Source organism: Andrena cerasifolii, chromosome 4 (genome assembly GCF_050908995.1).
Source record: "Andrena cerasifolii isolate SP2316 chromosome 4, iyAndCera1_principal, whole genome shotgun sequence".
Lineage (NCBI taxonomy): Eukaryota > Metazoa > Arthropoda > Insecta > Hymenoptera > Andrenidae > Andrena > Andrena cerasifolii.
The window spans coordinates 7541572-7658709 of NC_135121.1; the positions used below are offsets into that span (position 1 = coordinate 7541572).

General features: G+C 44.6%; 6 protein-coding genes across 9 annotated transcripts; 2 read left to right on the forward strand and 4 right to left on the reverse strand.

Annotated features, from left to right (window-relative positions):
• The first annotated feature begins 2653 nt into the window (after positions 1 to 2653).
• Mif2 (mitochondrial translation initiation factor 2) lies at positions 2654 to 7280 on the forward strand. Of its 3 annotated transcripts, none has more exons than XM_076809828.1 (11): positions 2654 to 3074; positions 3399 to 3546; positions 3612 to 3931; positions 4006 to 4163; positions 5042 to 5268; positions 5351 to 5621; positions 5696 to 5949; positions 6060 to 6336; positions 6408 to 6572; positions 6661 to 6801; positions 7036 to 7280. In XM_076809828.1, the coding sequence occupies exons 1-11, from the start codon at positions 3037 to 3039 to the stop codon at positions 7206 to 7208; spliced, it is 2172 nt and encodes a 723-aa protein (XP_076665943.1). In that variant the 5' UTR covers positions 2654 to 3036; the 3' UTR covers positions 7209 to 7280. The 3 variants fall into 3 exon arrangements, with proteins under 3 accessions (XP_076665943.1, XP_076665944.1, XP_076665945.1); XM_076809829.1 differs by lacking the exon at positions 2654 to 3074 and adding an exon at positions 3188 to 3327; XM_076809830.1 differs by lacking the exon at positions 2654 to 3074 and having other exon boundaries at positions 3407 to 3546; positions 3598 to 3931.
• Positions 6811 to 38576, reverse strand: LOC143367736 (uncharacterized). Its single transcript, XM_076809874.1, has 6 exons — positions 37729 to 38576; positions 17038 to 17153; positions 9541 to 9656; positions 9225 to 9369; positions 8323 to 8505; positions 6811 to 8014 (listed from the first exon to the last, which is right to left on the reverse strand). The coding sequence occupies exons 1-6, from the start codon at positions 37820 to 37822 to the stop codon at positions 7661 to 7663; spliced, it is 1008 nt and encodes a 335-aa protein (XP_076665989.1). The 5' UTR covers positions 37823 to 38576; the 3' UTR covers positions 6811 to 7660.
• Positions 38577 to 38732: 156 nt separating this feature from the next.
• Positions 38733 to 44240, reverse strand: LOC143367731 (uncharacterized). 2 transcript variants are annotated; one of them, XM_076809861.1, is made up of 5 exons: positions 43834 to 44240; positions 42373 to 42646; positions 42096 to 42275; positions 40578 to 40672; positions 38733 to 40313 (listed from the first exon to the last, which is right to left on the reverse strand). In XM_076809861.1, exons 1-5 carry the CDS (start codon positions 44106 to 44108, stop codon positions 39995 to 39997), a joined length of 1143 nt encoding a protein of 380 aa, XP_076665976.1. In that variant the 5' UTR covers positions 44109 to 44240; the 3' UTR covers positions 38733 to 39994. The 2 variants fall into 2 exon arrangements, with proteins under 2 accessions (XP_076665976.1, XP_076665975.1); XM_076809860.1 differs by having other exon boundaries at positions 42000 to 42275.
• Positions 44241 to 45340: 1100 nt separating this feature from the next.
• LOC143367589 (uncharacterized) lies at positions 45341 to 55965 on the reverse strand. The gene is made up of 5 exons (XM_076809550.1): positions 55827 to 55965; positions 49083 to 49401; positions 47351 to 47584; positions 46761 to 46996; positions 45341 to 46691 (listed from the first exon to the last, which is right to left on the reverse strand). The coding sequence occupies exons 1-5, from the start codon at positions 55876 to 55878 to the stop codon at positions 46465 to 46467; spliced, it is 1068 nt and encodes a 355-aa protein (XP_076665665.1). The 5' UTR covers positions 55879 to 55965; the 3' UTR covers positions 45341 to 46464.
• Positions 55966 to 56628: 663 nt separating this feature from the next.
• LOC143367762 (uncharacterized) lies at positions 56629 to 115574 on the forward strand. The gene is made up of 6 exons (XM_076809916.1): positions 56629 to 56822; positions 107519 to 107606; positions 107740 to 109901; positions 110741 to 111369; positions 111609 to 112178; positions 114966 to 115574. The coding sequence occupies exons 1-5, from the start codon at positions 56698 to 56700 to the stop codon at positions 112127 to 112129; spliced, it is 3525 nt and encodes a 1174-aa protein (XP_076666031.1). The 5' UTR covers positions 56629 to 56697; the 3' UTR covers positions 112130 to 112178; positions 114966 to 115574.
• On the reverse strand, positions 57841 to 63125 carry LOC143367718 (uncharacterized). Its single transcript, XM_076809832.1, has 3 exons — positions 63023 to 63125; positions 62654 to 62848; positions 57841 to 62575 (listed from the first exon to the last, which is right to left on the reverse strand). Exons 1-3 carry the CDS (start codon positions 63116 to 63118, stop codon positions 60878 to 60880), a joined length of 1989 nt encoding a protein of 662 aa, XP_076665947.1. The 5' UTR covers positions 63119 to 63125; the 3' UTR covers positions 57841 to 60877.
• Positions 115575 to 117138: the final 1564 nt, after the last annotated feature.

A 117138-nucleotide genomic window follows, 5' to 3' on the forward strand; every position in this document is an offset into this window, starting at 1 on the left:
AGTAACGTCTTCGGAGAGAAAATCGAGGATGCCTTCGAAGCTGAAATGTAGTATACCTCTTTCCACTTCATGTTCTCCTGATATATTGGCCAAAATCTGGCGAAAATTTTCAGAATGCACAAAATTGGACTTTGTAACAGGAGAACATGATGTCGAAAGAGGTGGCAAAAATAGGAAATCAGGTTTTTGCCGAATTTCTCCTATACTAGGGGATGAAAAATTTTGAAAAAAATCAGAGGGATTTCTGTTATCGGGGCACATATTAGAGAATTGTTTCGGATTTTTAAATTGAAAAACCAAGCTGTGAAAAATAAAAAACGCCAAAGAATGCTGAAAAATGCCGATTGTGTATCGAAGCAGGCTTGGCACTATAATTATATTTTTACTGTAGGTACGTATGATTGTTACTATTGTCCTGAATTTTTTTCAGATTTTTCAATTTGTTGCGCCGCAGTTAAAAAAATTAAAAACCGATTTTTTCGTGGTTTTTTATTTTTCACAGCTTGGTTTTTTAATTTAAAAATCTCAAACAATTCTCTAAGATGTGCCCCGATAACAGAAATCCCTCTGATTTTTTTCAAAATTTTTCATCCCCTAGTATAGGAGAAATTCGGCAAAAACCTGATTTCTTATTTTTGCCATCTCTTTCCACTTCATGTTCTCCTGATACCTGGGCCAAAATCTGGCAAAAATTTTCAGAATGCACAAAATTGGGCTTTGTACTAGGAGAACATGATGTCGAAAGAGGTGGCACTAAGTAACGTCTTCGGAGAGAGAATCGAGGATGCCTTCGAAGCTGAAATTCAGAATACCTCCTTTCGCTTCATGTTCTCCTAATACCTGGGCCAAAATCTGGCAAAAATTTTCAGATTGCACAAAATTGGGCTTTGTAACAGGAGAACATGATGTCGAAAGAGGTGGCACTAAGTAACGTCTTCGGAGAGAGAATCGAGGATGCCTTCGAAGCTGAAATTTAGTATACCTCTTTCCACTTCATGTTCTCCTGATATATTGGCCAAAATCTGGCGAAAATTTTCAGAATGCACAAAATTGGACTTTGTAACAGGAGAACATGATGTCGAAAGAGGTGGCAAAAATAGGAAATCAGGTTTTTGCCGAATTTCTCCTATACTAGGGGATGAAAAATTTTGAAAAAAATCAGAGGGATTTCTGTTATCGGGGCACATATTAGAGAATTGTTTCGGATTTTTAAATTGAAAAACCAAGCTGTGAAAAATAAAAAACGCCAAAGAATGCTGAAAAATGCCGATTGTGTATCGAAGCAGGCTTGGCACTATAATTATATTTTTACTGTAGGTACGTATGATTGTTACTATTGTCCTGAATTTTTTTCAGATTTTTCAATTTGTTGCGCCGCAGTTAAAAAAATTAAAAACCGATTTTTTCGTGGTTTTTTATTTTTCACAGCTTGGTTTTTCAATTTAAAAATCCGAAACAATTCTCTAATATGTGCCCCGATAACAGAAATCCCTCTGATTTTTTTCAAAATTTTTCATCCCCTAGTATAGGAGAAATTCGGCAAAAACCTGATTTCCTATTTTTGCCATCTCTTTCCACTTCATGTTCTCCTGATACCTGGGCCAAAATCTGGCAAAAATTTTCAGAATGCACAAAATTGGGCTTTGTACTAGGAGAACATGATGTCGAAAGAGGTGTCACTAAGTAACGTCTTCGGAGAGAGAATCGAGGATGCCTTCGAAGCTGAAATTCAGAATACCTCCTTTCGCTTCATGTTCTCCTAATACCTGGGCCAAAATCTGGCAAAAATTTTCAGATTGCACAAAATTGGGCTTTGTAACAGGAGAACATGATGTCGAAAGAGGTGGCACTAAGTAACGTCTTCGGAGAGAGAATCGAGGATGCCTTCGAAGGTGAAATTTAGTATACCTCTTTCCACTTCATGTTCTCCTGATATATTGGCCAAAATCTGGCGAATTATTATTTAATTAATTTTTGTATTTTTTTCAGTGCCTGCCTACCTACTTAATTTTTATATTTTTTCAGTACCCACTTAATTTTTGTACTTTTATATTTTTTATATTACTTAATAAAGGGAATTAAAATAACATATAATCTGTTTAATTTCTACCCCAACAATTTAAAAATAGAACCGATATACCGATATTCCAATATTTTTTTTTCGATATATCGAGATGCGATATTGATATATATGAAAAATATCGGTACCATGTATGTCGATATTTCTAAAAATAGTAATATCCCTAGGCTGGTGTTGCGCGGTTCCGAGGGAATTTTCAGAAGCTAACGCGAATTGGTGCCTGTGGAGCGCTGAAAGCACTCTGCTCGCGAAATGCGTGGATGTTTGAAATAAAATAGAATTGAATGCTGGTAAAACTTCAATATATTTCTCGATAGTTTTAAAAGATCGTTTCTAACCCAGACCAGTTTGTGACTTTTCTAATCGGGAGTCAAAATCTTTCTGCTTAACAATACTCTTCTTGTTCACACGCAAACATCTGCTTTTAAATTTCGCTCCTAATTGACATATCGATTGTGTACATTTCCGTAGCTACATTCGCGTGATCACACAACACACCAGCGAGCATCGCAACACTGGCACTCTGGCGTGTTTTAACGCCCATTTTAGTTTATATCATTCACCGCTACGCGCCGCTAGTGTTTTTCTGTTCATAAATGGAACAAATTTTTAAAATGCTTTCCCAACCAACAATTCCAACAAATGAACTATTTAACTGTTGAAGATTCTTTTATAATGAATTGTGGTACCCCTCTGATAGGTTTGAACGCTCAGAATAGAAGAAATGCGATAAACACGCTTCTATAGCGCTCCGCATGGCTCCGCACTTCAAATAGAAACGGCGGGGGTGTTTATTAACATTCATTTTTCTTACAATTCAATGTTTCAGCTATAACAGTGGTTTTATTGGCAATTAATATCATATTAATATCTTGTTAGACTGCGCATCAATGAAACTTAACATACGTGATTACGTAAATATAATGTATCAGATGTTAAAAAAGTAAGAAACTAATATGGCTGCTTCCATGGTTAGATCATATGTACAATTTAGGTAAGTTTTTCTTCTAAATACACTCATTGTTAAACTCATATTTTGGTTACACGGTGTATATAACATTAACTTTACTTGCAGTACTGTTTCATTTAATAACAATAATACGCAGAACATTAACCATTATCTGTAACTCCAAGCAATAGCCTTCATACATGTAAACTTTGAAATATAATTAGTTTCTCATACATTGTCTGCTACAAAATAATATCTATGTTAAACTCTCAATGAGCGACATGGATGTTTCACTCATGTAATTACATTTATTTCGTTTCAAAATATACTCCATCCTACGAGTACCTGACCGACAGAATTTATTTACAGTTTACTGAAGCAACTTCTAGTGGACAATGTGTGGCGTGAACAAAGCACGAATCATGTTCTACAGACCCTTTGCACATCGCACATTCAACACCAGTGTTACCGTGTGACGCCAGTGTGTTTAAAGAAAAGGAACACCAAAGATAATAAGGTATAATTTCGACATGTTCGTTGTGTGCATTTAGTTCGAGAAAGAAAATAGTAATTTATTTCCAGAGGGTCAGAACGCTATTAAAAGATGAAGACTTAATGAATTTCGAGCCCAAGACATCAACGAAGGTGGTGAAACCGATAGTGGAGGTGTGGAACGATATGACAGTGAAAGACCTAGCGGCCTCTGCTCAAAGGGATATCGACGACGTCTTAGACGTGCTTTACATTGTCGATAAAGGAGCAATGTATGAGCAGAATAATGTTCTGCAGGATTTTACTGTGATTAATGAGACTGTTAAGAAACTAGGTGCCAAGGTTAAAACTGTTGCGAGATCGGGCGTGAAGGATTTTAAAATAGCAAAATACAGCGATATAGTAAGAAGGTAATGCAGAGATAATATACCTAAACCATTCACTGCAGCGTAAATTTTGATACCGTATTATGAAATCCAAATAGCCCGCCCGACCCATCGAAATTAGTAAAACGACACCCAGTCGTGACAATCATGGGGCACGTCGATCATGGTAAAACTACTTTGCTAGATGCTCTACGTAATACGTCGGTTGTAGAAACAGAATTTGGTGGAATTACGCAACACATAGGTGCCTTCAATGGTTGGTATTAAACCTACTTTTAAAAACAGTTTATATTGGGCAGTGGCGGATTTAAGAAAAAAGGCCCAGGTGACAATCGTTCTGAGGGGCCCATTTTTGGAGGAAAATGAAGAGGTAGTTTACTAAAAACAGGCCAAGTATAGTAGTACGAAAAAAGTGTAGTAATTGGACACCTATACCTAATCAATTTTTTTTGGTCATGGGGCCCTGCGAGGGTCATCTGTGCAGGGGCCTAAGTGGCAACTGCTTATCAGCCGCCCTGTTAAATCCGCCACTGATATTGGAATATTATTCCGAAAGGAACCGGTAGCCGATCGAGATGAGGTTTAGGGGGAGGACTGGGGAGGGAGAGTGGACTCTAAATCTAAAATTGTAGCTTCGGGTTTTTACTAGTTTCAGAAATATTAATAAAAAAATATTGTTATTTTTTTTTGTTGAATTTTTTCTGGACGTTGGTGCAGGCCCCCCTACCCGGGGACCCTCCCGTCCCCCAATTTTTTCATTTTGAAATTATGGTTCGCTACAATGCTTTACGCGCCCCCCGCACTGATCTACCCCCAACTAATACTAATACCCGGGACAATTTGGAAAGTGGAATGCGTTGTGTCGGTATAAGTCAACAGAAATATTGTTAAGAGGAGGGACCGTGGTAAAGTGATTAAAAAGAATCGGTAAGGTGTACCCTTTCATGCACAATTACCCCTGTATATTTTGAACACATTAATTGCCGAAGCTAAAATTTTATATTTGGGGTCTTTCCACACACCTCGTAATACATACCGTTTCATCTCGATCGGCCACCGGCTCGTTTCGGAAGTACAGCCTTATATTTCTCCGGCGACAGCAGCATTAATAACTGTACTAGTTATACATTATAGTGACGTTAAACTCTGAAGACCGAGTAACATTTTTGGACACTCCTGGACACGCTGCTTTTACGTCTATGCGATATAGAGGTGCTCATATGACAGACATCGTAGTACTGGTAGTAGCGGCTGATGATGGTGTTAAGGAGCAAACTTTGCAAAGTATAGAAATGGCGAAAAGTGCAAAAGTTCCAATTATCGTGGCTATCAACAAAATTGATAAACCCGATGCCGACATTGTAATGTTTCTTTAATCTTGAACATAGTAAAAGCGCTAAATTAAAATTGCCGTACTATTGGGTTTGCACATTTCTGCTTTAGAATCGGACCCAGAACATGCTCGCCGAAAATGGTATTGTGGTGGAAGCGCTCGGCGGCGATGTGCAGTGCGTGAACATATCCGCCTTAAAAGGAACTAACTTACAAGAGTTGATAGAAGCCGTTGTTGTACAAGCCGAATTAATGAATCTGAGAGGAGATCCTAAAGGTCTAGTGGAAGGTGTCGCTATTGAATGTGCTAACCATCTTGGTCGTGGAAAATTAGTGACAGCCTTAATTCGACGTGGTACTCTAAGAAAAGGCAACGTTTTAGGTAAAAAGCAACCGTTAATCCTTGCGAAGCAAAATATTTCAATCTAATGTCTGCTCGTGTTCCTCGCTCAATAGTGGCTGGACTAGCTTGGGGGAAAGTAAGAGCTATGTTTAACGACTCTGGTTGCCCGGTCGTGGAAGCCAAACCATCGGAAGCTGTGCAAATCATTGGATGGAAAGATTTGCCCAGCGTTGGAAGTGAAATATTTCAAGTAGAGAATGACAGAGAACTGCAAACAGTTCTGAAGTTTAGAGAATCTCAACGCAGCGATGCTTTAGCTAAAGAACACGGCGAAGCTGCGGAGAAGAGATTAGCGGAACATCTTACGGTAATATAGCATCTGATATCTACGGGGCATCCGGGCATTAAAACTTTTATAAGCGAAAGATACACATATTCAGTTACTTATACGATCAAACTGTTTCTTCTTAATTGTAGGAATATAAAAAGATTCTAGCGATAAAAAGGGAAGTTGGAATGTTTCACCCAGTAATGAAAGTATTGTACAAAAAAAAGAAGACTCGGGTCATTGAAGAAGAAGAAGAGCTTCCTGAAGTTAATGTTATTATAAAGGGTGATGTAGCCGGAAGTATCGAGGCGATATTAGATATTTTTGATACATACGCACAGGATGAAATGTGCCGTTTAAATGTTGTCCATTATGGTGTCGGGGCGGTCACTGAAACGGACTTGGAATTAGCAAGAACATTTAATGGTAATGTAGCGTCGCGTAAACGTTGCCTGTATGTTCTAACCGCATCTCTTAAACAGTTTATGTACTTGCAGCAATAATTTATCGCTTCAATGTCAACATCAACCACAAATTGGAAGAGGAAGCCAATAAAGATGGCTTGATTATTCGAAATTATAAGGTTATATATAAACTTATCGACGACATTAAAGAAGAAATTAATAGCAAATTGCCTGAAATCGATGCCGAGGAAGTATTAGGTACTGGTGACGTAACAAACACAAAAGTGACAACGTATCTACACCTGCGAAAACGTCTCTCATTGTTTTCTTCTTTCCTTGAATGCAGGTGAAGCAAGTATACAGCAGGAATTTAAAATCATGGAGGGAAAGAAAAAAGTGAACGTGGCGGGTTGTCGTTGCACGAAAGGTGTTCTAAAAAAATCTGCAATGTTTCATTTAGTAAGGGGAAGTGATACTGTCTACACAGGTAAATATATATATATATATATGTAATAGTCGATATATTGGTCTATCAATCGATTGGTATTTTAGAATTATACAAAACTTGTTTCCCACTCGTGTTCACCGAAGCTCGAAAGAAAGTATTCGTCGCACGAAGTCTGTATCGATCGTTGCTTCAGCCTTATTCACTAATCCCCCACTTCATTTCACTCCCCCGACAGCCAGAATAATGCTGGCTAATCCGAATACTTTGTTACAGGAAAATTAGCGTCGATGAGACATTTGAAAGACGAAGTGTCTTCCGTGAAAGTTAACATCGAATGCGGTCTTAGATTAGACGATCCAACCGTGTCATTCCAACCTGGAGACGTTCTTGTCTGTTTCCAACCATATAAAACGCATCAGAAAGTCGACTGGGATCCTGGATTCTAAATTAATATATATATATATTTGTACATAAACGAGATAATTGACGTCTAATACAAAGTGAGAAAAAGAAACAAATATATACGGCGCGAAACATTCCATCCTTCTTTCCACAGTTGGGAAAACCAAATCAATTCGTACAAAATGCATTTTTACAAAGTGTAAGTACAAATTCCTTTATTATTGCCTTTGTGATGCAACATCGCAGTTCTTACATGTGTGCCAATGATGGAGCCTTAGTCTTCTGTAAAATTAGCGGGTCCACGTTCCACGGATCCATGACCGGAACTGTATCGTTTCCTTTTGTATCTTTACCTTAGAACCGTGTAGAACCGTCGAATTGTCGCGACGTTCGTAAACAGCCGATTTCGGCGAGCGCGTTCAACAATCAGTGGCAATGTCACCTAGGGGGACCGTCTTGGTTCGAGAAGACGGGCGTAAGCTCGTTTCCGTGGACGTTAGGAGGCGTAAGTTTCTCGAAGGCGACGCTGAAGGTGGTGGTACGCAGTCAGGACGCCGCGTTTCTTTTTCTGCAGACGGCACGGCGCCGATTCCTGATTGGCTTTCGCGATCTTCGTATCCAAAGGCTCGATGGGAGTGTTATCGTCCGGATGTACGAAGAAGGCGATGGAATGGCGGCCTCGGCCACAGTGCTCCGGGATAACAACCCGGTGTCTCAAAGCCGGCAGCTGATCCTTGGTCCAGTCGGCTAGAATGTCGCCGGTGTTCACCAAAATGGCACCCGGAAGATGCCCGACTCGTCCCCACCGTTCTCCGTATGGAGTTTGTATTTCCAAACCTCCCTCGCAGTCCTGGAATCATACGTCTCTAAATAGGTGCAAAAATGTTTCGCTGCGTTGCTTTCAAGTTATTCCAAAAAGTATACACAAGCAACACACTTGAAGTCTAACTTGAAGTGTAAGGGACGGAACGCTTGAGCGTGGCTTACAATTTATGCGGTTCGAAGCTTTTTGGGGAACGCCACAGAAGTAACCTGATCTTACGTTACCACTGCAACTAGCTAGGAGTTTGAAAATGATTTGGCGTGGACAAGAGCATATAAAACAGCAGAGCAAATCTCGATTGAAGTTGCGAATGTGAAAGAAGTCTTGGCACATACCTGCGCCAGCAAAGTGAGAGTGCCGTAGTCGCAGTGAGCCCCGCAGCGAGCCAGTCCGGGCGCCGGTGCGCCGAGAGGTGGATAGTAAAGGAGGCGAAGGGTCGACTCGTTGCCAGATTCCAGCATGTGGGAGTGCTTCGAGAGCAGGAAATCAGGGGATTGCTCTAGGCCCACGGCCAGAGCCTACAAGGCACACATCACACATACATTGGCCTCTATTCGTACTTTATAGTACCTAACGACGGCTGTAAAGTAACCGAAGAAACCAATCGCGTTAGTCGCCGGCCGGACAGATTGGTTTCTAGGGTTACTTACAGTTAGAGAGCTGCTTACATTTATTGAACGACCCTCTCAATCAACAGCTTCGGGATCGTCGCGAGCGATGGCAGAGAAGCGAAAATTCTCATACCGTGACTTCACAGAAAAGGACAGAGGAAGTAAAAGAGCAGGCGACAATTGAAAGTAAAAGGATCCCAAAGAGGATCAATCACACCCTCTCTACTCGACACGTCTAACAGAATTTCGTTCGGACGACGAGCAAGCCTGTTTGAAAGAGTGTAGGGCTCGCTCAATCTTTCTTTTCTCTTTTCTTTTCTTCTTCCAAGAACAGGCTTAAAGAACTCGACGCGAGAGCCAGACGATTTTAAATATTTACATGTCCTCTAAACAGCCGGGATAGGCGAAGCCTCTACTCGTGGATTTCCATGTAAAAAGGAAAAAAAAAGAGAGAGAGAACGCGTGGCGGGAATAATAATACACAGCGGCTGGCTCTTGCGCGAGGCACTTTGGCCGATCGTTTCAGTCGAACGCTCTTGATAACAAAGGATAACTGGAAACGATCGTCGATCTGCCGCGCTCAGAGAGAAAGAAACCATCGGGGGATAGAAAGAAAAGGCCATTACAGTTAGGAGCATGGCAGAGAGTTGCTTGAAATCTCGTGCGAGTTCGTCGACCGCCGATCTGAAGCCAGGCACCTCCTCGTCTGGGAGGATCCCTCCGCTTCCGGTCACGTTGAACACATGACGAACTTCCTTCTCGTCGGTGTATCTGCGTGAAAATCGAAAAGCTCGATAACCCGGGGGCTGCCTGGACTACTGGATTCCCCAGCAGATCTAATCGCCCGATCACCAGACCCAACGATCTTCAGATCGAGGTGATCTCGATCTAATCGAGGGATCTTGACCGAACATTATCGGGGGCTTTTCTTCGTATTCTTACTTGGACGGTCCTGGCTTAACGTAACCGTGGATGCCCTCGTTGCTGCGCTCGTATTTCGCTCGCGCCTCGTCCGGAAGCTCGCAGAACGCATCGAAAGCTCTGTAACCAGCCTTCATCTGCGGGCACAGAGAAACGTGTAGCATTAGTGAAGTATACAGTAGCTTTGGAAGCGTACAACATTTCTACGCAATCAATTCTCCAACTCTTTTGGGCCGCTTGAAATAACTAAGCGAACCATTGCGCTGGCATTTAGCTTACAATACTGTAGCGAATATTTATGATACACTGCAATTTACTAAGAGTCGTATAGAACCGCGTCGAGCATTCAACGCTTCTTTATCTTTGATATACGAGATAAGTTAAGATGCTTTCGTCGTTTAGTTGAATTATTATTTATATTCCCTGGAGCCGAGATGTAAAGAAGCGTTTTGTTTGCTCGACACCTTCCAGCTTCTCCCGCATTCAAATGAACCGTGACTAAACCGCAGCTAGTGTTTACGTTCAATCACAGCGTCGGCGTAGATGAAATGGGTAAAAAGGAATAATTCATCGTGGCACGCGTGTCGGACTCAAGGGGATGAGGTAATCCTTATCCATTCGACCCTGAGCGGATAAACACTGGAAACTCCCTTTCCTCATTAAAGAACCTTTGGCTTTGCGAAGACAAGGTAACGCGAATTCCGCTAGAATTCTAATTCGATTCCAATCGTTGATACCTTTCTTCGAAGGGCAAGAAAGAGAGCACCGGCTTTCGGAAAATTCGAGCGAGTTAAGAAGATAAAGATCGAAGTGTTGCGGCTTCTCGGAACGTTTGAACTTTAAGCGTTCGATAACAATACGTAGCGGTTTGATGCGCTCTTAATTGGACAGGTCATTATGTAATTAAGCTGTCTGTTCGGTATCGGAAGCATGTCACCTTGGGAGGTGACATACCTGAGTTATCAGTGAGCAGTGACGTGGAAATTTGTCATCGCGGTGATGCGTGCCACTTTCGTTATCAAGGCGCGCTCGCAAGCAATTATGAATTGCGAGAATTCTGCGTACACTGCGGGGAACGAATAGTTTTCCCGCGATCCTCGTTGAACGTCGCATCCGCGCCAGTTAGCTCGCTTCAGTTAGTTCGATCGAAGGATCTCGGCAGGCCCGGTTGTTTAAATCCTAACTTTTTTTAATTTGATAAATGAAGAGTCTCTATTTCCAGCGACTCGGCTTCGTGATCTAAAAAAAAAACAAACAAACAAACGATAAATCCTCTGTTTCGACGTAACAAGTTGTCACTAATAACAGGAACCATCGACTGTTTAACGACCACTGGGAGATCACTAAATCACTCGGGGCAGGTTCTAAAGCTTCCGCCACGTACCTGTCCCGAGTTTCGCGATTCGTGACGTCGGTTTCTTTGCTGTATAAAATGAAATTTTATGCGAGGGAACTCCGAGGCGACCGCAGCTGCTAGGGAGACCTACTTGCAAACTGAAAAGCGTCGCCGTCACTTTTAAATAATTAATCGGGCCACTTAGAGCGGCTCTAGGCTTACGTAATTGCTGCGCTCGCACTCGACTTTTACGCATTCCTCTTCTAACAAAATCGCGACGACGGTCGCTCCATAGAATCCATTTTCTATTTAAAAACCGAACAAGGTGCCTCGACATCGATGCGTTACGCTAATCATCTTCAGGGGCGGATTTGTACATAGGCAAATTTCGGGCGGGAGGAATTGAATAATGTTGAAGCACAGAGGCTTGAGATAACTTTACAATTTTTAATTTAAATTGTATTAGTTCATTCGTTCTAAAATTGTCTTGCTTTATTGTTTATTTACCTTCGCTCTTCTTTTCTTTCACTCTGTTCCTTTGTTAACTTTATTAATTGTACATTGTAAATTAAAGGGTCTTCACCCGTGGAATAAATAATAATAATAATAATAAGAAGAATTTACTTCTCTTTCATCTAGAAAATTAGCAATAACTCATATGTGAGTTGGCACATTGAATTAATTTTAAAATTGCCTCAACTCTTTTAAATTAAAATATTTAATGATATTAATAACTCATATGTGAGTTGGCACATTGAATTAATTTTAAAATTGCCTCAACTCTTTTAAATTAAAATATTTAATGATATTAATTAGCCTAGAGTCGCCAAATCCCCAAATCCGCCCCTCATGCTTCTCTCCGTCCCTGCACTCTACAATCGATTCATCGAAGGTTCAAATGTCGATACAGATTCGTACTAGGCATATCCAAACGAAAAGCACAGAGAGCCCAGCGAGGTCCTCGGTAAGGACCAAGGAAACGATCCGCCGACTGTGCAATTTTACACGCGACGCGTCCCTGGAATTATCTTCGAGCACGTTTGTAATTCTTTATCGAGTATTGCGTAAGAGAGAGAGACTGCCTGTTCCAGCACACGACATCGTGGCACAGAGCGCACAGACGGTGGCCAAGGAGGAGAGCACTCATTATCCTAGAAGCTGCCGATCGTCGCACCTACACCGAGGTCTCTCTTCGCCGGCTGTTGTTCGGTTTCCACTGACGTCACACGGTGTTTCGTGTTGTCAGCCGCGCGTGTACACGGCCGAACGTGGCAATTGGCTGAAACAGGCCCGTCGCTTTTAATTATCCTCGCCGGAATCGAATTAACAGCCCCCTCTCCCGCGCGGCGAAGTCTAGACGCGCGAGCAGAGGGGTCTAGGAAAATACCGTCCTCCGTTAAGCAATCGTAGGACACCGCGCTCCGATGATGACACTGCGATGCCCAGAGGAAAGTTACCGCGCAGAAGTAGCTCCCATTCTTCGGGAGAAAAAGGATCGCTGAACCGCGAGTTAATTCTTCTTCGCGCGACTCTGCCGGAGGCTTTGCCTCTCGCCAGTTCGTTGGGATCCCCCGAGAACGGGGGCGAGTCGAAAAAAAAAAAAAAATTGGAAAGTTTAGTTGCCTGAGAATTCATCCGCGCGACTGTGAACTGTGTAAGATCTAGAGACGCGGTGGCGTCTCGACGCCAAGTACAGGAAAGACACTCTGTATATGTCGACTGTCGCCACCGTGTACCTTTACTCGTCGCGGAGTCATTTCAAACTAACCTGAAACTTATTTCCTTAATATCTCATCACGCCTGCAATATTTTCGAAATTTAAAGGCATTTTTCTCATGTAAACCGCATATAAGCTTTCGAATAAGACCAATTTCAATAAAATCGGTCCGCGTATGACAGAGATATCGTAATATCGTCTCATGAATCTGTCAGGTGCGATAAGGTTGTTCTCCTGATTCTCCAACCAAATTTTGTCGACGTAATACGTATACGCGTTACACGCACACCTTCAGCCAAAACGGAATTAACACACGTTTTGTTCGTCAATCGCTATCTTCGCTATGCAATCTACTCCAAATTTTGACAGCTTACCGTCAAGTTATAAGCAAGTTATAAACGTGTTTTTACAAATATATACATAAATGAATTTATGTTTAATTTAAATGATAAAAACCAATTTAAACCAATTCCACCAATCCAATTGTCTTGAAGCTTTGCAGGCGTGCGTAGTTTGGATGACAATACAATATATTTAAAAAAAAACCGAGGGTGAAAAAATTATTATATAATAATAATTTATAATATTGAAAATTATCTGAAGTCATTCTCTATGTAAATTATTTTTGTAAAAAGATGTGAGATTTCCACAAAAAACTTCAGAAAAGTAAAAAAATTATTTTGAATAGAATGTTTATTCGTATTCAAATATGTATTTGTATTTATCATTACCTTTATGTACGTGCAGCTCATTTTCATTTCACATCTTTTTTTATTTTATAATTATTACTATCTTCTATTTTTTGTGATTTATTTGCTTTCATGTACTTGGCGTAATTTTTGTACTTTTCTCAAGTTTTTTATGGAGATTGGCGTTACAGTGGCAGATCCAAAAAGGTTACCGAGTGACATTTAAATGCCTTCTGGTCGCGATATAAACACAGTGGAAGGAAAAGTTTCGTTAAACGGGGCGCCTGTGCTCCAGCCCTCCGCGAGATTATTTCCTCCCTCTGTAATTTCGCAAGCTAAATCTGTATTATTTTTTTGCGCGGCAAGGTATCTTCCTAGATAGAATTGTTTTGCCGCGGCCGGTTTCGTCGCTCGCGAATCTTTCCATTCGATGGGACGACTCGGGACTTAGAGAGCGTGCCAGATGTTAGGCGTCCCTGCGAGATCGGAGTGTAACATAAACGCGTCCGTAGCAAGCGGATTCGCGCACGCGATCGTTAGCGTAAAGATACACGATAAACGTGCGGCCCCCGTTTATAGTGCAGCGTAGTGCGTAATGACCCTCGTGTGAATTATTATCGCGCGAAAATGTAACGAGCCGGGGACGATAACGCTTTCTTCCTGGACGGGAGGACTGAAGCGCGGACAAGGCCATCGCGAGATCCACGCGCGGTTTATCGGGGCGAACCCTTGGAAGCAGCTCGTCGGAGCAGCGACTCGAGATATGCTCGCGAGATCCTCGCGTAATCCCTGAGCAATCGGATTTGCGATTCTTCCCGCGTGGACGCTCTTGCCTCGCCTTCGACGTGTCTTTTTTTCGGCTCGGCCGCGGACGTTGCCTTGACTCCTTTAATTCTGGTTCCGAGCGAGACCGTAATTTTGTAACGCGACCGAGGACACGGGTGGCGAGGAGCCACGAGGCGAGGCCGACGTCGATGTAACGCGATCAAGTGTAAGGGAACTCTAATCGGCGGGGTCGTGTTTGACCCTGTCGAAGAGGGTGCTTAGGTACTGGCAATTCAAATTGGGATGAGTTGAGTTGTCTTGAGTGCCCTGGACAGCTTGTGTCTCGAGTATTCTGGATACCCTCGGTTTAGGGTGTGTCAATTTGATGGGTAAATTTAAACATTTTTGAAAATTTTAAAATGACTAGTGACAGAGTAATGCTGCTTTTAATCCCGAATCTGAAATTATCTTCAGAAATTGATTTGAACGAGGTTTAGCTACTTCGAATCAAAGTTGAAAAAAGTGAAAATTAAACAAGATTTAACTACAAACTATATATTCATGTACTGCTCTTAAAGTGAGTCTTGCTTGCATAAAAGCATGAAAATAAAAATATGTGGAAATTAGTATTTATTACAGTCACATGGAAATATATGGAAATGTGCATTTATTACAAAATGAAAGTATATGTAACTTTTTGAAAATTTTAAAATGAGTAGTGACAAAGTAATGCTGCTTTTAATCCCGAATCTGAAATTATCTTCAGAAATTGATTTAAGCGAGGTTTAGCTACTTCGAATCGCAGTTGAAAAAAGGGAAAATTAAGCAAGATTTAACTACAAACTACATATTCATGTACTGCTTAAAGTGAGTCTTGCTTACATAAAAGCATGAAAATGAAAATAAAAATATGTGGAAATTAGTATTTATTACATTCACATGGAAATATATGGAAATGTGCATTTATTACAAAATGAAAATATACGTAACTTTAGCAACAGATCTAGCTATATGTCATCTATGTAGTAAATTTAATGCTATTTAACAAACTCCACCAAAGCAACGATATCTTGTTTGCTTCTGTTGCGATTCATAAGTTCAATTATTAATTTTTTTAAAAAATAATTTTAGTAATTTTCGTATTTTTCTATAATTTCAAAAGATATTCCAACTAGGTAAATAATGCATTACACAAAATTGAAAGGTAGTGGTTAATTTTAAACCTGAATTTGGACCGTTTTTCCACTAGTCGTTTTTAAAATTGAAATATTGAAAAAATTGACACACCCTACACTTGGGTACCTTGAATATCTTAGGCAATCGAGTATCACGTGTAGGTACCCAATTGCACCAGAATAAATATAGTACCTCTACGAGCTATAGTGACTTAGGTGTGAAGCCACTCAGCAGGATCTTAACCGATATAATCTTTTAAATCCTTTTCTTTTTTCTCTTCTTTTCGTAATTTTGGGAAGAAACTTGGAAAAAATTACAGGATGTGTAGAACATGTGTCATTTCGGCGCAAACCTCTGATATGGTCCGTAAAAATCCGAGACTTTTATAAAAAAATCCGGTGACTTTTTAATTTTTTTTTTATGAAAGTCTCGGGTTTTTACGGACCATAGAGGTTTGCGCCGAAACGACACATGTTCTACGCATCCTGTAATTTTTTCCAAGTCGATTTGAACCTCAATTCGCGCGCAATCAGGAAAAAATGAAGAGAAAAAAATATTCGAGAAAAACGCATTTAAAGTTTCCGGGCAAAGGCGACGTTATAGGTTGCCGCTTGACGTTTTTAGCTGCCAAATCTACAATTTTGCAAATTTTACATAAACCAAGTGGCATTTTATTGAGAAAAGATAGTGCTTTCGGAAAATGCAATAAAAAAATCGATTTTTCGACTGCCTAGTCCCCTTGAGGGGCTGTTTCGGTCTAGAGTCCATAAAAATAGGTGATCTTTATGAATTAATTAAAGGAAAACTACTACATATAATTTAATGGGACTTCTTGCATTCCATTAAGGATGTCTTAAACCATAGAAATATATTTTTTGTTTTATAATTAATCATTGCCGACGGAACTGGAGAATCGTTAAAGTCGAGGCATCAAAAAAATCATCCAAATCGGTGGAACCTGTACCACTTAAACGATGGGTCCGAAGTAAAAAAAACAATGCCAGATTATTAAGGGGCATGAAACTAGCTCGTGGACTAGACCAGAAAAAATGACAAAAAACACATTTTTTGAGAAAATAACGACTCTTGAAGTTCGAAATCCCTTTTCCCTATATTTGTCGTCCCTTCAACGCCTTTAAAAATTACAATTTTAAAAAATTCTACTGACCTATCCACGAACCAGAACTATAATCTTCAAAATAAAAAATGTTTCAGTCGAATCGGATAACTTTTGGAGATACAGGTTCCACCAATTTCGAGAACCCTGTTTCGAGAAAACCGCGTTTAAAGTTTTACGTGAGTGCCGAGTAAATGCATATAACTTCGGGAATTTTACGAATTTCAAAAATCCTTTTAAACACGTATTCCTAAAGGGTTGAACATTCGACAAATGAAATAAAAAAAATATCGATTTTTAGACCGGAACCTCCCCTTAAGTCCTCAACCCAGACTAAACCCCGATCACCTTAACTACCCCGAGGTTCTAAAGCACCTTCAGCATTGCAAACAACAATTTAAGTACCTCCATTATTCAAGTACCACCGCAGAAGCTACAAAACAATCATCGGGAATGATTCTAGCGTGCGGGCTCAATAAAATAATCTTGCACAAAGCTCAAGGTACTCGGAACCTTCAAGTACACCCAGCGCAGTTGGAGCAGCCGTGTCGACCTTAACTCCATTCGCTTTACCCGACTGGCCGGACGGCTCCGATTTTTAACCACGATCGTCGCTCCTCCCCGAGTCTAATTACACCGAGCCAAGGGCGGCGCTATTACCCGGCTTGCTCCTGGACCGACCGATTACACGGGACGAGTATCGATGGAAAATGCGTACCTTGCATTCCGGAATGCCGTGGTTGACGAGCAAGGCCAGTCCTTTCTCGGACAGCGCCCTTACCAGCTTCGTAGCCACTTGCTTCACGACACCCTTCTGAGGACATCTCTCAGTCCCTGGAAGAAGAAAAACGGGAATACGGTGAGACAGAGCGACAGGGCGAGCCGCGGGAGATGCTTGCCTCCTATCTACGGTCACGCTTTCTTTACACATCGGGCGATACATGCTACGATAATCCGAGCCCCTCCCCCTGCCCGAAAATCGATTAATTCTTTCATTGAGGGAGCACCCATTCACAGATACCGCGTTATCGCGAAGCGTAAAAAGACGAGACCGTCTGTCCTTGCTCGCGTGGACGACGCGAACTCGGTGCCCGACGTCACAGCTTGCCTCATCCTCCCGCGATACGTGGCCAGTGTTCGAGCCCCTAACTACCCGATATATTCCTCCACAGGTGTTCAGCTTTTTGGGTAAAATAGGTTATACCCAAAACGAATACAACATGCCTACAATATATCACTGGCCCAGACACAAAACAAATAAGAAAATCACTTATGATTCGTTGACGAAAACCCCTCAAACACTCCAGAGGCCACGTATATTAAGCTGGAGTAGCCATTTGAAAAGGCCAACGCAAAATTAATACGATATTTTTTTCATATTTATTTGCTAATTATTTGCCAAAGAATTCATTTTTTTTGCTCCAGCTGTTTTCGAGAAACAATGGCTATGCTACCGTAATATTAAGCTGGCGTAGCCACTTATTGTATCTCTGTACCTAAGAAAGATATCAATTCCATTCTTGCAGCATATTTTTTGCTAATTTATTGCTGTTAAAACCGTGGCTGCTCTAGCTTAATATTAAGCTAACGTAGCCACGTGTATCACAGTACATAACAAAGATATCGAAGCCGCTGTTGCGGCATATTTTTTTGGTAATTATTTGCTCTCGATCCACCGAATATTAATTTTGTTGCTGCAGTTATATTCGAGAAGCGATGACCGCGCTAGAACAGCGTTAATCTAGCATAGACTAAAGGCTGTACAATGCTGGTTGTGAGGTAAGTGCAGAAAAAAGAATGCAAGATTTTGTATCATTTTATTTTATTATTTTATTTCTTTTATATACGTGAGTAATCGTGGTACAAACGTGGTTCCAGCGCGGTCATCGCTTCTCGAAAAAGACTGCAGCAAAAAAATTAATATTCGGTGGATTGAGATCAAATAATTAGCAAAAAAATATGCTGCAAGAATGGAATTAATATCTTTCTTAGGTACAGAGATATAATTGGCTACACCAGCTTAATATTACGGTAGCATAGCCATTGTTTCTCGAAAACGACCGGAGCAAAAAATAATAAATTCTTTAACAAATAATTAGCAAATAAATAGGAAAAAATATCGTATTAATTTTGCGTTGGCCTTTTCAAATGGCTACGCCAGCTTAATATACGTCCAGAGGCCTTTATATACTCCACTAGCCTTCCCCCAATCGATTTCTACAGCCCAGCGCGACTCAGAGAGAAATATTGGTGGCTGAATGTAAACTGCACTTATCTTAGTGAGTTAAAAAATAGAATTATTAGACAGCGCAATCGACAAATCACTAACAGATAACCGCGGTGTTTATAAAAAGGCGATAGGCCCACGGCCTCTGTATATACTCACGTACATATCCTTAGATTAATTTAGGGTAGGTTAGATTTAATTAGGTTTAGAATTATACTTAGGACGCTCACACCAAAGTGACTCCCTGGTTTAGAGCCGATTTCTCCAGGGAAAACACAGTACAACTGCTCTATCTCTGAAAAGGTAGGGAAAGCAAACTAAGTGCAATTTAACATATATTAAAAATTAAGTACCTATGTTTTGTTTACCTAGAATATATTGTTATTGACACGAGGTGCCAATTCGGCTGTGTTTATACCTAGTAAGCATTTAAAAAAAAACTGTTACGTATTCTTTATGGCAAAATAAACACATTTAAAAAAAAGCCAGTGTTCGAGGAAAACATCCCCCACCGGTAATGTATACATTCCATCGCAAACGTGCGATTATCAGGGCGACGGTGACTAATTCGCCACACTTCCGCGGTAATTATTAATAGGGATCACGTTTCCGGTTGATGACTCTGTTGCGGCTTTCCCTTCCAGAGGCCTGAAATGCGCGAAAGAATTTCCAAGATGTGTACTTGCTGAACATGAATAGCACCGTAGAAGTATTCGTCAGATAAAGATGACGCCCCCTTTTCGTTCGAAGATTAAGAATTAAAATTTCAGCAGGCTCAACGGGAGCTCGAGAGTTTCGTGAAAATCTTTGTCCCTGTTTATTTAATTGCTAAACAACTTTGTTTCTTATTAATTTAGCTTAGGGACGTTCTAATTGTTTCCGAGTGTATAATCCTTCGTAAAATCGAGTGGAAAATTTGTGAATTTTTCGCGGAGTACTTCGTCAGAGCGAGCGTCGGACGATGGAACGAGGCTGGACGGTCGCTCACGTTTTTCGCCAGATGCTGATAACGAACGTTATCGCGAATCACGCACGGTGCACTCGGTTGGCTCTCCTCTCCTCGGCTTACAGGCTCGATCTCGCGTTACAGCGACACGCGGCGACGATTGCTTTCTCGCCACTTTTTTTTTTTCTTCTGAACTTGATTTCACTTCGCGACACGGCAGACCCAGATAACCCATCTTCAGAGGCCACGGCTCCTCTGGAACGCCGCGAGACTTTTCTGTCCCGCGTCGCGCTCACCGCGAGTACCTAATTTCGAATTTCGCGCCAGGTGGTGGAGCTTTAAACGACTCGCTTTATCGCTCCGACACTTTCAAGGATCCAACGTGCCGCGTGACTTTGGATTTTAATAAGAGCCTGTGTTACGATGATGTTCATAATAAAATCAGGCTTTCGTAACGTTCGTTATTAAAGGTGGAGTGGTATCGACTGAACAGCAGATATTGAAACAGCCTGTTTCTGTTTTTTAACGATAACAGTGTTTTCGAAATTTACGCCACAATTTGCTGTACATTTAAAAGCAGATTTCGCTTTTTTGCCGCGTTATCTCGAGCGCAAACGTGGCAGAGCGACACGCAGGACCGCGTTATGCCTTGCGAAGTTGGAGCGACGTATTTAGTTTTGCCCCGAAGTGTCCTATGATCTTGCGTTTCCCGTTTAGTTCGGTATTTCTGCGGCGCCGCATGCCAAACGGGCGAGGGAGAGGAGAGCGAAGGAAACTGGGTAGTGAGGAAGAGAGGGAATCTCCTCTTTGAGCTTCTGCGTCCTCGAAGATAACCGTCGCTGGGCGTCGATCCAAAGTTGCAAAAGACGGAACTAAGGACCTTCTTTCTGGAACAGCTTATAAACTCTTCTGCTTCAAAAGCGTGTCCTTAATCAAGACAAATACGTACTTTTGAGAAGGTGGGATTTAAAAATTCCCTTTAACGGGAAAGAAATTTGTAAATTTTCCTTAAATTGTTATTGGGACCGTTGCTTAAAAAGTTACTTAAAATATGAATACGAAAGATCTATGGCTGCTGCGTTAGATTAATTTATTTATAACACATTTGTCATATACGTATTAATAGGAAGTATTTAATCGGTGTTTAGAGGATGATAGCTTCTGTACAGCTTATACTTTAAATACGATGTAGACTGGTAACTCTTTGTTCCCGGAGAATTCTTAAGCAGCGCGGAATGACTCGCAGCGTTAAAGGGGATTAAAGAATTTCACCTGAGCAAACCTTTTCACGCTCTATCGGAAGAGCCAGCGTTTTAAGCTGCGTCGATCAATTTTCCTTATCGAAACTTTATCTGTTATCGTGAAAGAGCGTCGCGTTAATTTCTCCTTCATTCTTCTGATTAAATCGGCGACTGTACATTTCTCGGGTTATTTCCTCTGCCAGAGCAGTCGAGCGGTTGCTTGACGCTGCATTAAGATTGCCATCTTCGAAATATTAATTTCGGATATTGAAAGCAATCGTGCCTGCTACACGAACGATTTTATCGCTAACTGATAGTGCAGTGGAGATGGAGCAGCTTATCTAGCGGTTTACGATCACGAAAGGAGGATGGTGTGAATGAGACTTTCTTTATCTCCGTTGAGGTTCTACGGAAAACCCTTCGCTGCGCGCGTTCGATTTCCTGATATTCGAGTCTCGTATCTATTAGTATTCAAGTGGCCGTTCCAGGAAAGGACACCGAGTGGAAGAAGCTTGATCCTTAGCCCGAGCAGGCCGAGGATAACGTAAAATTTGCATCCACAATGATTCATTGGAGCCTTGAACGATATAGCGTGCTAATTTCCGCGGTACGAAACAGTTGGGCAAACGTGGAATTATTTAACAGGCCTGGCGAATGGTCCCACAATCGGTCAAGCAGATAAGTTTGGAATGGCGCCGAGGAGTGTTCAACGTAACGGTGAAACGACACGTGGAAATGAATGATTACGTCGGTCGAAGCTAACGGGTTATAGACAATTTCCTGAGCACGCAATGATACAAGTTCGATGACATAGATAGGGTAAAGAAAGAAGAAAAAGAAATAGAGATAAAGCTGCTCTGTCATTGCTCTTCTACTGGTATTTCTCTTCTGTGAATTGATTAAATATAACTTTCCTTCGAATGCTGCGATGGAGGTGCTGTAATACTCGGAGCGCTCGAGTAGGCATTAGAAGTTTGAGTTGAAAGGAGCTGAATATTAGAAGTTTGAGTTGAAATGAGCTGAACATTAGAAGTTTGAGTTGAAATGAGCTGAATATTAGAAGTTTGAGTTGAAATGAGCCGAGTACTACAAGTTTGTGTCGAAATAAGCCGAGAAATAGAAGTTTGAGTTGAAATGAGCTAAACATTAGAAGTTTGAGTTGAAATGAGCTGAACATTAGAAACTTGAGTTGAAAGGAGCTGAACATTAGAAGTTTGAGTTGAAAGGGGCTGAACATTAGAAGTTTGAGCTGAAATGAGCTGAACATTAGAAGTTTGAGCTGAAATGAGCTGAATATTAGAAGTTTGAGTTGAAATGATCTAAACATTAGAAGTTTGAGTCGAAAGGAGCTGAACATTAGAAACTTGAGTTGAAAGGAGCTGAACATTAGAAGTTTGAGTTGAAAGGGGCTGAACATTAGAAGTTTGAGCTGAAATGAGCTGAACATTAGAAGTTTGAGCTGAAATGAGCTGAATATTAGAAGTTTGAGTTGAAATGAGCCGAGTACTACAAGTTTGTGTCGAAATAAGCCGAGAAATAGAAGTTTGAGTTGAAATGAGCTGATCATTAGAAGTTTGAGTTGAAATGAGCCAAGTACTACAAGTTCGTGTCGAAATAAGCCGAGAAATGGAATTTTGAGTTGAAATCAGCCGAGAACTGGAAGTTTGAATTGAAATGCGTCGAGTACTAGAAGCTTGTATTGAAATGAGTTGAGTACTAGATTATTTTAGTAGCACTTGGTGTATTTGTAGTAGAATGAGTATCCAGAGTGCATTGAGTACTTCAAATACGTACAGTACTCTAGAGTCCAGGTACCTCCAATAGAATGAGTACAATAAATTACCTAAATATATTTCTCACGCTGGATCCATAAGAAGAGAAATAATGGTGAATCTATTCTTCCACTACTCTTCAATGTATACCTTTTCTTCTGGTTTATTAGCAGTCTTTATGAATGAATAAACTGGGAATAACATATAATATTCCTGGAGGATCCAACACCGACTTTCTCCATTGAAAAGTGAAGGTAAACGCAAAACAATGAAGCACAAAGGCAACAGCTAATTAGCTTCTCCGAATGAATAATCAGAGTCCTTCGAACTGGTTAGTGATTTTCAATTTTTCCACCGCAACGTGCTCATGACTCATTTCTTATGCAACGCCGGCAGCTCGAAACTAGAGGGCCTTGCCCACAGAAATTTCACTTTCGGAGCAGCACCTAATTAAAAATAAAAAAGAAACCCTGTGTGGTTCGATGCCGATCAATCTGAGCTCACTAAAATTAAAAGTCTGACTAAAACCCACGCTTCATCCGCTTCGTTGCGCTTGGAGCAAGAAATCTCAAATTTCCACCGACAAACACGATCCTCACCAGGAAATCGTTGGACAACAGGCATGACTAACGCAGGTCTTAATGAATTAGCAAATACCGAGAAAAATCGCGCAAACCTCGCGAACGGCCATAGGCTCTGCAAAGATTAGCGTCGCCGAAGGCGAAGGTCTTTCGTCACATGCGCTCGTAAATCGTTCCCCGTTCTGCTCCCAACGATCGCGCGCGATCGTCACGGCAGATCTACCGTCGGAAATCCACGGCAAATATCGCGGCTCGCAGCGGATTCTCCCGCCCCCGTGCCCCCTGAAAGCCTGCCGCGCTCTTTATCCGCGCGAAGACACGTGGACGCGGTGATGCAAGCGCGGAAAAATGTCGCTGGAACGCTTTCAATCGGCCGAGTGAATTCGTATCGCGCATGCACTTGCTCGTGCCGTCGAGTGGCTTTATCGAGGAACGGAGAGGAAGGGTGATTTATAGAAAGAGTGCTGATTCTGCCCCCCCCCCCCTCCAACTGATTTGCCACGATAATTAGCAAAGAAGCGATACCCTGGGAATCGAACACCTTATCTCGTCACTTACTTTTGCACTGCGGGTGTGGTGGTAGTGTGGATGACGATCGTGACGCAAGGCTTTCCGACGGAACCGATCCACTTTAATTAATTAACGAGTACGTATGAATAAGCAAAGTGCAATCGCGTTGGAGGTTCAAGTACTGGTATCTGCTGGAGATGTACGAGTCACTTCGAAAGCCGAGCTTGGGCATTTTAGAGATGTTGGAAGCCAAGGTGGATCGTTTACTTCTTGGGAGCTTAACCCTTTTAGTGCCGGAGGCCGATACATCGGCCCGCGCCTTATAGCGCTTTACTATTCGCTTTTACTTTCTTTGCGATCTTTTATACCTTTGTTATTTGTATAATTTTCAATGAATATAGAAAAACTAGTGTCACTGTTTTGCTCTCCATTTCGTCCTTAATATACTGCTTTTTGAATCAGGTAAATATTGAATCTTGTTTGGTTTTTATGAGCATTTTCCCAAACCCTAGTAAAACCGTGAAACTCGGCCGGTTATTCTCGCATAGGCACCTCGTTTTCGCCTGGCACTAAAAGGGTTAAAGCCGGGAATCCACCGGGAAGCTAATCTATGCTATGTTACGCTACGCCAGTCTGCGTTTTAAAAAAATTAGCTTCGATACAGTCTTATGGAACCGTTTCCACCAAAAGCTACGTTTAGAACATAGCATCGCATAGCATAGCTTAAGTTAGCTTAGCTTCCCGGTGGATTTCCGGCTTTAAACTCGATATCAGTCATTGACAAAGATGAATAAGGGTATCTCTGACTTTAACAGCCGATTGCTGGTATTTTTGTCGCAAGACGTGCCCTGTACAGTCGCGAGGAATATTTATTAGATGCGCGAGAAGTAGAGGAAACGTTTCGAGCGATATGGTTAGGTAAGGCGGTAGGGTGTCCCCGTAAAAATGCGGTTTTCCTGAAAACGGAGCCACCAGGCGATAAAAGTGGCCGACTATCAACTTGCCCGTATCGCGGCACACTTGAATATTCCCCGGCGAAGGTAAAAAATAATATATCGCGTGCGAGGTAGAGCGAGATACGGTCGAGCGTGCATATCAGCGACACCGTTCAGATGCAACAGGCTGTTGCGCGGTCTCCTATCAGTCCAGGCGGGCTGTAAAGTCGGCTTTAATCGGGGCGAATGTATTATTCCCTTGGACGATGACGGCAGCCAGTACACATGTGAAGAGGTATCGCTTGGTAACGGTATGTTCGATCGTTATACAGCGGGCGAAAGTATCGGTGAGACTGCCGGTGCCAGGAGAAACTAGCGAAAATTTTCTCCTGGTCGCGTGTGCACCCTAGAAACTCGGTTTTAAGTCGATACTCGATCGCCGATAGCGATCTGAGATCGCTGTGAACTGTATGCGCGGCGTATACGTTGCATTACCAACGATTGGGCAACCCTGAACCCTATCCACGAACCCCTGGGCCATCTTCTACCCTTCCACCCGAGTTTTCGCTTCTTTTATTATTATTATTTATTTAAGTTTATCAACGGGGTAAAGCCTTTGTTATAAGAAGTACAAATCGCAGTCACACAAGCATAGAGCAAACAATTAGCAAGTACAGAAGAAAATAATTAAAAGAAACAAGGGCAGAGAAATAAGCGCAAAAGAGCTATTAATGATTGTTGCAAAGTAGACATAAAAATCTTAGTAATAACAGCTGCAAATGTAATTGTGAAATAAATTTGTACGAGTATAAGCAAACGTGTACGGAAAGGTGAAAAAGGAGAGAGGTAAAACTTGAGGGGAATGGGAACCACGAATAGTGATCAGAGCAGAGTGATTGAAGGAATTGTAGGAATTATTGATGAAATCAACAGAGTTACGATTACCGAGTCGAAGTTATTAGAAGTCGATTAAGAGTATTATAGTAGCCGTAGAGTGTTCGATGTGCCTCAGGAAGGAAGAGAGTATGTTTTCTAAGGCAACGCACCGGTGCATAAAAAGTAAGTTCTTTAAGGATTTGAGGATATGAGATAGAATGGTCGATGAGCTTATATACAAATAAAAGGTGTGGGAATATTTGTGTGTGGAAATCAGCAGGGGATTAAAAAAGTACGACTTAACTCCGAAAGACGTAGATACTAAAACAAAAGAAAATAACTGAAAAACTAGCGCACAGCATGCGACAGACAACGTCCGAAATAAGAAATTGGAGCCAGAGGTGGCCTAAATAAATATTAATCTAAAATAAGGTGCGTATAATTAATGTCGTTCGAATACTTTTGTGCCCCTGTTTCAGTACATCTTTGCAATAAATGTTTCATAACTTCTACAAATATTATCCCAACCATTTCAAATTTGGTACATTATAATCTCGATACTTGTGTCTTATACTGCCCTCTTTAGTTAAAATGTCCTATCTAACATTTTGAAACAACCGAGAAAACTGAAGTTTTATCATTTACTTTGTACCGTCTTTATTTTCCTTCATTTAAATTAAAACATGTTAGGTTATTATTTCGTAACAGCCTAATATCATTTTTTGTAATAGGTGTACCGGTAGGTGATGTATTATTACCGCACCAACTGATTAATTGTTTTAGATAGGATATTATAACCATTTGGAAATGAGTTAGGTTAAATACATTATACTGTTTACAAATCTTTACGAAGCACGTAGAGTTTTCTAACTTTACTTAAAAGGTAAAAGACGCGTGGAACTTGAAATACTTCAACATATCTCGAAAAATGAAAAAATGCTAGATAGGACAGTTTAACTGAGGAGGGCAGTATAGTAGTTACAACATTACTTTTAGAACTTAAGTCTAACATGTACCTTTTTATTGTTTATAGTTTTAATAGCGAGCGTTCGAATTCTTTCGTGGCTCACTGTGCATAAGGAAGCTGTTAAAATGTGCCTTTCTCGTTCTACAACGTTAGTTTAACGAATGGAATATAATTTTTTGTGGCGACTCCTGTACAAGACAATTCTTCCCCAACTGATCCGTCAGAATTGAAGAAAAACTCGGCGCGGGAAACCGCAGACGTAATAAATATTGTCTTGGATTGCCGAGATAGAGCAGAAAATGCAAAAACAACCGCCATCCGCGACTGCGTTTCCGCGAAGACGTTGGGTTCATGCTCGATCTGCAATTTGTTTTGCAAAGTATGCAAGCACATACTGCGCATTTAAGCCTGCAAACAGTACGGAAGCGAGTGACGGGTTTCAACGGAGCCGCGTATTTCCGTAGCCCGCCGAGAAGTGTGTCATAGGGATACGTGTGCATCGATATTTGCGAAACCCGGGGATAAGTCATTGGTATTAGCGCCGAGCATCGAACTTGGCTCACCCTCTCGAGAGCCACAGCAGCGGTCAAAGGAAAGTTTAAGCGGTGGTTACTAACGCGGATAAGATAGTTCTGTAAGAAAAGATTGCGTCTCGAAACTTCTATCCCCTATATCCAGTTGCCAGGTTGGTCAGCGATACTAATATAAGATATCAAACCTACTTAGTAGATATTAAGTTAGTTACGCAGACAGGTGAAAATATTTCAAAAACCACCACTGTACATAGTTTCTATATTTTATGGAGGGGAGAATGAGTTGTGTTATTTTAGCAGAGGTTTCCTCGAATTTTGAATTTACGTGCGTGGTTAGGAATTAATAAAACCGGGGTCGTGCAATGCGGAATTACTTCACAATTTAAATTATTCGCATTTGACGATAAATTAATTTAATTTCGGACGAACCGCTAATTTATTACTTTTCAGATGGAAATGACGGAGATGCGAAGGGAACGGAGGTGGTAGATTTCCCAATTGGTGTTCCGAGAATATAAATTTCGGGTTCCGCGAAAAGACGCACCTTATAATAAAATTCAAATGTTAAAAAAATGCGTCAATTATTCAACGAGAAGCATACAGCTGACCGCAAAATTTGAAGCGGCGCGGTATTATCAGCGCGCTGTACAAAAGAATCCAGAAGCTGTTGGGGTGCCGCAAAATTTTAGCGACTATGGAAGGGCTCCGTGGCGAAATTTAATTGAGAAACGCTGAGCTACAGGCTCGATCGGCGGTTATTATACACAGATGGTTCAACTCGCGGCAGGGGGAAAAACAGCTCTGATAGAGCGGAGACGATAAAACGCTGATCGCGACGAATGATAACGGTACACGCGACTACCGTGTGAAAACAAACATAGCCGGAGCGTTGCGCGTGATATTGGCAGAGTTCTGCCTTTCTACGGCAGATAGATCATACCGTGAGGGATTTCTGTCTCGGTTTCGTTCGGGCTCTCGCGAGCGCGTTACGTAAAAAGCGGCTCATTGCATGGAAATAACAAGGGAATAAGGAATTTCGATAATGTAGCAGTAATTAGGTGAACGAGAATTGAATAGGAGAACAGATTGAAGATTTCCTGCGCGGAAGAAATGAGACTCTGCTTGTGACGTGGTTTAACTAACATGATACGTAGATTGCAAATTAGGGCAGAGTAAGTGCATTGTTATAGAGAGTGACTAAGAATTATGGAAAATAGTTCTGTTCAAATGAGTTTGGTCTTTGTGTACTATAGGCACACTCTTCGTCTATTAGAACAGTCTTACCAATGCTTCTGCTGTAGCAAACTTTTGTACAGGAAATACATAATAGGGGAGACCGGGGGTAGTTGTTACATTTGTTTATTTTTTATTTTATTTTTCCATTCTATGTTCAATACTATTAACGACTTTCACTCGAGGTGCATGCTTTCCTCTACCGATGACCGCTGCGTCGTGTAATTAAACCAAAACCATCACTTGTTGCATGGAATGCATTGTGTATAGAATGCTATAAGTACATACCAGCTTGGTGTATTCTTACGTAGGGGAAGGTGGGGTAAAACGGAACGCTTAACTTTGGAGGGTGATAACTTAAAATCCGGAGGAGAAAAAGACACGAGACTTCAACAGGAGTCTGCAGTGGACCTTAGACTATAAGGAAATCAAAGTCATTGTTAAGAAAAATCTTTGGGAACGACGGAAAATGAAATTTACCGGAGGTATTGAAATCTTCGCCTCGCTCAAATGGTGGGGTAAGACGGAACACCCACTCGAAGACCGTGTAAACGTACGAAATCTTTACTTTTATGATTTAAAATGTATTCATTTATGTTAAAATCTATAAATATATGTTTTAGGTGTAACTATTGCAAATAAAATATAACAAAAATATATGTTATACAGATAAGAGAAAATATTTTAATAGATAACATGAAAATTACGGAAAATAATCAAATATGAATATAATATCGTAAAAGAAGGCTAGATTAATACAGTTTGTTTGTTATTTTATGAACAAAAATCACGTACAAATGTATCATCTTCCTATTCAGCACTGGTGCAGGCCTCATGGGCCCACCCTTTACATGCAGTCATTTAGTAAACATTTAATATTTACACTTCAGCGCGAGGTAAAGAACTTTTTATATACGTCAAAATGTAGCGTAAGGGCTATAGAATCCAACGATGTACTTGCCGTTATTAATTTCCCAAACCCAAGTACCGAAAAGTGGTGGAAAGTCCAACGCAATATTGAAACGTCGATACCGGAAATTTTTCCAACTCTCTTAATGGAAAAATAATGCGTTTTACCCCACTTTCCCCTAATTGTTATGAATCTGCAGCTAAAGGAACACTAATTCAAACTTGGTAATATTAACTTACACACGTTCGGCAGATAAGATTGATGTAGAAAGAGAGAAACTCTTAGAACGGAAAACATAAAAACTGTAATAACGTGGCAACGCGCGAACCGACTGCAAAAAAACACCATACACATATACCTACTGTGCCCCGATGGGAAGAAGTCGGTCGCGAAACTCTAGGGTCCGAATATCAGATCCGAATGGTATATCCCTATTGGCCGGCGCGACAACGTCGACGAATACGAAGTAAGCAAACGGGACACGGGCGGCCTGAGCCAATGCGAGCGAGGAACCCCTCTTGCCCCTGTGACATTTCAACCGCCTTCTTTCCATCGGGCCACAGTACTTGAAGCACATCGGCCACTTAATTTTCAAAGTGATAGCCCAAGCGACAAAAATTTAAACTGCTTCGTAAGAACCTGCCCCTGTAACATCTAGCCCCGGTCTTCCCTACTTGTACTAGTAATAAAATGCCGATTATGCGAAGCCTGCTCAGCTACTGTAAACGTCTCCAATGTAAGAATTCAGAAATAAAGGGGATTGAAAGTACTTAGTGTTGGCTTTCCCTCGCTAAATAGAATAGTACATCTTATCAGAACGTGTATTAAATAAAGAGGAGCAGTAAAACGAAGTATGAAGCGGAAATCGTTTTCCACGACAGTCGGACAACCAGTGCTCCTAGTCACGCATGTATCAGCCAGCTGAAACGCGATTGGAACGATGAAAGTGAACTCGGAGATCGCGGTCTAAATGATTCATTTCACCGGTGCTGCAACCACGTACAAATCAGCTATGGACTGGCGACAGCCATTCTGCAGTCCGATTGCCGACTTCACGATATACCTTGGAGATGCTTCTGTCACGTTGCCTTTGGTGACGATCGTCGTCACGCCTCGCGTCAGTGAAACGTGACGCCACCGAAACAAGCATTGTTCGGAAAGCATCATTTCCATCGAACGCGCGGACGTCGAGCATCTTAACAATTCTGACGGTCGCCGAGCGTGCAATTCGCTTGAGCAATTCGAAAACGAGTTGAAAACTTGAGCTTTGAAAAAAACGGAGGGTTTCTAACATAACAGGGGGTTACTTAGGGGGGATTCTCGTGTAACAGCCCCCCGAAATTTATGATTTCTTTTTTTTTTTTGAAAAAACTGTTGTTAATATTGCATTAAACTCTTTTGGAATATAGGAAGGCATCTTTAAACTTGTAGATATTTTTTTTTGCACGTCGATCCTTCTTATTATTTATTAATTATAGTGGAATCGTGTTAACCTCGTGTTTGCAAAAAGGAGAAAATTTTCTTAAAGTTAAATAATTTACGCTGAAACTAGACCTAAAATTTTAATTTTAGTTTTTATTTATATTACTTTTTTTCGTCGATATAAAGAATAATATGAAAAATTTGTGTTTTGAAAAAACTTACTTTTTCTCTCAAATGCTATAACTCTTTCAATTTTTCATTTTTTTCTCTTTAAAGTGGACCAATCCCAGCGTAAACTATCTAACTTTAAAAAACTTCTATTGTTTTTGCAATCAGATGACTATGATAGGTGCTACATAATTCGCCAACAAGAGTTACATTGTCAAAGAGGTGGACAAGATTCCACAATAATGAATAAATAATAAGCAAAATCGTCATTAAAAAAATATTTTCTGCAAGTTTAAAGATGCCTCCTTATATCCCAAAAGTGTTTAATTCAATATTAACACAATTCTTTCAAAACAAAATTCTTAAACATCAGTTACACTTGAGGCTGTTAGACGAGCATCCCGACAAACGTCGTTTTGAGAAAAACGCGTTTAAAGTTTCAGGTACTGTCTTTTCTGTTTAATTTTTTTTTTAAATATTGTCTAAATATGCACAAATATAGGCATAAAGTTTTCAATTATTATAATTAGAAGTTTTCTCTTTAAAAAAATCCCGAATATCGCATTCTTTTCAGGCCGTCAAAGTAGGGAGAACCCTTAACTTACTAAGAACGTACTAGGAATTACTTTAAAGTAGGACGATACCGCTTAACTAACACTGTAACCAAAGCGATGCTTTCTTTAAAGGCGTTACACGCGAGTCACAAGTTCCCTAATCACTCAATTAAGCGGAGATGAAATAGTTATCTAATTAGAGGAGATAAATCTTAAACAATTACATAAGCAAGACCGAATTCCTCAAGGCAGTCCTCATCTATTTGTATTCTTTCCCCTGGAACTTGCCGCTCGGTTTTCCCTGTTCCCAACCCGACCAACGAGTTACCATTTCGTTTCGCAACGCTCGCGTCCGGTCCGCCTTTCAGGATTTCAATGGCGTTATTGCCGTTGCACGCGAAATCAGCCGAGCAGAGGTAAAATCGTACGCGGCCCCGTTCCTCGCAGGTATTCACGGCCAGTGTCTGGTGGCGAGGGACGTTTCGGGGATACTGAAATCTTTTTTAGCCTGCAACATCCAAAACGCAAACGTACCTACCTACGTTCGATCGTCAACCAGATTTACATGGAAACTTATTGGAATAACACTCGACGCTGGTTCAAGGGAAACCGCGCAACGAGATACAATTGTAGTAGGCTACGTCATCTAGCCGCGTGCATGGTGAACGATACTTGCGCAAGCACAAATTTTGCAACCGCTGCCGCTGCCTACGCGTTTTCTCCAGATGCCGATCCCTCGTCTCCTGGCGCATACCGGCTTTCCGCGGCACCGAAGCCAAGGGTGTCAAGCTCGGCTCTTCAGAGAGGTTCGTCCAGGAGACAGAAATACCAGTTGGAGGATTTCACAGGAAACAAGCTGATTGCGCTCACCGATTTGTCTATGCTTCCTCGGCAATAATAGCTCCGTTTCCACCGAAGTATAAATGAAAATAAAGAAGACTCTATTCAGAGCGTGCAAGTTTCTCTGACAGAAGTGAACTCGGATTTCTCTAATTTCATTGTCTTCGAAAATGACTAAAGAGCGCTGTGCACAGCCAGTCCAACATGGCTGCCTGCGCTGGGGACTCGGCGAGCTGCTGAATTCGCTGCCGGAACTGAGGTGCGAGAAAGAACGTGTCCTCTTCGTTGCGGTTCGTTGCGCTGGGTTCGGTGACGCGGTTATTATTATCGCGTTTCGTGCCGAATCCCCCGAGGGGGCCGAGTTTTTTTATAAAATGGAGCTCGGGGCAATTCAGAGGCAGAAGTCCCCACTGACCGGCGGAATAACGAGGCGCACGCGACAAAGAAAGCGGGAGGCTTCCGTGAAAAAAACGTTTTGAAACGCGCGTCACGGTGTGTTTTCCCCGTTACGAACGCGAGACTATCGACCGAATTCTTTCGTGATGAGTGGCGCGGAGCAATTAAACGACCGCTGGAATTGTTTTGCCGTATCGACGCTGGCGAAACGGAAAAGCCGGCTTCCCCTTTTACGCGGTTAACAATGGTATCCGACGTCCTGAACCGTTACCCATTAAAGCGGTCTAAATTAGCAGCACTCGAACCATCAGTGGGAATGACTGCTCGATTGAGTGGTTAGTTAGTACTGCTACGTACGCAGCAACGTCTTTCCATATAGAGGGAGCGCAACCTTAACCTCAAAGCCACGGAATAATTACCTATCCTTCTCTCACTTTAATTAACAAACTGCTCATTACAATGCCGCGAAGGCAGCGTTGTTAATCTCGCCGAATGACGACGGTTGTCGCCGCGGCCAGAGAGTCGAGACGCAGGAGAATTGGAAATGTAAGATGGAGCTGGGGTACTCACGCGCCGCGACACTGGAATGACTTTTCTGGAGCCCGGGGATGCACCGAATAATCAATTTTAATGCAGCGGCGACGTAACGCGCGAGCGATAAAAATGCAAGCTCCTCGAAGGTCTATTCTCGGAGCGTGTGCACAAGCGTTCACTTATCCGCATCGTTGCGTATCGTGGCCACGGGGGGACAGGCACGTGCAAACGCGCGCGGCGAATGCTGGGAAAAAAAAAACGGTCGCGCACGCGCGCCGGGAGCCTGCGTGCCCGCGCAACGCGAAAAGTGAACGGCGCCCCGTCACGTTTATTCGCCAGCGATGCTATCGGCCGCGCAAAAAAATGCAGTCCGCACTGGCGACGTTCCGTAACAGAGCGGGCTGCACGGAGACGCCGAGTATGCGGCCACGGAAAAAAGGGGGGCGCGGAAAGTTTTCGATGATCCTGACTATAGGAGGTTACCAACGAGGATGAGATTTCAAGTTTCCAAGGAGGAGATCACGCGAAATTACTCCGAGGACAATCGGACGAGTTTGCAGGTGGCGTTAAATCGCGGGGGGGGGGGGGGGGGGTTCTGGAATTGGCTCTAAATTAACATACGGTTCTCGCGGTGAAAGAGCGCTTCCGGGAACGATAGTTACCGCAAATTGCTAAATCGACAACGACTCGTGTTCGTGGAAGGTAAGCGATAGAAGTACCTTCGGAGAGCATGACGTAACGCGCGCGATTCGACTGTATGATTTAAGATAAACGACGGGAGAGGAAGTTGTCGAGTCACCGGGGCGGAGGAAAGCCGCGATGGATGGCGGCGGCTTGCCGATTCGAATTGTAGCGACGCGTTACATGTGGCATTTTCACGATGAAAGTAAGATCGCGGGATGCGAGCCCCGGGAACAAAGACCGGGACAAAGGAAGGTGTCGCGACGCGCCGAGCGCGTGCAATCCGGGAATTTCATCCGGGAAGTTGTACAGAGGGGTGAAACACCCTAAAAGGTGGCATCAATTTATAGGCGTGATTAAAACTTGTGTTGATTAAATAACTTAATCAACAACGATTATTTTAAAGTAAATAAAAGAAAAGATTCCTCTTTTAAAGTTATTTAATACATTTTTGTACATAGTTAATAACACAATCTGTGAAACCTTTTTATTTTTTTTTATACGGCACTGCAGTGATCGTGTCAATGATCATGTGAACTAGTATCACTGTCATCAAATTCATTGTCAGACTGCCACGGTGTAGTATGATCATCGCGACGTATAACTGATGGTAATAATAAGTTTAAAGCTTCTTTGGGCAGAGATTGACGAGTTTTGGGGGGTAATCGACACTTGCTGGTTATTACGGAATCTGAACTTAATAAAAAGTGATTTAAAATATCCTGATTGCAAAAAGACAGTATTTTCATGAACTCGGAACCTTTTTGAATAACTTGAAATTTTTAGGGATTCGAGCAAAACCGAGCAGAATTTGAAAGTTAATCTAAGTTCTTTGATAATCACAGATAATAACTGTGCAAACAACAATGCTTGATCAGACTTGGAAGTACACTAAATGTTTAATTGTTTGTGTAGATCAGCTATGGTAATTAATGTTACACTAGGCAAATTTGAATTAAACTTTGCGACGGTATTATTGCTTGCCACAGACGTATAACAACAAAGAGTAATTAAATAAACACCTAAAATTGACGGCTTCATCGCGAAACAGAAGTTTATAACACAGAAAGCAAAAAAAATAGCTACACAAAATCGTTTGATAAATCGCTTTGAATAAACATGTAATGGAGTTCCTACAGCTAACTGTTTTTGACCGGCTCGGGTAAGGAAGATGGTTATACGTTTTATTGTGCGGACATATTTCAACTGTATCAGGGATAAAAAATCAGATATGTAAACATTCTTTTGTATTTCGATTTTTCGCCAACTTTTAGGGTCCGCCAGCGCACTGTGAGCCGTGGTAAAAAGGTGACGCGAGAAAATATCTGCCTTCTGAATGCAATTGAGACTGAATCGACCCAGCGGCCTTCTCGCGAGAACGAATTGTATACGAAGCAACAAGTGGCTGCCGTCGAAAGAGAGCGCGCTAAGCTACATATATACATATCTGAATCGAACAATACGATATGGTACAAAGAGATTGCCGGTGACTAAGGGGTTCCACCTGAGAATTCCAATCAACCGTACCCTCGCGACGATTTACATAATCGATGACTAACAGCCGCCGATGCAACGACATTTCCGCGTGGACCGCGATATCGCGATCGCGAAACATTATAAAAAGCTCTAGACGCCAGTTGTTGCTGTGCCCGCGAACGTTATGGTCGTTGGCCTGTCGCCCGTGCTCGAAATGTACGCTCGCGGGGCAGGGAGGGACGAAAGTAACGACCTAACCGGACCGAGCGTGTAGGACGACACGATAAACGGGGGAACGTTCTGTTCGCTTTATAAACGTGGATTGAAACGCGTCAGAGGCTTTTTCGTTCGCTCACGCCGACCCATTATTCTCGGGACGGCGTTCGACCGTTTAAATCATTGCCCAACGCATACAGTTACGGGCGCACAAAGGCGCGCGAGATATTTCATTCGAGTGGTTTCGTGCGTCTTGCATACACGCGCATATATACGGCGGGCACGTTCCTGCTTGCCAACCTTCGCGATCGGTAACTCGTACGCGCGCGGCCATGGGAACCGAATGATAGGCATCGTCAAATAGTCTGCCAGTACCTTCTTCATTACAAAGGCTTATCACGGCCGTTCGGAAGGCCCCGCGAATATTATTTGCATATCCGAATATTGTCAATATTATGCCTGACAACAGGCCCGCTGCAAGCGCGTCAATGTGTTTTATCAATATTAGCGAGCGAAGCGGCTTGTTTGAGCGCGCGCAAGCTTCGCCGTCCCGCTCGAAACTTGTTTAACCGTCATTTTAGCCGTGGTGCTCGCGGAGAGATTGGGAACGGCGCGCGAGAAAGTGATCGATAAAACAGTGACCGCTCGCCAAACACTCTTCTCCATGTAAACGAAAACTGCAATATAGCCAGCTGCACATTAATTACGCGTCAACTTGTGACGTGCAATCTTGAAAGCATTTAATATCTCTCCACGCACTTTTTCAATTGTATTGAAATTTAAATAATCTTCATTGCTGCAACATCTACGACGATGAATATATTAACCCTTAACTGGTATCCTGGGGTCGCTCGTGACCCCAAGCACCCAAAGTTCGATGTACAATTTTCGGTTGTCTAAGTTGGTAAACTGAATTTCTAATTAATTTTATAATAATAGTTTAACTATCTACGCTTCTATTATTTTCTACATCACCTAAGAAGAATATATTCATAGTGGTTGCTCTAGTGTCGACTTTAAAAATTTATGTGTCCTTTTTTATTTGGGGTCTGCCACGACCCAGTATACCAGTCACGTTTGCCAAAAACAGTATACCAGTTAAGGGTTAAAACAGAAAAGCTAACATAAAAACCCAAATAAAACACCATGTGAAAAAGTAACAACAACACCTTCGAGTTTCGAACCCTGGTCACCCCGATGGTAGACCCCAAAGCTACCGCCTAACCCCACGGTCGTAATCAGGGAAAGGTCGCTTAAATTGTGAGGTAGCCCAGCCGCCAAATGTTTGCGAAATTAATTTCTATGGTAGGATTATCTGCCTGTTGTCTAAACTAAACGCGGTTACTAAATCGTAAATTATCGGAAGAAAAACGTTAATCACGAGACACCCTATATGAGTGGAGGAGGGTGGCAAGGGAGGGGCCCTTCTTTGTGAGGCGGGCTCTGACCTCAGCGGATTGCCGGGCCCGAGGTAGGCGCCTCCGACTATGAAACCGCCGAGCCGTTGCCCCGCCGCTGCTGTTTGCTTCGCTCTCTGTCTGTCTGGCCAGTTGCCCGGCCTCGTTGCCAAGCAACCGTAAAAGCGTCACCCCCTTCTGAACCTCCCAAAATTCCTCGCGCTTTTGGTCGTCTGCACGGGCGAGTCGACGAAGTTGCGCGCCGGAGCATCGCGCTTTCCACGTGGGAATATCGCGTCACGTTAAAAATACGCGCGGAAAGGCCAACGGTTTTCGATCCCTCGCCCCACTGCGGTATATATTTAGAAAGCGTCGCTAATAAGTCACCAAACCGCGAAGTCGGCCGCCACGATAAAGGCAAAGTTCACGATTCCCTCGGCGCTGGCATTTAGCCGCCTCGAAAGAAACCTGTTCGGTTTCACGAGCAGGGGAACACATCCACATCCGCGCGCGTACACGTGTGACTAAAAGTTCGTTTCACCGTCGATCCTCAGCGCTGAGCGTCGATTGATCAGCGACCAATGCAACCATGAACTTTCCGCGCAGAGTCACCGCGCATATCGGATCATTCAAGCATCGAGCGAAAATTATGTAGGTACTTCTAGCATCGAACACGCCACGTGGGATCGCGATTAAACCTCTCGGTGCTACGATTTCAACGCCCCGCGTAGATACTCTGCCCGGGTATCGTTCGCGATGGACAGTTAACCGTGGTCGGATAAACGTTCACAGGCGTTCGGGGCATACAGTTGAGGGACCAATCGAACCGTGGCAAATGATGGTGGCAAGGAAAGGGGGTCGAGACAAATGTGCGTAAGTTGCCGAGTGACGATCCGCGGTTACGGCAATTCGCGATTTTTATAGGGTACGATTAATCGGTACATCGGCGGTAACTGACGACAATGGGAAACGATGAAAATGGAATTGGACTCACCCATGTGAGCGAGGTCGATGATCGGCACCTCGCACTTGCTGAGAAGTGTCTCGCAGGTCTGGGTTACAATCGGGGCACTCGTGCAGCAGCTCATCTTGCTCCGCGGCTAGTTACCCGTCGAAATGAGATTTCTATCGGTGTCCTTCTCTCTCGCCTCTTCCCTCGCGTTTCCTGTCTCTGTCGGTGTTCGGCTGCTCTCGCAATTTCGTATCTTGTCCCCGATCTTTCCGTCCCGTTCACCCGATCGGTTCCTTTTCGTCCGTCGGCCTCTGCTACCCTTCTGTCCCTCGTTTTTTCCCTCCTTCGAGACCACTCTGCCTCTCTCACTTGCTTCCCTCTCTCTCTCTCTCCCTCCTTCTCTGTCACGTTCGTGGATATGGACCGGGATGGAGGATGCGTGCGCTGGACGGTCGCTTACGCGTGTGCACACTACCACTCACCACGTGGGAATTCGCCCACCCGATACGTTCCCGGAACGAGTTTCACTAGAATATCCAAGAAGAAATCATGCTATCACTTCGCACGAACGTTGACTCTTTCGTCGTTTGGTGGCACAGCCTGACGACGCTTCCCGCTCGGTGGCCTTTCAGCGGGGTGAAGAAAACCGCCGGGACCCTCGGTGGCGCTGCCGGTTTTTTTTTTTTTGGTTACAAGACACACGCAACGAGTCACGATGCACACCGGCAAACCCTAACGGTAGCCGTAAGAGACGAGTTTATTGTGCGGCTGGTGGTGCGGCAGGTAAACGTACACGCGATCGTGGACTGGTGGGCACATGCTACGATATCGACGGTGTGGACGACCGAGAACCGAGAAAACAGATGCGATAACGCGACAAACTTCGCAGACAGGCGAACGCTCGTTGACTGAACCGTCCGCCGTCCGCGTTCGCCAGCCACCCGAACGCGCGCTTATTGGCGCGACGCCGCCCGAACAGGCCCGAGCGCTGGCGGCTGGAGCCGAAGCGACTGCGCGGAGTGTCACGATCACTGCCGAACGCGTGAATTGGAGAGCATGCAGTTCGCGCGCTTTGCAGACGGGCAAGTAATCAATCTCTAGGGGCTTGCGACTTTTATTTTACTAATCCTAATTTTATGTACATTTTAATAATTCTAAAATATATATATATATAATATGTATATATTTATATGTGTTATTTATACTATAAAGTGTAACGTTTTGTAGTTAAGTTGTGGTACTATATAAGTCAAAATTTGGCAGAAATAATTTGTTGCGGTTGTCGTTGAATCGAAATATGTTTCTAGTTTAGAAGACTGTCGGAGAAGTTTGTAGATGGAATGCAGAATGTAGAATAAATTTCTATTCTACTTTAGTTCGTATTGTCAGGGAATGTGTTTAATTGCTTACACTTGTTTCAATTATTTTGCTCTGTTCTAAAATACTCCAAGGCTAATCGATTCGTATACAGGGATGTCTAGATATCTAAGTGTTACAAAAGTTATACCAAGTAGAAAAGGCGTAGCTTCTGTCTATTTCTTACAAACCTGCGTTTCCGCGGGAAAAGAAAGCACGAAGTAGGAGATAGGCGACCTTGCGTTTACCGAATGTCCGCTTTCCACGATGCTTCGAACCGTACTGCACGTCCATGGTCGATCTTCAATTACTGAGGCAAGATTCGCCGATCCCCACCACTTGCCACGACGTCGTGGCTTACCTCTAATCGTTGCAATTAGTAATTCGTTGTTATCGTCGACGCGTAGTTCGCTAAGTCCTATGTCGACTTGATCTGGGCATTGAACGAGGCTCCCTTATCGTTCATAATTTATGCAGCACGTCCGATTTAAGCGTGCACGCAGTATTATTCCTCGAACTATTGAAAACACGAAACAGTGGCTCATACAAAAGTTCTTCCTACATCACCGTGATCCTCGAGACCCGAAACTGCCCAAGTACATCCCTTTCCAAATCAAACTTTCATCAAACGATCTCCCATCGTCCACAGCATCGATCTACAACCACCTCCGCACTCTTAATCCAAACATACAGACCGATTTCCAGAACTCCACAACCCCCCACTATCAATTTCTCCGAGCTCCCAGCAGATATCCTCCGCGGCAAGCACCGGAGGTCCCTCTGCGCATCTGTTTCATTCGCCAATCGTTCCCCGAAGCAATCAAAACCGTGCATACGCTTCCACGCGATCAACCCCCTTTTTTAGATATCCCATAAATCCTGGAAGTCGACGATAAAGCGTCATCGACGACGGAAGACGAGACTGGACGGTGTCTGGCACCCGATCGCCCCTTTAACGCTGCGTTCCATCGCCTCGCACAGGCTTCTTGGATACCGTGTGCTCCTCGTGGGCGCTCGGACGGATTCTGGCCGCGTCGTGGGCCACCCGAGCTCGCTCGGGGCAGTTGGACACCGGGGAAGTGTCCACCGGCGACGAGGAACTGCAATCGTCTTCTGCGCTGCTCTTATTTTTACAGCGACCGTGTTTCATCGATGACCCGCGCCTTATCTTTCTCCCGCAGCGCGCGTCGTGCCCCTTTGTTTCTTTCAGCCGCCGTGTCGTCCCCCGGTCCGAGGGGGATGAGCTCGTGTCGCGTCTCTCCGTCTCCGAACTGAATTTAGAACGACAGACCAAGGTTCACTTATCTTAATTTCGTCCTTCCTTTCCGTTCGCCCCGTTCGCGTCGGTTTATCCGCGAGCGGGACGCAACGGGCGAGAGAAATCGGTGGCCGGTGACCCGTCGCCCGTTATCGTCGCACTCGTCGCACCGAGACGTCGATTATTAATTGAAATGGCCCCGTTGATTTACGAGCATCGTCTATTTGCGTACGGCCCCCGCCGCGGGTTTATTATTGAATTTCGATCGGTTCGTTACCTTGTACCAACCAACGATACGCTGGTGGAGTCGTCGGCGAAGGACGTCCGAGGATGATACAAACGGCAGGTCCCGCATAAGAGTCTGCGTATTATCTGGGAACATAGACGAGATCGTGCCAAGTCGTTTCGAGAATGCCGAGCGTTAAGAGATTTAACGGCGCTCGGGACGGCTGGGAATGAAGCTTGGAGAAACAAACACTGGGAGTGGGATAAACCATGTTTCGCGTTGAAGGATCTTGGGTATACTGTTCTGAAGATATGATAAGTGCAGATCAATGAGAAGCTATCTGGCCAACTTGACGCGCTGTTTCGCCAAGCTTTGCACCAATCAAAGTGCCAAAGGCGGGATCTCGTAGCTGGGACAGGTGGCAAAATTTGGAAATTTTTTTTTTAAGAATCCAGCGATTCGATTCGTCTGAAATTTGAACCATGTTTCGATGCATCTTTGAAGAAGCTGCAGGTTTTTTTTTATTCATTTTTAACCATAAATATAGTAGTTACGCATGATCTACCATCACGCCGCGCAAAATTCGTCGGCCGTTGGTGTGCATGATATTTATCTACCAGGTGATCTGAAAGAGAAAAATGAAATGGCGCTTTATTTTATACATATGTAGCTTGAAATTGGTGATCCAGTAAAAGACAAACAAATTTATTGAGCGGTGTGGGGAGTAGGGCGGTGAGGAAAATTTAAATTTGAATTTTCAGATGGCCTGGGTGCGGGATAGTTGTCTTTTGATTAACCAAACAAGATAAAAATGGAAAATAGTCATGTCTGCAGGTTCCTTTTTCTCATAAAAATAATCATAAAATCATATAATCGTATAATCATTTTTAGGAGAAAAAGGAACCTGCAGACATGAATATTTTTCCAAATTTGTTTACAGTTGTGTTTGGTTAATCAAAAAGCAACTATCCCGCACCCAGGCCAACTGAAAATTCAAATTTATTTAAATTTTCGCCTATATAGTATCGCTACGCCTTAGTGGGGAGTTTTCAAACTAAAAGGTCTGAGCCTTTAATTTCTGCGATCCAATTTCGCGCCAATTTTTGTACGTAACAAAAAAGTATAGAACTTAGCGGTATTCTGGTTCATCGAATTGAAGCTACATATATATGTACAAAGTAAAACGCCGTTTCATTTTTCTGTTTCAGATTACCTGGAAGGTATATATCCTGCACACCAGCGGACGACGAGTTTTGCGCGGCGTGATGCATAACTCCTATATTTATTATTAAAAATGAATAAAAAAAAACCTGCAACTTCTTCAAGGATGGATAAAAACATGATTCAAATTTTAGATGAATCGAAATGCTAGTTTCTTAAAAAAAAAATCCTAAATTTTGCTATATTGTTAGCCCATAAAATAGGATTCCCCCTTAATACGCATAAGAGACCTATGCAGTGTCCGCGTTGTACCTTCGTCATTAGAAAGGCAAGGAAGACTTGAATGATGACCAACGTGCTTGTCATAACGTACGCCACGATGACAATCCTCAGGAGAACAGGGCTGACGACTTGGGCGCATCCGTGCGTGTTGATCGTTTTAATCTCGTGGTCGAGGATCTCCGTGTGCTCGCAGGGCACCATGGCGCGCAAATTGCAACAGCTGAAGGGCACGCCGCGGTCCCTATACCCTTCGTCCGACACGGGGCTCTGAATCGCCATCTCCTCCCTCGAGGCATAGTCCACCCCCTGATCAACGGACGGCCCTTTTACACCGCGAACATTGCACCGTCCACACACTTTTGTACCGTGTCGGCGAGTTACCCTTCCCGAATCGTGTATTCACCTGCCAGTCGAAGAGGAACCAGTCTGCGTAGGAGGAGTGGCCGCAGCACTGGAATATGAACTGTATCTCGTCGATCGCGTACTTGTACGAAGCCGCGCTCGCGTACAGCTGCATCGAGGTATTAAATATTCCAATCAACGACTCCTGTCCAACGCTAATGTGATACCCGATGGAGGCTAGCGTGGCTGCGTTCATCATCGCGCACAGCGCTATCACTACCAGCAGGCACTTTAACGCCCGCTTCGTTTCCGCGCAGCAACGTGGCACCTTGCGTCTGAAACGGAGGGTAATTGAGCTTGTTTACTTGTAGGATGGCTCGGCGTCAGTTGGAAATGAATTTGGAGAGGTTTGGGGGTGGCTGAAGGAGCTTTCGAGGAAGGTACAAAAATTTTATGGCATTAGAGGCCGTCCTTAACCCTTCGTTGACACTCTGGGTGTGAGCTACCTATATAGGCGTCCGCAGGGGGGTGCAAAAGGTTGCCTCAAAAGCAGTTGCCTCCCCCTGGTTTTTGAGGAAAAATTGTTTACTTTTTAAAACTGAATATTTCTAAATTTCAGATTGAAAATTTTTATTAAATTGGCACTACAAAATGAGTTAAAAAAAGAAAACGGGTTACTCGTTTTTTCATTACTGTATTTTTCATCACCGTCGCCCCAAAGTTGGAAAAAAATCTATGGACGCCCTTGACCCATAAGCTGATTTTGACGCTGTGTACCTTTTTCAACACGTAGAATATCCTGGATATTCGTGGAATATCTCTGTTTTTTCAATTACCAAAACAGCCTACCTTATATATGCAAAATGAATACCTTTTTTCCAAAGCCGACTTGCAAATCATTTTTTTACTCAACATATTATATCTGGAAAGCAACTCTGTAGATTTTTAGCTTCTAATATTGAAATTTGTAGGAGTTACAATTTTTTAAAGATTTTTTCGCCTTTTCAAGACATGGTAATCTAGAATTTTTTTGCATAAACTGTGATAGAAATTCAATAAAAAAAACTATTGGGATACATTCTAGAGACCTTCAAATTGAACCATGATTTTTATCATAACGATTGGATTCTTTACATAAGAATGACAGTAGTTCAAAAATTGCTTTGGGTGTGAGCCATCCAGTATGTAGAAGTTGATCGAAAACATAGGTGTATCAACGAAGGATTAAAATACGAGATTGTAATTTTGGCGGTTTCTTACCCCCTTGCACTTTATATAATTCATGTAACTGGGTTTCGTGCGCGCGATGAAACGTTGATTTTTAAAAAATATTACGTAAGGCGCTATCTGACTCCATCGCCCCCTTGTAATAAATTCACTCTCTCCCCCCTAAGAAAGCCTTACGTAATTTAAGGACGACCCCTTATGTAAAGCAGAAAGTTCGGTAGTTGGAGGTGTCAGATATTTCAAGGGACTCGATTATAATTGATCGTGAATTCGATATATTGATCGACACACTTACGAGCGTATATTACGAACAGTGATCATAGCGGTGGGCAAGCCCAGGCTGACGTTTACCAAGGTGAAGACGACTGGCCTCAGGCCGCCAGCGAATCGAATGATCTGCCACTCGGCGAATATCTCTAGGATCAGCATGAAGAACCGTTTCGCCTCGAAAATGGCCAAGGTGACAGCAACGCCGTAACCGAATCTCAACTCCCATCCACAGTTGCACGGCACCCTAGCCTTTCTTTTGAATACCACGTTGCTCCTGCGGCTGCTCTCGTTGCTCGACATTCAACGATCGTTCCGTCCGCCTCGGATTGTTTCCTAGCCACCTCCGTTCACCAGAGCCTCGCCGTCTTACCTGAAAATGTCTTCTGACCAGTTCCAGCTTCATTCTCCATTGAATTTCGTGGGCATTTCGAGCGCGGAACAATCCTGGATCTAATATCCTGCTCGAAATGAATTGCTTCGAAATGAATCTCTTCCCAGAAGCGGATTTGTATACAGGCTAAGTAGGCTGCAGCCTAGGGCGGCAAATTTAGGGCAAAAGAAATTGAAAAAGCTAGCGAAATGTTTTTATTTCAGCCGTTTTCACCGGGTAAATCCACTGTTTTTTCTTGCCTCCTTCAAAAAGACAGAGAATTCCAGGAGGTAGTTACAAGCAGGGCTTGAATAGGTTTCGAAAATAACTGTTTCAAACTGTTATATAAAGGTTCTGACTGAAAGACTTATGAAGAACCTTTATTCGGAATAACCGTTATAAAGAACCTAAATATCAGACTGTATAAGTATAAGTTACGGTTCCTATATAGCTCTATAACTTTTATTTTTTAGGTTCTATAACTTTTATTTTTTAGGTTCTATAACTTTTATTTTTTAGGTTCTATAACTTTTATTTTTTAGGTTCTATAAATTTTATTTTTTAGGTTCTATAACTTTTATTTTTTAGGTTCTATAACTTTTATTTTTTAGGTTCTATAACTTTTATTTTTTAGGTTCTATAACTTTTAATTTTTAGGTTCTATAACTTTTATTTTTTAGGTTCTATAACTTTTATTTTTTAGGTTCTATATAAGTTACAAAGCGGTTATAGAACCGATTCTTGTAACGATTGTACAGATTTTACAGTAAATGAAATCACAACATATTACAACTGTAGATTACTGTGTGTAACCAAATTGTTTAAAAATTATTATAAATAAGTAAGCAAATATATATTATGTACACATTTGTACATATGTATATGTATAACCGCTTTGTAACTTATATAGAACCTAAAAAATAAAATTTATAGAACCTAAAAAATAAAAGTTATAGAACCTAAAAAATAAAAGTTATAGAACCTAAAAAATAAAAGTTATAGAACCTAAAAAATAAAAGTTATAGAGCTATATAGGAACCGTAACTTATACTTATATAGTCTGATATTTAGGTTCTTTATAACAGTTGTTCCGAATAAAGGTTCTTCATAACTCTTTCAAGAACCGAAATCTTTATAATAACGGTTTCAAGCCTCGGTTACGAGGCACCCACTTTGCCCCATTATTTATTCCACAAATTGCAACAAGGACTCGTGGGACTCGCCAGAGTCATGCGACACAGACGTTCAACCGCGATGCACGTTCATTGAGGATAATTTCGACCGGAAGCCGGAGTTGAAGGGAAACATGTTTCCCGAGGTCGGGGCGCAATTAGTCGATCCGTGACCATAATTGAAGCAGCTTCCTCGAGGCTCGCAACGTGACATTCGCGTTGCAGAAAATTTAGCAAGCGACCGACGCAATTCCATAACCAAGTCGCAGGAACATTTTAAATCCACCGAGCCCGTCTGTTCTACCATCCTAATGTTTGTCACAGTGTGACATGCAGAGGAGTAGCAAGGTTAATAAACAGCACGCAAGCTGCGTTCTCCCCGCGTCACGGTTGTTCAATCTCCTTAAGATACACTGACCCAGGATTTGATTAACGGCAATCTTTTAATTGGAACAGCCGCATTTGCCTTGCAAAGAGTCTGCCACGGGTTAACGCGGCGCGAGGTGGCGAGAGAGCCTCGAGTTTCAAGGAAAAAGGGATCAAGCAACTTTACGATCTTTATCGAGCCGCGCTTCGCAGCAGCCTTGCTGCGAAGGGACACTCACCAGACGCCATGGTGCGAGAGATAAGGCAGCCTCTTCCAAAAAGTTCCCCGAAATGCTGGACGGTTTTATGGATCTGCTTGAAGACTCGCGGGTTCCATGGCCCGCGTCGATGGGCCACTGTCTTTCTTCCGCAGCTAATTTCGCCGCGGTGAAATAATTTATTACCGCGAAGCTAGGTGCAACACGCGCAAAAGTCTCGCGACTTCTCGCCTCTGTATTTACACGAGGCAGGTACAAAACGGTTACTTAAGAGCTACGGCCTTAAATTAATGGCATTTACTTAGATACGTCCTCGCGGCTACTCGGCCGCCTAAGTCGGTCGCTTATCAATTATCCTTACTTCTTAAATTGAGCTTCGTAATTGCTTGAACGCAGCAAATAAAGAGCAGGCGTCGCACCCGGTGCGACGCAGTGATTCGGCGTTTAATTACGCGCGCTGGTGGAACCACTTAACGTTCGATCGCGAGTATATACGCTTCGAGTGGAAGAAGCACTGCGGCTGTGCTCGTTCAGATGACGCGGTATTTGTATATGTCGACGTAAGAGTTCTTCACCCCGAAGCTCCAGAACGCTAGGAAAGGCAAACGCTCCGTCAGATAGATCGCTAGCCGCATGTTTCCATTGAAGAACGCCCTGAAGAACCACGACCACCAGTACGTGGGCGGTAGCAAGTACTTGTGGATGAACAGTTGCAAGTTCAACAGGCACCTGCCGTACAGCGATAGATTCGAGGTATCTGAAAGTGTCGTTTCAGTTAGACTTTACATTCATTGAAAGATTGAAGCTTGCACGGGGAAAGAGTTACCTATCTTCAGGGAGTGATTATTGTTCGTGGCAGCCGAGGACGCCAAGGTGAGGGTGAACGCGATGAAGGCGGTGGCGTCCATGTAAGGATTTATCGGCCAGAGGGCTTCTATTAGCGTGTGACCCATCTCATCGAAATCTCTGCTATCTTTAGCAAGGGACGGTAGGAAAACCTCGTCGAGCAGTCGTCTGCAAAGCGCTCTCGCCTCTTCGACGCTCCCGCTGCACAGGTTGTACCTAATCAAAACACAGGCGATCATATATCCACGAAAATTGAAGTCATTCTCATGAGTTACGTACAATTTTCAGGCCTGAAACTCGCTGAAGACAATCTTTACCTCGTAAAAAACTTCGAACAAAGTAACGAAATTACGCCAAGCACGTGAAAAAGTCGAGGACGAAAAGGAGTAATATTAAATAAATCACAAGAAAGTAGGAGAAAATAATATAATTACAATATAAAAAAAGATGCGTTGTACTTGGTAGTTTCTAGGTGATCTGTTCTGTTTTTCCCCGTAATGAATTTTGGATTCGTAATTGAGAGGTATAGATGTCGAAGGGAGACTAAAATTGAGACTCCGGGGTACGAACTTGTCTTCCATTCCCAGCATGCTGCCAACAACACGCCAGAAATGAATCAGTCCCTCGAGTTCCTCGGAACTGTTATTCACCCCGAGTTCGTCACCGGCCACAAGGGTGAATCCCATGAAGCCGAACTGAGCCAACGCCATATCCAGCTGGGACACCCTGCCGAGGCCAGCCTCCGAGCTTCTGCGAAACGCCACGCAGTGTTTTTTCCTCACGATCTTCAGGGAGTCCAGGAACCTGCAAAAAGGTCACGCCTGTTATGAACGAATGCAAGGCTGCTAAAGGATCCGTTTAACTGCGAGGAACCCGATTTCGCTTCCTTTCCTTTCACTACTACGCTTCTACTTTTCGAAATCTACGATTCTGAGGACCAGTGGCGCACCCACAGGGGCGCTCAAGGGTCCTGGCACCCCCGAGTGAAGGGGCTTTGTAAAAGAAAAGAAAACTAGATTTTAATCTTTAAATCAATTTTTATAATCACCTAACTAATTTTATTAAAATCAATTACGCTAAATCCTGAATACACCACTGCTGAGACATTAAAACCATGTTCGATGGACGTTGATGCAGAGCGGTAATGGTACTTTGGAATAGAGGGATTTTATTAAACAGAGTTTCGTTTATATTCGGGGATTTTTTAGAAACATATTCCACCGCAAATTTGTGTCGATCTTGCCATAGAAAAAATGTGATCGGCGGAGATTTCAGTGAAAAGATCGACTATAGTATTTTGGGTTTTCCCGGCCTTCGGATCACATTTACTCAGCGCACCAGCCCAGGAATATATGCAGCAAGATAAATCGATTAAAATACCGAAGCTGCACGCGTCCGGCGATTCCTCGAATGCCAATGAACGAGCGCGTCCCCATCGTTCCGGCTGGATCGCGTATTTCCGTCGCGCGAGACAATTTCGACAGGGTTCGTTGGAAAATCGAAATTCACTTTCGGCGAATCCCTACGGCTACATATGTACAGCTGTTGTCTAAAACTTTCACCGAAGGACAATGGATCATTTGATAGCAGAGTGTCGGCAGATTTCGCGTGTACCATCGTTATTAATAGCGTCGAGTGACAAGAATAGAAATCTATTTAAAGGAAGCCTTATTCTTAACAGATATCACGTTTCAGTTTGAATACAGACCACGAGGCTTGCTATTTTTATTGCAGATCGAAACCTTTGTTTTATCGGGGCCCGATTTTCTTCAACGCAGCGTACGGTTTTTATCATATTTTAATCTGTCCAATTTTTATAAAACTCCAAAGCCGAGCTCGGTTTCAGTGAACAAAAAAATTCTTCACGAAGCCGCTATTTCCTTATTATTTAAAATTATTCAAAAATCTTACGCTACATTGGAGAAAATATATTTTTCTTTAAACTGAAATTAGAATTTTTTATTTCTTGTGTTCCAATCGCTGTTGGTGCTGGGAGCCAGCTGACGATGCACGACGGTAGACAATATTGTAATGCTCCGCTATTATGAAACTTTATGTAATAAATAATGTATGAAAATAAAGTTGAAATGTTGCCTAACATCTCCCAAAAAGATCCTGATATTTCACTCAGAAATTACCTGGGAAATAAATTTTAGATTCACCCAGTTTTTAGGCCTACAGGAAACCGTCAGAGGGTGAAAGAAGGGGCACTGTGATTTGAAGCAGATAAACGGCGACAAAGAAGGTTTTATAGAAGAAATAGAGTAAAGATCAAGTAAGACAGGTTAATTCATCGACTTACTGTTGCTCAACGCCAGCCTTTTTCCCGTACCAGGCACAATTGTGCAGAATGGTGGACGCGTATCTGCGGAACGCCACGCAGGGCGTGCCACTCTGTCTGGTGAACTTTAAAACATCCTTGATCGACGGCACAGCGAACAGAGAAAGCAATCCGCACAGTTTGGCGATCATCATGGTGAAAGTGTTATTGTAAAACATCCGCTGGCCAAGGTAGAACTTCTTCTCGTCGAAGAACGACGGAAATTCCGGCTGCAACCACTCGAAGTCCATAAAAGTGTTCGCTCCCTCTTTCAGGAGCGTTTGCAGCTTCGCCTCCACATCTAGAAGAAACAGCGAACGTGTATGAAGCAAAGGCAGACTCAGGATTTAATCCTGTGGGGAGCCGTATTGAAAGGATAAAAATATTTTTAATGCAAATTCCACAAAATTCATTAGGGGATTATAAAAATTTATTTAATGAATACAATCGAGTTTTTTATTCTTTTTACAAAGCTCTTGAATTACTTCAGTTATGGATATATTAATTTCCATTTTCTGTTTTCTTTCGAGGGTGCCAGGGCCCCTTGGGCCTCATCTGGGCGCACCACTGATACGAAGCACGTGTGTTTAACTTCGAAAAGTAATTTTAAGTAATTTTGGTAAATTTAAAGTAATTAAAGGATGGAGATAGGTACTAGCTCTGGTGGAAGTGTGCACACTGATGTTCTCCATAGTATTTGGAACATCGGTGGGACGTAATACAATTTCATAGCGAACTCTGGGGCACGATATGGGTGTTTCTGAATTTTTGGACTTGATTCAGATTTTATTTTATTACGGAGTCGGGAAATTCCAAGATATTAAATTCGAGGGAGCTAACACAGACGTCTCCGGAGTCTAAAGGGGTTTTGGAAATCTATGGGGTATTCTATGGGGTTATGAGAATATCAACGTGTTTGGGGGGCTCAAAGCTTCCACTGGATCTGAAGGTTTTACATCTTCTGTAGGTTCTATAGGTTTTTGGGACTTGCTGAGATTCTGGAGGGTTCAGAGGTTCCAAGAGTTCTCAGTTTATTCTTCTAATCTAATGCTTCTATTCAATCGAGTTCATAGGAGTTGGAGCACGTTTAACCGGGTCTGACTAATATGGTCTGTTACTACTGCGCTGCAAGCTCACCGTTCCTTTACCTTTCCGAAGCCTCTGGAATCGTTGGATCCCCTGGAACCAGTGCCGGCTTACGATCTTTAAAGGCCCTAAGCACTTAAAAGATTTTGAGGCCCTCTTATACCGGGTGATCTCTTCAACGCAATGTACATTTCTTTAGTTCAATCTCAATCATACATCGATCGTCAATTTTCTCTCGTTTTCTCCTTATTTCTTTCACTTCTCCTCTCTCTCTCTCGCTCGCTCGCTCTGATTCGCTGATCTTCCCACTGCTTTCTTTCTTTCTTGTTTTTCGCACACACACATGCACATAAACACTTAGCAATATTATTACTATGTAAATGATTTTAAAACTCAGAAAATTTCTATGATGCCCCTCTCTCTACTGATGCTCTAACTATTTGCTTCTTTTCTTTACTGGTTAACCTGGGGTATAATATCCATAAAAATACCCACAACCCTTTGAACCTTTACACCCACAGATCCTCTGGAACCCCGGAACATTGAGAATACTTCTCTGAGCTCCGAAAGCGTTTGTACAAATTCTCCAGAGTTCAGGAACCCATGGGATTATTAATACCCGTAAATTACGTTACTCAGAAGTTATTAAGGTCCACGGAGATTTGTAAAACGAGCCTGCATACATGACACGTGCGGCATGTGGGCGATCTTACGAGTCGATACGAACAGAATTCATTTGGTATTCAGAGCCAACGAAAGTGGATACATCTGTGCAGTGGACGCGACGGGAATGCGAAAATCGACGGGCACCGATAATGAGACGCGAGCGAACAATGCGTTTACCCGTGTTGAACACACTACCGGCTTGCTGGAGAAGAAAATAGACTAAAGGATGATTGCATTACACACAACGTCACTATTAAAAGAAGTTACGAAGCACAGAACAGAATCGTCTTTGTTAAGTGACTCTCATTGCAGGATTAATTTACTTTATTTATTTGCACACTTACAATTGTAACTTTTGCGTTTTTAAATTGCGATAACTTTTTTCCGAGAACCCGGGGAGGGCTGAAGTTTCGTGACATCTCTAAATTTTTCGTCTAGATTATACAGACCAAATTTCAGAGAAATATCTCAACCCCCTTCCGAGCTAGGGGGTCGAGTCGAGGGTTGCATCCATAACAGCGGCGTAGGCACAATGGCGCCCCTATATATTTTGTATGAAGATAATGCAAGAAAAAAAGAATGCGATTTTTTTTAATGATAATGTTATTTTATTATAAAAGAAAATAAAAGATGTAGATAATTTACATTATAAAAGAAAATTTGGGAAATTTTTTTTATTGATTTTCATTGAGTCTAAATGTTATCAATTTATCGTACAGATTATACCGACAGTGGGAATATTCATATGAAATATGTGAGGGTGCAATTGTGCCTCTGCCGTCTGTCAACGTTGTAAAATTGTGCCGTCTGTCTTCGTTCGATCTCAACGCTCCGCTGATATCGATATTAAATCTGTACCTGCGCCTGTATTAAATCGCACCGCTACGTAAACCCATCCTGAAATATATTTCGCGGCATCAAGTTTCTGCGCACGCCTAGTAGAAAGTTAGATCATCGGGATTATGTCACTGGCGTCCTTGCGGGCGTCAAAGGTCTCGCTTTCACGGAGCTACGTTTCGATTCGTTCCCCTATCAATCCTCCTCTTATCTAATAATATTCTTATTCAGCGGCAATAACGCGCAACGGGATCAGCAACGTAGCAGCGCACTAGCGTTCTCGAAGCCGCGAGATGCGCTGCATTCGGGGCTAGCGGCGAGGAAAGTAAGCCGAGGCCACACGTTTCTATTCGCACTTTCATTAGGTGCTGCATGTTTAGAGCCTATGTGCAACCTGGTTGAGAGACGAGACGTTTAGCGTCGCTCCGCGACAACTGGCGATTCCTGCCGACCGCGCGAACAGTCCAGTCAATTGCACATGCCATTCAAGAGTCCTTGCAGGAAACAATGTGAGAGCCAATTAGCCAGAGACAAACAGGATTGCCACCTGCAGTGCTTGCGAAACAGCACATTCAGTTTTCTCTACAATTAACAAGTGGCACGTACAGGCTTTTCTACGAATACAATTCTTCTTCTCACGAATCTGGACTATGTTCACGCAAAAGATTGAAAATTTTTGGATGCATTTGGGCGATTGTATACTTAAGCATATTTAGCAATCGAAACAAATCAAATTTCGTAAATAATTTAAAGTCAGGGAAGTTTTTCTCTTTCGCTTGAGAGATTTGATTTTTGGCAGTTGCAGTGTTTTCTACAACCAGAGGCGGATTTGGGATTCTCGGGAGGGGGAGCGCAGAGGCGAATCCAAAATTTTCTTGAGGAGGGGAGGGGGCGGAGGTCTGAGAAATAAACCAGGGACCTTTCCCGATAATGTTTTCCTGCTAAATGAAAAAGTGTATTTTTGTTTGTATCAGTTTATCATATTTTCCCTCATAGTGCTAACAAGGGAACATCCCGAACCCGGAAATTCGAAAAATTCTGAAACTTTGTGAATCTGTAGAGAATGTCCTCCTGATTACAACGCAATTTTTGTTTGCTGCCCAAATTCACTTTAAGAGGGTGTAAATGACCCCTGCAAATCTGGTTATTTACCGATTTTGTGTTGTAACTCGTGAACTGTAAAATAATTTTTTTACCAAATGATAGATCTAATTAAAAGAAGTAACTTTTGTCTTGAAACTTTTTTTATCCCTTACACTTCGCGAGTTATAACACAAAATCGGAAAATAGCTGAATTTTCGGGGGTTAATTTCACCCCCCTCGAGTGAATTTGGGCAGCAAACTAAAATTGCGTTGTAATCAGGAGGAAATCCCCCACATATTCCCAAAGCTTCAGAATTTTTTTAACTTTCAGGTTCGGGATCTTCCCTTGTAAGTTAAAATAAGTATTTTGCAAATTAAAATAAGTATTTTTCCCTTAAAGGAGGCCCCGCCCCCCCCCCCTCAGAATCCGCCACTGTCTACAACGACTCTTCAATTGCAGGTATTAATTAAAGGACTATTGCCGAGGAATTACTGATGCTAAATTAAATGCAATTAAGTGCAGCGCAGGCAGTAGATCCGGGCAATGACCCAGATACCATGACTGAAATATACATATTGTACATTTATGACAGATACATTTTCATTGAGTTTCCATTTTATTCGGCAAGGCAGTGATTCGTTTTAAGGGGGAACACCACTGTGACAGCCGGAAAAATAACTATTTTCAAGAATTTATTTCGGGAATAAATTACAGTTTTCATATAAAATTGTTATTAGGTACCTACCATTTGTACAATGTCTTTAGAGACTAAAAAAAGAGAGTAGAAAGACATGCATAGATTTTAATATATTAATTAATCTCCTACACCCCCACGCGAGCTGGTCGAATCTGTAACTATGAAACAGCAGGTCCGAAATCAAATTTATTTTTTTTTACAAACTATACGAGTGTAATTTCCGTTGCACGTATCGATTTCTTAAACAAATTATTTTGCAAAAATGGTGCGCTTTAGAAGAAACGTTTCGAAAATCCGCGAATAAGATGCACAGTTTTTCGAGTGTATTACAAAAAATTGAATCCGTACGTGCCACAGAAACTCGTATAATTTATAACAAAAAAATGGAATTTGATTTCGAACTTGCTGTTCCATCGTTATAAACCCCACCAATGCGCGTGAGGGGTCTAGAAGATTAATTAATATATTAAAATCTATGCACGTTTTTCTACCCATTTTTTTTTACAGTTTCTTAAGACATTGTACTAACGGTAGGTTAATAACAATTTTATACGAAAACTGTAAACTATTCCTGAAAAAAAATCTTTTTAAACATCGTGTACGTGATCGGTAAAATCTAAGTGTTCCTAGCCAATCTGGGAATTATGGAGTGAAATCACTGGCCAGTTGCGAAACTCCTGCGAACGTCCTTCGTCTGCTCCGGAGGAGCACCGAAGCCTGACGAGCGTTTCTGCTTCTTTGTCCGCGCGGCTGCTCGTCCCGTGGTTTCATAGACGAACGAAAGTTGGATGGGAACGAAGTAGCCTGGCACGGAACCAGCATAATCGTGAAGTCACGCTCGTTAGGAGAAGCGACTTGTTTAAGGTAAAAGCGAACATCCGGGTTCGTGGGCCGTATCTTTCACTTCTTAATTCCGCGCTGTGACGTCGACGATCTTGGAGATATAAAATACCACGGGAACCTCGAAAGGGCGGTGGCTTGAAACTCCTTCAACGCTCGCGGCATAAATTCCTGCCGCGGGACCAATTTACCGGGGAAATTAACCCTGGCCAGCAGGGACGGTCTTCTCGGTTTTCTGTTTTTCTTCTTCGTCTAGAAAATCAGCAGCAACTCATACGTGAGTTGTTATATTGAATTAATTACAAAATTCTCTCAACTCTTTTGAATTAAAACACTTGATAATTTTCCACGGAAACGGCGGCAGATGGTTGTCAACCTAAGGGTGCCAAACCTCCAAATTCGTCCCTGCTGACGAGTATATCGTATGCTATTTAACTGCATAAAAAATTAGTTCGCGGAAATGAAGAATTCCGCTTCTCGGCTGAGAGGCCTTCTGTACTTCGATCCTTACGATCCTTTTGGAAATCATCGACGAGTACAAGATTTCAATATTTCAAAAACTTCCATGTACCACATAAATTACACACTCAGTAAAAGAAATAATACAATTGCACGTTAAATACGATTTCTGTAGCCGCTGATATTCGATGCTCCCAAAGTTTTAGTCAGAGTTGGGCAAAATGTAAGCTAATTACAACTTATAAATTGCGATTAAACTGTAATTGTGTAGTTGATTACACGTTATTTTCTGTAATTGTTAATTTAGATAGTTGACGAAACCAAATGGTCGACTACCTAAATTAACGATTACAGAAAATAATGTGTAATCAACTACACAATTACATTTTAATCCTAATTTGTAAGTTGTAATTAGATTACATTTTGCCCAACTCTGCTTTGAGTACATATCGATGGCTCAGTGCGCAAATACTGTACGTCCAACTTTTCGGAAATTTCAGTTTTTACATGCAACAAATAGTTCTCGACTGTTTCTTTATCCCTATCCCTACTAATATATAAAAGTAGGGATAAAGGAACAACTAATATATAAAAGTGAAACGTTGTCTGTTTATTTGACCTTCTTTCACACCTAAAAGGCTGAACGGATACCAATGTAATCTTGAATACGCATTGCATACGTGCTAGATTAGATTACAGATTGTTTATAAATATGCCGTCTTATAAAAAAAAAAAACATCAAATCAACAACAAACAAAAGTGGGAAACATCATAAATAATTCCCAGGTGAAACCGGGTACCGGATACCTCAGCTAGTGCTGTATAAAAATCACATTTACATCTATTTCGTAAAGCCAAAAATAATATTCCATATACCACGTTTAATCCCGTTTCTCTCGAAAACACTAAAAGTGACCGTACAATATTTCTGTACCAAGCTATCGATATCTCGGGAACTTCGCTTTCTCGTTCACCGTGCATAAAGTGACCGCGACCATCTTGCCTGACCTACGAAAGGTCGCAAGCGGGACGCTGAACATCGTAAAATGACACTGACCTGGCAAGTCTCTATCTTCCTCGTGCCTCTTAACGCGCTCGATATTCTGCATCTTCGCATAGGAGATTCAGGAAATCATCCGCCACGGTCTGCCCCGTATACAATGCCCGCCGTCAGTGGGCTATAATCAATGTCACTGCGGACCTTATATTGCTGAGGAGATCCCCAGTCGCGCTCGAGATAAACACGCACGAAATGACCGAGCAAAAATTAGCCTTACTCGAATCGACTTTTGCCACGAATAAGAGGTGCAATGTATCTCACCCGTTGTCCCCGATTGTACTAGCTGCGCGTAGTACAAGAGTATGAAAGAAACAGGTCCCCAGCGGGCATCCAGAGAGAAAGGTTCGTCTCTCCTACCTTTCACTTACTCCTTCCTTCCTTTCTGCCATGGAGCATTGCTACACTTAACGCGCGGTGCATGTGCAGCACTTAGAAGGCCCTCACGCCGCATTCCCATCAGATCGTGAAAGATCTTTGAATTACATTTATCTTTTATTTATTTTTTTTTTGCGCTAATAAACTCCATTCGCACTGTTTCCAACCGCGTGAAAAAGAACCACGTGGACCGAACGCTCCGCGTAAATTAGGGGTTGATTTTGACGTTGTAGAATGTTAAGCAATTACCCGATTTAAAAATTTTCCCGCTATTCGTCTAGATTCGGAGCTCAGTCGGTACAAGTTTTATACCGGCAGAGCGAGGGAACTCTGTCGATAAGTAGGGATTTGTTCATTGCCCACGGACGCCTTAATTACCGACAGAGCTTGTGACGTCTGTTCTGTCTACCGAGTGTCAAAAGGAAACGATACTCGTTGCGTGAAAGGGAAAGTTTCTTCCTCGTGTTTATGTTCTATCGCGGTACACGCCGGTATGTATGTACACGAGACTGCTTGTCATTGTACGTTGGTGAAAGTAGCTGCCGTGTTTTCGACATCGTTGGTCGCGCTGGCGTTGTCTCGCTGTACACGTATTACAGGTGCTTCTGATCGAATGAGGTAACACGGTGCATCCATTATGTTACACAATGTTGATCCGACGATGTCGATCTATTTACGGTGCGAGACAATTACGAGCCACGTTCTTCAGCGAATGAGTATTATCGGGGTCGTTTAAATGATGTGTAGGGATTAGCGATACTCAGTTTTAAGGGAGTACTAATGCATCGGGCTCCTCGTGGATCCAGAGGCGTACATAGGGCGGGGCAAGTGGGGCTCGTGCCCTGGGCGCCAATGCCGGGGGGCGCAAGAAAAGCCGAAAGATTTATTGTTTCTTGAGTAAATTTATTTGGATGGTTAATGTTAGTCGTTTACGCTTGTTAGTCTTCATTTGCCAACTATCGTCTTCTCAGCCTTTCAGCTCTACTTTCTTTAAAAGGATTATCTAAATTCTAAATAAAATGTTTTGTGTCACGAACACTTTTAACAACGAAGTAGAACAGAAAATATGGAATTGGAATGATATGCATGGGGGAGGGGTGGTCGCAAATTATACGCTTGCCCTAGGCACTGTTTACACTAAATACGCTACTGCGTGGATCGGTAACTGAACGCCTTCGGATGTTCTTGAATCTTTTTGGTAAGTTCGTGGCAGTGTTGGGTAGTAATAATTAACTAGTTGCCAAGGGTCGATATTGTAGGTAGGTCTTTAGTATTACACAGCCAAATGTTTGAGTACTTGAAGTATGTTACATATGCGGTGTGGCGCAAGATGAAGGATCGTAAGCGTTTTACGGAAGTTTTTCTTAGTTCCTTCATTTAATCACTCGCATTTGTCGTTTTCGATGACGAATCAGTTTCTCAATTGCAGGGTCTACGGCTGCCAGCATGCTCGGCTTTATAATCGGGTATAAAAGTATAAAGCTTCTCGGTGGGGACACTGTTGAACGCGTGCTGCGTGCGGACTATCTAGTATTCGATGCATTAGCGGCACTAGCCCGACGCCGATGCGGCACTTCTAGGCGTTTCATGTGTTTAAGATAGAAATTTTCATAGAAATGAAGAGCATGGGGCGAGCTTTGGAAAAACCATGTATTATAGAATAATAATGGATTACATTGTTCGTGGTAATAATGATATAATAAACCAGAATATACCTGACAATAATAATAATAAGAATCTAAAATAACACGAATACTGAATACATATTATTAACAATAATTAGGAGGGACTTTGGGGGGGGGGGGCTTGTGTTGGCAAAATGGAAGGGGCCAAGCCGCTCAGAACTGCGTTTCAAATAAAACAAGAAAAAAAAGGAGAAATAAAAGGGACGTGAAGGTAGAAAGAGATAGTGGAATAGCAATTCGATAAAATGAATAAGATCTCTGGATCGACAAACTGACATCTTCAACGTGTCTCGGTCGCGATTGAGCATTTAAAAAGGAATTGACTAAACAGCCCGCCGCGAAACGATTCCAATCACGTACAGATCCGCCCCTCCGCGAAATATACATACACGCTCTATTGTACGCAAAGAAATATCGTTTTTTCTCTCGAATCGATGGAGCAGGGCAGAAGGCGCGTGAGAGAGAGAGAGAGTAAAATGTAGAGAAAGAAAAGCAAAACGAGATACAATGAGGAATGTCAGTTGGCTGCGGTTTTAAGACTTACTGCTAAATGAATTACAGTTTTAAAAAAGCAGCGCGTCCAAGGCGCTGGTTCCATATAAAATGTACTATTCCTTGCTTTTTGAAAAATAATAAAAATAGAGAATTTGCTTGTCTTCTCTCCGATTAATAAGCGCGAAAAGTCTTTCACTTGCTGCACTGTTAAAAAAAAAAGAAATAATGGGGGGAAGCCTGTATACACACACACACACACACACATACACGCGCACGCACACATACATATACATATAGCGGCGTACCATGAAAATGTTTCCATGCCAACATTACTCGTCGGGGGCGCGGAAATTTCTCACGGGACGAATTCACCGTGCCTTTCCCGTTCACACAAGCCGAAAAGCAATAGAGCGAAAAGGAAAAGTAAACAGAAAAAAAGGGGTCGAGTAAACTTCTCATTTTTCCACCCGAGAGCCAGCTCGTTTTGGGAATTGTTCGTTAAGCTTCCAGACATCTGGAAGAAAGAAATCGTTCGATCGCACCCTGGTCTTGCGGATTGGTCCTTTCCCGCCGGCGCCACATATCGATAATAACTAATTACTCACGAGCTGAGATCTTAATCTTACTAAACGAAAGCACCTCGAATACGCTAAACAAAAAAAAAAGAAGAGGAAAAATAAAGGAACGGGAGTGGTGGCTGGAAATTAAAAAAAAAAATCGGAAGATCGACACAGGAACGAGGGATTAGCTGAACTTGGAAGTTAATTGGCTCAGTTACACGGGACAGATTACGCTGACACTTGCAGTTATTCGGTTCCTCCTTTCGAACGTTCTTCACCCTTCTATGGAGTATAGTTTGTCGTGTTAAAATACGAAAGCATGTGGTCCGCGTCGCGGGAACGCACGGCACGACAGTGGCCTAACAACGCTAAGTAAATCGGTCGGACGATGTCGTCTCGCGGTGGCAGCGATATCCTTTGTTCGTTTAGAATGCAAAACGGCACGTCGAATTACTTCGTCTATCTTCATTTTTTTTTCACAGAGGCCCTCGCATTATAATTCGATGCAGCTAACGCGCCGAAGTGGCTCGCGCGCGTCGCGATATTTATTAATTGACCGTTCGATCTCTATTACTCTAGACGAATGACGTAAAACGTGCTACATCTGTTTCCTTTTTTTCCTGTCTGCATACATACTTTTTTTGTGTGTGAACCATCGAATGCCTCTTAGGCAAGCTGAAACGGCCACGCGTGATTCAACGAGAAATGCTGGTCAATCAATAAATCCTTTCTTCGTAATATCCCCTCGGATATCACTGTGTTATACGATTCGTGAAGGTTTTGGCAGCTCTGTGTTCGCAGCTAACAGATTATGGCGCATCGTAGAGTGCAGTGATGGAATCAACGAGTGTACCAGGTAGGCGAACACTCGCCCGTCGTTCTCGCTGGCCTTAAAACGCGTATTCGGGGTCCCCGTTCTACGCGCTAGATCTTACGCGAGATACGATAAAATAAAAGAGGCGTAGAGGTCCTCATAAGGAAGCACTGGCGCGTAGACGGGGGACCCCCGAGTTGCGATTCTTAAAAGCTACGCTGAGACGCTTAACTACGTACTATGATCCGCGGCATAGTACCTGATGCGTATCGATTCGTGCCACTCGGTATATGTAATTCACAAAGTTAATCCCTCTCGCTTCGCAGGAAGGTAAGTACGCGATGATCAGCCGTTCCTCCGTCGTGAAACTGTCTTCTCGAGCTAATCTACGGGAACGACTCAATATACATGCATGCGTCACGCGGCATCGGGACGGACATCCCGGGTTCCTTCGATCTCGCCAGCGGTATATTCGGAAACTGTGCCGTTTCGGGCGCGTGTCTAGTCGAATCCGAAAAACGGGGGCTCCAATTCATTTCGCGCGGCCGGCATAGGAACGTTGACGGTGTCCCAGAAACTCGCTTCGACAGCGTATCACTGTTTCGTAGTTAATACCAGTTTTCTTTTTCACTGATCATCAACGCGGCTTTACTGGAAGCAATATCGTTTGGCGGACGTCCAGTGATCATGGGAGTTTGTAACTGGGCACGTGCATTAGCTAATTAATCCGACGAATAGTCCAGCCGTGATAATTGCGGCAATATCTCTCATCTTCGTTTGCGAACACTCGGAGACAGTAAGCGTTATCACTCTCTATCGGCGTTGAGATTATCGAGGCCTGGTATCCGAACAACCCTCACTGCGGCCCACCTTGCCGGAATTATACGAAGGAAGACGAGTGGATTCGTCGAGAACTGAACTGCGCGTCAGTGAAAGCACGTCTTGATAGTTTGGTGTGGTAGTTCCTCTCGGACGTGTCGTGTGTTTTCAGAGTCCCCCTTCTAGCGTCTGCTTCATTCTGACTTTTTTCCCTTATTGGTTAATGTTCTATCTATTTACATTGGATTCATTGCTCCTTAGCTGCGAGCCGGTACTTTGCACCAGCTACGATCTAGGCTATCACGAGACCACGGGACTAACTTCGGCCGCGTCTTTGCAGTCTTGAATAGATATCTGAGCTAGCTCGGTTGCTACCTCTTCCTGAGTAGTCGACTCCGACTTCTTCAATATCGTGTATCCGTGTTGCACTTCATCATTCTCGCCGTTCGCTTTAGCGTTACTCTTTGCCTGGCCGTTCGTTTTCCGCTTGCCGGACGACTCCTCGCCGGACATACCCGGATGGATCTTGAAGACGCTCTTGATTATACTGTTCACCGTCGTCTGAGACCGCTTCGGGCTGTCGTTCTTCTGGTCGGAAACAAATCTGATACGGATCGTTCTGTTGTTCTCCGTATTGTCTTTGCGCTTGTTCACTTTATAGCTAATAACCTTCGACTTGGAGCACTTCTGCTCCGACGGGTTCTGACCGTTTGGAACGTCCGCGGCTCTCGTCTCGCGAGCTTTCTCCTCCGACGGGGCTACATCTTCCACGGAGTATAACGCGTCCCGGCCGGTCGTCGGCGTGGAATCGAAGGTGCGAGTATCATTTGGCTTCCTAGACGACTCGTGCGCGTCGCCGTCGAAATCGTTCTTCTTAACTTCCTCGTCCAAATCCGTCACTTGCACGCTCCTCGTCTCTTCAACGGAGCCCCTCTCCGCGGGTGTCTTACTGTTGTCCGTGAACGCGTGGTTAATGGCGTCCTGTCGGTCGTTCAATGACGGCTCTCTCTGCAGCACCTTCACCGGACTCTTCGGTTTCGTGCCGCTGTCGGGTGTGTCTTTGCTCTGGCAGTTTGTACAGGAGGATTGCTTGGAATGAGTGGGCGAGTTCATCTGTCTTTTGCTCGCGTTGTTCTTCTGAGCAACGCCCATGTGCAGTCTACCTAATCGGAGGACCTTAATCGACGAGGAGGTTTGAAAGTTGAACGACGTCGTCGGCTCGTACTGCAGAACCGGCTGCACGTGATTCAGGTGGATTTGCTGCTGTTGCGGCTGCATCCTGCGCATGTCGACGTGCATCGTGTTGTCCATTCGTTGCTGGTAGGTTATGAACGATTGAAAAGGTGCCGCTAGATTCGCGTTCATTCCCGGATTCACGTTCGCGTTCGTGGTCGGATTGTAGCTAAGGTTCGCGTTGGGATGCACGTTCGAATTTACATACTGAGGTACCATCTGCCTGGGCAACTGCTGGAACTGGTACTGCGGCGTCGGATACGCGGGGCAGTTCTGCTGGGGCATGCTCTGCACTATGTTCTCTCTACCGCGCTCTCTGTAATTGTAACGGTCCTGCGCGATCCGAGGAACGTTCCCGTGATATTGTTGCTGCATTATTTGCCCAGGCTGGTACATCTGCTCGTTTTGCGGCATCACCGAATTCTGAGGCTGATGACTGTAACTCTCGTAATGCATGCCGTCGTTACTCATTGCCCTACCGTACGCTATGATCGAATGATATTGCGGCGGTTGAGACACGTAGTCCTGCTGCTGATGATCTTGGTACTGGGGATACTGGGGGACAGGCGGCTGCGCGTCGATCCAAGTCTCCTGTTGCACAGGGGGCTGCTCCATGTCTCTTTTGGCTTGCACCGCATTCCAAACTTCCTTCAACTCGCCCGTGATGTCGCGATCTTTCAGTATCGTGTACTGTCGCGTGAACATTACTCCCGCGTTCACCGTTTCCACAAAGTCTAGTAAAAGCTCTATTAAACTGGAACGCTTCTGTAGCAAAAACAGGCCCATATAGGAAATTACTCTTCACGAATACTCGCTAGCATTATAATTCTGAGGCAAAAGTACCTTTGGATCCTGAGCATTTTTGCCGTTCACTTTGAGAACCTCCGGATTGGCCATTACCGCGAAGACAACAGCTTCCTTCGTACGTGGTGGCCGAACCCTCATCCCTCCATAGAGCGGCACAGGCTGAGAAGGCTTTAAAGGCATTCCAACCTTCTCCCAAGATAAAACGTTTACGTAACATGGGACTGTGGTACCCTATGATAAGGACACATCTTATTTTTAACACCAGCTCCAATTAAAGTAACAGAGGTGTAATAGAAGGCCAAGAATATCAATAGATCGCGATACAGCATCTTTAATCACGAGAAACTTTAGGCTTCTCGTGAATGCAACAGCTTTTCACTTATAATTCGTGCGACAAGCATGTACCTGTATAGAATCTTGTATACACATGTGAGGTTGGGGAGGGTTTTTGAATAGACGAGTGCCATTGCGCCTCATTCTCGGCACACCACCCTCTGTCATTGCGTCACTGAAAATAAACGTGTAGTCAGACGTAGACTCGTGCCATGGCAATTAAAAGTGACGCACTGCGTAGACACTGTTCGCTGTGTAGAACAGCACCCAACGACGGCAGTGTTACTTCGCTATCGTCATTCAAAACTCTCCTACTATTTTGAATCTACTGTGTCACATAATCCTGGATGGTGAAGTCCTACCTTCGAAAAAAAAGACGTCGAGCGGCACTGTGGATATCGATTAAAGCGAGGAGCGAAACGATCAGTTACCGAGGCTCAGCAATCGCGCGAGCGTTACGGCACGACTGTAAATCGGAGCAGCAGAAGGGGCGGCTGAAAATTCTTAGCGACAAATGTGGCGGAGCGTATTCGTCAAACTGCATGCTGGCACGCTTTTTAGCGTACTGCTGCGCTCGGAGTGCGGATGAAAGGGGGAATCATCGAGTGGAGCGCACCGAGGGCGAATTCGGTGGGAATGATCGGGCACAGGGACGGTTGCGAGTTTCACGATATCCCTGACGCATTAGGAACCTCGCGTAGCACGACCCATCCGCGGATTGTCAATATAACCTCAAAAGCTCGTCGAGCCTGCACGACAAATGCTCCAGCGTGCGCGAACGAAGAGGCGGTCGGAACGGAGCAATACGTTACCGAGACCACATGCAATCCTCCGTTACGCAAACTCACCCCGCGATGCTGTTTCACGCGTAAAAACACTCAAACAAACAGGGACACGACGCGATACATTATCGGGCAGCTTCGGTGGAAAAGATCCATCGCTCCTTTTGTTTATTATTTTTCCGGAGTTTGCGCGATTAAATCGGCAACCAGCGCCGCACTGCCTCGTGCGCACGGCTCGCGAACTATGGCGTCCAAGATGGCCGCAAGCGGAAGTCACGTTTCAGGCACCGGTGTGAAGTGGGCTGAAAATCCACTAGATTCAACTTCATTTTCGTTTACGTTATTATTTTCACTGCCACGTTTATTTTCTGCCAAAGATTCGAGGGAATCTGTGTTTGTTTATTATATGCATAGCTTGAATAATGTTCTAATAGTTGCTGGTGCAGCGAGTGTGGAAGAATTTGAAAAATCGAAGGATAGGTGGATCGATACAATCCAGTAACAATCGAAGCGGCCAGTAGTGTGATTTGGCGGAATCCGTGGATACGAGGTGTGAGATTTGCTGTTCGAATATCGGTTTCTAATGACATCTTAATAATATATTCATTGCTGGCTGCTTGAAATAATATAGCAGACGTTAGCCCGATTTGTTTTTCGCGATAGTTCTGCGTGAGTGAGAATTGAATTGATTAATTTCTGTGAATGTGTGATCCGTGGGCTGTCGTTGGTGCTGCTACCGGAAATGCAGTAAATGAGGTGAGTAGTAAATGTACGTAAGGCAGAGAACAATCTGTTCAAATCATAGGCCGGTACTCATAGTCGCTACTTATTCTTAAGCAAATGCTTAAGCATTCGGCATCCTTAACTAGCTAATAGGTTAGTAGACGATGCCGCATGCTTAGGCATTTGCTTAAGAATAAGTAGCGTCTATGAATACCGGCCATAGTTCACTAATTATTGGCATAAGCTTCATGTAATATTCCTATTCATCGCAGCAGCTACATCGCGTGTCTCTCCTTCAATAGTGAGTTAGGGACCTTCGATTCTCACGGTAGATTCGTTCCCTCGAAGTACAGTGTACACAAAACTGGTCTAAATCGAAAGTACGTAAGATTTACAAACACTCATTGAAACAATTTACATAATTCTTAATACGAACTCGCACACATAACCTTCATACAGACGTAAACACTTAAGAATTTTATTGTTTGTAAACACTGTACAGTAGATTTCAAACCGAGAGTGTACATGTTTATTTCAAATATTAGTCATCTTACCACAAACTATAATTCACTCGAACACTACTGCGCCTTTCTTCACACACCCGCGACGTATTATTCTCATGAACTTCGCAACATATATTCACTACAATACCGCAGTACCGCGTCGAATAATGTTTCGAATTCTAGAAAGTATATACAAATCATTACCTCGTTGAACTTCCCATTATATTCGTTACTACTATTTCACGACTCGATAAATACCTGCCGCAACATTGATCCCGGTAATTCCAAACAACTCCGGAGCAATTGTTCCGCCTAAACGATCCACGTTAATCTCACAATTAATCCCGGCATAAACATACTTTCAATCACCGATACGAGCAATTAACTTGCAATTACCTGGTAATCAGCAGCCGTGACCCGACACCACCGAATCGATTATCTCTGGGGAAAACAGTAAAACTTCGAATCACATTATTTCAAATCGGCGAAGAGTTTCGTCGGGAGGTCGACGAGCTCGGTGTCGCACCTAATCGACGCGATTTAAACGGCCGGGATGGAGGGGCGGGGGGGGGGGGGGAGGCGGGCCCTATCACTCCATCGAATTAGTCGCGGCAATTAGCGGGATAATAATTACGGCGACCGTTTACGAATAAGTTATCGCCGGTTTATTCCCCGTTGGGCGATCTTTTGCCGATCGTTAGTGGCGCCACTTGTACGCGCTCTGCGGGGCCCGCTGTAACGCGGTGGTATCGGGGGAGAATCGGGCGCGGGGCACACCGGCTGGGCCCACCGTATCATTATGACGCCTCGCAGGCAACTATCGATCCCGATCGATGATATTAATAGTCGCTAACTACAGTCTTCCACGCCGCTCGCGTTCTACAGCGTGCTCCAACGCCTGCAACGATTTTTCCCCCCCCGCTGGTGCGCGCTCAGCATCCTGGGACCCACGGAATCGTTGTCCGAGTTTCTCGCTGTTCCGCCGCGATAATCGTGCCATAAATAAATTTGCTGCTTATAATAGAGAGAGAGAGAGGGGGGGAGAGGGGTAGGACGGAGGGGGGAAGGAAAACTCGACGAGCTTCTGTAATAAATTACGGGGACGGGGACGACTGGCAATTACGATCCGAGCGGACGAAATTTAAGCTCGTCCTTTCAGCTGCAACATTTCTGTGGCGTTTCTGTAGATCGAGGGAAATTTTTAAGTGGAATATCTCTGTGGGTTCTTTGGTGGTTACGCGATGCACACACTAAGTGTTGAGGGGTCTCCCTGCCTTGACGGACGAAAAATGATGCGAACTTTGGGAATTTTTTAAAACAAAACCATTAATTATTTTTACTTCCAGCTTTGCGGCTTTATTTGTCTATCTTTAGAGAATCTAAAAAAAAAATTGTATGCAATAATTGTGGTTATATCCGGGGTTATAGTGCTTCGAATAGAGCGCCTTACAAAAATCATGTGCGCATGGTTGGCATAAAATCAGCCGTTGTAGATGTCTGAAATAGAAAATTTAAAAATTCGTGTAATCTGTATGAGTGTGGTTATCGTCTGAACTAGGTTAAATGAAAAGTACTGAAAAGTAAAAAACAATAGCAGCGTCTAAAAGAGACATCGATTTTTGCAAAAAATTCGCTGGTTTGTTAAGTCGCAAACGTTTAATTTTGCAAAAACCGACTTTGTTTTAGTAGCACCGAGAATGGGACATCTATTGCAAATATATACCAGGTTTGAAGTAAATCGGCTGATTGGTTTCTGAGATATCGTGCTAACTAATTCGAAAAACATCGTTTTGAGAAAAACGCGTTTAAATGGTTAGGTAGGTATTGTTTTTTTTAAATTATTATTTTTTTAAATGTTGCCTAAATATGTACGAATGTAGGCATAAAGTTTTCAATTAATATAATTTGAGGGTTTCTCGTAAAAAATCCGAAATATCGCGCTCATTTTCAGGCATCGAAATATGCAAAATCTTTAGGTTTATTACAGTTATAGGCCGAAAACTGAGATTTCCACCACTTTTAACTGATTGTAACTTATAGCTACGGTAACCGAGTTCGATGAAAATTTCAGCATGTATACAACTTACTTAAATCTAAAAAAAAAGATTTTCAAATTTTCATTACAGGCTCAGATAAGAAAGTTGAGAAAAAACGACCTTCACTATTTTCTTTGCTATTCGACGAAACAGATCACCTAGTAAACTAATCCTTCTTGCTTCTCAAAGAAACTCAAGTCGTTTGGACCAATTTTAACCTTTCATTGACACTCTGGGAGTGAGCCACCCATAAGCTAATATTGACGCTCTGTACCTTTTCCAATACGCAGATTCTACGTAGAACATCGTGGAAATTCGTGGAATATCTCTATTTTTTCAATTACAGAAATAGCCCACCTTCAATATGCAAAATAAACACCTTCTTTCGCTAGCCTACTTACAAACTATTTTTTCTCTCAAAATATTATATCTGAACAAAAACCCTGTAAATTTTCAGCTTCTAACATTGAAATTTGTAAAAATTACAATTTTTTGAAGATTCTCTTCGTTTCTCCTCGACGTATGGCAATCTAGAATTTTTCTACAAGAACTGTGATAAAATTAAAATTAAAAAACTATTGGAATACATTCTAGGGACGTTGAAATTGATCGATGATTTTTTTCATAACGATTGGATTCTTTAGACGAGAATGTCAGTCGTTCAAAGATTGCTTTGGGTGTGAGCCACGCAGTATTTGATTGAGAAAAGACGTGTGTCAACGAAGGGTTAGAAAAGTTATTCTATTTCAAAGCGTGTCTGAATAGTTTCGTCCGGCAGCCTGTGCATAAACTATTTTCGTGCTACCTAGCAGCGATAACTCAATTTAAGCGAGAGTTGCAGATACGCCATTTCGAATTAAGCCAGCAGCTTCGTCTTCCACCCTCTCGCGAGTACCGATCTCGCGCGAGCTCCTCCGCGAACGACGATTCACAGAGCACCCTGTACATAGCCGCCCGAGGAACATGGCCGTTCCTCTGGTTCTGTATCCTCGCGATCCAGCGGACGCGTGAAGCGGCACCTGTGGAAGCTGCCCGTCATCTTGCGCGATAGAGAGCAGCCACGGTATCGCGATCGTACATCACGCGGACCGTTTTAATTACGGTGTTCGCGGCTGCTAAACAATTATCCACGGAACGGATCGTTGCGCGCGCGCCGCGATCGGTTCCCCCCTTTTAATTTCCGACGGACGTGTGTACGTGGGCCCTCAGGTGGCAAGTGGGTGGGGAAGGGTCTCGGGGGTGGAACCGCGGGGTCTCGTGTAATTTTCATCGAGTGGGTGGATACCCATTATTTCGCATTACAGACACCTTACGGGGCCTCATCTCGTTGGGCCAAGTCGCGACTTCGCGTTACGTTCGCACGTCTTCCGCCTGTTAACGCTTCCTCCTCGCCCTCGCTACTTCACTCTCCCCTATTAGCGAGTTAGGGGGAGGAACGCGATGATTTCGGGTCGCAGAGCGCATCAGAAACGCGAAGGACAGCTTCCCAGAGATAGTCGTCAGTTTAATTTGCTATTATCTTCGATATTATTACTCATTGGTGTTGAAAAGGAGGAGTAAGTAGCTAGAAGTCCTCAGAAAGTGAGTGCACGTAGATCCTAGAAACTTCGAAGGGGTTGAAGCGCCACAGTAAGTCAGTGGTTCTTAATCTACATTCCACATAGTTTCCACAGATCTGTCGATCGATATCTTCGCCACTATACCCCCGTGTATATAATTTCCTTCGGCATTCCAAACTCTGCATTCGGATTACTGCAAAGTAAATCCTTCGAGCCGCGTACAAGCTTCGCGAGCCCACGAAAAGGAACCCCTGTGACGAAAAGAAGGTTAAGAACCCCTGGACCAGGTGCACGCGGGACCGTGTACGCGCCCCCGCTGGTTCAAATGAACCGTGGCGGGCTGCTTATGAAAATTAATTGACATATCGATCGGTGGCGATGCGTGCGCACGGCGGGGGCTTCGTGCCGGCCGGGGCCAGCCGATAAAAAGAAAGCGTCGCGGGGACGAAAAGCAGTGCCCCGGAAAAACGAGGCGCGACTGATAGGAAGGAGGCTGGACGACCGAGGGCCGCGATTGACGGGACGAGGACGGACGCGCGTAATTACGGCGCGCGGGGATGTAACGCGACCTTTAATCGCGCCGCGAGATGAACGTCGATGAGGGCGGCCACCGAGCGTTACGCTCCCGCGTCACGAAGGGTGGAAGGGCCGCGGCCGTCGTAAAAATCGAGCCAGTCGTAATTAATTCACACCTACGTGGCGGGCGTGGCGTAAATCTCGCGTGCGCTCGCCGAGCAGAGAGGCTCGTACGTCGAATGAAATTCAACGGGGAATCGGCGCGATAATAAAAACTCGCTCGTCGCGCGCGGCCTGGTTCTCGCATTTGTTTATCGCGTCTCGTGCCAGGAACGACGAGCACGGCTGGACAGCCACCTCTCCGCCGCGATTAGGAGGAGCAGGCCGGATAATATAATAACCGAAAGGAAGAAAAAGGCGGCGTAGATATAAAAATAAATAGTCGGGGGAGCGGAGAACCCGACGTGCCACACGCAGAGACCACGCGAGACGTGTTTATAGTAATGAGCCTTGTCGTTATTTGTCCAGCGAAAGGGATTTATCGAGATACCTCGGTGAGATCTTGTTGCTCGATCTTCTTCTTCTTCTTCTTCTTCTTCGTCGTCGTCGTCGTCGTGGTCTTCTCTCCTTTCCCGTCCTCTACCCTCGATGTCTCCTTATTTCCTCTCCGCCGCTTGCTTTTCTTTCCTCTCTACTTACGGGTCTAGCGATGGCCATTCAATTCCGCCCGTCGCTGCTCTTCGAGCGACTCGCTGGTATGAAGGGTTCGAGTCGTCGCGGGGATCGTTTATAAAAATTCGAGGCGGTCAGATGGTCCGGAGACGTTGGAATTTCTCGATTACTTGGGACGCAACGGGGATTGGCGATGGGTATGGATACGTTTCGCCTGTCCCGATGGAAATGTATTTTTAAGCCAGTGCTAGTTATTCCCAGCGGCTGCTTAAACGTTCCCGCGAGCTTCGGAAGGTTTCCGGGCGTTTGGCAGGGTTTGGAGAATGCCCGAAGTCGTTTGTCTTCGAACAATCTCTTCGCGTTTCGAACGACTCGACGCGTCTCGTGCCCATCGCTAGAATCCAGGCTGGTGGGTCCGCCGGGTTCCCTCGAACGGACTAAACTTTCGCCTGGTGATTATTAGTGGTGACGAATGCTGACAACGACACCTTGTTAACAAAGGTAAAGATCGCCAACGAGTTAAGATCGGGGGAACAGCTGTGTTCCTTTTAGTAGAGGGGTCTTTTTGTTGTTCCGCTTTTTCCTTGAATACGCGCCTCTCCTCTCCGCTCTCACTGACCGCGCTTCGAATAACAGCGGCGCCTCTTCTCATTTAATTAAAAGAGTAGAAGCGACAACAAACTTGCGCAAAAATGTTGCAACCCTCTCGGAGTGAAAGGCGACTTCTCGTTCACATCCGTCGGGTGTTTTCTTAATTGTATCAACTAAATAAAACTACAATAAATAGCCTACCGCGTGAAGTAATTACGCATTCGTTCCCTTAACAATTAACAAAGCCATACAGCGCTGAACTCAAATCCACCTTACCGTTGAATATTTTTCTGACCCACTGTATATCGCTTGCACTTCCCCCGAAATTTACAATTTTCTAAAAAAAAAAACAGTAGATACCAGCCTGTCGAATTACAGAAAACCGAAACGCACACGCGTTACTGGACGGCGCAAAAATTTCCCATGCAGAAACGACAGCTCCGCTGGCCGCAGCCCCCCGAAAACACAAATCATCCGAATCGTCACGCATTAAGAGCGTATTACAGTGATTGGAAAGTGATAACCGTAATAACCACGGCACGGAATACCCGTTGTACAGGCGGGTCGAGGAGGCGTCGACCGATCAGGGAATCAGCTTTAAATCGCCGATAATTTCTTTCTCCATCCTCGTCCTACGTGAGAGGGACGTGCCGTGGGTATCGAGTGCCAGGTACCGGGTGATCGGCTCGTAAAATTTTCTGACAACCATATTATCCGAATCTTCGAATCCTCCGGCTTGTTAACCAAAACCACCCTTCCACCCCGCTCTCAGGCAACACCGGGGGAAAAAATCTTCCGCGCAGATATCAATCAAAGAACGACAGAAAACGCTAAACGGTCGGCTTTGTATTCACCAGTCCGGGAATAAATTCGAGCGGAGAGGAGCGACTTCCGCGTGAGCTTGATACAAATCACCAGGATTGTCGCACATTACGTGGCGTATTACAGTGATTCGCCGCGCGATAGCCTTAATAACGTGGCAACAAAGTACATGTATATAGGGGGGCAGACGAGGCGTCGACCGCGGAGAAAATCATCTTTAAACCGCCGATAATTTCTTCGTTCGTCCTTTCTCCGGCCCGAGGGGGCGGTAGAAGGGTGGCTCCGGGGGGGCTGGAGGGGCGCGAGGACGAGCGGTGCCCCGGTGCAAAGTATATCGAAAGGCGCGAGGGTCACGAGGCGGCACGTTCGGTGCCCCAGCCACGGTGTGATCTTATTATACGCGCGAACCGATGATGACCGTGTTTAGGTGTTGGCTTGCCAGATTTAAGAATACACCGGGGCCCCTTCTGCGCCGACGATTATGGTAACGAGGCCTCTTTAGTCACGTTGACGTACACCTTATTCGCGCGTTCGCGTTCACGCCGGCTTACACCTTCCACGTGCACGGCCGTGTGCGTGCACGGCCGTCCGTATACCGGTTCCCCGGCGGTTTATCCGCAGCCTCCTTATTATTGAAACTTTGTGGTTACCACGATGGCGGACCGGTCGCCTCGGGAACTGTCAAAAAGCGTTAGGCACGGGGTCGTAGCGACGCGTCCGAGACGATTCTCGATATTTCGTCGGGAGGATTCTACGGTTTGAGATTGGCCGAGATTAGCTCTGGTTCTTGGTCGTCGGAGGATTGGATTTTTAATGGCTAGCTGTGTTATTTCGTTGGAGAGATTGTCCAGAGGCTTGCAGACGCGTCGATTGGCGAGAGGTTTCCCGGGAAGGGATCTCCGGCTCGAGAGGGAACGGGTATCGATTCTATAAAGGGTGTCGCGAACGTAGCCAGCTATCGCGGAAGGGATCGCGTATCTGCGTGTTCGGAGAAATTAAAAAGAATTGATTCACGGGGAAGGATGGTTGTTCAGGGTAAACTGAGGGGCACGCTGATGGCTTCGTGGGAGACTCGGATGGGGGTGAGCTTCTGTAATTACTCCTCCAGTGGGACGGAAGATATGCTCGCAATTATTTGATAGTCCTGTGTATGCAAATAAATCAGTAAAGTATGAAGGAATAATTAAATTCAAGTTGCGAGGTTCCCTTTTTGTGGGAGCAAGTTAATTGGTCCCTTTCTCCAGAGTTCCTTCGATCCTCCACGTTGTTTTCTCATAATCCGGTGTCGTCGGAAGTTATCGCGGGATTTCTCACGAATTCTGGCACCAGTTACCAGGGGGGTTGCCGTCCGCGAGGGTGGAGGAGGCGTTGGACGATGCTGCAGGTACGCGCAGACGCGTTAATGGCCGCGAGAGAGCCGAGGCTTCGATGTCATTTCTTGTTTGCGATGTTCTGTTGCCGGTGTGAGATATATCGGGCCTAATGACAGGCCACGTAGCGCCGACGTACGCGAGCCTCGCACCCCGGAGCTTCTTTCTATTTCGAATCAAGCGGACCTTCCTCTTCTCCGCTGCCCAGCGGGCTTCACCGTCAATTTCCATCGCTTTCCATCGTCGTTCACTGAAACCTGTGCTTCGACTCCGTCGTGGCAACTGTCAGCGAGTACTCGAATCAGGTGTACCCAATGCTCCAAGATTTCTACAGAAATACCTAGTCACTTTTCACCTACAACTTCAATTCCATCAGCACAGCTATCAGTGAGTAGAGCGCACTCAAATCAGGTGCACTCGATGCTCCAACGTTTCTCCCGAAATATTCCGACACACTGTATTCCCTCCAGCCGAAGCGTTTCCCGTCCATTCACAATTACCAAAAACTAGAAACGATCCAGTGCCCCCCGCACGTTCCCACAGAGGCAGCGCCCGTCACCCGTCGAAAAAGTGTCCTTAATCGTCCAGCTGATATCATCGATCAGCCTGCCACTGGAGCAGCAGCGGCGCGGATCTGTGTCTCGCCGACGAAATCGGTATTTTTGCTTAGGCGACGGATAGCCCGTGTGCCGGGGAAGATCGTATATCGCGTTCGGCGAGCAGAGGTGGTCGGCTGCGGCGGGTTTCCTCGCGCTGGCGGCATACCTAACCGCGAGCGCCGTGTCTTGCCATTTTCCAAGCTGGCTGCTTTATTATTGGCACGGGGCCTTAAATCTCGCGGCCGCTCGTAGGCCGTGCTGTTCGTCGAAGCGTCCGCCATGGCAGCCGAGTTGTTGCTAGCCATAATACATTATGCCTACCTAAGGCTGTTACTGGCCACCTCGTGCTGGCGCGTTAAGTTATTAGAGAATCAATTACTCCTTGCTATTGTTTATGACGGCCCAAGGGTCTGACGTGCCCTACCGCCCCCTCTCCCGCTTCCCGTCTCGCCCCCTGCCGGCCCGCTCCCCCCCCCCCCCCCGGAACCCCCGCGCCGCTCGCTCTCTCTTCTTTTCCCATCCATCCCTTCGTCCTCGTTTCGTTCCCCGTGCCATCCTTTCTCCATAGCCGTTCATCGTACTGTCGGCGCTCTTCCGACCGTCTAAACAGGCCTCGTTTGTAGCTCCGCACAGTGGGGAAATCTTGCGATTTTATGGCCAAAACCACAGAAATAAATTTTCGAATTCGACGAAATAAACGCTAATGTCAATTGAAGAGCTAATATGAGCATCAAGTGCCGCCAATTTTACTGTGAAATGTTTTAATACAAAGCTCGCGTAGACTCGCAAATGTTTATGTTCGTGTGAGGTTAGAACGATCGCAATCTTGATTTTCGAGTTACTTCAAACAATTATATTGTATTATCCAAAGATCTGAAAATAATTTGAAGGCATGGATTCAATTCCTGATGGTGCGTAAGATATCTTTTTGTCCTCAAAATAATTGTGTTTCGGTTTTTAATACGTAATTTATACAATTTTTTAAAGTAGTGTTTTAGAAATAACCTTTTCATATAAGAATCAATTTTCATTACATAAGATATTTATAAATCCCATAATATCATGCAATGATTTTCTTTCCTATTTTACGTTGGACTATTTTGATTCTATAAATGCAATTATTAATTGCTAATAGTTGCTAATCTTGTAATTATATGCATTTTTTTAAACACGATACAGTATGTCTTGTCTAACATACGACATAACTGTGACCGAGACTGGTTTACACGTTATAAATTGCAAACCTTTTTATTCTTTTTTAAACGATTTAATTCAGCTTTGATCCTCTGTTTGATTGTTTGTATTAATAGATTTCCTGTTATTTTACAAGTAATATCAAGCGGTTACGCAGTAGATGTTAAAAAATTTCAAATATATGCTGTAGAAACGGCAAAATTATTTGTTGCATTATATCCTTGGTACATGATGCCTACTACTGTACACAAAATTTTAATTCATGGTCCTCGCATAATCGAAAATTCTGTCCTTCAAATTGGACAGCTTTCGGAGGAAGCTCAAAAGCACGGAATAAGGATATTAAAAAGTACCGACAAAACTTTTCTTGAAAATGCTCAAGGGAAAAAGCTATGGAGGATGTTTTCAATTGCCTTCTATTATCGTCAAATCCACTAATTAGTAATTTAAGAAAACTTCCCGATAGAAAATTAAAAAGCTTGTCACCAGAAGCGATAACCCTTCTTCTATGCCCTGCTGCACTGTAGCAGAGGCATGCTCTAACAAAGAAAAAAGTGTATAAATGTAAATAATAAAAAAATCTTTATCGTTCGTAATTTCTGTAAGTGCTGTTTTTCGGATAATTTATTTCCTCCTATATCAGAACGTAAAAGCGCCGAATTTTATATATTAAAAATAATTTTTCCGGTTTTGACCACGAAAATGGTTATAGTTCTTCGATTGACATTTGCATTAATTTTGTCAAATTCGAAAATTTCATATTTGTGATTCCGGCCATAAAATCGCAAATTTTCCCCGCTGTGTGTCGGCGCTCTTCCAACCGTCTGAACATGCCTCGTTTGTAGCCCCGCTCCGAACACCGAACATCCATCGAGCCGTTCTCTTAACGAACGATCGTCGATCACGCCTCGCTCCCGCGACAATCGCGGAACATCCTTCCCCTCCGAGGAGAGGAATAAAGGATCGCGTCGACGTTCGAGCCTGCGTGAACTCTGGGTGAAAGGACATCTGGACGATGTTCATTTTAGAGTAGATCGGATTGCATTACGCTCGCGGATGGATTTTCTAACGAATCTGGAACGATAGGGAAAGGGTCTCGCGAGATGACGTACAGGGGAGGTGGAGACGGCGCTGGTTCGGGAGGACGAAGGCTCCGATGGGTGGTCGATCGTGCATGAATGTTTCATGGCTCCTAACTATCCACGAAACATGATCGATGGCCGGTTAGCACTCCACTACGCCGAGCCCTTATGGCGGGGGCCTGCGGCCTGTCTTCGTTACGTGCGTGTGATTACACAGCCTCAGCCGTCGGGGCCCGCCCGTACGTGTCCCTGCGGTGTGGTTGCGCCTGGCGTAGTTCATAAATACGCCGCCATTTGGCAGTAAATCTTGGTAGCCACCGAGAGAGCGGCGGCCGGAGGTGGTCTCTCTCGTCCTCGTCGCTTCTCCGCGGCCCTCTCCGTTGTTAATTACCGTGTTTTAACACCTAGCCCCACACCGCTTCTCGCCCCGCTCCTGCCGCCCCCTCGCTCTTATTCCCTGTCCGGCAGGGACCGGCCGACAGGGCCGTCTTCCGCTGAGCTTTCTAACCGGTGCATCGGGCTTATCAGCTTCAACGACGCGACGCCATAGATTCTAGATGGACGGGTGTATAAGCGCGCGGTAGTGGGCAGGCAGTGCAGAGGCAGGAGAGAACTTGGGAGGATGGTTTCGGGGGATGAGGGTGAATAGATTTCAGGTTGCAAGGCAATTTTTTGAACTTCTGTTTTTGCCTTTGAGCTCCGTTCTTGAGTACTCTTAGGGTACGTTTACGTTGGAGCTGCGATAAACGATCAGAGCGACGATAAGAACGAGATGACTATATAGGTGACCAAAGATATAAGCGTCGAGAAAGAAATATTTCTCTTTCTTCGCTATTATCGCAGCTCCAACATAAACGCACCCTTACAATTAGGAGACCCTCTTCTTGATTATCCTTGTCTTTGGTCGTTAGATCGCGGTAATTGCACTGAATTTAGTTTATCTGTTTGGGGACCGAGGAGTGTTTGAGAATGATTAACTTGAGGGGTGGGTTACTCGAATCGACTGACGCAGTGATTGATTTCCCCGAGCATAGGAAAGTAGGTGGGAGGACAATCGATCGGGGGATCGATCACGGGATGCCCCGGCCCTGGGGCGACGAAATCACTCGTCCCAGAAGCGACCGCGCCCAATGGGAGCTCAGATTTCAGCATTTTTCGAAGCAGCCTGTCGGGCCCGCCGTTAATTATACATTTGGCAGATATTACTGCTACCAGTTCCTCGTAAATCCCTTCCACCGAGGCTGTCTCGGTTTTTTAGAATAGGCCCGAATAGAAGTGTGGCACTACTCTATCCTCCAAGTTCCCACGCTTTGCTTCACATCTCACTCTGTCACAACACCTGATACTATCCAAATCATTCTCATCAAAAACATTATTATTGTTCAGGGTACCCTCCGGTCAGAACGCTTGAATAGTACGTGATTTTCATGAATTAATAAAAAAGAAACTGAACAACATACAGTAAACAAGCTTTTTGGACTTTATTACTACATATTTGAAGAAGAAGCAAAAAATTATTGTTTAAATTTTATCAATGTTTGCATTAGATATAAGCATTTGTTGTACCACTCTAAAAATTAGAGCACCTGGCGGGAGCCATCAGAACTCGTGACAGGATCGTCTGAAATAAAAAGAATACAAATATTCTTAAAATATATGTGAACGGTTACACTTGTCCAAGAAAATTGAACTTTTTTTGTATTCTGTAACATTCAATTGCCGTTTCTTATAGGTTTTCGTGCGCTCAAAACGAATTCGCAAACCGTTTGACAGCATCACCCACAGTTTTTGAGAAATTCGATTTTGAAGAAAGCTGCAAATTTTCAACTTTGAACATTTTTTCTGTCGAAACGGTAATAGTTATTCGATTGGTTTTTCCGGCAAATTATTCTATGAACCCTCACGAACACAAGGATATAAGTTATTATTGAATTATAAGCATTTAAATATGTTTCAACAACAATCAAAGGGAAAAGTACACCCGACGTGCAGCAATTTTTGCAGATATCTTGCTATATATTTTAAAAACTAAGGGTTTTGGAGAAAATTTGACTACTCCACGCGATGCAGTAGAAATTTTTCTTTCGGAAACCACTAACAAAGGTGGTAAGTTACGTTTTGTTTACAATACAGAAGCGAAATAGTTTGGCAAAACGTGCGGCGTCGACAGTGGTAGTCACGCGCGTTAAGCGATTGTGTGACGCTGAACAGCAGTGGATCGCGCGCCGTCGTTGACTACCACTGTCGACGCCGCATGTTTTGCCAAACTATTTCGCTTCTGTATTGAAAACAAAACGTGTCTTACCACTTCTGTTGATGCTTTCCGAAGGAAAAACGTCCGCTGCATCGCGTGTGATGGTCAGATTTTCTCATAGACCCTTAGTTTTGGAAATAAATTGAAAGATATCTTCAAAAATGAGTGCATTTCGGGTGTACTTTTCCTTTTGATCGTTGTTTAAACATATTTAAATGTTCATAATAACTTATATCGTTGTGTTCGAGAGGGTTCATAGAATAATTTGACGGAACGAGCAACCGAATAACTATTACCGTTTCGACACAAAAGATGTCAAAGTTGAAAATTTGCAGTTTCTTTCAAAATCAAATTTCTCAAAAATCGTGTTGGTCAGTATTATCGCCGTATGTGCAAAGAGTAATTTTGGATCACCCATTTTCCTTTTATGGACAGATGTGTGCGTAGAACAACATGCTTCTATGCAACTTTGTGTTTAAACATGTGCTAAAAATCGTCGAATTGTTTGTTTGCAATGAAGACGGGTAAGGCGATAACCGTTCACATATATTTTAAGAATATGTTTAGTTTTTTTTATTTCAGACGATCCTGTGACGAGTTCCGATGGCGCCCATTAAGGGCTGTAATTTTTATAGTGGTTCAATGAATGCTGTCTATCTAATGCAAAAATTAATAAAATGCAAACAATAATTTTTTTATTTCTTCTTTAAACATGTGGTAATAAAGTCCAAAAAGCTTTTTTACTGCATGTTGTTCAGTCTCTCTTTTTTTTATTCATGAAAATCGCGAGGTTTTTCAAGCGTTTTAACCGGAGGATACCCTTAATGGAAGGTGGTGTTTCTTTGATAAACGGTACGATGAACAAGCCCTTCCTATCCCCTAAAATTACTAAAATCGTATTAATCTGAACGCTTAACTACCTGAACCGCTAGATCTTGGCTACCTATTCCACGGTAGGTACTCGCTGGAATTTATATTCCAAGCGGCTGCTCTCTTCTCCGGCCGTTAAAGAATGCCAGAAAAATTCTTCCAGGAATCCTGGCCCTCCTGATAGCGTTCTGGACAGCCGGCATTTATCAAGACCAACGGGCGTCTCGTTAACTATATATGCAACGTATTCGCACCGTCGTGTCGGCCGACAGATAATAACTGTGCCTCCTGTATCTCTAATTGTCCAGGAGAGGGTAAACGCAGAGGCGGTGGCACCTAGTTGAGGCCTCTTCGCGGTTCCTCCGCGCGTCGGACGGAAGATAAGGATCGGGGTTGTTGGCCACCTCGGTTCAACCTCCGGCACCGGCTACGAGGAACGGGCGCTTTCGGTTAGACCGAGCCACCGAAGAAATATGGCGGTTGGGAATTAATATGCGCCGGGCGGAATACGAATAGCGTTACGCAACTATAAGTCAACCCGCAAATTGATAGTAAATTGGGGGTGCTGACGGAGAACGTGTCCCTCTGGCTCTTGCCCCTCCTAAGATTCAATTGAAAGGAAACTTGCCACCCTCCGCTTCAATATTCCCAAAACACTTGAACTGCCTCAATCTACGTTCCACGTACAGTGGCGGACGAAACAAAGTTTACAGCTTTTAAAATCGCATAACTTTTTCAGAATTGGCCCAAACGACACGAGTTTTTTTGACAAGCTCGAAGGATTAGTTTGCTAAGTGACGTGTTTCGTCGTTTTGAAAAAAAATTCAATTGGTCGGAATAGCAAAACAAATAGTAAATGTCGATAATCGCTGATTTCGGGAATTTCGCGAATTTCGACCTTATTCTGCGATCCTTAAGCGTTTATAGCTCAGAGTAACGTTAACCGATTTCGATGAAATTTTAGGCATGTATACAACTTACTTCAATCTACAAACGGGTATTTTGAATTTTCATTACAAGCTCACAAAAAAGTTTATAAAACGATATTTACTATTTTTTTTGCTATTCCGACAAATTGCATTTTTTTTCAAACCGGCAAATCACGTCACTCGAGAAACTAATCTCTCAAAAATAATTCGTGTCATTTGGACCAACGCTAAAAAAGTTACGCGGTTTTAAAATTAGTAAACTTTCTTTCGTCCCCCACTGTACATAGAATATCGGTTTCTGGAAAAATATTTGACACGTGTTTGTTGTTATCGGCAATCGTCCACGTTGAGGGAGTGAAAACAGCCCCTGAAGTTCGGGGTCGAAAACATATTTTCTGGAGTATCTGAAGAAATGTTAGGCGTAGAACGATTTTCTTTAAGCCTCCTGCTCAGTTTTTAGAAAATTTCAGAAAATATATTTTCGACCCCCGACTTTAGAAGCTGCTTTCACCCCTCAGCATGGATGTTTGTCGATAAACAAAGAACACGTCTCAAATATTCTTCACTACTCTGCAAATCTGTAGATTCTCATCAAAATAGACGCGCGCGGCTTCGATACGCTCCCCTGTTAGATCCAGTATCACAAAGAACGCTTCGATTTCTCAGGCTAAATGAGGTGCAAAGTTTGGTAAAAAAGCAGATCTCACAATTGCCCCGCGACTCATCGATAGCCCCGATTGTCGTGGCGCGCTGGCGCGCGAGAAAAAGGGCGTGACGTATGATACCCCGGGGTCCTACGATACGAAAGCGCCTCTCCCCAAACAGCACCACCACCGTGGTTGCTTATATTATTACCGGCATACATATTTATGCGTGGAACACGCGAGGCCTCGATGCGCGGTGGAGGGAGGTGAACAGAAGAAGAGACGAAGCAAGAGTACGAAGGGAACGAAGAAGGGTTAGAGGGAGGGGGGCGTAGGAACCGAAGAACAGGAGAAAGATGGAGAGGGCGAGGAATGCGCCAGAGAGAGAGGACAGCACACGTTGGTTCGGTTGAGTTAGTTATTACTGAATCAATTACCCGCTCGTATTTATAGAGTGTAGCGTGTTTCTTTTCTGTTCCTCTCGACGCTCGCCACTCACTAGCCCTTCTTCTTCTTCTTCTTACCTCCTCCGACCATCCCGGCCACCCCCTCTTCGCCTGACGTTGTCTTCCCGCGCGACTCTTCGACCGGATCGAGAAGAATCTCCGCCGCGAAGATTGCGTCGAGATACCAGCGGAAATTCATGGTGTTCCACGAAACATACGGTGTCCGTCGCTGGGCGGACGCGACTCTTGCGCGGGGTCAACGGTTTCCTCTGCACCCCGCGTTTTCGGGGATGCCTCGGCGAGGTTGCGTTGGGGGGTATTGGGTCGCGGTTGCTTCGTATCGAACTTTCCATCGAAGGTAGAGCTGATCTTCATCTGTATGATGATGTATCTACATCGTCGAAGGCTGAATGGATAAGTGTAGATAACCCGCGTGAGGCATTGAGAGCAAAAACGGGCTAACCAACATTGAAAAGAAATTACTTTTCCTATTTTATATGATTAGTACAGCCTGTTGGAGTACATTATTGCTACTAACTGAACTTCGCAAAACATGTGGGATAGTCCGTTTTTGCTCTCAATGCCTCATATAATGGTTTACCATCGAGTCTACCAATGAATTATACTACTCAGCCACCTATAACCATTCGCGGTAACAACCTTTCCTCGCTCTTTCCCTTCATCCCTAGTTGCGCACGTTTAAATTGCACCCAACTTGGGCCCATTTGGGTTCCATCGCGATAGAAGCTTCTTATCATCCTCCGACCTGTCGATCGGTTATCGAAGATCCAAACAGGAATTGCGACGGTGGAGATCCTGATAGACCGATGCAGACCCTAGCACGTTCCCTGTGCCAAGCTTCCCATGGTCCCCGTGACCGGCTGCGGGACCAACGTTAGCAAAACAATTACCCACGCCTCTGTTCCTCTACCGCTTGCGCTGCCCCAGCAAGTAGCCAGGCTATTTACGACTATTGCCTGTTGCCCTGGCTCGTTTCATTAACGATGCATTGCCGGATGCCGACGGCAGTGGTCCCCAAAGTCACCGACTCGTAAATAGAGGGAGAGGAGGCGAGCCACGGGACCCCATTGTGATCCTCCGCCTCTTGCTGCCGCGCCGCGAACGCCCGTCCCGCGGCTAGGAAATTGCATTTCAGATTAAGGATTGGTCGTCCGCGAGGCCCCAGGGTTAATTACCCCCCACGGGTGTATAATGCCCGCTGAACGTACCGACGATCGACGGTTGATTTCCTAACCATAGACGCGCGATAGGAGGCGAGTCAGCGATCGATTGGTCGTTTTATGGGGCCTATTACGCGTGTGCAGATGCGCACAGGAATTACCATTTTCGATTTAGATGGATTGAATTGAACGTGCCGAGGTAGCTAAGTAGTTGTAAATTGTCCTTTGAAACGTTCTTCTACTAGGTACCACAGAACTGTTTCCTACACAGGGTGCGGCGGGAAGGATGGTACAAGCGGGCAGGACTTAAGGGGAGGTTTCGGTCTAAAAATCGATTTTTTTATTTCATTTTTCGATTGTTCAACCCTTTAGGAATACGTGTTTAAAAGGATTTTTGAAATTCATAAAATTCCCGAAGTTATATGCATTTACTCGGCACTCACGTAAAACTTTAAACGCGTTTTTCTCGAAACAGTGTTCTCGAAATTGGTGAAACCTGTATCTTCAAAAGTTATTATCCGATTCTGTTGAAACATTTTTTATTTTGAAGACTATACTTCTGGTTCGTGGATAGGCCAGTAGAATTTAAAAAAATGAAAATTTGTAATTTTTAAAAGCGTTGAAGGGACGAAAAATATAGGAGAAAAGTGATTTCGAACTTCAGGAGTCGTTATTTTCTCAAAAAATGTGTTTTTTGTCATTTTTTCTGGTCTAGTCCACGAGCGGGTTTCGCGTCCTTTTATAATCTGGCATTGTTTTTTTATTTCAAAGTAATAGTTTGTTGCTACAGGTTCCACCGATTTGAATGAATTTTTTGACGCCTCGACTTTAACGACTCCCCAGTTCTGTCTGCACTGATTAATTATAAAACAAAAAATATATTTCTATAGTTTAATACACCCTTAATACAATGCAAAAACTCCCAATAAATTATATGTAGTAGTTTTCCTTTAATTAATTCTATTTGCTCTAGACCGGAACAGTCCCTTAATTCCTTATGCTAAAATAAATCCCAAGTATAAAATAAAATTTCTTCATCCGCGGCTTTAGTTTTCGAGAAAATTGTTTCTCATATTTTCGCACACGGAATTCGGCCGCACCCTGTTTAACATGCACAACTAAACGACTAGAAGTATGCACGTCACTTATTATACTTCGTTTAACAATTATGAATCTTCAAATTCAAATAATTTACCGATACGAAGATCCTCACATCCTTCTGGTTCGTTGTGCAGGACTAATTGAACCCCTGACACAGATCAGGGCGTCGGAGAGCCCCGTTTCCGAGCACAGGATACTTGGTGCCCCAAAAAAAGTAGCGAAAGAAAACACCCCCCTCGTAAACCCGTTTCGATTCGGTGTCTTCTACGGGGAGGACGGTCAGCTAGTGGATCTACCATCAGGTTGCAGCAACGTTGGCATAGTCACAGTCGATGGGGGACGACTCCCGTTTCATGGGACCCGCCAGCGACGACTCCCACGTCGTAGGACACGACAGCGACCACCTCCCGAGCTGTGCAACCTAATAGCGACGACCCCCGTGTCGTTTGACTGGTCGCATCCAGAAAAGCCCCTATTATACAATTAAATGTACCCGTCGAAACGCCACGCAAATGATTAAATTTAGGAAATAAGGATACGTACCGACGAAGAAACGAGGCGCACCATCGAGCCCAGCCAGCGAAAGGATCAATTCGTTTGGACACGATAATGAGGGGCTCGTCAAGCCGAATAATGATCCGCGTGTGGCCCGCTCCCCTTTATCCTTTAATACGCCCCCGAAAGGCGCATCAACGAGATCCAAAACCGAAATCACGGGTAATGCAGCGGCGCCACGTGCCACTAATATCTGTGATAATGCTCGCGTGCTGCGAATCTGTTTTCGCGAACCACTCATTGTCGTTCCCAGTCTTCCATTAGCATTATGCAACTCGCAGCGTCTCTCCGGTGAGAATACAAACCTGGCGAATATCGAACAATATTTTCTGCAAAAACGCACACAGGGCCACTCGGAATGGGCGCTTCTACTGTGTCCTCTAAAAGCTAGGACGCTCGGGTACCCATTCTCTGCGGACTTCGGCGGTGGTTGCAAGGAAGGGGCTCGCGACGCTTCAGGCCTGGGCGAGGATTTTTCCTTCAACCTGTAAATTCCACGGCCGCGTAATGCTGTCCAATTAACGGGCGGCCGTTTCAACTGAGCGCCACGACCCAGATCTTCCCTCCCCGGACCTGTTGTGTACCTGTTCGCGCCGCGACCCTCGTACGTCGTACGCGAGGACATACGACGTCGTTAATGCGTGCACGGAAGTTTTCCTCGTAACTGATACTTGTCTCCGTTCTCCAGTTACCGCGGAGGAATGGTACCGCGCCAGGGTACCATGACCACCTCAGCCGTCGCATTCGTTGCGCTCGAACGTGCAATTTCGAGACGGGTGCCCCTTCCTTCCACTTCGTCTGCTGCCCTCGATACGGTTCTTCCCTCCAGGCCACGTCGATCGTCTTGAGAATCGCTCCAGGGACTCCGTCCAGCCCGACGACTCCTCGGCGTCCCACATTGCTCGCCTGGAACAATTGAAAGTGGTCCACCGTGGGACACAGCCCATTGAAGACGAATGGCCACTCGAGCCGCGCGACGCAGTGGCACTTTGCGATGCCGGTTGCGGGGTTGAAATTGGAACCGAAGGTGCCTGTGCGCGCGGCGAGATCAGGGCAGCTGACAGTGGACAGTCGGGCGATATTTTTATTTTAATTCTAACGCGACACTGCGGGGGAAATTTTAATGTTCTCTATAAATGTGTCAATAGATCGTAGGACATCAAGCTTTCACTCCCGAGTTTCCCAATTGCCTTACTGTAGAGAATAGCCGCTGAAGATACCTGAAGAGAGATGCAAAAGAATTGTTCGGAAGTGTTAAACGGATTTTGAAATATTCCAGTTTCAGGACCTCGGAGTGTCAGATATGCTTTGAATATGCCACAGTGTTGTTCTATGTATATTTAAGGGGTTATTGAGATCCTCAGGAGAGTCTTTGAGATCCTCGACACCCTTAACGTTCTTAACATTGTATAACCCCCGGAAGATCCTTCTTCGTGCCACGGAATATATATGTCCCTCTCTGAGAAAAGTTGAAATTCACCAGCCACGGTTTTCTCTTTTTAATGAAACGTCCCCCCCGGCAGGGGTGATGGACAGAGTGTCTGAAATGGTCCCTTCCTCTATGTGTACGAGACAGGAGCCACTCCGTGGCATGGAAACCACGAATTAGAGCGAATCACGAGAGAAGACAGGCTCGCACGACCTACCCTCTTGGCGCTATGATCTCGTTACGCGACACCCTCGCCTGTTACCCCCTGTCGATGTTTGCGCCGGTCCCCTTCGCCAGCCTCCGCTTCGCGATCTCGTGTAGAAGCACGGGTCGGGCACGTTTCACGGTGTGCACGTGAATCAACACGTGGCCATAGGCGATGGATTTCGATAATAGGTTTTTTGGAGGCTTGTCGATGCCGATCACCATTCCCTGCGAAAAATGTCGCGTGACAAATAACAGTCGGTTAATTACGCGTAACGTACGTACACCGTGATTTCCGTGGCTGGCACTGCGCTTTGCTGAGTTGCAGCTTTAACAATTTGTAACTGCAGCCTGAGAACTCCTACGCGATGGTTGTTTCGCTGAGAAATTGTGAATCTCGTGATATTCCTGGGACAGAAGCTTATTCTAAACCTTCTTCTTTAGATCTGCAACTGCTAAATATTCGACTATAGGTTAATAGTGTTCCCCGCTATTTTTAATGATGGGAACGCCTGGTTGGACCAATTAGTTCCCTTTCTATGGAGGAAGGCATCGTTAGGTGCCCAGGTTGTTTGGAGGTTGTTTATCGGAGGGTGCTGGGCATTTAGGGGATGATACGCGAAGGCAACAGTATGGGGTGGCTTTCGAACATGGTGTTCCACGTTACGGACACCCCTCGATGTGTATCGATTACACACCCCGCAGAACGCGGTCGTGGCTCGTCCAGGGACCGTTTTAATTATCCATTGGAGTAATTACAAAAGGGGCCCGGCGGTCGGTAAGTCACGAGTGATTTCACAAACACCTTTCGCTTGCCTCTTGTTGCTCCCCGGCGTACTCCTGAATTATTTCGGCATGGCGGAACAGCGTCGAATACCTTGAAGTTTTGCAGTCATTTCCGCGAGCACTCGCGGAGGCTTCGGGGCATTTAATTAGTCGCCCCTTGCCGCTGCAAAGTTTTAATTACGGTGGAAGAAGCCTCGCGAAGAATTTCACAGGGACTGGTAATTATCTCTTGGAAAATGGTAATTGAAGATCCCCACTGCACCGTGGCTATACTTTTAATATTATACTGAACAGACATTTCAAGTTCTCTGGAACACAAAACGCTTTTGTGCCGTACCCACCCTCGCGCGAATCCGATCTTGGACCATTAGAAACTTCTCCGCACACTTTCGCCCTCGGCCTATCCTATACCGCACGCTTCTAACGCGCATTTCTCGCCGCTGCAATCGCAGCAGCTCCTTTTTTGGACTCCTCAAACTCTGACATAACATTGAACGACGGTCTCCATTTACATCAGCGTACCTACACCAGCCGAATAGGTGTACGTTATAACCAGTTTTGTTGCTCTGTCGCACGTTCCGAGGAAAAACCACGTCGCTTATGGGACAGCCAGACACACAGGTATACAGCGGTGGTCAGAGTAAACTTTAAAACTCACATTTTTACACGTCTGCGTATCTAACTTGATATTGCGCTTCGAAATATATAATATCGCTGACCCATTCCTGCAACCCTCAATTTTTCAGACACTAATTCTAAGATATTAGTTCGACGCAGAAGCGCGTTCGCTTTATTAAAAGTAACAATCTAATTCATGTTTTTTTAATCTGGGTATTTTCCTTGGGCATCCATGACCTTTTGCCATTTTTTTGGTAAAAGTACCACCGCTAGAATAAACTCGTTGACACTTATACAGTACAGTTGTTAGTAGTGCTACGAGAATATTATTGCAAAACGTATAGCTCACTATCTGGGCCAAAGTAGGTAGAATACAGATCATTTTATCGATCATATTGCTATGGAAAATCTGCATAGTACTGCATAGCACATTGGCACTCTTGATTAAAAAGCGAAATATTAAGAAGTACAAGCTTAGAAAGTACTTTTTTACAATTTCTTATTTTTCTTTTACTACAACACTGCAAAGAACAGGAGTTGAACTACATATTTTACATCTGGCAACATCACAAAGTGGGACAAAGGGCTGAGGTTTAGGCGGTTACATAAAATTTTGATAAGGGCTAGGTAAGTTTATTTTGTCGCTTTATAACTAAGTAATGGATTGAAATACAGATTTACTAAGTGTTGTAAGTATTTAATAGTGAATGAAATAGTCTGTTAACACTTTAAATTTCGTTTTTAACTATAGAACCTCAAATTTCAGGGTACCAATGATTGTACTTTTATACCTATTTTTGTTTTTCATTGAATACTTTTAAAATAAAAGACTTAAGGGGAGAAGAACGTATAAATCGAACGAAAAGTAGAAACAAAATTTTTTCCATAAATCGATTGCAAAACATTTTAAAAATATATTCTCAAAGTTATAGGCTGAAATTCAACTCCGTATCGATGCTATAGCTTGGTGAGTCAGCGCGCCTCCGAGCGCCGAGCATACCTAAAACGCATTTTTCTCGAAACCACGCTTTCAAAATTGGCGCCGGGGATAACTCAAAAACTATTCGATCAAGTAACTTCAAATTTTGCACACTTTTAGTTTATAATATTCCTCAGAATATGAACCGCAATGTTTAACCAAATTATTAATTTTAACCACTGTTTTTAAACAAATAAAACGCGAATTTTTGGCGAAAATTTATTAAAGTTCCGCCATTTTTAAAATATGCAATTTTTTACACCATTTGTGGTTCATATTCTTACAATTGGCACATAAATTTGATAAAAAAAATTATTGGTCTGTTTCACATAACTACCAGAGACGCTACAACCGGCGCCGTTTTACATCTCGAAAAAAAAACTATTTCAGATACTGCTCTATTTTTTTTTTGTATTTATTACAATTTTACTGTAACAAAAATTTTGTTAACTTATTATAATGTTAAATAAAGTACTCTTAAAGTTACGAAAGGATTAGCACACTGATATCTTTGCAAAAAATTCCTAAAAATTGATACAAAAATAAGCCGTTTATACGGGCTTCTCCCCTTAATAGGTACTCAAGATGGTTTATTTTAATGAGAAATCCACAATCATTGATAACAACTGAAAATTAAGACCATGTAAAAACTTGACAAAAAAATATAGACATTCCAATTGAGATTTCCGCTTAGGGTGCCAATCATTGCACAGTTTACCCAACGTAAATTTGAGAGCAACGCAATAAATACTTCCAGTAAAGAGGAACATTTCCGTATACCTGACATCACCTGACAGTGAACGAACTCTGCACCGACGTAGTACCATTCTTTCCCACGGAACTATTTTACTTTCCCCGCCATTCACAATTTAAACCTTCCGCCGACGACCACAAACCAAAATACACCAGAATAAAACAAATTCTCTGATTCTACTTGGCAAGTAAACGCGAAAGCCAGCGAACCCTTCGTTCTTTATTTACGTAGCGTTTAAAAATCTGTCTGAAGTCAGAAATGCCCGAAGCGCGGGAATTTCGGGACCGGTGTGATACGACTCCTAATTAAGTACGCGAATAAGGGCGGCGGTGGTTGCAAAAAGCCTCCCGTCAATCCTCACCCCGTGGGACATAATTGAGTTCTCCCGCGGCCTCCCAGTCGCGGGGGCTCTTCCCCGAGGATGAGGGCGAGGAGGGGGCGCGGAGGTATCGTGGGCCTCTCTGTCCCTCCGGTGGGCTCACGGTACGCGGATGAGTCTACGGGAGGATGGATCGTGGCCACGGGAGGACGAGCAGCCGTGGAGGAGGCTGGAGGAGGTGGTAGGAAAAGGAACGGAGGCGGGTAAAGGGGCTCTCACGTTACCTTCGGTGCGGCCAGGTGTCGGGTTACCTCCGACCTCATCTTCCTCCGTGCCTCCGCGAGTTTGCCACCATCGACATCGGCCGTCTGTACGTCTGTCCTTACGCACGCCTACCATCCGTCCCTGTCACCTTAGTTTCGCACATGTCCCCGGTTTTCAGGGGCCCTCGACGCCCTCGCACTCGTCTTAGGGGATGATGGTCCTCGGCAGTCGTGGGCGTTCCATCTTCGATCGTCACAACTTGCTTGCTGGGATTCGCTGGTTTTCGCGGCTGCAGGGTGTCGTCCATTTTCGCGAAGGGTGGTTAGGTTTGGGTTCTTATACATACGAAGAGGGATCATCGTTCTATTCGTCAATCGTCATTGAATAACCAAACTCATTCTCATTCTTGCGGGGCAGGCGCAGCTCATCCCAGTGGGAGAAAAGGAGAAAATTGAAGATGGACGTGAATCTTATTGAATTTCTATGGTGGGGGTGAGACTTTGGAAGAGGTATTAATGGTATTTTTGTACTTTGGATTTACCAGGGATGGTACTAAATCGTACTTCCTAGAATTCAACTCGCAACCTCCTTCTGTATTTAGTAGGGAAGACCAGGGCTAGTTGATACGTTATTTTGTTTTCAATTTTTTAATTCTTTATTTGAATTAATTACTTGATAACAAATATGCTAAAATATACATTGGTCCTTCCTCTTTAATATATAGTAAACGAAAACTTGAGAAAATACACACAAAATGAATGAAAAAATGTTATTTGGACGATCAATTTGGATGTATGAAAACTATTTACTTTTTCTGTATATAAATGAAAACAGTTAAAAAAAGGATTGTTAACGTCAAGGCATGATGTAAGGATATAAGGTGTGCTCTTGCGCACCATTTTCAAATTAGCCAATAACGTGCTCTTCCCAAGATCCTTCATATTGGATTGTCAATCAATAGGATAGAATGAACTTGCATTAATATACATACATATTTTAATATGCCGGAAATTGGGAATACGCAGTAAAAGACGAAAATGAGCCGCTTAGCGAGCGCACCTTACATCCTTACATCATGCGTCAAGGTACACAGACGTACACTGGATCGTAGTAAAGAATTGAACAACAAACTTCACATATCTCGCTCAAATGGAGCTACATATATACGGTGTCGAGATAATTCTTCTGCACCAACTAGTCATTCTGCTACTGAGCAGAGTAACCAAACAACCAGCCCCAAACGACCCCGATTCGCCACCACCGATACATCGCGCAGGGTCCATTCTACACTTACTCAGCCCGCATCTAGGAGCACGCGGCGTCAAGATGAAGAAATCATCGCGTTCTCACGGCCGTAATAAACGTGTCGCGAAATTGAAAGCACCTGTCGCGATCGGGCCCCATTCTAAGCGGCCGCTAGGCCCCGCGGAGCCGAGAGGTGTCCGCGGATGGAGTGAGAGGTGCGCGGTTCTTTAAAACCCATGCGCCGTGGGCCCGCCCAGCCGCTCGCCGGAGCTGGGTCCGCCGTGGCTGGCCCGTTTGCGGGACACCCGGTGGCAGAAAAATGCCTCGATACAGTTCCCGAGACGGTAGGTTAAGTAAGAGAGTTGCCACATAGGGGCTCGCGGTGGTAATTCAATCCCCATTGGGCGTAGGTAGGTACGTACTTACATCCAGCCGCGTACATGCTCCGCAGTACGTAAGATCGGCCGCACGCCGACAGCTAGAGGCTGCGGGGGAAAGGACGCAGATGGAGGGGGAGAGGTGCTGGCGATCGGGGAAGAGGGAACGATCGTAAGAAGATAGAAAAGTGGCGCGAAGGGAGCCTCGTCTGGCGATGGTGCACCGAGTACTGAAGACACAGCGAAAGAGCGAACGGTCGTGAAGAGTGGCGAGGAATAACGGGAGATATGAATTTTGTTCGGTCCCGAACCGTCACCTTCTTTCGAAACAGGGAGCCTTCTTCCCATCTTGTCATTATTGTTTCGTAGAATAGAATGGTCACTCGACCGCGGCAACGGCAGAGTAAGTGGAAGGGCTACTAATCGCCTTATTTCTTTCAAGACACTTACTGTAACTTGTCGCTTCGTATCGCGATAGAACGTGCACGGCGCACAGTGGGGAAATTTCGCGATTTTTTGGCCAAAATCACAAAAATAAATTTTTGAAATCGACAAAATAAATGCAAATGTTAATTGAAGAACTAATATGAGCATCAAATGCCACCAATTTTACTGCTAAATGTTTTAGTACAAAGCTCGTATAGACTCGCAAATGTTTATTGGTGGTGCGTAAGATATCCTTTTGTCCTCAAAATAATTGTGTTTCGGTTTTTAATACGTAATTTACACAATTTTTAAAGTAGTGTTTTAGAAATAACCTTTTCATATAAGAATCAATTTTCAATACATGAAATAGTTATTATTTTGATTCTATAAATGCAATTATTAATTGCTAATAGTTGCTAATCTTGTAATTATATGCATTTTTTTTTAAACACGATCCAATGTGTCTTGTCTAACATACGACATAACTGTGACCGAGACTGGTTCACGTGTTATACATTACAAACCTTTTTATTCTTTTTTAAACGATTTTATTCAGCTTCGATCCTCTGTTTGATTGTATTATGTATGTTTGTTTGTCGTCAGAAGCGATAACCCTTCTGCTATGCCCTGCTGCACTGTAGCAGAGGCATTCTCTAACAAACAAAAAAGTGTAAATGTAAATAATAAAAAAATCTTTATCGTTCGTAATTTTTGTAAGTGCTGTTTTTCGGATAATTTAGTTTCTCATATATATTCGAACATAAAAGTGTCGAATTTTATATATTAAAAATCAGTTTTCAGGTTTAGACCACGAAAATGGATATAGTTCTTCAATTGACATTTGTATTAGATCTGTAAAATTAATAATTTTCATTTCTGTAGTTTTGGCCATAAAATCGCAAAATTTCCGCGCTGTGGCGGCGGATGGACCAGGGAGGAAGGAGTGGAAGTGGAACGGGCAGGCCAGAGTCAGCCGCCGAAAGCCAGGGGAATGGGACGGGCACGGTCAGACTCGTTACCCGGCCAGACGTCCTAATCCCCTAACTGTAAGACGAGCCAGGCGGGCTGCGCTCCTCGCGGCGCCCGCGACTGCATTCGAAAAAGCGGTATCATCGCAGGGAGGTGGGCGGCGAGGGAAAGGAGTGACGTCTGTGCGCTGGTGACGGGAGAGGATGGAGGAAGACGGAAGGCTGTTGGGCGACGGGGGAGGAAAGCAGATGGGAGCACGAAGGAAGCTCGAGTGGACACGCTGCCCGCGGATGCACTGAGGAGGGAGGAGGGCTCGAGGGGGAGGGAGGGAGAAGGTGGAGGGAAGGAGATGGAAGAGGGCACACGAAGGAAGCTCGCCTTGCATGGCGGCCTCGAGTACCTACCGACTCCCACCGACTGGCTGCACCATCGCCATCGCCTTCACCTTCTTTGCCCCACCTCCTGCCTACCTATCCTCGACGCGTATCCTGCACCTTCAGGGTGGCGTCACGCTCAAGACGCTTCCGGTGTTAAATTACTCGGCTGCCTCTCTCTTTTTCGCCCTCCACCTCACCCTCCGCCTTCTGCCTCGTCTCTCTTTGGCAAACTTCTTCACCTCCATCACAGTTCTCTCCTCATCTCTGCGTTTTTGTCCCTGGTACCCTTTCTCCTTTTTTTTTTCAACCTCCTCCCTCCCTGCGTTTCTCTACCCTGCGACTCTTTTGTCCCGTCACCGAGTTCGACGATCCTATCGAGGGTTTTTCTTTTCGTTTCGTGAGTTTAATGGGTGTTAACGGGGTATACCCGTTTGAACCCTCGGAAAATGTGTACATTTTGTGGATTTTTTTACAAGTCAACGGCTCGATGAAGATTTCCCGGGTTTTTTACTATCTTTATATAGTAGTATGAACTACTTAAAAAAAAAGTTTCAGTGAAAAAACTATTGTTCTTCGGAAGTTATGCATACATATCCGAAAGTCTCTCGATTTTAGACGGCTAAACGGTGCGCCTAAAAACTCGCGCTACGTTCAACCAATTCACTTCCAATTTTGCATGCAGGATTGTAATAAGATTCCACATCGTCCAACGAGGGTTTTTTTTTATTCGGATTCCGCGTTTATTATTTATAAATAAAAAAGGTGGCCTTTTCTTTTAGAAAAATGTAACTTTACCTTTGATCTCTCACCATTTCTTTATTTTTCAAAATTTTCAAAATCGGCCCCGTTGGACTATAGCTATTGACATACTTTATAAGAAGATTTTATTGTTTTTGATTTCAGACACGACATACAGCTGTTTTCAGGCCCACCGTTTAGCCGTCTAAAATCGACAGACTTGCGGATATGTATGTATAACTTCCGAAATACAACAGTTTTTTAACTGAAACTTTTTTTTTAAGTAGTTCATAATACTATGTAAAGATAGTAAAAAAACGAGAAATCTTCATCAAGCCGTTGACTTGTAAAAAAATTCACAAATTGTACACATTTTCCGAGGGTTCAAACGGGTATACCCCCTTAAGTGGAGCCATTGGGGGTACCGCGGTCCCAGAGCCGATATGGTGCGCGATGTGGTCTTTGCTACCATGTCTGCTGTGGTACCCTGTACTCCGAAGCTTCCAGCTTGGAAATACAGTTACAGCTTTCCATAAGAGGACCTCTCGTAAGGCCCAACTACCTCTCGAACTAAGCACGCCATCTCATCAAACCTCAGCTCCCAAACACCTCCGTGTGCGGTAACCATATGGATGTCAAACAAAGGATGGAAATGTTTCCCATTACAGAGGGGGGTTCAGCGGTTTGTTTACAAGGTGTTCCGTGGAGGATTCACGGTGGGAAGAAAGAAGGCTGTAAGAGGGTGTCACGGACGGGCATTAATGAAACACGTAAATAGAGTTTCCCCGGGGGGAAAAACGGTCCAGCACGGCCGATAACGCATCAGAGGCCCGCGGGCCTACGTTCTAGCCTCCGAGCATCCCTTAACGAGCCCGATCTCACGACGTAAATTACAAATAATAAATATCCGGCCGGTGGGTTTATCACGGCCGAAAGATCGGGATTTCGGGATCGGATAGGGCGCCGCTGTTCGCGGCGATGTGGGCGGGCATCGGGGCCCTTCTTCGGGGGCCCCCCACTGACACGACACCGCGTGGTGCTCGCTGTCCTACCTGACCCTTTCTCACCACCCCACCTCCCCCCCTACCCCGTCCTCGTCACCTCGAGAAAAAACAATGCTGCCAACGGTGAACACCTGACCTGCCCGCGAGAAACTGCGTCCACGATCTCGTCACTCCGGTTATCGATTTTTCAGTGCCCACCCCGGCCGCCCCTCTTTGAACAGAGACACAAATATCCACTGTGTTCCTACGAACAACTCGGGGGACGTGCATAAATTTGTGCACTGAAAGTGTGAAATTTTAAAGGATTGAGTATGCTGGGAATTATACATATGAGACTAGGGTGTCTAGTCAGAGAACAGGTGGTGCTGAGTGACGATTGTGCGGAGAATGTAATATAGTGGAATGGCTTGGAGTTCTGTTTGGTGGAAACAGGTGTGGGATGTTTGGAAGGGAATCTGTTAGGGATCTGAGGGTGTTTTTTTACTTCCAGCTTTAATACGTTGGGGTATCTTCCTTAGAATACATTTACAAGGGAAGATTACGAATTTTAGAAAACGTTATTAATATTTTTGTTTATAACTTTTTTCTAATTGTTTAAACAATTGGTGAAACTTTTGCCATTTAATAGATCTAGTTAAAAGAAGTAACTTTTGTCTTGAAATTTATTTTCTATATCTTACAAATTGCGAGTTAGAAAATAAAATCGAAAAATAACCGGATTTTCAGGGGTTAATTTCACCCCCTTAGGGTGATTTCGGGTAACAAAAAAATTGCGTTGTAATCGGGAGAAAATTCCCTACATATCCACAAAGTTTCAGAACTTTTAGAATTTTCGGGTTCGGGATCTTCCCTTGTTAGTAAATTGAAGCTAGAAGAATTCCAACGACGATGATTCTACGTCGCCATCCTTTTACTTGCACTTCGCCAACCCCTTCCGCCCTTCGTTTCCAGTACCCCATCGCTTGGACCAGTCCCAGTCCGTGCATAAGAAGGAACCTACTGTATCGCCACCCCCTTCGTCCATTTCCCACGCCGCTCCGTCAACCTGCGCCATCCGAGCTGAGGACGATACTCGGTTAACGAAGATCCCTAGGTTCGCGGACCTAATCCATCGGAATTAGCATTGTCCCCGTGGCGGGTACGTGGGTGTGGAACAGACGGACCGACGTGATAACTTTTCGACAGAGAGGAGTGCTGGGGAGACAGAGAGAGAGAGAGAGAGAGGGAGAGAGAGAGAGAGAGAGAGAGAGAGGCCGTTTTACACGCATTCACGAACGCACGCGACGCGGCACGATTCACGAGGTAGGAGACGGCGTGGTGCGTGTGCCCGGTGCACGTCGTTGCGTGCCTGTGGCGGGTGTGTGGGTGTCACGGGGTGGCCACCTGTCTAGCGAGGTATGCGCCGATAGCATCGCCAGGGAGTGTGAAAGAGAGAGAGTGAGGGAGAGAGAGAGAGAGAGGCGAACGGAACGAACGCCCAACGCTAAGCAAAGACAAGGGCGGTAACTCACCCCGACAAATTATAGAGTGGCCAGACAGCGCGATTCTCTCCACCTCCCTTTCTGTCTATCCCCCTACCACGTTATCGCCTTCTTTTATTCCTCTCCTCGCTCCCCCCCGCTCCTCCTATGCCCTTTTTTCTGTTAACACTCTGCGTGGCGTCGGCGTGGAAACACGCCGAGGGATCTCCACCCTGTCCACGATCTCGCTGCGTTTTTATATTTCCTGGAAAGCGTTTTCTCTGGACGAGCGTCTCTGAAAAGCTCGCGCTACCGCGAGCGTTAATCCGCATGCCTTCGTATGCAGCTGACCGGCGCACAGTGGGGAAATTTTGCGATTTTATGGCCAAAACCACAAAAATAAATTTTTGAATTCGACAAAATAAATGCAAATGTCTATTGAAGAACTAATATGAGTATCGAATGCCACCAATTTTACTGCTAAATGTTTTAATACAAAGCTCGTATAGACTCGCAAATGTTTATTGGTTGTGCGTAAGATATCCTTTTGTCCTCAAAATAATTATGTTTCGGTTTTTAATACGCAATTTATACAATTTTTAAAGTAGTGTTTTAGAAATATCCTTTTCATATAAGAATCAATTTTCATTACATAAAATAGTTATCAATCCCATAATATCCTGCAATGATTTTCATTCCTATTTTACGTTGGACTATTTTGATTCGATAAATGCAATTATTAATTGCTAATAGTTGCTAATCTCGTAATTATATGCATTTTTTTTAAACACTATCGACATAACTGTGACCGAGACTGGTTCACACGTTATACATTACAAACCTTTTTATTCTTTTTTAAACGATTTAATTCAGTTTTGATAATGACACTTGCATTAATTTTGTCAAATTGGAAAATTTCATTTTTGTGATTCTGGCCATAAAATCGGAAAATCTCCCCACTGCGCGGCGGTCGTTTTCCAGCGATGATCGAAGCAGGCGCTACACCGCCGGCGGATTTAAATGGAAGAAGGTGTGAAAGAGCGCGTCGGACAGTGGCGTCGTTTATGGCGAATGGGGTCATGGTTTTGCGACGGATACATTGCGAAATCTGTGGGAGCAGTTCTTTGAACTTTCCTTGCGGTGAGGGAAACCGATATTTCAAGCGCCCGCCAGCGTGTAATTATTGATATTACGCCGCGGTGAATGCGACGTGCCGGCGACGAGCCCTAGATTTCACTTCTGAAACGTCGATCGCGGTGCCCGTGCAACTATACGGCCACTGTGATCGGCGCAAGATGCATCGGGCCCTGTACTGCGTTCGTCGCGAAATGAGGAGGGACGAATCTATAGGGGAGGAGGTGGATGCTAGGGGGATGGCGGCTTGTGCGGTGGGAGACGCTAAGGCTGGTTTCCATTTGAACTCGTAGCATGATCGGGCGTAGTTAGTTCGGGACCCAGGCAACACGCATCCCAAACTTTGATTAAACGAGTCGCAGGGACCCGCGGCCCGACTCATTTGTCTGCGGTCCTCCTCTTCCCTCCGCACTCGCCTCTTTCTTCTTTTCACCATCGTCCACCATTCTCCCCTCTGCCTCCCCTCTGTCTTCGTGATTCCTCCACGGTACCAAGAATCGCAACGATTCCTTGAAATTCGCCCGCGAGGGTGGTCAAAAGTTTCGGGGCTCGTTTGGAACAGGTGCTCGCGCGATGTCTATCTAGGGCTCCCCCCGTGCTTCTATATCGATCACGGCTGCAGCTTCTAAGAAAATCGGGGCCGTTTCCCTGCGAGACAGATCAGAAAGGGTGCTTGTAGCCATATAAATTTCACCCCCACTGGGCGATGTTAGGAAACAAGGGGGGGGGAGGGTAACTGGTTACCAGATGAGGGGTATTAATGAACTGGAGGTCACAGCTCTGTAGCAACAGTGGTTTAACACTCTTAGGTATTTAAAGGGTCATTCTACTTTAACGGGGTATTCTCGTCTGGAAGGCCAATTTTTTGCCTTTCTTTAGGAGCGATGCACAAAAAAACTACACAGTTTTCACCGATGAATATTATCCACAAGTATTTATTAACATTTCACTTAGTTGTAAAAAAAATTTCAGCCATATATAATAATAATTAATGCAGATACAGGTCATCTCGTAAAGCGTGTGCAAAAAAATGTTGCCTCATAGTACACACGATTCCGGCTGTTCCGCTGATCCAAAACGAAAAATCCAAAAGGATTCTTAATCAGTAAGAGTGTGGCTATAGCCGTTAGTAGATTTATGAAAATAAATTAAAAATTCAGAAAATGACGGGACTTTGGATTTAAAACTCATCTTTTCCGTGTTGTTTTTCGTCTTTAAACGGCCTTGAACTTGTGAAGAAAAAAACTATTTCGCCCTGATTCTGCTACCGGCTAGAATTATATGTTTTCTGAAGATGTACGAAAAAGATGGACCAGTAGAATGACACCTTAATCAATATTTATCTAACATTTTGAGGGTGATGGGTATACGAGTTGCCTCTGATAGTGATACAGATTCTGTATCTCTAACGGAAAGATACATGTATGTATTTCCACTGAAACTGTAAGAGGATTTTCTGCAAAAGCGTGACCTCTAGTGCATTAATATCCCCTTCATCCAGCAGGAAGCGAGGGCCTTTTTAACTTTACCCTTCAGGTTTTGATTATTAATAATATAACGTAATTTAAGGGCCGTATTATCAGTCGTTGCTTAAGACTAAGATCGTCTTAAGCATGCGGCATCCTCTACTAGTCTACTAGATTAGTAAAGGATGCCGGATGCTCAAGACGATCTTAGTCTTAAGCAACGACTGATAATACCGCCCTAAGAACGAACTGACCCGGATTCTCCAACTCCATCTACCATCGCTAATCAAATTTTTAGGAGTAACTCTAATGGTAGCTTGACACATATCGGGTTCCATGACGGTTCAGCGGCGTCAGAGCGAGTGTTAAGAAACATCGTTTCCCCGTTTCGGAATGGGGCAGTTCACACTGTTACTCACGCCGACGGGACTGATGCATGCGAACCCGCCTTAAGAAAGTCCTCGTATCTTACTCGAGCAGTTCCCTCGATTACAGGCCGCGCTCTTCCTCGTCGCATGCCCGTTCACTCTCCCGCCGCTGGTAACTGTAATTACTGAAAAGTCCCGTCCTCTTCGAGCATGCCCCGCGAAAAGTGGCTGCGAGCTGGCCTACGGTCAGCGTTTGGAGGCGCGCCTAGCAGAGCCGATTACCGTTATCGATGGACCACTGGATGGGTGTAGAGGCCGCGAAACGGCATTCCGTAAACGGATATTGGCACGGCCCTATTCCCTTTGGAACATCTGTATGGGAAGCCGTCTGCGGGGCCGTGGATGGCGGCGATATCGGGTTACTAACGTCATCGTTGGCGATGCGCCCGAGGACGAGAGGGACTCGAGCGACGGAACAGAAGGAACGGGGGGAGGGGGGACAACCGGGGACCACACACGGGACACGTTTCCACGGGTGCCAACTACCGTCGCTACTTCCTCCATCGTCCGCCTATTTGTACGGTCGCGCGTCCGTCGATCGCCGTTTACTAGACATGCATCGAGTCGGTTCTATGCCACTGGGACCTATAGCGGTCCATGGGGATGGTTCAAGTCATTTCTATTATCTGCCATCTAAGCCGGGGCATTCTGCGGGTATGTTTGGACGACAGTGGGGCAATGGGGCACCCCCGCGACTGCTCTAATTATATCTGAAGATTGGAGGTGGCGCGAAGTCGTGTCGAAGCAATGCCACTGGTCGAAGGCGCCACCGGAAGCCTCCTGAGGAAGAGGGATCGCTGAGTCGGTGCCTCCAGGAGCGGAGTGTAAAAAAGTACAAAATGGAGGGCCGTGTATACGATTCCCTACCGACGATAAACGTCCCCGGGATTGTCAGCTGGAAGGGGGGAGTTTCGCGTGACGGAAACACGCGAGAGCCGTGCATACATGCGTGTCTCGTGGGTCGACGCATCGCGTCGCATAAAGTAGGTGGATATGGCTGTCCCGAGGCGGGCGAGCGCCTCGTAGATAAGCAATTACGATGGAATCCGCAGATAAGGGGACAAATTCGAATTCCGAGATTCGGGGCCCTGATAGGATCGACACGGGGCCCCTCGGCTCACCTTCTATCTCCTCCCGCCCCTCTCTCCTCCGCCCTCTCTGTTTCTCTTCCCGCCGGTTCCCACGGGACGATTCCTCTCCCTCTTAAATAGCGCCGTCCCCGCGCCTCGTGCTCGTATCTTAAGTCCCGGGAATTCGCCGTGCACGCGCTTACAAGCAATAACTATCGCGCGCGGAGGGGAGGTGACGGCGGATCGCGCGGCGTCGCACGCTGACGCTCGGAGAGAAGTGAATGATAACGATAATGATGGAATTTGAAAAGGTGCTTTGTTCGCGTGCTGCGCGAAGTCACGCAGAGGAGGTTTCTCAGAAGGTACGTATGCGCTAACTGTAAGTAGGTACCTAATCCAAAATGCACACTTCGACCGGCGTCGGCATGTTTTCGCATCTCCTGGACAGCGTCGGGAGTATTGTCCTGGTGTCCTCGAATATTTACTCGAGGAGGGTTTAGCAGAAGTTTCTCGGCGGTAGCGATCGCACGTTAACCCTACGGTGCACAGGTTGGGCCTGACAGACCCATATCTCCAAATCCAGAGATACATGGATGTTTTGAGAAAAAAAGATTTTAGACTACCTTCACGTAATCTTTCGCACTTAATATTAATTAACAAAAATATTTAATAACAAAATGAAATACTAAACCAACATCTCTTTAACACTACGAGTCACCGTTATCTGAATCCTTTTCAATATCGTGAGAACTGTTCACTTGGGCCCACGTGTGCACTGTAGGGTTAAAGCCTCACCGCCTCGAAGGGAAATTTCCCAAAAAATTAGGTATCACATAGGAAATTATTCCCCTATCAAAGCTCAAGCTCCGCAAAGTCTGCACACACCCACAGAATTTGGCCAGCAATTTTTCCAGCAACCTCTGCATACGATACACATATACTTGTCCACGCGATACGTGCGGGCGCGTACCTACGTTTGCTCTTATCAACACGGGACGCGCACGATGGATACGTGCACGCGCGTGCATACACGCCGCAGACACGTTCGCGTGCACGTGGAGGCGAGCACAAACGTATCGCGTTACGATGGAGCAACGCCCATCGGTTTCGGATAGCAGAGAAACGCACGAAATCGCCTAGCTGGATAGATGGCCGGTCGCAATACGCGAAACGTGTCCGCGTATGGACACGGGACGGGCTTGACATCGCCTGGGACAGCGATTGCCACTTTGACGACATCACCCGGGGGTCACGTTGTCAGAGGGACGCGCGAGCGGCAGTCCGCGTTACACGCATTTCCATGTAACCCGCCCGTCCTTTGAACGGTGTCCGGTTCAGAATTGCGACAAGCTTCCCGCTTTGGCTGCAGCGGGGTAGGGGAGGGACATAGGAATGATTTGTAGTAGGTCGGTGCAAAAGTTCGTTCGCTCATTGTTAAGCGATGCTAGATATACGAAAGAGGCACTGAGGATTTAATCTTAGGGGTAGAACGGATAGAAGTATATTTAATGCAAATGCAGTAAAATTTATTTAAAGAACACATTCCACTGTTTTTTTCTTTTTACAAAGTTCTTGAATTAGTTCGGTCGTGGATACATTAGTCATCTAGGTGTCATCTGATGGAGTTCTTTAGAAGTTGAATGGCTCTTCATGGGAATGCTGAAATGGGATGCTCAGAGTTTAAATCCTGTCAGGGGGTAGTTTCCAATTTCTATGAGTCTATACTTGTTTGCGAATGAACGAGTAATTGTAAGACGTTCCTAAATTGGGAAATGTAGTTTAAAAAGAGGCTTGAAGGTACACGTGAGAGGGTAGACTAGAAACATCGCTGTGAAAATAGGAGATCGGTTGCAGAAAGCAGAACTCGTTGCTCGTACCCCTGGACGTGACGCTCGCTCGAGGATTTCCTTATTGTTTGTATAATCGATAAATCCTGCGGCTAGGGGAACGCGTACAGGATGCTTGACGATGCAAAAAGCATCGTAATCTACTGCCGTTCGTGGGCGGGGTGGGTATCGAGCAAGAAACCAGCAACGAGAAACTCGGAAGACAGTAAATCTTCCTCGTACGAGCGCGACTTCCGGCTTCCCTGTCTCTCAGAAGACGTCCGATTCGTGGTCCACGCTAAAAACACTGTACTCCAACATTCGGACTTTCGAAATATTTCTAAAAATATTCCTGCGATTATCCATTTACACCGAGTGCAACTAATAATTAATACTACCTAGTTAATTGTAATTAAAACTATGTTAAATATAATTACGTAATTTATATAAGCATTAACATTTATCCAACGTTTAGACATTGAAAATAAAATAAAATTCATGCTGCGTAGAAAATCATTTCGTAGTTCAAATCCAAATGTTACTAATAGCTTGATATCTCTAGTTGAATCGATCATAGTTCACAATAATTTATACTGCGCGGTTAGTCTAAATATTGTTAACACCATTTTTCATAGTAATAGCCACTCAACTGAATATTTTAGCGGGAATATAAATTTCTGTCGAACAATCACCTGGCTTTCGCAATTGAAATTAACCGTCGACCTTGTGAGGGTTGCTGGTGTTGTCTCCCAAAGTGGTGAGTCCCCCAGGTACTTACAGACCGTCAGTCGTCGTCGGTCCTTCGGGACGGCAGGACCTGCGGGAAATAGTTGTTCAACTGACCATCGTTCACGAACAGAGGACACTATAATCAGTCTCCAATTTCTACATCGGCGAGGCAGCGAAAGTTGGGCCGCCTAGGTCCCTAAGATATTATGCCTATTGCTTGATTTCATGGTTTATATGATTGTACTTTCAGCGCACACCTCCTTTATAGAATTTGAATTTTCGCCCGGAAATTTCTTTAACACGAGACACTGGATCCAAGTTTCCTCTCAACCCCCGAAAAAAGACCCCACGCTTTCCTCTTTCCTGCGCTTCTTTTTTTTAACGAGCAGGGTCGCCGCGCGCGCGCCCCTTGACACTTCAGGCTTAATTAATTTCGAGGAAAGTTAAAGTCCGGCGACGTGCAGCCAGCACGCGGGCGACTGCACTCCAGCGAGCGGTGCTGGTAACGTAATACGGAGTCGGACTACCTGACCGATCTGACGGTAAGCTCGAAACAAAATCGAATCGGTACGCGGTGGAAGAGCACCCGTCCAGCTGGAGCTCGTTGACAAACAACCGTGTCCTCTTCCCTTCGAATCGATTAAAAACAGCGGATTAAACGGTGGAGTGGAAGTTTCTTCCTAATCGTTTTCCCTGAGAAACGTTAAACGTCACATCGATCAACATTTTCAGTTGAACAATTGTCGAAACCCTAGTAGCACGAAATATTCAATGCACATACATCCAATATTAAAAAGAGGTTCGATCTCTTTTTGATATTTAAATATACGTACAATATTTATTCCAGATTAAGAGGCAAATATTTTTTTCAAACATAAAGTAAATATTTATTTAATGGTAAATATTTAACCAATATTTTGTGCCACTAGGGAAGTACCAGTCCTTCTCAGCTGAATAACTCTCCCTCCCTTCTCGACCCACCATCTACCGCGATGCTAATCGCTATTTAAAGTTTGTGCAAGGTTTACAGGAAACGGAGACACCGGCCAAGGAAATTCATCGTCGTATCGATGACAGAGGTACCGTTTAAAGGACCCCGATGTTTCGCGAGCAGTTGGTTATAGGTACGAGGTTTGCCGCGTGGTTGATGCAACGGATATAAATATTGCCCCTTTTTGCAACGCCGCCGGAGGAAAATACCGTCCCTCTTTGGCTTGTTCGTTCGAGCGCGCTCTTTTTCCACGTTACAGCGACGCGAGCAGGAAAAAGGCGGATGCGCCTGTCTAGAAAGGCGAACGGTCTCCCTCTATTGGTCCATCCGCGGTTTCCATGGACGCGAATCATCGATCTGTTCCCCGTTGACGTTTGTTTCCGGGACGGAGCATGCTCCAATGGAGCTTGGTCCCTCTCTACGTCCAGGCGCTTCAGGATTCCAGGACAGGGGACCTGCTGGAGGGTCTGACTTGGGAACTTCCTTCCTACCAATTAGTGCACCACGTTAAAATCGCGGGGCACACGAGTTATTCTGGAACGCACATTAGTATACACTTTCTCCTTGCTTGTGTAGATTGAATTGTTTGAAGAGGAAAGTACCTTCGTACTGCAAACTTCGAAAGACGAAAGGTTGGATAAATATCTGCAGAAGATATTTCGGAGAATAATGCTATTTGAATTTTTTAATTAAACCCTCGAGGGTTCGATCACTTTTGAAAAATTCCATATTTAAAAGTAAATCCAAAGTTCCATATTTAAAATATCACCAAAGAGGTGATATTAACCCTCGAGGGTTCAGTGACTTTTGAAATTTTCCAAGTTCAAAATTGATCTCACGGGCGTTAAAATTTATTTAGTCGGAGTTACAATTGCAAAATCGAAGAGGGGAAAGAGTAACAGCTGTTTTCTCTTCGCGCTTGCGATGAAACTGGAATCAGTTACTTTTCTGATCCAATTGAAACGCGCGCATCGCTTCCCCTATGCTATTCAGTAGTCCAAGTACTTCGAGAACTACCGAGTTCTACTCATTAAGACATTATCCCTCGCGCGCCCGGAACTACGTACCTACTCCCCGGGATATGCAATCAAGTGCACAGACGCGCACTTAAATTACTCGTCGTGAGAGGAAGAGAGAGGGTATCTGACGTGGGACGAGAACTTGGCTCGTTAACGTGCCACGAAATCACCGCGGCCAAAAGTTCCGAATTCCGCGACGCGCCGTTTTCGAATCGACTAACGAAGGATGCGCGTAACAGCTTCTATTCCCTATTTTAATTGCTCGAAAATAATATTCCACGTTACGGATAGGTTTCGCGGCAGACTAATCCCTTTTTATTTAACTGCAACTTTAATTGTTCCCAATTCCTTTCTTCTTCCTTTTAATAAAAGCCGGGAGATTATTTCGCAAAGAATTGCGGCCGCTTCGAAATTACAGTGGAATTGCAACTTTTTAATTCTTTGCAGGGTTAGTTGAATCCTGGCAAGATTTACGCGCATTTATTTAAACATTTCACTGTCACTCCTTTTTAATAAAAATTGAGGGATTATTTGGCGGGGAGTTGCAGTCGCTTTGAAATTACAGTGGAATTGCAACTATTGAATTCCTTTACAGAATTATTTATATTCTAAAGCCGCGAATCCACGATGAGATTTTACATGAGACAAAAATCTCAGTCGCGAGAGAGGAGATTTTTCTAAATATATCGTGAAGCTTGTGTCGTGAGAGTCTAATTTCAGGAAACTAATGGCGAAATAATTAAAAAAGAATAAAATAATGAAATAATTGTCTAATTAAATTAAAGTCTCGTGTGAGATAGGGCTGGGACTATTTGTCGAATTTTTCGGTATTCGAATATTCGAATACTTCAGTTGCTCAATTATTTGGCGAATGTATTCGAATATCCAAGTATCCAAATACTATTCGAATATTTAATATATCGACTAGTATGGTGTGAATTATAAATCAAGTTCTTTAGGTTCATTTTTTTACAAGCTTTTATTTAGTTCCAGTGGTGAGTTCGTTAGTTTGTCAGGGGGTGTTTCTGCATGAAAAACTAATTCGAAAATATAGAATAAAATCGTCTGATATCGCGTTTCGTTTTCGAGAAAATTGACTTTGAATTTTAGCCAAATACCCGTGCACCTGGGTACAGCTTTAGGCACCTCAGGGGCACGCGTATTTGGCTAAAATTCAAAGTCAATTTTCTCGAAAACGAAACGCGATATCAGACGATTTTATTCTATATTTTCGACTTAGTTTTTCATGCAGAAACACTCCCTGACAAACTAACGAACTCACAACTGGAACTAAATAAAATATTGTAAAAAAATGAACCTGAAGAACATGATTTATAATTCATACCATACTATTCGAATACTCAAACATTCGAAGTTCATTCGTAGCATTCGAATACTTGTAAAATATATTCGAATAATCACAGCCCTAATGTGAGACATGATATTTTTGTCTCCTCGTGGATTTGCGCCTTAACAAGATTCTTCTGACTTCCCTACATTCGCGCACTCGTTTAAACGGAAGTATGGCGCCGTCAAGCAGACCATCGATTGCAAGCCGATATCGATTACGATTCGTTCGTGTTTCCCCGTCGTTTCTTTGCCTGCCGAAAGGTAATTCATACGCGTGCCAAAAATTCCACGTTTACGCCGTATCCAGACAATGCGATCGGCCAAGATATCCCCATTGGAACAGGTTCATTAATCCCACTATCTCTTTCGGAAAGTCTAAAATCGTACTTGCTCACAGAACATCCGAGAACATAGACTACCACAGAGACTGGTCATGAACGAAATCAGGGCGTTGACTTCCCGATCTTTGGTGCCCAGACTGAAAAAATCGTCGTTGGTACCGTGCCCCCTTTACTATCAGCCCCCATCCCTGACACCACTCGCTCTATTCCATCAATCACCTCACGAAAAAGATTTAGTTCAACCATTAAGGGGTTACGTACACCTAGAACGATCGAAAAAATCGATTTTTCTAATAAAGAATTCGCAGAAGCTACAACATCGAAGGTAGGTCAACTCTATGGCCCCGAAATCGAAGTTTTTCTGTACGTTCAAAGAAAAAAATTACCTCACTTTAACCTGTACCTTAAACTTTAAACGCCGTTTTCTCGAAACTATGCTCTTCAAATCGGTGCCAATGATACTTCAAAAACTACTGAACCACTTTGAAACTCGGCTCGATTATTCCTCGCATCAATATCTAGACTGTAGCATAGCGATTTTTATTTAAAAGCCACAGTTTGTTTTTGATCCTTAAAAAACTGATGCAACATCTCTCAGAAGAGCAGAAGAGAACATTTCGAAGATAAATTTCATCAGTTTTTTAATTCAAATTGGTTCAGCAGTTTTCGAAATATCACTGGCACCGATTTCACAAACATTTTCGAGAAAACAGCGTTTAAGTTTAAGGTACAGATTAAAGTCAAATATTTTTTTTGAACTTACAAAAATCGTGAATTCCGGTGGCATAGAATTGACCTTCCCCTGATGTTGTAGCTTCTGCGAATTCTTTATTGGAAAACTTAATTTCTTCGACCATTCTAGTTGTAACTACCCCCTTAACTACTCAAAGCCCATCACTGCAGAAGCTTCCACCCCAGACATAGAGTCGAGCCCCAAAAATCCTTGAAACTTACGATTATATTATCAACCTTGCATCCTTTCGTTCGAACCACTCATCGACTCGTTCCTCCGAAAGGCGTATAGCTCCAGCCAAACGAGATCATGGGAACCGTTTCGGTCGATGTACGAGCAGTGGACAGGAGCGAACGGAGAGCCCTGCTGGGTGGAAGTTCTCATGCCGCGAGATCGTCAGTCGAGGATCCAGAATCGAATGAACCGCGCGCCGTCGCAGAAGGAGGACTCGAGGATCGTCTTCGGGGTACGGTGCAATCGGCCACCGCCGAAGATAATTCGGGAAATGGCGGACGATTTTCGGAGGAGGACGCTGAAGCATGTCTCCAGAAGCTGAAGTACGCGCGTCCGCGTAGCAAGCACGGCGCGGGCAAGAAGTCTGGCTGTCGGAAGCGACGAGTAACGTTCGCCGTCTGAAGCCCATGAGGAGACAACTGGACGAAGAAGCGGCATTAACGAGCTGCTCGAAACACTTGGATGCATTGAAATTATATGTTCGCCGATAACAGACTTGTATTCGCGTTAGCGTGTAGAATTGCTTGGGAATAAAGTGGAGGATATGAAAAGAACTGTAGATGGCGTTCATTGATTATGAAGTTATCGGGATACCGAAGTAGGTTCAGACTCTAGCCGATAGGAACGAATGTAATCGAGAGTGTGGATATCGAGTATAGATTGGCGGATGTTTCGGTAACCCTGGCCGTCGATCCCCTATTGTTCTTCAAGCGTTCTGACACACGCCATCAAAATGCCACGGAAACCTCAGGAATGACCCTGGCGCGTACACATACCGTTTGAACAGCAATTTAATTTTCAAAATTCTAAGTGACTACGTCTGCAACGCAACAGTAATTTCTACACACGCTTTAAACACGCCTCTGCAGAGATTACATCGAGACGATGAACGGATTCAGGACTTTGGTTTTCCAGGATCTTCCCCATGTTCTACCCCCGAAGGGTATCCAAGTAAATGCACGATTCAGTATAGAAATATCTCTCGGACACTCGCGCTCCACGCGCATTATTGGATTTTGAATTTAATTTGAATTTCATTACAATGTCTGTGTAATGTGTAAATGTACGAACATTTCTATGCGAACGCTAGTTGTCCTCGTCCCATTTGCACACCACTTCGTCGAGCCGTCGCTTCTGGAACTTCTTCGAGGTCTCCGGCAAGGAAGAGATCTGTCGCGAGTCCAGGAAATGCGCCGCGGCGAAGGACCTCGTCTCCAGTTCGTTGGCCACGCACCACGAGCTGGAGGACGCGTCGAGAGCCATGTCGAGCATGCCGGCGATCGCTTCGATGGCCCTGGCCCCAAAGACGCACGCGTACCAGTTCGATCTGAAAGCCACCCCCATGAACTGCCCGAGAATCCAGGCTTCCTCGCAAGAGGAGAACTTGATGTCCCTGCTGGATGGAAACCCGGTGCCAAGGACCCTGAAATGGAAGCTGACAGGCTACAAGACGCTTCGGAACGAGCAGGCCGGTGACTTTGCGTTTGTACCCGGCGGGGAGACGTACGACCTGGACGTTCTACCTCGCAACGATTGCGGCGAATCGGTGAACGCTGCCAAGACCGCGAGGATGGACTTGAAGCCTCCGGAGCAGGAGAAAGTGAGTCCCACCACGGCGGAGTACCCTAACGATCCTAACAGCGCGGACACTTTGTCCTTGTCGACGAAATCGATCGAGAACAAAGCGGAGGCGCAGGACACGGCAATGTCTCAGGCTGTGGAAGTTAGTGTCGCTGAGTCTGCGAAGGTTGAGGCAGAAGCGACGAAAACCGAGGCTCCGAGTACCTCGAAGACAGGCCCGACTGTAGACGAAGCAGCTGCTCCCTCAGCGCAGAAGCTGTTCACCGCGCCGGCCATGAAGAACGAGGGTGTGAAGTATTTACCAATCTCGAAATCAGAATTGCCACCGAGTCAGATGAAGTGTCAGGCGCAGCCGTCGGTGCAATATTCCTCGCGACCACCGAGCGGGATTTCAAAGCCTGCGCAGCCAGTGCTACAGCAACGCGCGGAGAACCTGACGGACACTGCTAAGCTGACGTCTTCCATGGAGCCCCAGAAGCAGCAGCCGCCTCAGAGCTACTCCTCTGCTAATCCGACGGAAACCTCAGCCCCCGAGGAAGCTACCCAAGCAACAACTTCGGGATGGTCCCCCGTGGAACAAGAAACAGAGGGAAGTATTGCTCAGAGTTCTATGAGCGCAGAAAAGAAAGCACTGGAGCACGCAACGGAGAAGGTTGCTCAAGCTGCGCAGCCGGGTAACGTTCAATTATCTTCGAAAAATCCTCAGGAGCTCCAGGAGAATGTATCGAATAGAGCCGCTCAAGATGCTTCTCAAGCCACGGAGAGCAAAGGCCGTAACCCGGAGTCATACTTTGCGCCCCGATCATGGAAGCAGTCTGACAGTAGCGTGTCCAACCAGGCCCCTCGTTTCGACAACAAATCCAGTCACGAGTCTCTGAATCAAGTCTACGCATCGTTCGGATGGAAGAACAGAGAGTCGACGTTGAAGATCTCCAGCCCCCATGAGAAGAAGGGTACCTCGCCGTGCGCCGCGACGCAGGCTAGACTCCAGGGGAGTCCTACCGCCGGCGGTGCGCCGCAGAGTCAAGAAGCTGGCGCTTTCGGTCACGACGGGTCCTCCATGTCCGGCAGTTCCGGCGGCGGATCGCGAAAGCCACCCTCTTATCCACCTTTCCCGCCGCGACGAGCCTCCTCGAACAGCTCCTCGCCTCTGGGCAGGCTTCCGTCCGTAGGTGCGCGGAGCAGGTCGAGAGGATTGGGCGCCCCGAGGAGCGGCACCTCGAGCATCTTCACCGCGTCGATGAACCCGTCGTCGAGGCGGTGCAAGGACGGCGACGAGGGTGCCTCCGGAGGCAAGACGATGTGCACGAAGCACAGGGAGAACAAGTCCTCCAGGGACAACAACAAGTGCTCCAGGAGGCGGTCCTGCGACCGGCAGCCCGAAAGTAGGAAGTGTCAGAAGGAGAGTAAATCGAAGAAGGCCTGCCAGCGGTACTGCTGCCCGGCGTTGCAGCAGTCGGTGGAATGCGACTACGACTTGTCCTACTGCCCCAAGGATGGCAAGCCGAAGCCGAAGAAGCCGAGGGACCCCACGTGCCTGCCCACCGAGAAAGACCCCCACTATGACGAGAAACCGACGTCCGACAACGCGGGGGGCAGACAAATTTGCACTGACCCCTCCAAACGGTCGAACAAATGCGAGCGAAGGCCGAGGAAGTGCGACAGGGAAAGGTAATGGGCGCTTGGTTCTGGTGGGGCGTAGGGTTTCGCTGGGCTTCCAGGTGATCTAGCTCCTTAATAGTTGGGGAAATAGGCAGGGTTAAGGAGTTACGCGCTAATAATAGCGTAGACTCGTGATAGGTTGTAGGGTTATACAGTGGTGGCGAAAGGAGGGTTTAAAATTCGTTTACTTTTTTTAATCACTATCTACCCTGTTTCACGAGATTTCATAAGAACATTCCCAAGCCGAAAATTCTGCTTTTAATCAAACTTCGAAATGCGAGGAACAATTCTTTTTTTCTGTGGAAATTCACTCTGAGGGAGTGAAATCAGCCCTCAAAGTTATCGTTTTTATTTTTCTTTCCGTAGTTAGATAGAGCATAGAAATCTGAACGATTCTCGTATCTATAGTTTTCCTCCATCTCGCAGCGTTACAAAGTTATATTAAAAGAACCAAAATACATACGCGACAACTTTAAGGGTTGATTTAAACCTTCCACAGTGCATTTCCGCAGAAAAAGAGAACTACTCCCCGCGTAACTCCAATACTCCAAATGCTCTACATTTACAGGAAGTTTCATTGAAATGTCAGGAACGTTTCCACGCGAGTTGGAAGGGGTAGGTAATTGGAGAGTCTTTGTAGAAAACAGAGCAAGTGTCAAAAATCAAATCCTATACTATAGTATTATCAGTGGCACGTAGAAGATTTTCCGATAATTTCTTTTTTTAATTTTGGCATTTACAGTGTTTTCTACGAGGACTCTTCAATTACGTACGTATATGTCTATAGAATAAGGAAATTCCGTGGATATAAGTTTTATAGAACCCCTAAAGAGTCTCGAAACATTTAGGCGGGAGCGAAGTTGCAATCAGGAACAGGATAGCTGCCGAAAGAGGGAAAGGTCCTGCAAAAGGCAGGAGCGCCAGAGTTGCTCTCGGGGGGAGGAGAGCCAGTCTTCTTCGCGGGAGATCTGCACGAAACCAAGGCGCAGGGAGTCTTGCGGCCGTCGAAGGAACGACGACCGCGACTGCGGCAATAGGCCTGCGAAATGCACCGGGAGAAGGCACTACACTCAATCGGCATTCGCGGGGCAAACGAATCCGGGCAGGGACGTGAAACGTTTCTCCTCGCTGCCACTGCTCACTGTCTCCTTCATTGGCGTTAAACTGCAAGGGAACAAGTTGGGGCAGAACCTCGCCGATCCCGCGAGCCAGGATAGATCCTACGGGAAGCAGTCGAAACCATCATCCTGCAAGCCTTCCGCCTGCGAGAAAACGTCAAAGAAATGCAAGAAGCCCCCCGCCAAGTGTGTGGATAAGAAATCGTCTACGAGCGCGTGCAAGAAGCCGCCTGCGAAGTGTCTGAATAAGAAATCATCCACGACCTGCGGCAAATCGAAGCCGAAGAAAGAGGGCTGCGGCAAGACCACGAGCCAGTCGGACGAGTACTGTGCCAAGAGGAAGAAACAGCTGGGCAAAGGTGGGTGCTTCCAGATGAACTTGTACAAACAGACCTATCCCTTTTCTGTGTAAATATGAAATCGACTTTGTGGGTCCAGCGGGGTCCAGCGTCGATCTGGAAACTGGGGGATGTTTGGAACAGTTTGTCAGGGACTGGAGGGAGTGTAGCCCTCGCGTCGCATTTTAATGCCACACCCGCGAGTCCTTCGTAACTGGCTACTCTCTCAGCTCTTAACACTTCTAATTCCGCGGCCGCAGATAAGTCAGCGGCGCGATCAGAGGAGTCCTCCGCGGACAGGACGGCGAGGGAGAAAAAAGAGATGCTGGAGTGCAAGCAGGGCGCTAGCAAAGCCAAGGGCAAGGACAAGAAGGAGAAGAAGACTGGTTTGGAGCGTGTCGTCAGCCCTTGCAAGCAGAGGCAGATGAAGAAGCAGGGCGGAACGTGTGGGTGCTCGTCCTCCAAGTGCATCGGTGTCCCGTTGAACTGTTTGGCCAGCGCCGACTCGCTTACGTTTATGAGGCAGGAAAGCAAGCCGTTCAACGGTTTCCTCGATCGATCGTACTCCACCGTCAGATCCACTAGTTCCGGCGACTTCGAGACAGAGATGCTGTCCTCCAACCAGTCGGGAAGCTTCTTGAACTTCGCTGGGGACGATATTCTCGGCTCGGAGGTTGAACTACCCTTGCCGATCGCCATTGATAATCAAGAAGAAGCGGCGGAGGACAACTCCTTCAGACAGAATTGGATACTTTCCTGGTTCAACGCGGCCAACCCATAAGCAACCACCCAGCTGCAGCAAACTGATAACGGAGGAAGAATGGTAGAAGGTATAGTCTGCTTTCAAACATTCTACACATCCACCATTCGACATCCACAGGAGCTACCCAACCATCTCAAACAGGGCCTGATCTAGCTCTTCTGCCGCTTTGGGGAAAAAATGATTTTTGCAACCCTTTGCATTTAATTGTAAAGTTTTTAACGCACTTTCAAAAAGTTTCACTTCTTTATTGGATTTTATTCATTTTAATTTTCTGTTTCTACCAAGCTGCTCTAGGCAATTCTGCCGTGTTAATTCGAAAGAGCGTATCTGCAACTTTCGCTTAAATTGAGTTATTGCTACCAGGTTGCAGAAAAGTAGTTTATTGTTTGTCACAAATACTTTTATCCAAATTTAATATCTGACCTAATCCGATTTATGTAGCGTAACGATGGCATAGCACAGAATACTAAAAGTCATTTATCTCCGAACCACCTTTTGACCAAATACGCCCTTTCGAATTAACGCGCCAGAATTGCCCTGCTTGCGCGCCCCTACATCGAGCCCTGGTCTCACACACAGCTATTCCATCGATCACAAGATACAGAAAACTTGGTTCGTCTTCTACTTAATTTCGTTCATGTACACCTCGGGATAAGCTTTTATTATGTAAGTGCAGAAGTTCGTTCGCTTTATTGAACCAAAGTTTTTATTAAAAGAGTAAATATATTATACATTTCTCTAATCAAAGTATTTTCCTTGGCTATCCACGACTATCTGCTACCACTTCCCCAGTAAAGGTTCAAATAGACGCAGTAAAAAGGACATTATTGCCTAACAGTGAGCGAGGGAACTTTTGCACCGTCCTAATAAATTAGATTTCCTCGTTACCATCTATTCTCATCCCTTCCAAGAAGTAACGTCCATTCGGAGGCACCTTATCCACCAGTTTCAAAGCACACACTGTGTCCTTAAAAAAAACTAAGTGCGAAATGGTAATATCCTCCCAACTACCCCCGAATTCCTCGCTACCAGTTATTCCACCTACGACGTCGCCTCGCGCATCATCCCCAGCAGCACAATGGTTGTCATTACCAGCGACGTGTCCACGGCCGCGTACAGTTTAAATAATTGCAGCGGCGAGCATCGGGGGCCAAAGTTCGCCGGTGAATCGGTGCCCGCGAGCAGTTACGGGGGGACGTGTTTGCACAATGAACGAGGCAGGACAGAGGCGTGCATAGTGAATGGAGGGGTGGCAGGCGGTGCAATTATGGGTTATTCAGGTCTCGCCGCGGGATACCCGGGGTGCAGTCACCATGGAATTTTTCCTGTACGCGCGTATATACCTGGCGCCTCTTCTCGGCCCCCTTTTCACGTGCGCGGATCTCGTACATTATAGGCACGCGGGGTTGAACGAGCCGGCAAAAGCGAGGGAAAGGGAAGATGCGAGTGTGTGGAAGAGAGAGAGAGAGAGAGGAGGGAGGGCAGAGCGAAGGGGAGGAAAACGTGTGGACGTCTCCGCGGGGATCCCCGTGCCTCTGCCACTTATGGGAACGTGATACGGGGAGCTTTTCGTCGGATGCTCTCTTGCGTTTTCGCATTGTTGCGCAACCACGTCGTCCTTTCGCGTCCTCTGCGCCCTCTACGTCCTCCTTTCTCTCCCCGCGTTTCTTTTTCCTGTCTCCCGTCCGCGGTGCCTCTCTCTGACAATGGGAATCGATGTCAATGGCAAGGCTTTTGTGCCGGTTTCTTTGGCTTCCGGCTCGTCCCGCGAGACATCGGAAATTCGTGTCTGCGACGACGCTGGAAACGGGCTCCCCTTCCTCCGACGGTAGTGCTGGGTTTGGGAGTTTTAGTATCGTCCACGTAGTCCTGAATACGTTGATAAATTCGAGGTTGACGAGCGTAGGAGGTTTCTGAGATCTTCGAGCCGTTCGATTTTAAGCGAAGAGGGTAGATCGTGAGTGACCCTGACTAGTGATCCTCTAGGGAGTGATCGGTATAACCGCAGCCATCTTGGAGCAAAACCGGAAATAAACGTCTCTATCTCTTTCTGTCAGTATTTCTGTCTCTTTCTTCTTTTTACAGTTTCTTTCTCTGTCTACTTCCGCTTTTGCTCCAAAATCGCGGCAACCAATCAGCGACGATACACGTTGTTCCGATCACTCCCTAGAGGATCACTAACCCTGACCATTTTCCATCTAGGTTAATTGCTCGACTAATGGCCGATCTCGCTCGCGTTTAATTCATTTGATTTCTACTGAATGGCATCTCGCACAGAGATCAGTCTTAATCAGACCGTTCAGTCCAGCGCATAAGCAAATATATTTTCGAAAGAGTTGTCAGCGGCAAGATCGAACGGTTGATTTCACGGTTGCTCAAAGGGGGTCGAGGAGGGTCGTGATCATCTCTGGACGTCATATTACGATGTCAACGACTTCTTCCTGGACCACAAACCGCCTCGACCCTGTGCCCAGGGTGAATGGTGACGCCACGGGTGGCACCCTGTCGCAGGGAACCGCAAATACGACTGCTGGAAATGTGTCAATTCTCGCTGGAATGATTCAAGGTCGCGTGAAAATTCTATTGTTCGAGTCTACTCTGGTTTGCTTGGAAATTCACCTCCCTGAAAATCGTTCATAGCTTCACAATTTTGCGGTAGAAATTTCTGGGTGAAAAACTATCGACTAGAGCATAGTAACTGTAATTGAGAGAGAAATATTACTTACGATTACAGTACACGAATCAGTCACGATTGAAAATTACGTTAGAACGACGGAAGGACTTAAGAGCAGCAACATCTCCAATATGGACCACGTCAAGGAAGTCACTATTCCGTTCTGAATTCTTGTTCTAGGAACATCGGACGGCTCCTACGTCGACGTGATGGACAGTTATTATTTTTGTTTTCGAAAGCGTGGAAAGTGCCGTTGAATCCCGGAAGCCGCTCGGGACGAGGAGCAGAATGGTTTTCCACGAGCACACGTGCGACGCCCGATGAAACGTCCCATGTCAATCAAGAGGAACGAAGGAGGCCGCTTCGTGCCGAACAAACCACGTCCTGACCAAGGACGGCCTGAAAATCTGGCGGACACTCTCGCCTTGTTGCAGAGCGCGGCGCCTTGTTTTTCCAAAAGTCCTCGGCGGTCTGTGAAAACAAGGTGTTCTTTGTCCTCCCGCGGCATACGATTTCCGTCGAAAGCTAAGTACCGACAAAAATACAACGTCCAGAAGCTGCACGGTATATTGCAGGGCAAATGAGCCCTGTGAGATACTTTGTACGGCTCGATTGGTCCACTTATGTCTCGTCAATATTTAACATGTTTCCCTTTTGCACACTATATTATGTACAGAACGTATCGCTGCGACTCGAAGGATAAATAAAAGGCATGGAACACGTGTTGTATTGTTTGGTGACAGGGAACCACGGGTGCTAATTTGTCATACTCGTTACAGAGGAAAATTGTGAGCATTCTTACCTTTTATTTGGCATCTTACTATTACCGCGAGGTGACATTGCGTATATCTGTGCAGCAGAAGTTTCTGACAAACTTCCCACATCTGGCAATTGAAGATATATGACGATAGAAGACACGTCTATTTATTTAAGTAACGAAAGTGAACGTATCGACAGTAGACGAAGAAGATTTAAGCCCGAAGCAAAGGCTGCATTCTAATTGCTCGGTTGCAATATGACTGTTTAACATGCAGATAATCAGAGATCCCTAGAAATTGCGATTGCAAGAAAAACCCTATATTTTTATTGTAACGCTTTTGAGGTTACGCAATGCGGTCCGTTGAATCAGTTGCTGGCCCTGTTTCTAACCTTCCATAACCCTCGTCGTACAATGTGCTGTCACCTCGCATCAGTCTCGAGTTTTAATTAACTACGCTACAGTGCTCAAAGTGCAGATTCGCGAGGTTATGCAATCGACATAATCCAATTCTATCAAAAACCGTTTAACCACGTGCATCATGTTATTTCCACGTCGACGCATATTGCACGAGCTGCAGTCGGTAATAACGTCGTATTTCAGTTAGCGTGTTACGTAAATGGAAAACGCTGACTACTAACCGTCGACTTCTTTCCTGCGGACAAGCTCGACTGAGACGAGAGTAAAAAATTTATTTAATACCACTCGCATGTTTATGAGCATCTCCTTCTAAGAAGAAATATAGAAGATACTTAATGACAGAAGTCGGATAGAGTTTCACGAGCAATATATCTCTGGCACGTTAAATTTTCCATGCTGCGCCGATACCCCGGACGAGCCGTTTTATTCCAGAACGAAAAACCCACGGGGATGAACAGAAAACACAAAGGAGATACGAAAGCGGAGGCATTGAATAGATTGAGTCAGCTCGAACGCGGATACCAATGCTATCTTAGAGCATACAAACATGGATGAAGTATGCAACGAACGAAAATGTAGACGGCGGTAGAAAGAGAAAGATACACATTGGGGACACCCTCTCTCTCTCTCTCTAACATCGAAAGAAAAACACTGCCGACTAGAAAGAGAGAGGGTGTCCCTCATGTATATTTTTCTCTTTTTACCGCCGTCTACATTTCACCCATTGTATGCTTCCTCCGTGTTTATATGCTCTATGAATGCTATCGATAATATTTAACGACGCCCAGTCGATACTCCACCTCCGATAATCCCGTTGCGATTCGATCTCGACGAGACGAGACTTTGTAAAGGCGGAACTACACATTCGGCACTCGGCGGATGCCGAAACTAAACACGTGCGTGGATCTAGCGTTTGCTAGGTTATCAAATGTTTGCGCGAGCTTCTGTACGAATGTTCGCAGTTCCCTATCGCGAGTCGAAGGGCTAGTCGCTTGCGGAATAAGCGCACGGTGCGAAGAGACACGCGAATACTTCGGCGAGCAGTGTCTCGATTGCCGAATGTGCTGTTCCGCCTTAACGGACGGACTGCCGTTCGATCGATCTTGGAATCGCCGGTAACGTATCGACGTCTCGTCGCGTGAAGTTGTCCGAACGACGCGACACGCTGCGCCGTCC

What these genes read in the sequence shown, in the direction of transcription:
- Mif2 (XM_076809828.1), top strand. Translation starts at nt 3,037, where the DNA reads ATGGCTGCTTCCATGGTTAGATCATATGTACAATTTAG. An exon ending in ATAAACCCGATGCCGACATT is followed by an intron (nt 5,269 to 5,350) that starts GTAATGTTTCTT and finishes TTTCTGCTTTAG; the next exon opens with AATCGGACCCAGAACATGCT. An exon ending in AAGAAAAGGCAACGTTTTAG is followed by an intron (nt 5,622 to 5,695) that starts GTAAAAAGCAAC and finishes CTCGCTCAATAG; the next exon opens with TGGCTGGACTAGCTTGGGGG.
- LOC143367736 (XM_076809874.1), bottom strand. Translation starts at nt 37,822, where the DNA reads ATGAGCTGCTGCACGAGTGCCCCGATTGTAACCCAGACCTGCGAGACA. An exon ending in TCTCTGCCATGCTCCTAACT is followed by an intron (nt 8,506 to 9,224) that starts GTAATGGCCTTT and finishes TGTGCCTTGTAG; the next exon opens with GCTCTGGCCGTGGGCCTAGA. An exon ending in CTCTCACTTTGCTGGCGCAG is followed by an intron (nt 8,015 to 8,322) that starts GTATGTGCCAAG and finishes GTATGATTCCAG; the next exon opens with GACTGCGAGGGAGGTTTGGA.
- LOC143367718 (XM_076809832.1), bottom strand. Translation starts at nt 63,118, where the DNA reads ATGACAGAGGGTGGTGTGCCGAGAATGAGGCGCAATGGCACTCGTCTA. An exon ending in GTATACAAGATTCTATACAG is followed by an intron (nt 62,849 to 63,022) that starts GTACATGCTTGT and finishes TCCTTATCATAG; the next exon opens with GGTACCACAGTCCCATGTTA. An exon ending in AAAATGCTCAGGATCCAAAG is followed by an intron (nt 62,576 to 62,653) that starts GTACTTTTGCCT and finishes TTTTTGCTACAG; the next exon opens with AAGCGTTCCAGTTTAATAGA.
- LOC143367731 (XM_076809860.1), bottom strand. Translation starts at nt 44,108, where the DNA reads ATGTCGAGCAACGAGAGCAGCCGCAGGAGCAACGTGGTATTCAAAAGA. An exon ending in GGTTCCTCTTCGACTGGCAG is followed by an intron (nt 42,276 to 42,372) that starts GTGAATACACGA and finishes TCCGTTGATCAG; the next exon opens with GGGGTGGACTATGCCTCGAG. An exon ending in TTGCCTTTCTAATGACGAAG is followed by an intron (nt 40,673 to 41,999) that starts GTACAACGCGGA and finishes CTATGTTCCCAG; the next exon opens with ATAATACGCAGACTCTTATG.
- LOC143367762 (XM_076809916.1), top strand. Translation starts at nt 56,698, where the DNA reads ATGTATGTACACGAGACTGCTTGTCATTGTACGTTGGTGAAAGTAGCT. An exon ending in AGGAAGTGCGACAGGGAAAG is followed by an intron (nt 109,902 to 110,740) that starts GTAATGGGCGCT and finishes CGAAACATTTAG; the next exon opens with GCGGGAGCGAAGTTGCAATC. An exon ending in GAAGAAACAGCTGGGCAAAG is followed by an intron (nt 111,370 to 111,608) that starts GTGGGTGCTTCC and finishes CCGCGGCCGCAG; the next exon opens with ATAAGTCAGCGGCGCGATCA.
- LOC143367589 (XM_076809550.1), bottom strand. Translation starts at nt 55,878, where the DNA reads ATGCAGAATATCGAGCGCGTTAAGAGGCACGAGGAAGATAGAGACTTG. An exon ending in GGAAGATAGAGACTTGCCAG is followed by an intron (nt 49,402 to 55,826) that starts GTCAGTGTCATT and finishes TGTTTCTTCTAG; the next exon opens with ATGTGGAGGCGAAGCTGCAA. An exon ending in TAATCACTCCCTGAAGATAG is followed by an intron (nt 46,692 to 46,760) that starts GTAACTCTTTCC and finishes CGACACTTTCAG; the next exon opens with ATACCTCGAATCTATCGCTG.